This window comes from Cryptomeria japonica, chromosome 9 (genome assembly GCF_030272615.1).
Source record: "Cryptomeria japonica chromosome 9, Sugi_1.0, whole genome shotgun sequence".
Classification (NCBI taxonomy): Eukaryota; Viridiplantae; Streptophyta; class Pinopsida; order Cupressales; family Cupressaceae; genus Cryptomeria; species Cryptomeria japonica.
Window position 1 is genome coordinate 191,034,789 of NC_081413.1, and position 144,179 is coordinate 191,178,967.

Here is a 144,179-nt window from a genome sequence, read left to right on the forward strand (position 1 = left end):
AGGGAGGTTGTGGTAGCAATGTTGATAGAAATGCTTGTGTGGAATTGAATGTTGGAATCAATCTCCTCTTCAATGGTTGAATCCTTGACTTGAATGCAACACCTAGCCTTGAAGGGAAACTTGAGAATGCTCAATGCTCTTGAATGCTTGATCGCTTATGCAACATGACCTTATCGAAATTCCACCTTATGCAAATGAGAGGACAAATGACCCTTAAATACATGTTACTGGATTTGATTTCCATCATAGGCCGACATGGGGGGAGTTTCCCTCCTAATACACAACCCACAATGCATGCTCAAGAAAGGTCCTACCCCAAAATAGGGCAAGGACAGGGGCACCACGCCCTTGTCCAAGGAGGACAAGGGCCCCACGCCCCTGTCCTAGGGGGGATAGTGGTGCCACGCCCCTGTCCTACCCCTTTCTCCAGGGCAAAGTGCAGACAGGGTGATGCGGAGACCAAGGAAGAAGCAGATTCTAAGGGTTGAGCAGTCTCCAGTCTCCAATCAGGCTAGAGGATTCGATCTCGCGTGTGTGAGGACCCTAATGCAATCGAAAATTGCTAGGGTCGCAATTTTATGACACTGCAAGTAGTGAGCCTTGTAATCTCATATAACTGGCTATATTATCTTGAGAGTTAACTCTCTTTGTGGTTTTTCCCATTCAGGTTTTCTACGTATAAAAATCTTGTCTCTCTTATGGTTGTGCATCTCTTGCATTTCAATTATGTTGCATGCATTACTTTTGTGCTGAGTTTAATTGATAATAAGCTAAGTTGCAAAATTTCAGTTTTAATTTTAAAAGGGAATACTGATTCACCCCCTCTCTCAATATTCCAGACTGTTCAACAAGCCCCACACTTTTCAACTATCTCCTCTCGATGCTTCAATCTGCATGCTCCTAATATTGGTGCACCAAGATATTTAGCAAGGAAAGAAGGAACAAAAAAGACAAGAATATTTGCAATCCTTCTCTACAAACTCCTTTTGGTATTGAAGAAGAAAACCATAGACTTCTCCTTATTCATGGCTTGTCCACATTGCACTTCATATCTGAACAAAGTCTCATTGATATTTTCAACCTCCTTAATACTATCTCCACCAAATAAAGACATGCCATTTGCAAACTGAGCATGCATAATAGGTTCACATCCTTCAACCATCCTGATGCCTTTCCACAATCCATTATTCTTGTGAAGTTTAAACGCTTTTCCCAATGCCTATGCCATTATGACAAATAAGGATGGAGATAGGGGATCCCCCTGTCGAATCCCATTTGATGCCTCAAAGAATCCAAACAAAGCATCATTGATTGAAACTGAGAATCTAGCCATGGAAACACAATAGCGAACGAGCTCTATCTAGTGGCTGCAAAAACCAAACTTTCCCATAACTCGAAGGAGAAAACTCCAAGCAATTCTGTCATACGCCTTCTTGGCATCTAATTTAATCATCATTCTCTTAACATTCTTCAACTTCATGTTATGAATAACCTCATTTGTCAAGATAATACACTCTGAAATATCCTTCCTAGCTGTAAAACCATATTGTTGTTTCGAGATAATGTCCCTAGGAACCTTCTTAAGTCTATTTGCCGATACTTTGGAAATCACCTTATAAATTGTATTGCATAATGAAATCGGTCTATAATCATTGAAAGAGGTGCATGACCACTTTTTGGGGATCAATGCTATCATAGTATTATTAATGTCTAACATACCTCATGTGGATGCGAAAGTCTTCTGCCACTCTCCAGATTTTATTTCCCATGAAGTGCCAACATTTTTGGTAGAATTTGGAAAGAAACTCGTTAGGGCCCGGTGCTTTCTCCGGATGCAATTGAAATAAAGCATTTTTAACTTCCTCCGTCGAGACTAGTTTACATAAAATACGATTGTTTTCCTCAGAGACAATACCAAGGACACAATCTATATCCATATTTGGATCACACCTAACATTATTACTACCAAGAATTCCTTTGAAAAATTCAGTAGCCTCAATACCTACTTCATTAATTCCTGAAGCCTTGCTTTCATCCTCCCTAGCGATTGCTTCAACTTTGTTTATGGTTCTACGTGCATTGACCAAGGAGTGGAGGAACTTGGTATTGGAATCTCAAGCCTTCAACCAAGCTTCCCGAGATTTCTCTTTCGAGTAAATCTCCTCCCTCACCAACACTTCTTTTAGTTCCTCGGTCAAAACCTTTTCTTTATCAAAATCATCCTTGAACATGCCAAATTGAATAACCTTCTCGTTCAAGGGCTCGAGTTCTTGTTCAATCCGAACCTTTTCTGAGAAGATATTTTTGAAAACTAGTTTGTTCCATTTCTTAAGTTTGCCTTTTATTGAAGTTTCTTAAGAAATCTGAAGCTGCATGAGCTGCCCACCCTACATTCCTTCCACCAAGCCTCAATAAGAATGATTAAGTTGCTATCATGCCAAATGTTTTCAAACTTGAAGCTAATTTTTAGGTTATTTTGTCTTCCACTTATATCTAATTTTACTAGTAGATGATCCAAAGTCATATCAGGAAGAATCTTTGCACCCACAAATATCGTATTATCCATCCACTTAGGAGAAATAAAAAAAGGTTTAACCTTTCTGCGATATTAAAAAAATCCCTTCTACGGTTAGTCCATGTGAAGATTCCATTCAGCATGGCAAACCATCAATCCAAAATGAATCGCAAAATTCCTGAAATCAGTCATATTTTGATTAATTTTAGGGTTGCCACCTTGCTTTTCTAACACATCCATGATTGCATTAAAATCCCCACCAATTATAAATTTTATATCTTTTTTTCTTTCCATGAAACTCAAGATGGCTTGCCAAGTGGCAACTTTTTCTTTTGTCTTGGTAGGTCCATATACACATATCGCAATGAAGACTTCATTCAAGGACATACTATACACATTTGTAGTGATCCAATTTGAATGAGCCTCTAGAATATCAACCAATAAAATCTTATCCTTCCACATAAGCCCTAAACCCCCCACCGCACCATTGGATTGTTGAAAGAAACCATTCCACCATTTGCAATAAGACAAAAACTTTTTTTCATCATCAACAAATAATTTTGTTTCCTGAAGAAAGAACATGTCACTAGATATTAATTAAATCTGACGCTTGAATAAGCGTCGCTTATCAGGGGTCCCAATACCCCTAACATTCCATGTGATGATCCTCATTACTTCCTAGGGGAGGAATCTCCTCCCTTGGTACTTGACAAAAATTTCCTAATACTGGTGAAATTCTTTTCTGCAGCCTCCTACTCCCTTAATTGTTTGAGAGATTTCCTACATTTGCCCTTCTTTTTTTGTCCTACCTCTGAAATGCCCAACGCATTTGTTGTTGATTGTGATATACATCTTTCATCTATAATGTCTAACTCATCCTCAATTTGCTCCGCATCTGAATCTTCTTCTGAAACACATAATTCTTCAAGATTGGTTACATTTTTCGTACTTCGACCATCGATGACAGGCGAACTCATCACACTAGGCTTTACAACTGCCAATATATTATTTTCCCCACCTGAATCCTTCAAGGGTTCTTCCTTGTTAACAACATCCAATTTGCCTGCCAAATTAGCACTTTTAGGGTTTTTTATTTTCTATACAAACTTTGTCTTTGGATTTCGATTACATTTGGACTCCACGTGGTACCTTGATCTACACCTTAAGCAAAATTTCTTCTCCTCCTCGATTTCTACTTTTTGAAACCACTTCCTTCCATCCACAAGGAGGACAATTTGATTTGGTATTTGCCTAACTGCCACAATTTGTAGGTGCACATATTTGCCTAAATCTCCCTCTAACACCTCCAAATCTAGATCCAACATAGTTCTCAAAGATCATCCAATCTTTTCTAGGCATTCCTCAGCCCAATATTCCATTGGCAAACTGTATAACCTAAGCCACATTGGTTTCTCATATGGTTGTAAACTTGTCAGATTGAAATTAGGTTGCCAGAGTTGCATGTATAATGAAAATTCTCCCATTTTTCAAATTCCACCTTGCAAGATTTTATTCTTTTAATCTATATTCACAAAGATCACCATAAAAATAATTCAAAAGGAATTTAACTATGACCTCTATTTTCCACTCGAATTTGATCCAATTCCAAACCTTTTTTCTATCCGGTCTTGTCCCAATGAATCTGCAGATGATCGCCAAGTCTTTCATAATCACAGTTTCCACCTTCACTTCTTTTGATACATCAATATACTGGTCATCATTTCCATCTTCTGATTCCTCATAATCCTATTGCATAGGCTTGCCATTTGTCGAATCCTCGCCATTAGGGTTTTTGTAATTCGCCTAATTTCTATGTTTTTCGAGTTGCTCGCCATTTTTCTATAATAGTTAATCGATTTTATTACCTTAAAATTTAAAATTATATTACATTTTAAATTTTAATTAATAAATAAAGTCAATCAAATGTGTATGCAACATTATGAATAGACAGTAAGGTTTTTTTTATTGTTTAGAATGTTTTTTTTTCTTTTTTTTATAGTGAGCACTAGTGCCAACCAAGATAAGTAAATGAATTTTAAAATCAATATATTGTGAAGTAACCAAGTTATAAAAACATAATAAAGCCATGAAGTTATGAACTTTGGTTGCTTAAAATCTATTTTTGGTGGGAGGTTGTAGTGTGCCAACATGTGAATGTCTAGGGTTACTCGTACATGTAGACTAGCATCATTGAGGACAAAACACCAAAAATATTAAGGTTGGTTGATAACAACTATCAAATCGTAGTTTGGCTTGAATGGCACATCATTGCTCGCTTTTAATCCTAGAAATAAACAAAGTAAGATCTAAAGCATGGCTAGGGAAATGGACACTAAATTAAGTTTGCAACATAGAGTGATATGTGTTTTACTCTATAGGTAACAATTATCCAAAAACTAGCCAACCTCCAGTTCTTAGGGATTTCTTACTACTAATCTAAGACTACTCTACATTCCTCACAACAAGAAGGTTTATAAGACAACCAACATGAATATTTACCACCTTTTCATAACAAAAGTGGTTGACAAGAGACGAGGAAAAAAGCTCAAATCATCCTTTGATATCCATTTGAATTTTGGGTAGCCAAAAAAAAAATGCTAGCAATTTGTCCTAGCAACAAGGTAAAGAAGAATTGATAGGCACCAATTCTTAAACTTGTAAAGCAAAATTTTTAGGTGCATATATGTTGAGGAAAGAGAATCTCTATCGGAATTCATGTTTTTTTAAAATTTTGAACCTAATTTTTATTGATTTTGTATTCTAGCCCAACATCCTTTCTCACCATTCTATATAAAAGCCTTTGAATCTACCATGAGTTCTAACTTGGTCACTAAAAGAGCAATCCCTAATACATGTTCATGGAAGTTATGTATAGACACATTGGAAAATTTAATATAAGTATGTTCATGGGACTTATGACCCACATTGGGAAAGTTAATATACAAATTCTCTTCATGATTCTATTATCACCTATCTAGAAAATCAAACCTTGCTTGAGATATTTGAACAATTCAAACCTCCACACAACTTCCATTTTGTAACCTTACAAATATCTCGCTCATTACAAATTGAACACAACAAGGGGTAGCATTAAAACAAGAAATTTAGTCTAGACTAACAATCGAGGCTAGTAGATTCTCATGTGCATTTTGCAACCTTACAAAGCCCTTGCTCGTCACAAATAACCTAGCTTAAGGACTTAATACTTCAAAAACGACAAAAGATAACAATAAATTGAAGGTAAATCTAGACCACCTTGAGACTAGTGGCCTTGATGACTAATATCCAACAAGGGGGAAAACACTGAAAAGATATTTTACCAAAACTAGAGACCATGGCTCATAATGGCCATATGGTAGATAGAATCTTGGAAACAAAACTAAAATAATCTCTCCATGATATTTTGGGCCCAAACAAGCTTAATCCCATGGGGCTCCAAACTTTATATCAAGAATGGATTCAATAGGTAGTCTACTTGGAAGATAACCAATCATCTGTATGGCACTAACCATATACATGCTTTATCATATTCGTGAATTGCAATTAAACATAAGAATACTAATGTTGAAGAACTCCTCCTTCGGCCCCATTAACAATCAAGCATCAATAATGTTCAAGCATTTGGTGACTTTTTTGTCAATCATTTGGTGACTTTTTTGCCATATTTATAGAAAGCCACCAAAACATTGTAGAGACCCAAAGCTTTATTTTCTTCCCCGAGTATGATAACATGCTTATATTTTGCTTTCCACTCACCTTTTTTCCCTATTATATTAGGTGTAATCACTTAAACATCTAGGGGTAAGTCACTACAAAGCTATTGAGAAAGGGTGCCTCAAACTTACTGGTTGACATCTCGTAATATGATTAAGTCACATAATCGGGCATTTGGTTACGTTGAAGTTTTTTCTAGTGATCAGTTCAGTGTAGAAAACTTTCATGTTATCAACAAGCTCCAAAGTCGGTTGATTACCCTTCATGTTTTACACACAGCTGGAGATGTAGCGAGTTCGAGCAGACTTGAAGAAGTCTTGACGATGTCGAGCATAAAAGGGATTTTGATGTAACATTAGAGTTCGATAAAATGCTTCAAGCAGTTAGCCGAAATCACATTTCTCATTGACGAACTATGACATCGAGGAAACTTTGGAGTAATCTTGGTGAAGAACTAGTTTTCGGTATAACTTGAAGCAGACCTGGTGATAAAGCTGATTTAAATGAGACTTCGGTGTTTGATAAGACTTATCAAGGAGAATGTCGAAGTCATCTCTCTCTGATATGCTAAGAGTGAAAGGTGGGGACGACGTGTGACTCGTTTTGACCTACTGAGTTGGATGTCAATGGTTGGTCTAAGTTGGAGTCTGAGGAACTCGTTTGGAAGCCGATGTAGAATAGTCAACGTATTTTCGACACTCTGAAGTGTCTTACAGTTGGGAGTTATGGGATCTAAAATGAACCGTTTTATGGACAAAGGAATAAACGTCTGCAGAAACGGTTGCGGATGTAAGTTAGTCAGTTGGAAGTTGATTGATTGGATGGGACTATTGGTTGCCGAATGCTAAGTTCCTAAATTATTGTGACTGTAATCTGTGTGGATCAAAATTGGTTTCCTGCCTGAACAAAGACTAGAACAGAGCATTGAATTTGTATCTTGTATGTAAATACTCTTTACTGTAATACAAGTGATTAGTGCTTTGGTGTGTGGGTTTTTCACCCGTAAGGGTTTTCCCACGTGAAATTCTGGTGTTTTTTAGTGATTGCAAATCTTTCTATTTACTCTGTTTTTTTGTTATGTGCATCTTAATGACTGTAATTTGGAATTTAAAAGTCAGTCCTGCTTTTCTCCTCTAAGAATTTAACATTCTCGAAGGCATTTCTGCACTTTGCTTTCCCAACAAGTGGTATCAGACCTTGGCCAGTTGTGTTATCCTTGTGGGTAGGATGAGTTTTTTGTGTTAATTCTGCAGTGGGAGTTTTGCAAAGTACTGGTAATCAAGATTGCAGATTGAAAATGGTGAGCACATCAGGTAGAGTAGTTCAATGGTGGCAACTATGAGTTATGGAAACTCAAGATGGAAGACCTGTTGGTGGACAGAAACCTTTGGGTTGCAGTGTTTAGAGTTAAATCATCAGGCATGAAACAAGAAGATTGGGATCTCAAAGATAGGAAAGCCAAAGGGCTGATTAGACTATGTCTTGCAGATTCTATACTTTTGAATGTTCCTGAGGAGAAGAAAACAACTACTTTGTGGAAGAAGCTTGGTGACATTTATCAGAGAAAGTCTTTGGTAAATAAGTTATTCCTGAGGAAAAAGTTGTACTCCTTGAATATGAGTGAAGGTACATATGTAGCAGACCATCTGAATACTTTCAACATGATTGTTGCATAGTTGACTTATGTGGGTGTAACAATTAGTGACAAGGATCATTGTATGCTTTTGTTATGTTCCTTGCCTGACACATGGGATCATCTAGTGATGACTATTGGAAGTACAACATCCACCTTCAAAATGGAAGATGTGGTTGCTTCGTTGTTGTCAGAAGAGGCACAAAGGAAATCTTTTGAGATGGCCAAGGAGGCTCTTGTTGTTTGAGGTAGATCAAAGGAAAGAGGCAAGCAGAAGGACAAGAAGTCCAAATCCAAGTCTAAGGAGAGATCAAAGTCTCCGAGAAAGAAGGCCAAGGTGAAGTGCAGGAATTGTGGGCAGTCTGGTCATATCTGAAAGGATTGCAAGGAGAAAAAGAAGAAGAAGAAGAAGAAGAATGCTTTTGACACTGAGTCTTCTCAGAGTGATGCAGATGCCTTCATTGTTGCCTTGACAACTCAGACAACAGATAATGTCTGGCTAATTGATTTAGGCGCATCATTCCACATGACATCTCATAGAGAATGGTTCTCTATGTATGAAAATTATGATGGTGGAAAGTTGTATTTGGCAAGTGATTCAACTCTCAAAATTGTTGGTCGAGGAAGAGTCAGAATTGAATTTCTAAATGGAAGAATTAAGGGAATTGATGGCATAATGCACATACCAAGTCTATCTCAGAATTTGCTTTATGTCAGTAAGTTGAATGATGGTGATGTACAAGTTACATTCTCAGGTGGTGGCTGTAAAATGACTAGAGGCTCGATAGTGTTGGCTAAGGGTGCGTAGGTTGGTACTCTGTTCAAGCTAGATGCACAATCTGTTCAATGTAACAGTGCCTCTGGAAGGTCAAATTAAGCTACTTGGAAGGAGAATGGTGCACTCTATTGAGGTAAAACTTTATGCAGAGAAAACAATGTTGTGGCATCATGGGCTAGGTCACATAGGAGAGAAGGGCTTAAAAGCTCTGAAGAATAAAAACCTAGTTGAGGGGCTTGACGATTGTAATTTTGAATTCGATTTCTGCAAACATTGCATATATGGAAAGCAACATCGTGTTTCATTTTATTCTAGTCCTCATAGATCTTCTAGTTTGCTGGATTATGTTCACTCTAATGTATTTGGTCCAATTAATGTTCCTTCATTATCGAAATCTAGATATTATATTTCTTTCATAGATGATTACTCGAGAAGGGCATTTGTGTATTTTCTAAAAAATAAATCAGAAGTGTTCAGTCGGTTTAAAGAGTTTTAAAACTTGGTTGAAAATCAGACTGGCAGAAAAATTAATGCTTAAAGGATGGATAATGGCGGTGAGTTCCGTTCTGCAGATTTTGAACAATACTACAAAGATCATGGAATTAAGAGGCATAAAACTACACCTTACACTCCACAACAGAATGGAGTTGCTAAAAGGTTGAATAGAACGTTGATGGAAAAGGCAAGAAGCATGTTGAGTGGTGTTGGCCTGAAGTAGAAGTTTTGGGCTGAGGCTGCATCCACGACGTGTTATCTACTAAACAGATCTCCCACTTCAACACTCGTAGATAAAACGCCTATGGAAGCATGGTCTGGCAAGAAGCCCTCTTTGAGACATTTTTGTGTGTTTGGCTGTGAGGCATATGCGTATGTGCCTAATGTAAATAGATCTAAGTTGGAAAACAAAGTTGTTAAGTGTATCTTCATTGGCTATGGCATTAGTGTGAAAGGATACAAGCTTTGGAATCCTGTCACTGAGAAGGTGTTGTACAACAGAAGTGTAATCTTTCATGAGCTGAAATCTTCCTCAATAGATCTGCAACCAGAACAAAATGAGAAGGAGGAAGCAGCAGTTGAAATTCCTCTAACTCCAAAAAAGAAGGAATTGTGAACTCCATGTGTACCTGAAAGTGAGGAGAGCTCAAGCAGCTTTGAGAGTTTGGAACAAGAAGAAGAACAAGAATCTCCACCTCAGACATTGAGGAAGTTTACACGTGAAAGGCAGTGACCTGATAGATATGGTTATTCATCGGAAAGATTTGGATATTCGATGCTAGATTTGAATTGTGCCTATGCTTTGATTACTAATGCTGATGAGCCTAGGACTGTGAAAGAGACAATCAAAATGTCTGATTCAGATTCCTAGTTGGAGGCCATGAATGAAAAAATGACATCATTAAAGAAGAATGAAACCTGGGATCTAGTGCCCTTGCCAGAAGGTCAAAAACCAGTTGGTTGTAAATGGGTATTTAAGAAGAAAATTGGTATGGATGGCATCGTGGAGAAGTATAAAGCTAGGTTGGTCACGAAAGGTTATTCCCAGGTAGAGAAAATTGATTATGGAGAAATATTTTCTCCTGTAGCTAAGCTAACATCTATCAAATTTATTTTGTCACTTGCAGCTGCATATGACTTCGAGATCAAGTAGATGGATGTGAAGACCTTGTTCCTTCATGGAGATTTGGAGGAAGAGATTTATATGTCCCAGCCTGAGCACTTTGTTGAAAAAGGTAAAGAATCTCTAGTTTGCAAGTTAAAGAAATCTCTTTATGGTTTAGAACAATCACATAGAATGTGGTACCAAAAGTTTGACACATTTGTGTTGTCATTGGGATTTGTGAGGTCAAAATCAGATCATTGTGTATTTCAAAACTGAAAATGGTCGCTTACTTATCATTACTCTGTATGAGGATGACATGTTATTCATTGGGAATGATAATGGTATGATTTCTGATTTAAAATCTCAATTGTCAGCCCGTTTTGAAATGAAAGATTTAGGTGCAACTAGGTATATTCTGGGGATGGAAATCAAAAGGGATAGGAAGAGTAGAAAAATTTGGCTCAGTCAGAGTAAGTATATTAAAGCTGTCCTTGAGAGATTCAATATGACAAATTGCAAGCAGTTAGTTGTTCCAGTGTTGCAGAGAACAAAACTTTCTATTGAGGATTGTCCAAAATCTTCTACTGAGATGGAGGACATGACCAAAGTACCTTATGCAAGTGTAGTTGGCAATTTAATATACGCAATGGTTTGTACTAGGCCAAACATTGCCCAAGCAGTGGGAGTACTAAGTTGATTTATGGCAAATCGAGGAAGACTGCATTGGGATGTTGTGAAGAGAGTGCTTAGATATCTGAGAGGTACTTCTCAGTATGCTCTGTGTTACCATGGAAACTTGGTTGGATCATAAAGAACTGTCAGCATTCAGGGATAGGGATATGTGGATTCTAATTGGGCAGGGGACATTGACAACAGAAATTCCACCGGTAGATATGTATTCACAATGAATGGGTGGTGCAATAAGTTGGATGAGCAAGCGGCATGTTGTAGTCGCTTTATCTACTATAGAGGCAAAGTATATGGCAAAAAATTGTGCCTGTCAAGAGGTTGTTTGGCTTAAGCATTTGTGTTCTGATGTTGGGTTTAATGCAGGGCAGATTTCTATCTGTTGTGACAGTCAATTTGTCATTTGTTTGGCGAAAAATCCTACTTTCCATACTAGGATGAAACATGATGTTCAGTATCACTTTGTACGTGACATGATGGAAGATAGAAAGGTTAATCTAGAAAAGGTGGATGCTTTGAAGAATGTCACAGATGCATTGACAAAGCCTGTGAACACATCTAAGTTCAAATGGTGTGTTAATTCAATGGGCCTTGGTGTCGCTGATTCTAAATAGTCTTGAATGCTCTAGAGATACCAGTAAGTTCTTCGTCAAGTGGGAGAATGTTGAGAAAGGGTGTCTCAAACTTACTGGTTGAAATCGTGTAATATGATTGTCATGTAATCAGGCATTTGGCTATGTTGAAGTTTTCTGTAGTGATCAGTTCGGTGTGGAAAACTGTCGTGTTATCAACAAGCTCCAAAGTCAATTGATTACCCTTTGTATTTTACACATAGTTGGAGATGCAGCAAGTTCGAGTAAACTTGAATAAGTCTTGGCAACGTCGAGCATAAAAGGGATTTCAATGTAACATTAGAGTTCGATAAAATGCTTCAAATAGTTAGCCAAAGTCACATTTCTCACCGACGAACTATGACATCGAGGAGACTTTGGAGTGATCTTGGCGGAGAGCTAGTTTTCGATATAACCTCAATCAGTCTTGGTGATAAAGCTGATTTAGATGAGACTTTCGTGTTCGATAAGACTTCTCAAGGAGAATGTCAAAGTCATCTCTCTCTAGGATTTGCTAAGAGTGAAAGGTGGGGACCACGTGTGACTCCTTTTGACCTGCTGAGTTAGATGTCGATGGTTGGTCCAAGTTGGAGTCTGAGGAACTCGTTTGGAAGCTGATGTAGAATACACAACGTGTTTTCGACAATCTAAAGTGTTTGACGGTTGGGAGTTAAGGGATCTGAAACGAACCATTTTTTGGACAAAGGTATAAATGTCTGAAGAAATGGTTGCGGATGTAAGTCAGTCAATTGGAAGTTGATCGATTGGATGGGACTGTTGGTTGCCGAATGCTAAGTTGTTGAATTATTGTGACTGTTATCTGTGTGGATCAAAATTGGTCTGATATCTGTATGTTGCCTGAACAAAGACTAAAACAGAGCATTGAATTTGTATCTTGTATGGAAATACTCTTTACTGTAATACAAGTGATTAGTGCTTTGGTGTGTGGGTTTTTCACCCGTAAGGATTTTCCCACGTGAAATTCTGGTGTTTTTCTATGATTGAAAATCTTTATGTTTACTCTATTTTTGTGTTGTGTGCACCTTAATGACTGTAATTTGAAATTTAAAAGTCACTCCTGCTTTTCTACTCTAAAACTTTAACATTCTAGAAGGTATTTCTGCACTCTGCTTTCCCAACAAAAGCAAATACACAAATTTGCCAAGATGGTTACCACCTAGAGTGAAGGAATGGAGGCATTTTAATGACATCCACGAGACTCAATAGTCTAAGGTACCAAGACGCACCAAATTAACCCATTTTCAAGTTCTTTAAGAAGGATTCATGGATATAACTATTCACAACGTGTGGCAATGCCTAAGCAAGCGGTTAAGAAGGGACACATCTCGAGATCATTCCTTAGCATATTATAGCATATATGTGAAATAAAATAGTGCAGCATAAAATATAGATATAGAGTGAATATATGTACGAGAGATGCAAACAGATAATGTAATACCTTGACACATAATATATGATATCGACATCATTCTTATGTGTGTATGTGTCCAGTCATTTAAATCAATCTGCATTTCATCTCTCCATTAACACTAAGACTTTTAGCATTACAAGGTCTCATCAGCCACTTGGCCTAATAATTCACGATAACATCTCATATTGCACCCTTCTCTCTTTAATTGCAACTCCCTAAGTGGCATTCTTATGAGTAGGCATGTAATACGTACCTTCCGTGCATTTCTATTCTCTGTCATAGTATTCACTTTTATGGTGACGATGAGTGATTTGAGGCCAATCCCCTCAACATGTTTGGTCAATGAAATTCCAAATCTGCCTAAGTCGCAGTGATCTAAAGAAATGGAATCCACTCTTTGCACGGACCCATGTTCAATTACATCATTCTTATTTTCGTTTTTGTTTGTTGCGGTAGATGTATCATTGTAGGTTAAATCAAAATCAAATAATTTAAGGTACTAATCATTTTGCCCTCAAATTCAAATAACTATAATATGGTTTCTTCCCCTTGCAAATAACAGAATAAATTGGAGACAGTGTTTGAATCAATTTATCTATAACATATGTATTTTCCAGTCACGGGTATTGGATTTAGAATTTCATGAAACAAATAAATTTTTGCAGGTTTTACACTCTTTTCAATTTGGAACTTCAAATATTTCTGCAAGTTTTGTGCTCTCGTCTATCCATTAATGTAATATTTACTTTAATAATCTATAATTGATGTATTTTGCAGTCACGGGTGTTGGAGTTGAAACTTTGTAAGATAAGTTTATTTTTAATAGTTTTAAGCTCTCTTCGATTTAGAATGCTAATATTCTGCTAGTTTTGTGATCTCGTCTATCCATCAATACAATATTTACATTTTGCTTTCCCCAAAATAAAGTTAGTTTCAAGTATCTGTTTTACATTTATAATAGATGAGAAAGAAATCTTACCCACAGATGGTCCATGGTCTAGTGGTAAGGTCAAAGTAAGTGCGCCAATCAATCATGTTTATTTTATTAAGAGGGCCCCACGAGATCGAGGCTAAATACAAATCCCAAGAGAATCCCTTCAGACTGATTACCATGATGATAACCTGAGTTTATCTTGCACCAGGCAAAGTTATAAAGAAGCCTCCACTAAAGCATGTGTACCAATTCCTAAGTTGATTCCCTCAAACATTGACTTCTTACAAGGCTATTCAAATTTAAAACTAAACAAAGACCAGGATACTAATATAAATCAATAGTATGCAGGTCATAGATTGGTTTATTTAATTGTAAGCACATATTCAAACTAGCAACTCACTGCCAATTCTGCACCAAAATTTGCTAATATTAGGCTAAATCAACTGCAATGGCTCGATTATTTGTCATTCTGTGATGTTAAAACTTTGCAATGGACACTCAGTAACAGCTGCCCATATGCAAGTGGATTGGAACGTGTAAATCATATCTCCTACATATAGGCGAATAATGCCAGGGTTGGATTGATTGAACAGAATATACTGTACACTTCCAAATCATATGCCTATGCTTTAATGCATCATGACAAACCAATGGATAGTTATGAAGCTTAAAATGTTCATTGCACACAGGCTCGGGGAAATTACTTCAGTTTGTGAAGCAAACAAGTAACATCAAAATGTTTTACTGCCATTAATGAGTAAGTGTTAAAAACTGCTCTCCTGAGTTGCAGGTATCCTTATGTAATATCTCAAGCTATTAGCCAAAACCTGAACAATATGCCACAGCATAACCCATGTTAGTCCTTCAAAGTAAATTACTATCAGACAAGACAACTAGCATTGCAGTGATAACACAAATTCAAACAACTATTATACATTTAGGAACCCAAGAATCTGAATTCAGACAATGTAGAAAATCAAGAATGTGTAGATTATAAAATCAGCCATTAAATTCAACGTTTTCAACCATCCACAGTGATCTTTACCTCCTGCATAGGCTTAATGAGGGCAGCACCCCGGTAGCTAACATGAAACTTTGCTTTGGCCAGCAATCCCTGAAGAGAAATATCATATTATACTCAAATACAATTTTCTTTTTCTTCAATGCATTGAATACTAGACTATTATGTGGGAAGACCTGATTTAAAAGTAGTGATACAAATTTATTACCTCTGTATCAAATTCACCAGACTCAACAGATATACTTATATCTAATAGTTGTTTTACAATCTCCACCAGCAAACCAGGTCGATCAGCTGTTTCAATGTATAGCAAGCTGAAACAAATGGGCAGATTAGCATTCTGGAATGTATCAGGTTATCTGTTAACCTAAATCTATTCACAATTCTTGTATTGATTTTCAATAATAATAAAAAATGCTAAATAGTCAATGTCCCTAGTAATGGTTTCTTTATACCTATCCAAAATTGCCGAGAAAAATGGTTAATTGGAAAGAGAGAAATTTGAATCCCTAGGGGATCCATTAAATATGTTTTTGAGTGTTAAAATATAAATCTGAGATAAAGAAACCTTAATTCTGAACATTTTTTAAATGCTTTAGACACTATAACTAATTTTAAATCATATGCGAAGACTAAGAGTATCAAGTTTAATGCACATTCATACAGACTCTCAGATGCAAATTTATATGACCCAATGAATGGACAATTGTTTTAAGTTCAACATATAGCAAGCTGAATTAAACACACACATTAACATTGTGGAGGGTATCAGGGTATCTGTCAGCGCAAAGCTATTTGCAATTCTTGTATTGATTTCCAATGACAAAATATTTGGTAAATAGTCAATGTTACTGGTAATGATTATGTATGCCTATCAGATATTACAGAGGAAAAGAATTCCCAACACTGAAATGGCTAAACTGAGAGGAATATTTAAATCTTTAGGGATCTGATAAATGTATTTTGAATGTTAATGTCTAAGTCAGATGTTAAGATACCCTAATGCTGAAGATTTTAAAATTGCTTTAGACATTACAAATAGCATTTAATCATACACTAAGAGATGTTGGATATGTGTTGTATAATTTGTATGTTCTACACCCCTTAATACACTTTACCATGCATAGTGGGGGCTCAAGGATGTGCCCTAGCTGGGAGTATGAGTGGTTATGCATGGATTTGCAGGCATGTGCCCCCAAGAAATATTTTTTGATTGTTCGAAGGGAGGAATTTTTGGCCCATGTGCCACCCTTAAGTGGGAAAACAACAAGAAAACATCTGGAATGCCTGCAAAGCAAACAAACACTAAAAGAAAATATTTTTGGTGACCCAGGATTGCTTTTAGGTTAGGGACACTCTCGTATCAAACACCTCGGGTGACTAAAATGTGAGCTCCACTTTGGGACGACTTGAGGGAAACCAAGCTAGTTCACCTAAACTGTAGTGAAACATGTTGAATCTTCAATCAGTCTCCCTTTCCAGTTGACCAAATATTCTTCATGCTTCTTTCTTCTCGTGCTCTTTCTGACTCTACTGTCCAGGATTTCTTCAATTTCTTTTATTTTCAGTGGTGACACTAGCTTCCTCTTTATTTCTATTCTATTTTCTTCTAATCCTACTTCATAATACTTGCATAAGCTTGCAATGTTAAACACTAGTGATATCCAAGATCTTCCAGCAACTCCACTTCATACATATTTCCTAAATCAAACTTCTTAATAATCTGATAAGGTCCGCATTTCTACATTTTCAACTAATTGTATGTCCTAGCAAGAAATCTCTCCTTTCTCAAATATACCATCACCTCATCTCCTACCTCATATTCCTTTTGTCTCTTCTTCTAATCTGCATGCTCCTTATATTTCAAATTCATCTAGTTCAACTTAACTCTTTGTCTCTTCATGTAGACTCTTCATATGATGTGTATAATCCTTCACCATAGCACTTTTCTCATGATTTTCAGTGAAATCCCTTTACTCAGAAACATTTTTAGGGGATCAGCCATATACAATTTCAAATGGTGTTTTTCCTATGCTTTAATAAATTATTGTACGAGAACTCTGCTTGCAGTAATGCCAAATCCTACTATCTTTTCACTTGTCAAACATCTCAATATGTTACCTAAAATTTTATTTACAGCTTATGTCTAACCATCAATTTGTGAGTGATATGCTAAACAGAATTCTAACTCCATATTCGTCTAAAAACGACCAACAAATTTCACATCTGATACAATACTTGGTAATCCATGTAATGATAATCTCAACTATTTTTCTACACACTAAATCAGTTATATGCACAACATCATTAGTTTTTTTACATGCAATAGAATGAGCCTCTTAAAAAATCCATAAACAACCACTAGAATGGAATCTCTTTTGAGTTCTATGTAATCCCAACGAAAAATCCATGGTTTCTTTGGAATTGATAATGGCTTATACAATCCAACATTTTGACTACCTCCTTTGGCAACTTGACAATTTTTGCAATTTTGAACATACCTCCTGACATTTTTGTAGGTTTGTAGCCAAAAATAGTTTTCATTGACTGACATATATGTCTTATTGTAACATCCCTCATTTCTAGTCTCTTTATGATTCTATAATATTCCAATTCTATAATTAGTTGTGCTCTATTTGATTTATGTTGGGTATAAAGTGTTGATTCAATGCATTTGTGTATATGTGATTCCATTGCTATGGTTGATTGAATTATAGACGATTATATGATTATATTATTCTTAACAATGATAGTAAGGCATGTGCAGTAAGATTATGTTGTGTGAGAGGAACAGGTATCAAGAAGGAAAACCTAGGCCCTAATGCTGAAGTGTCCAATAACAATTCAATTGTGTGAGAAATTAAATAATAAATTAAATTAAGATAAATAATTAATTAATTAATATAAATTAATTGGTGGCTTCATAAATTTATTCAGTGCATAAAGATAATCCTATTTATTTATTTAATAATTAATTATTCAAGTTAGCTGAAAAATAAAATAAAATGCTAAAGCATTAATATTGTTATAATTATTTATTTGATGCCTAGATTTCATTTTGAGTTGATAATCTAGTTAGAAAATTATGATTTTAATATCTTATAGAAATAGAGCTAATGTGATTTTACATTTCAGTTATTTACTGAAATAGTTTTTTATATGCAAATCCTTATTTTAGGATTTAAAATAAATAATTATATTTTATTTCAATTTGGAAAAAAGGAAGAAAATATTTCTTATATCTAGTTTTTATCTAAGTTACCAGTTCTTCCCCTTTTGGCCTGGGTTCCGGTTCTGGTTCTTGCCCAGTCCTGGTTCTCCCCGGGTTCTCCTTGGGTTCCACCCGGGTCCTTCCCAGGTGGCCGGATTCCCTGTGGGTCTTGCATCTAAGTTACCAGTTCTTCCCCTTTTGGCCTGGGTTCCGGTTCTGGTTCTTGCCCAGTCCTGGTTCTCCCCGAGTTCTCCTTGGGTTCCTCCCGGGTCCTTCCCAGGTGGCCGGGTTCCCTGTGGGTCCTGCGTCGCAGGACCCACAGGGAACCCGGCCACCTGGGAAGGACCCGGGTGGAACCCAGGAGGACCCGCGTGAACCCAGGCCCGTGGTTTCCCAAAAACGAGGCCCACGGGTCAAAAAACAATAAAAAATAATAAAAAAAGACTTTTTAAAATAGTTTTTTTATAATAAAACTCTAATTTGCCCCTTTATGACTTTTTAAAAAAGACTTGAAACTTGAATATTATCTTTTTTGCAAATTATGAATATGATATTAGACTTTGGTTATCAGTTTACTGATTACATTTGCAATATATGAATATTTATTGGCATTGGCAATTAATAATTATGGATTTATGATTTATCATTTATCATTTTTCTATGGAAAGTCACATTGTATATTTTATTTTTGTATGGATTGTATATATTGACCATATATATAGTATATGGGTATATATATATATATATATATATATATCTGTGTGTGTGTGTGTACGGACTAACCCATACCCGTACCCAAGATTTTTTATTTTTTTGCCGAATCCGCGAATCCGTACCCGAATCCGAACCCGAACCGGTAACTTAGGTTTTTATTTAGAGAACTAATATTTAAAATTCTGATATTCTATTATCAAAAATGTGCACAACGGAAAGAAGAACTATTTAATTTATTTATGAATTTGAAAAAATAAATTATTAATATCAGTTTCCACTTGCATGTTGTTTCATAAATACAAAACAACATGAGCAGCAGCAGTGAGCTAGTAAGCATGATGAGATGGGAAAAAGAGATGCAAAATCAAAATGTGAGAGTTTCACGCTCACTTGGCGGTTCATCAGGGTGTGGAAGTGCTATGGGTGAAAGTGGACAGCCACACAATCCATTTGAGTGTCCTTCCAAAGTTTTAAAACCTAATGCAAATGGCCCTTTTAATCCCAAAAAACCTCTTCTCCAATTAGTGACATCCCTAGACAAAGGTAAAAAAGGAAAAATTGGGCAGTACTAGAGTGTGGTTGTGTCACATTTACAACACAGATTTTAGAGGGAACCACACAAAAGCATATTGTCACCTACTGGGCTTTACAGAACAAGGGGTGAAGGTGTGTCAAGAGATAAAAGAGGATGAGAAGGTAGAGGTTCATAGATTGCATATGGAGGCACAATCAAAGTCCATGGATCTGTCAATGCCAACACAATCTGCACAATTAGCTATGCATATACCTTCTATGGTTGGTAGTGGTGACGTTTCTACAAGAAAAAAGAGAAAGACTATTACTAGTGACAAGCTAGAGACAATTGTAGGATGTTCATTATGCAGGCACAAGATGTTGTACTATCTTCCATTGCTAAATCTTTTTGTGCCCATGTCATACCATTCTATGTAGCATGTTCTCCTTACTTCAAACAAATGTTCAAAGATGTAGCTCCTTACTTCTATTGGTCACTCATTTACCCCCTCTAGAGAACATAAACTATGCACTACCTTGCTTGACAAAGAATATTCCAAGGTGAGTTTAGTGGAGGACATGAGACAAAGTTGGATTAAGATGGGTGCTCTATTGTCATGGATGGGTGGATCGATATAAACATCAACCACTCATCAACATCATTGTCACATGTTCAGTTGGGTCTTATTTTCTTAGAGCTATCGATTGTTCTAAGAAGCGCAAGGATGCAAACTTCCAATTTCATATTTTGGGAGATGTTGTAGAGGAGTTTGGGGCCTCAAATGTTGTATAGGTAGTCAATGCTTTAGAACATGTCTGCAAATTAGCTGACATGATAATGGAGGGTGCTTACAACCACATCTTTTGGACCCCATGTTGTGTTCATGCATTCAAAGACAAGGAAGATAGATTGGGTGCACCAAGTGGTGGCAGAAGCTAAAGATATTCAAATGTTCATTCGCAACCACCACACCTCACTTGCTCTCTTCAAGATTTTTTGAAGGAAATCCTCAAACTTATGGAGATGAGGTATGCCAATTATTTCATATTGTTAGAGAAAATGTTTGAGGTGTAGGGGACTCTATAATTGATGAAACAAGCAATTTGTAACAAGGATCGTTATCTGAGCAACATATTAAGACGACTGTGATGCAAAGGTGAAACACTATGAACGCCCCACTTCATATTGCAATCTTTTCTCTAAATCCCAAATGCGCACCAAAATCTAGTAGGTTGCCTCCTTGTGATGACATAAAGGTTAAAGAAGGGTTAATGAAGACCCTTTGAAAGATATATTCAATTGAATCGAGTATACTTCATACAAAATGGCTTGCCTTTACTAATCTTTGCGGTCCAACAGTCAACTAGCCAAAGGTCAAGATAGATCGAGCTACATTAGCTCAAATTGATTCTATTGGATGGTGGACATGGCACAACAAGGATACACTAAAGTTGAGGATGCTTGCTATTTGCTTTCTTTCACATGTTGCCAATTTCTCTGATGTAAATTGGAATTGATCCACATACAACTCCATTCACTCTATCAAGAGGAATAGGTTGACCTCTAGACAAGCAAAGAAGTTGGTGGCTATGCATAGTGCTTTGTGACTATAGGATTATCAAATCTCGGAGTATTAATAGACTCCAATTTTATGATGACATGTTAATCTAGAAGGCACCACCCGGATTGATGAGGAGACACAAGAGGGATTGGTTGGAGTTCCATTAGATGAGGCAATCCCTCATACTGGTAGTGACTCAAAGACTTTGACTTTAATATAGTGTTGGGAGAGGTTGATTAGGAGCAACTTTTCTCTCACTATGTTTTGTGACTTTGTCATTTTGACATTTGTAGTTAAAACTTGCAGCCTTTGGGCATTTTGATGTATTACTATTTTTTAATTTTATATCATAGGCACATTGACAAAGAATCATAGAAGCAATCAAGTTTTAAGTTGACATTTATTAGTATTAATTTGTTCAATTGCCATGTGAGCTCTAATGTTGTGTATTATGGATTACATAATGTATATGTCAATATGATGAATGCCTTATCAATGTTATCATATGAATATTTGAGATTTTCCTTCATTTTTAAAAAAATCCCAATTTTTTATATAGTAGTCCCCTATGCCATCCCTTTTTGTCTCCAAAAATAGCCTCTAAAAATTCTATCTCGTAAAATGTGTCCCCATGCAAGAAACTTGGCATAACATAGGAATATTCTAAGGTGAGTATGTTGATGGAAGTAATGAGGCAAACTTGGTTAAGAGATGATTACTCTATCAGCATGGATGGGTGGTGTTGTGACGTTTTCACACATCGCCCCATTGCAAATGGGGTCCCCCCACTTTTTTCGTTTTCTAGGATAGTTGTAGAGTCCTTAGCTATTAGCCTTTCATTTGTAGGAAGTGCAATGTCTTAAATGGCTAAGAGGTAATCAAGTCAAGGCTCTCTCTTTAGGATGAAGTAAGGCACAACACTTCCTTTGCCCTCCTAAGCCTCTGACCTCCCTCTCCCAGCACTGCCAGTGGATACTCAAGCCCGATCACCCTATTCCATCTCAGTCCAGAGCCCTTTCCATCTTATTCCCCTAACCTTCCACTTTATCTTCTCCCTTCCTACCTAACCACTCTAACATTCACTCCCACCTCCTTTCACTATCTCTCCAACTTTCATTCTTCCCCATCCCTACACTCTTTCTTTCCTTTATCTCTCACCTTCCTACCTCCCATCACCCCACTTCCTACCTTTCTTACTACCTCCCAACTACCATGTTTTACACCCTCTAACCCTCATCTCATTCCCCTTACCCCTTGCTTCTCTTAACATATCCCCAATCTCATCCTAGCCTACCCATCCACTACCCACACTCCTTTACCACCCTACCTCCTACCCCTATCCTATCCTAACTCACCATTAACCTCTTGCTATCCCCTCATAACCCGATCTTATCCTAGCCTACACCCTACACCCCTCTCACACCTACATCCTTTATCCCTTATAACTCCCCATCTCCCAGCACCTCCCTTATCACCTTCCCTTAGCACTCCCCTTTCCTAACCCCTTATGACCCCACCGCGTCACTTCTCCTACCAAACATCTCTACCCTCTTACCACCTACCTTACCTCCATGGCATCTCTTTACCACATCCCCTCATCATTTCTTGCCACGGTATCCCTCCACTATTGTACCTTTACTCCTTCCACTACCATAGCATGTTTGGGCCCCACCAATTAAACAATGGACAGCAAAAATGTTTCTAAGGCATTTACAATGTGTTGGCGGTAATTTGCCAACATAGGAATAATATTTTGGTTATGTTAGTTAATAATTGGCCATGTAAGGTTCCTAGAAGGATTAGTTGGTAGTTGATGGTTGGTACCTCCGCCAACCACCAAGTAGCATATATGCTATGTTGTAACGGGAACAGGGACATTTTGATGGTTGTATCCATTCTTACATGAAGAAATAAAGCTATATCATTCTGCCAAGTATTGTGAATTCTATTTATGCTTACATGTTCTGTGAATTGTTCTCTGCATTCTGTTTACTTCTATAATCTAAACTGACATCGTAGGGAGTAAACATTTTGGCACCGTTGTCCATACGAATTCGAAGATCAATATGGCGGCAGGCACATATAATGGGCCGACCATTCGACCAACAATTGATAGTAATTGAAAGTGATACACAAGAGGAAATGACGCAGGTGGAAGTACGGGAGGATCAATTGACGGTAGACTTGGTAGACATGTGGGAGGTTTCGGTCACCCAGTACACGCAGAGGGAAGCTCGGGAGAGATTTGACCCTGAAGGCATGGCACGTGACGAACTCATGGTCAACACTGTTGTCTTCGATCTTCTCGGAAGTCTTTAGAGGCTGTTGGCACCGAATCTCATTGAACTACAAGACCGAAGGGAGGAAAGCAACCATGAACGTCCTCGGCAACAGATACTGCAACCGTACGAAGAACAAAACCGTAGGGAAGAGAAGGAGAGGGATACGAGCAGACGTCATACCCCTAGCAATTAATGCCCCTACGACCGAACAAAGACCGTCGGCGTACTAGAACCACCCGAGAGGTAGAGGAGGGATCAGTACAAAGATCTCTCCATATAAGAGAACAGACTGAACGGAGACGGCGGTTATGGGAACTTGCTGAAGGCTCGGAGAGTCCGAAGGAAAGAAGTGAGTCAGAGTGTGAGTCGAAGCCGTATTAGAGAGTGGCAGAAATCATGTATGGGGAACCAGTTAGTAGAGGTTGCCAGAAACCTACCACTTCCAAACGTAGCAAAGGAAGATCTCGCCTGCCAGGCCGCACACTCGACGTCGAGTGAAGAGTTAAGAACTAAGTTTGAGAACGGCCTGTCCGAACACTTCGAACGTGACGAAGAGGAAGTACGGGACCTTGAAGCTGAGGTTGCCGAGATTTTTGAAACCAATTTGTACCGAATTGGAAATTTGTCCCTACTGGAGGAATCAAAAATAGGAGGGCCTGAGTCAAAGACTCCAGGAAGGAGAGACTACAAAACCAAAGGGGACCAAGGTACGAAAGACGCAAAAAGTGGACGCGTAGAGAGCTCACGCATGGCTAAGGCTGTAAGAGAGGCCTCGAAATGCGAAGAGAAGGACGGTTCAATCTGGTCGAATGTACATGGTACCTTCCAGGCACCACACAATACCTTCCAAGCAAGGACAATGTTGCAGAATCAGAATAATCCAGAGAGGCAAAAAATTCCAAGGTTCACAGGCGATGGATTGGAGGGCCTTGTATGGCATTGTAAAACATGTATAACGATATGGGGGGCGAATGGCCAAGATGACCAAGGTTTCTAGCTAAAGGTGTTTCCTGCTACCCTTCACAGATTGCCATTGACTGGTACACAGACCTCAACACCCAGCACAAGGTAGGATGGAATAATCTAAAGAAGGCGTTCGAGGAGGAATTCAAAACGTTGAGAGATGACAACGAGATTGTGGCTGAAATCTACAATACCAAGCAAGGCAAAAGTGAAAGTGTTCGATCTTACAATCGTAGGATGAAAAAATTGTTGAACAAAATGGAACACTAGCCGGCCGATGGCTTGAAGAAGAGGTGGTTCGCGGAGGGACTTGTCCCATCCCTCAAAAGGAAAATGAAAGTGGTCCCTCTGCCATCGTACGATTAAGCCCAAAGAAGCAATAATTGGCATTGAGTCGCAAATAATTGTGGATCGCCATGTTTGCCAATTTTTTCCCCATATAAATCGCGAGAAGTCGTTGACTGATAGTCAACGACTTTGGCTGATTAATCGCAACTAAAACCCTGTAAAATCGCATTTCAATCTTGTCTAAAAATCGCAAAAATCTACCAGCAAAAAAACTGACATAAATCCTAACGCAACTTGCGTAAATAGGTTGATTTCGGGTAGGGTTAGGGTTCTAATAAATCTAGAAAAAACCCGCAAACATATTAGACATCCCTAAACAGCCCGCAAAAACCCTAAAATGCTCACAAAAATGTTGTTAATCTGCTATTTGTCGTGAAAACGAAAGTTGGCTCCTAGGGCACTCGCATGTTTTGCTTGGCTCCACCTCAGAAGCTGAGAAAAGGGTGATCATGACTTCTTTGTGGATGAAAGTGCGACATACTCTCTATGAACCGAGCTCCCTCTCGATCTAGTCAGTGAACAAGCAAGAATAGTATAGTACCCACCTGCTACAAGTCATCCCCTATCCAAAATTTCCGTGCGGTGGTAAGACTGAACTAAAAACAAGTGCGATAAGAGATAATGCAAAATCAAAGTGAAGGAAAAATCCAGGTTTTTTTTCCAGCAGTAATAGTTTTTTTTTTAACTTATTTATAATATCTTCCAGCAATAGTATTTTTTATTTATTTAACTGATTTTAACATACGATTTAATTGTTCCAAATAGATTTATTTTTAATAGTTTTAGGTTTTAAAAAATTTATTTGTTAATTAGAATAAATAATTTTAATTTATTAATATAATTATTATAATATACATAATTTAATTTATAATGTTTAGTAAATGTTTAAAATATTAAATATACATTGTAATAGATTAATAGTTTAATATTATATATTTCATAATTTAATTTATAATAAATAAAAATGTTCAATAATATATGATTATTATATATGTTCAAAATAGATTATATTTATAGTATAATAACTAATTATTAATATTATATTGTTAATTCAAATTAACATATTAATATTATATATTATATAATATATAATCTTGTAATTTATATTTATTATTTCTTATTATACTATTAATTTATTAAATTGTATATAAGATAGCTATATTATATTTATTTATAATATAATTACTAATTATTAATATTATATATTTAATTCAAATTAACATATTAATATTATATAATATATAATCTTGTAATTTATATTTAATATTTCTTATTATATTATTAACTTGTTAAATTGCATATAAAATAACTATATTATAATTACACTTTTTTAATTCTTGTTCTTAGGTTATAAAAATGTATATATTTATTATTTTTATTTGCTTATAATATCTCTATACTATGGAAATGCCCTTAAATACAAAAAATAAATAGCTTTTGATTGTTCTACTTCAAAAAAATTACATTTTTTTGTATATCCGATTTTTTGCCGATTTTTTCAAAAAATCTTATACTTTTGGTTTGTCGATTAATTCCCCAAACGATTAATGCTTCTTTGATTAAGCCTATAACCGAGCAATGGACATTGAGAGCAAGAGCACAACTCTAAAGGAAAGAAAAGGGCAAGTGATGATGACAGTATAGATGGAATTAGCGACGAAGAGTCAAAGACCATATAATCCCTACAGAGGGATATGTTGCGAAAGATGAAGGAGTTGACAACAGGGAAGGAGAGTGCCAAGGAAAGCAAGGAAGTATGGTGTACCGACTGCAAGGTAGAAGGTCATACCAAGGGCACTTACCCAAAGAAATCATTTTGTGACATCTTTCAAGTACTGGGCTATTCCACCAAGGAATGCTCGTACAACTTGAAAACAAGGAGCACACAAGTGCTCTACTCCCAAGGGGAATAGGCTACCCCGCCAACCACAACACCTAAACCACCAACATACACTGATGCCTTGCTAGGAGGGTACTGTAACAGTCGGCGAGGGAACAATCGTTCTAACAACAACACGCCGAGGAGCAAAATCCAGTATGATGCGAAGGGGAGACCCATGATCCAGTGCCAAAAGTGCAACGAGTGGGGTAACTTCGCTCGTGAATGCCAGAGCGGTAACAATAATGGGAGTTTGTTGTGTAAGTGGTGTGGACCGGGAAACCACGAGGATGTGGACTACCCGAAGTAGAAAGGAGTCAACATGCTGGACATCAAAGAGCTAGGCGAGGACGTACTGGCGATCACCAGACTCCAAACAAAGAAAACATTGTACCCTGATCCGTGTACGGAGAAAGAGAGGCTCTGAGAGGCAAAGGCGGATGTTGAATGGGCGATGGCGGAAGAAAGAAGAGTCTCACATGAAGTTGCCAGTGCTCCACTATGGGCGGAGTTCGAAAAAACCTTAGTGCGGTAGATATTGCAAGCCACCAAACCTATATGAGTGGTAGACCTTCTACAAACAATGCCACAATTGAAAGTAGCCCTCAACAATGTAGTTGAGGAACCAGTCAGCCAGGAACAAAGTAAACCAACGACAAAATCAATTGGCAACCTGGCTATTGATCCCATGCTACTCAAAATAGGGATTGGAAGGAAACCGGCGGTAGTGGAAATGGATATCATGGGACGAAGATTGACAGACACCATTGTCGATGGAGGCTCTGGAGTGAATGTGTTGCCAGAAGAAACCTGGAAGGGCCTCGTCAAGACAAAACTCTGGCTGCCAACCTTCCAACTGGTAGGTGCCGACCAGCACGGCATCAAACCTTTTGGGACACTCATGGCACAGAAAGTCACTATTGGCACTCGGTCCTTCCTCCTAGACTTCGTGGTCATCCCACTAGAAAAGAAGGCATACGATGCCCTCCTTGGAAGGGGTTGGCCGATTGCCACCAAGGCAAATCATAATTGGAAAAAGAACACTCTCCATCGAGAGCAAAGGGCGGAAGTACATCATTGATCTGAAGAATCAAGACGTAAGTGAGGAGTTGGCATCCTCCGACTTGGACTCGGATGACTCTCATGACTATGCATGGGGTTTGGAGGATGGAAAGGGAAAAATGGAACCAAACGACAAAGGGGTGTTGGAGCTAAAAGGTTGCTCGGAGCATGAAACCAGCTCTCTTAGCGGGCTCTTTCACTGGCAGATTGAGGACTATGAGGTCTTCCACCCAGAATGTTACATGTTACAAATATGTGAGATTGAGGAGACCGGAGAAGGTACGGAGAGTGCAACCTTCCCTCCAAAGTATGGTGAATACTGAGAGGGCGTGGCACGGGTGGATGATACACCCGCTCATCGGTTCAAGCGGGACAAGGCTATCAAGTACGAGGAACTGAATATAAAGAAAGCGAACCTAGGAGATGACGACAACCCGAAGGTGATCCTCGTGGGGGATGATTAGAATCCCGTACTAAAAGTCGCAGCATTCAAAATAGAAATGAATGATCTGCACAAGGGAGCAAGGAGTAGGAGTGTAGGAAGTGAAGGGATGAATAAAGTTAGAAAAACAATAAAAGATGAGAAGCCAGTGGGTCATATCAACTGGCAGAAGGAAGGAAATAAGGCAGGAAAATAGAGGAATGGAATGTGAAAAGTATTGATAGGACTATGAATTGATTGCAGAGTATGTGCGACAAGAGGAGAAGCTGCAACCAATAAGAAACTTGGTCAAGAGTGTATGTAAAAGTGTGGGGCTGCGCAGTGGTGTGGAAGGCGGCATTGAGAGCGGGCTGTGATCTCAGAGGACACAAGGTCAGCATGTGGAAAGCTGTGTAGCAAAAGGAGATAAGGCTGTGAAAAACAGAGACAAAAGAAGCACCATAGAAGACAAGAGAAGGGTGTATGCCTGTCTGGACAGAGAAGTGACATTAGAGGTGGAGTTGCAGAGTGTGTAAGTAGAGCAATGTGAGATTATAGAGAGGAAGATAAAAATGAATGAGAGAGGCCAATGAAGACTCTGTTTTGTTAATATGTTTGAAAATTTGAATTTATTTTTTCCCAAATTGAGTGAAACTATTTTATTGCATCTTTGTCTCTGCAAAATGTTTGTGTTTTGTTTTGAGTTTTGAGCTTGCAGGGCAGAGGGAAGTTGCCTATCTTGCATTATAAAAGCCCATAACAGTCCCAAACGAGCAGAAATCAATCACTGACAAAGCATCTCAACCAAACTGTAGAACAAAAAAAGAAGAATACAAGGCAGTCCACAGCTTGCTAGCCCACTCAATTTTCTTATGAAATCTCAGAACCATTTGAGAGGGGACCTTCTTTCAAGAGGAAGAATGCTGATAAGAGATAATACTCCAAACACCCTCATTAGAGGCATTGTTACAGTGTCTGAAATCCCCAACTAAACCATCCAAGAAGCCAAATCAAGAGTGCACAAGGGGGAACCCAAATCCAAAGAAACCAAGGGCCCAATAACAACCTAAACGGCAGGCAGAGGAGATACCCACATAACATTTGCAAAGGGTCTACAAGCAGGGCTGCAACCATAACAAGCAAAGAAGGCTCACAATCAAAAAGAGGGGAGGCAAATCCACTCATCATAGAGGAGGGCCCATGATCAAAAACTCCAAATGGCACACAAGCAAGATAAAGGCTCAAGGGCCAACTCACATACCATGAGGCATAAGGGGACGTACACCAAAGAAATTGCAGTTCATACACCAGATAGGCAGAAATTTGCTTGAAACCTCTCAAAATGACTTATATTTTACTTCTAAAAATATTTTTTTATTTTTGGAGCAAACCCTAACTGTTGTAGAAAATTTAGAATAAACCCTAGGTGCAAAAAATAGTTAGAAATCCTTTTAAAAAATAAAATTATTCCAGAAAAATAAGAACTGCTCTTTACAATGCTAAAATGCAATTTTCTGAATTTTGCAAAATTATCACTCACTGTAGCATCCATATGGCCGCACAGCTAGTATTTTTTAGTATTATATGAATGGCTATAAATGCTCCTTCTCCTGCACAGCCATTGGAAAATTATATTTTTATGTCATTGTTTTAACCTTAAAAAATGCAATGTCAGATTTAATCCTTCCATGTAACAAACAGTGCTGATTCTGTAGGTTGTCAGCACCCTAGAAAAGTGTATGGAAGGCTGGAAATCGCTTAGATCTGATTTGACCTAAGTGTGCTCTCCCAGTTTGGCACCTCCTTGTTGGGTGTACATGGCTAGAATGAATTTCGCACAAAAACTTTGGAATAATCACAAAAATTACTGACTTTTCCTTAACCAATGTGGCGACAAGCTTAATTGGTATTTTCCACTCAGATATGCTCTTGTTGTGAAATCACTCCAAACCTTGAAAAAACATCCTAAAAATTCTCCTATCATGTCTTGGTAATATAAGGATTTCTGCTTGCAAAATAAATTAAGTTGATTGCTGGAATCAACTTAAATAATGAAAATCTGCAACAACTCAAATTGGAAACAAGGATTTTTGTCCTTGCTTCCCAAATGTGGAATCAAGAGGGTTTTCATCCTCTCAAAACCCAAACAAACCAAGGCTTTTTCGTCCTTGGATACTCTAGATTGAACAAACTATTCAAATCTGAAAATTAGATGCAAAAAGATGTAATATCCCCATAATTTTTTTTTGATTAATTTCCAGTTACAACACAACAAGAACCCGTTAAAGGTTAGGAAATCGAAAATACAATAATGCTGAAATTGTAACCCTTCCACTTTCTGATCACCAAGTGCCCAATATGGGAAGGTGAGAGCATACGGTGTTGAGGGGATCGTTAGCTTCAAATAACTGGAAATATTACAATGCTTGGACGACAAGCTAGCCCCTTCCGCTTATACAACGGGTGACAGAAATACTGAAGAAATCAACTGGCGGTAAACCAGCCAAGGACAAGCCAAGAAGCTGAAATAACAATCACTCAATTGCTTATCCAACTGGAGGACTGGGAATGAAATTAACAATCAACTCTACCACTTATGAAGCGGGAGGACATTAATACAAAATAAGATATAGGTGGCAAGCCAACCTCTTCCACTTGTTTAGTGGGAAATGAAGAGTAATTCCAAATACAACTTGCTGATAGTACTACTATTCAGCATTACAATAATTTTCATGTCTACAACAAAGGTAAATCATTGAACACAGCTGCACATATTGCTCAATCAGCTCCACAAGGTACAAGGGACTCTCCACACAAGAAAATCACTCCAAACTCAGAAAACTCTAAATTTGATAAACTTCCAGCATGCTGGCACGCTGAAAACACACAGACCAACAACACCAAATCCCACTAAAAAATTCACAACTCCCTCAAATTTTAACCGAATGACATGAGAATGAAAGCATATGATTCCTAGGAGGTAGGCGATCAAGCCTAGAACAACAAACTACAACAAACTGACCCAAATACATTACGCACACATCCCAAAGCACTCAGCCACATGGTATGGCCAGCTAAGGGGCCGATTTGCAAAGATAAAATCCAAGACACCAAATTAAGCTCTATAAACTCACAAAATCTATCGCCTAAACCAAACAGAGAGATAGAGGAAATACCCAGAACGAGAAGAATAACACACTGAGAGTTACGAACAAAAACCTTCTTCAGCACACCACACGAACAACAACTTGGACACTCTAAAACACTTCCAAAAATCAGAAAACATTACAGAAATCTGCAACATTATCTTCAATCCACTCCTCTGAGATGAAGAGCAGGCTCTGGCTCGACTAGTTGCTATATTGCAAGCAATAAATCAAGCAATGACTAGGAGGTAAGCGTTCCCCGAAGCTTCACTCTGCATTTTGATAGCACTTCGTTATAATATTAGCAAAAGATCCCAAATAAGAGGCCAGCACTCATATTTATAGATTCTGAAGGCTCAAATTCAAATCCAAATGGCGCCCAAAATCCCCTCATTTCACTTTCATTTCATTTCATGACACCTTCTAGACTTGGCGTTGCATTTCATATTTTCCCCTTAGAATATGGCGTCCAAACATGACCCCCTCCTTAAGTCTGTTAGAGTAAAAGGTTTTATTTACTTAATTTAATCATATTGATTAATTAATTAAGTCACCTTTTTCTTTTTTCACTTAAGCTAAATTTAGAAAGCTTTTTTAGGCATTTAATAATCATTTAATATGCAGGCATCCCTTAGGTATATTAATAATTAATTATTAATTGCTTTTTAGGGTTTCTATCTTTAGAATTAAATATTTTTATAAGGATGATGTATCCTTCATTGTAAATCAAGTATTCAGTTCTTGTTATTGTCTTCAATATTCTCGTTTGTTGTGCAATTTCTCCTTTGTATGTAACAGATATTCTTGAAGATGATTATCTGGGCTTGTGATCTGAAGACCCTGTTTGCCTTTTTTGGAGATATTTGTGATTTCCAGCAATCAGAGCACCTTGGGCTCAAACAAACATCTCCATTGGACTCAAAATGTCCTAAAACCCCAAGATCACCTATTCATTCACTTAGATCGGACACCATTTGCTTCGAAGAGAAAAAATTCCCCTCCTTGGCTAACTGTACAGACACAAGTACAGTACAGGTATTTTTTTTTTTTTATTTTTGGGTTTTTTCAAAAATCAAAATAAAAGGATTTTTTTTATTAAAAAAAAAATTAATTTGGGGGGCGTGAGTTTTTTAATTTTATTAGATAGTTTTAAAAAAAAAAAAACTTTTTTATTAGTTTTTTTATTAAAAAACTTTTTTTTTATTAATTTAAAAAAAAAAATCTTTTCTTTAATATCAGTTTTTATAAAAAAACTTTCCATGCCTTTTATTTTTTTAAATAAAATGTTTGCATGTTGTTTTATTAGTTTTTTTTATTAAAAAACTTATATTTTTATTAGTTTTTTTTTTTTTAAATCTTTTCTTTTTTATTAGTTTTTTTATAAAAACTTTTCATGCCTTATATTTTTTTAAATAAAATGTTTGCATGTTTTATTATTAGTTTTTTTTATTAAAAAGCTTTTATTTTTTATTATTTTTTTTTTTTTTTAACTTTTTTTTTATTAGTTTTTTAACAAAAACTTTTCATGTCTTTTTTTAAAATAAAATGTTTGCATGTTTTTTATTAGTTTTTTTACCTAAAAAAACCTTCTTTGATTGCATGTGTTTTTTGATTTTTTAAATCATTGTTTTCATGCATACGTTTTTTTCAATAAAAAACAATTTTTTTTTTCTTTTTTCAAAAAAATTTTTTGCATGTGCTTTTTTGGTCTTTTAATCAATTGTTTTTTGCATGTTTTTTAAAATAGAAAACATTTTTTTTTTTTTTTTTTTTCAAAAAGTTTTTTTGCGGAGGCGTTTTTTTAATAAAAAAACTAATTTTGCCCTAATAAGCAAAATTGGGAACACGTTTTATTTTCACCTAACCTGTATGCAGTGTTCTCCAACCAACAACCTTGGGGGGGGGGGGGGGGGCAGTTTTGGCTGGCTTCCTTAATTTCACCCTTGGCTATATTCCAACCAGAGGGCATATCATCTGCACAAATTTCTCCAAGGCATCATTTGGTGGCAGCCTCATCTACATGTTTTCCAATTTTGCACACTTGCATTTCATGTTGGATCTTCTTCTTTGAGCTATGTTGTACACGCACTATCATAAAGTGCCACACTTCTTTGTCCTTCGTCTTTTGATGACACATATGATGCAATCCTTTTGTATTGTAGATTAGGAATTCGATATCAGACCTTTGACCTGTCTCGTCTATTGAGCATGTCAGTATGTTTGTGTAACCGATGGTTCCCATACCTGGTTTGCATGCCCGATCTTTATCATCTACAGTGACTGATTCATCGTCATCGACATTGGTACCTGGTTTTGTCACACTGACGTTTTTGGTGCAACATTAGTTCTCATTCTTCCAAAGGAGGAACATTTACAGGAGATTCTACATTTTTGGAGGGCTTCATGGTCTTCCTTCCTCTCTTTTTGGAGAGGAGTTTTGTTCCCACTGGGTTTTCTCCTTTTCTCCACTTTACAGAGATTTCGATGTTGTGATTGTGTACCTCATCAGGCCTTATTGTCGGGACCCAAATTTGCATGTAGTTGCATTCATGCACTTAGCTTTTTAGCTTCTCCCTAAATTCATCTTAAGGGGGGTGTTAGAGTAAAAAGTTTTATTTACTTAATTAATTTAATCAATTGATTAATTAATTAAGTCACCTTTTTCTTTTTTCACTTAAGCTAAATTTAAGAAACTTTTTTAGGCATTTAATAATCATTTAATATGCATGCATCCCTTAGGAATATTAATAATTAATTCATTATTAATTATTAATTATTTTTTAGGGTTTCTATCTTTAGAATTAGATTTCTTTATAAAGATGACATATCCTTCATTGTAAATCAAGCATTCAGTTCTTGTTATTGTCTTCAATATTCTTGTTTGTTGTGCAATTTCTTCTTTGTATGTAACAGGTATTCTTACAGATGATTATCTGGGCTTGTGGGATTCATCAATCATGAATTCTAACAAAGTCGAACTTTTGGAGATAACTTAAGGTGTATAATAATAATGCATTTGTACTTTGGTGTCCAACAAGAGGGTGAAATAATTCGCCCAAGTAGACTTAGGATAAAATTATTATTTCCTCCTTTCCTAAGTTGTCCAAAAATAATCAAATATTAAAACCTTATGCCTAAGGTATTAATATATTAAAAATACCTTCTCAAATACTGATTATTGCCAAATTGAGTCGAAGACTGAAGTACTGAAATCACCAAACTAAACTGAGTTGGAGCTCTGAACTACACTGCTAAAAATGGTACTGCCAAATATAGTACTTACTAAAAATAGTAAGTCCTAAAAACATCACCAAAAATATTGCTCTTCGAACACCGTGAGTGAACTCAGAAAACCTAGAAAAACCCTAAAATCTTGACAGCTACCTCCAACTTACTAAAAATAGTAAGTTCAAAAAACTTCTCTGAACTGAATGCATGTCACACCCTGCGAAGCTCTCGGAAAACCCAAAAGGAACCCCCAATCTAAATTGTAGAATCCCAACTCGTCAATCATCAAACAACTCCTGCAAACCTCCACAAAAGTTGGAAACCAGTTAGACTGCGGGTCTCCGGAATAGGCTAATGGCCAATTGAACTTCTCATAATTGAGAAGGGGACATTACAGTCTACCCTCCCCAAGATTGCTTGCCCACAAGCAATCGCAAGCCTAGATGCTGCAAAATCTCCTCATTCTCCCAAGTGGCATCCTCCAACGGCGGGTTCTTCCACTTTACTAAACATTCCTTGATTGTCCTCCTCAAGGAACATTCTTTGGAATCAATAATCTCCTCTGAAATCAATACCAACTGCCCTTCCTCATCTAATGGAGGCAAAACGGAAGAGATCACATCACGGTGCCCAAGGGCCTTCTTGAGGTGAGACACGTGGAATACATTGTGCACCTTGCTACTTGCCGGTAGCTCCAACTCTCCTGATGATCTTGAATGGTCCATAGAAACGTGGCTTAAATTTTTTTGCACTTGTCTTCTTAAGAGAAGACTGTCTGAAGGGTTGGAGTCTGAGGTAGACCATGTCCCCAACCTCAAAAGTACGCTCAACACGCTGTTGATGAACGTACAACTTTTGTTGATTCTAAGTGATCTGGAGATTATCCTTCAATGCTTTCAACACATCCTGACACTACCGCACCATATCCTGTGCTTGAGGGGCTCTGCTATTCCCAAACACCAAATCAACAAAGTTGGGAGCCTCATAACCATACAATGCCATGAATGGAGACATTCTGATAGACATGTGGTAGAACGTGTTGTAGCAATACTCTCCTAAAAGGAGCCATCTCACCCACGCCTTCTGCTACTCAAAAACATAATTACGGAGATAACCTTCCAACCACTTGTTAACAACCTCTATTTGTCCATCTGTCTGTGGGTGATAACTAGTGCTTGGAGTGAGCATAGTACCACACATTCTAAAAACTTTTTGCCAAAAAGTGCTCAAGAAATTGTTGTCCCTGTCACTTACAATGTTTTAGGCACCCCATGCAACCTAAACACTTCTCGAAAAAACACCTCAGCAACTTGAGCTCCTGTAAATGAGTTAGTGATGGCAAAAAAGTGAGCAAACTTACCCATGCAGCCTAAACACTTCTCGAAAAAACACCTCAGCAACTTGAGCTCCTGTAAATGAGTTAGTGATGGCAAAAAAGTGACCAAACTTAGTTAATCCATCCACCACAACATATATGCAATCTTTGCCCTGAGCTCGTGGCAACCCCATGATGAAATCCATTGATATACTTTCCCATTTTTTACTAGGAATTGGCAAAGGTTGCAACAAACCAGCTGGTGCAGTATGCTCATCTTTGTTCTTCTGGCAGGTATGACACTCCCTGATATAACTCAAGACATCATTCTTCAACCCCTTCCAAGAAATCTTTCTTGGATCTGCCTGTATGTCTTGAAATAGCTTTGGTGACCAGCAAGGGGAATGTCATGAAAAGTCTGTAAAATCTTCTCCTTCAACTTCGATTTGGGCACTAGAAAAATCCTTCCCTTTTACAAAATCAGCCCATCCACCAATTTGTACTTTTCATCATGAAAAATACCTTCAATGATTCTGGTTGCAAACTGATTTTTAGCATAATCAACAAGCAACAAGTTCCTCCAATCAGCAGTAAGCTCACACAAAGAGCTCAAGTGAGGTCTTCTGGATAGAGCATCAGCCACAATGTTATTTTTGCCTTTGACATACTCAATGTCAAAGTCGTAAGCCTGTAGCTTACTCACCCACTTCTGTTGTCTCTCATTTAAATCCTTTTGATGAATGAAGTGCTTGAGACTATTATGATCTGTTTTAACAACAAATTTACTCCCCACCAAGTATTGTCAAAATTTGGCTAATGCATGCATGATTGCAAGAATCTCCTTGTCATAAATTGAATAAGTCTTCTCAGCTCCATGCAACTTCCTGCTCTCAAACACTATAGGATGTTTTTCTTGCATCAAGACAACACCAACACCTTCTCCGGATGCATCAAACTGCAACTCAAAGGGATTGGAAAAATCAGGTATAGCCAACACAGAGCATGAGCTTATAATCTCCTTGAACTTATCAAACACTCCTTGTGCCTTTTCTAACCAGCTAAAGGCTCCCTTCTTAGTGAGATTAGTAAGAAGGGCAGCAAGCTGCCAGTATCCCTTCACAAATCTCCTGTAGAAACCGCATAGGCCCAAGAACCCCTTCAGATGCGTCAAGTTCTTGGGCGGAGGCCAATCAACAATTGCCTTGATCTTCTCAAGATCCACCTTAACTCCCTCTGCACTGATGATGTGACCAAGGTAAAGCAACTCTCCCATTCCAAATTCACATTTGGACTCCTTAGCAAACAAAGATTATGACTCTAGTATACTGAGCACTTCATCCAAGTGCTGCAAGTGCTCTTCCCATGACTTGCTGAAGATGAGAATGTCATCAAAAAAGATAAGTACGAACTTTCTCAGCTGCTTCCGGAAGATCTTGTTCATGCATGACTGGAATGTCACAGGGGCATTAGTCAAGCCAAAGGGCATGACTAGAAACTCAAAATGCCCGAAGTGGCACTTGAATGCAGTCTTTTCAATATCTGACTCCCTCATGCGAATTTGATGGTACCCTGATTGGAGATCAATTTTTGAAAAGAAGACAACTCCATGTAGCTCATCAATCCTGGGAATGGGGTACCGATTCTCGATAGTCTTCTGATTTAGTGCTTGGTAGTCCACACACATACGCATGGTCCCATCTTTCTTTTTAACTAGAACCGCCGCTGAAGCAAAGGGACTCTTGCTCGAACGGATGAAGCCCATGTCCAAGAGTTCCTTGATGGCCTTCTCTATCTCATCCTTCTGCTTCTTAGGATACCGATATGGAGTGGTCATGACAGGTTTTGCTCCTTCTTTTAACCCAATGATGTGTTCCAATCCTCTATCTGGAGGTCTCCCAGTTGGTAAGTCCTCAAAAACTCTGCTTCTTTTTGTGATTAACTCCTAAATATCTGAAGGATATTGTCTCTTCACTTCAACAGGATCAGATGGCATAATCATACATTCCGCTACCCACTCAACTTGTCCATGCCGAATGAGCCTTTCTATCCTTTTTAACGACACAATACGAGGGCCTCTGTTTGACATCCCACTCAACACTACCTTCTTCCCTTTAGACATGAACTTTAACTCCATGGTTTGCAAGTTAAGAGTGATCTCTCCAAGAGATCTCAGCCACTGTATGCCAAGGACCACGTCATCTGTTCCTCCAATGTTAACAACATAGAAGTCATCCTTGACTTCGTAGTTACCCAACCTCGTATACATATTGGAAACCATCCGTTTGCAACAAATGGTTGACCCATCAGCCACCATGACTTTGAAGTCTTCAACTTCATCCGTGACAAGGCCTCTTTTTGCAACTATTCTAGCATCAACGAAGTTGTGAGTTGCTCCAGAATCAATTAGAGGAATGAGTCGATGCTCTCCCAATGTTCCTCAAACTCTGAATGACTCGTTCTTGTGGAAACTTGAAAGTTGGGCCACTGCCTTGCCTTCCCCTTTGTCTTCATTAGCCTCTTCCAAGACATCTTCATACTCACTTTCTTCCAACTCAGTCTGCTGTTCTGAAAATTCAGATTTTGAACCATCAGCAGAATAGGCCTCCATGTGATGTGCCTTACCCTTGCCATAACATTTGTGACTTGGGGCCCATGGCTCTTTACAAGTGTAGCACAAATTCTTTCTTCTAAGCTCCTCTCGAAGGTCATTGTCCATCCTAGGAGAGAATTTCTTGGCTGAATTTGAAAATCTTTTCTTATCTCTCCTCTGAGAGAAGTACTTGGGCTGAAACTTAGGAATCGGTGCAGCCAACTCCATACTTCTAGCCTTCTTGACTGCTTCACCAAGAGTTAATGGATCAAATGCCTTCACCCAACCCTTCAATGGTTGTTGTCGGCATAAATTGCCTATTGTTATGTTTGATAATATTTGTTATCCGACAAGGTATTAATTAATTGTATTGAGTGGGTTGTCAGTCTTGGGTAGTTATCTGTTGGTTGGTTGACGATTGTGTACCTCTCAGCAACCGTCGGGTCCTTTAAATATGTCGTGTACTATCAAGGAAGTGGCATGGTATTGTCGGATCTATTGTAATCCTTGGCCGACCATCTTTGGTCTCTTCTCTGTAATAATTGAATGTGCGAATAAAGATATATTTTACTGCCATGTCTGGTATGCATTGTCATGTACATTATTATTTCCTATATTTAATTTACCAGTTGTAGCGGTAAACATTTTGGCACCGTTGCCTTAAAAGAAATCGGGTTAGCCTTGAGTGATTCATGTCTGTAGATCCCCTTCAAAGGTGAGAAGAGGCCACAGGGTGGTCAAGGCCAAGCAATTAGGTGATCTGCCGACCCTCAGTCGGAGGGAGCACAGAGACGAGTCGAAGCGTGGAAGTACTTGGAGTGTTGGGACGTTGGAGGTGGACGTGTAGAGGGCGTGCGCGTCTTAGAGTGCAAGGAAAGAACCGGAACGTAGCGGTCGGAACAATTCACTCAGGTCCGACACACCTAGAAGTACTCGAAGTGTTGGGGACGTTGAAGGTGGACGTGTAGAGGATGCCTACGTGGCCAAGAGTGCAGGGAAAGCACCGGAACGTAGCGGTCGAAACAGTCCACCCAGGTCCGGCACACAAGGCGAATACAAACGTACCTTTCGAGTGAAAACAATGTTGAACACCCAAGAGAAGCAGAAACTGCCGAAGTTCACGAGAGACGGTCGAAGGACCCGGTACGGCATTGCAAAACATGCATAACCATTTGAGAGGCAAATGGCCAAGATGACAGGGACTACTGGCTGAAGGCATTTCCCGCCACCATTCGGGGGATCGCCATTGACTGGTACACAGACCTCGACGCCTAGCACAAGACGAGATGGAGTGATCTAAAGAGGGCATTCCAAGAGGAATTCAAACTCTTGAGGGATGATAATGAGATCATGGCCGAAATCTATAATACTAAGCAGGGGAAAAATGAGAGTTTACGCGCTTACAACCGTAGGCTCAAAGAACTGTTGAACAAGATGCAAAATCAGCCAGTCGACGGGTTGAAGAAGAGGTGGTTCACGGAGGGATTGATACCCTCACTGCGCAAGAAGATGAAAGTAGTGCCTCCGTCCTCATACGCCGATGCGTACAATCGAACGATGGACATCGAGAGTGAAAATAAAACCTCCTCTCGAGAGAAGAGGAAGACCGATGATGATGAGAGCACTGAAGGTAGCAGTGAAGAAGAATCCAAAACCATACGAGCCCTTCGACGGGATATGTTGAGAATGATGAAAGAATTGAAGGCTAAGAAAGGAACCAGCAATGAAGGTAATGAACTATGGTGTATTGAGTGCAAAAGGGAGGGGCACACGAAAGGTAATTTTCCTAGAAATATGTTTTGTGAAATTTGCCAAGTGCTAGGGCATTCAATCAAGGAGCGCCCGTACAATTTGAAGATGAGAAGTACACAAGTACTCTTCACACAAGGAGAGTCAAGCCCAACGAAATCACAGAATGTATCGCCAAGTGGTTATGGAAATCAACGAGGGCGAAACCAAATACAGTACGACTCTAGAGGACATCCTATCATACAGTGCCAACAATGTAGTGAATGGGGACACTTTGCGAGAGACTACCATAACAAGAAAGGCAACATACAATTAGTGTGCAAATGGTGTGGACCAGGTGACCATGAAGACACCAACTGCCCGAATCAAAAGGGTATTGCAATGCTGGATGTGGAGGAACAAGAGGACGTAGTTTTGGCAATCGCAAGAGCACAAACAAAGAAGGCAATGTATTCAAACTCTGGTACAGAAAAGTAACAAGCTGAAGTAGAACAAGTGTTGGCGAAGGAACAAGTAACTTCCAATGGAACTGCAAGTATGTCATTGCGAGAGTCAAAGAAGAACATAGTCTGGCAAGTGCTACAAACAACCGTACCCATCAAGGTGGCAGACCTTCTTCAAACTATGTCGCAACTCAGAATGGCAATTGCCAACACAGTCATCCAGAAACAATGTAAGCCACACAAGGAGGAACTGATGGGAAAACCATTAGCCGAAGGGAATGAGTCCAGTGATCCAATGTTGTTGACGGTGAGCATCAGGAGGAAGTCGGCGGTCGTCGAGATGGAAATAATGGGGAAAAAGTTGACAAACACCATTGTCGATGGAGGCTCGGGAGTAAATGTACTGCCAAAAGACACATGGAAATTTCTGGGGAAGCCGAAGCTTTGGCCGCCAACCTTCCACTTCGTAGGTGCCGACCAGCACGACATCCAACCGTTGGGAACATTGATGGCACAAAAAGTAATGATTGGGACACAACATTTTTTCTTGGACTTTGTAGTCATCCGGTTACAGAAGAAGGCATACAATGCACTCCTCGGGAGGGGACGGTTGATTACTGCCAAGGCGAATCATAACTGGAAGCGAAACACACTCTCGATCGAGAGTGACGGGAGGAAGCACATCATTGACTTGAGGAACCAGGCGGTGAGTGAAGAACTGCCAACCTCGGACTTTGAGTCTGAGGGTTGAGAGTTAGGTATGGACGGAGGGAGGAAAGGCACGAAACCCAACAATGAAGCGGTGCTCGAACTGGAAGATTGCTTTGAGGATGAGACGAGTTCTCTTAATGGATTATTTCACTGGCAGATGGAGGATTATGAAGTCTTCCAACCCGACTGTAACATGCTACAGATTGGTTAAATTGAGGAAGTGCAAAGTCCAACAGGCTCGAAGGAATTGTATGGGGTTAGGCCGTATGAGAAGGAGAAAAAAAGTTGCAGGAATAATGAAGCACGTATATGTATGCTATATGGGGGTTGTATGAGAGAAGGTTGTACAAGTTGAAAGCACATCATCCATACAACAAATCCGTACGGAATTTGGAAGCACACCATTTACCTCAAAAGGATCCGTGCACCCTGCGGAATACTACCCAAGAAGAGTCCCGTACCACAAATCCGTATAGAGGTGAAATTCAAAAAAGCCACACAAACAAACCGTACATTGGCAGGGTCCGAGGTTGGACGAAGGGAATAAGGCTCAACCTGTACGAAGGAGTCCGTACAGAAGGAGACATGAAGGCAAGTAAAGACCAAGACGACATCACATCAAACTGCCAGGAGGAAATTACCACCGTACGGACATCAAACTGCCAAGAGGGAATCACTGTACGGACATCAAACCGCCATGAGGGAATCACCACCGTATGGCCACCTTCTCCTTGCCACGTACATCACCTCAGAACCGTACGTCCAACTATATGACATAATTGTGGAATAATCATACGGCTTTCAGCTCATTCCGTACAGCATGGCAAGTTCATTCATCTCGTATGATATCACAGGTGCATTCCTTCCGTACGACACCTAGTGCATCGTTCCCTACTGGCAATGCACATTTTGAAGTTCCAAGGAGTTATTGTCGTACGTCAATTCCGTCAGGTACAGACAGATCATATTGCCCACACCATACAGAGGATACTTCATCTCGTACGGACAAAGCCTATTGTCGACACCATACGGCTGGAGCATTTCTTTCGCATCGTACGACAGTGGTTGCATCCTGTACGGGAACACCAATCAGCCGTACATCATCAACCTCAGCCTGCGTGTGGAGTTCTCATCGTGTCATATATGGTACAATCCTCTCAATGCCATCGTTCCATACAACAAAGTGGTTTCTTCACGACATGTTGCAGATGTTGGTTAAAGCTCTTTTTTGGCTTCATCAACATTGTTTTTGGCATCTTAAAAAATCACGAAAATCATGTGCGCCATGGAGTTCCGTGTGGGACCTTGCGAGGGGTGTTGCCCCTCACCCCACAAGGGGTGCTACCCCTTGACCCCGCTGGAGGCGTTGCCCCCAAACCCCCATTTGATTTGGCAAGTACACTACAAGTTGGGGTTGTCTAGTCGAAGTCGTTGTCTGTCGTTAGCCTTCCCGAATATTACTTGATGTTTGCTTGTCGTCTGGAAGACGACTTTTTCTTTTGGGGGGGATGATGTTGTCGACATAAATTGCCTATTGTTATGTTTGATAATATTTGTTATCCGACAAGGTATTAATTAATTGTATTGAGTGGGTTGTCAATCTCAAGTAGTTATGTGTCAGTTGGTTGACGGTTGTGTACCTCTCGGCAACCGTCGGGTCCTTTATATATGTCGTGTACTGTCAAGGAAGTGGCATGGTATTGACGGATCTATTGTAATCCTTGGACGACCATCTTTGGTCTCTTCTCTGTAATAATTGAATATGCAAATAAAGATATATTTTACTGCCGTGTCTGGTATGCATTGTCATATACATTATTATTTCTTGTATTTAATTTACCAATTGTAGCGGTAAACAATGGTTCCTCCAGTCCTTTAGTGAAAAGGACTACAAGCCTCGTCTTGGTGATGTTGGGCACCATCACTACGAGTCTTTGAAAATCTTCAATGAACACATCAAGTGAACCTTGCTGTTTTAGCTGAGCAAGCTCACGGAACTTCACCTCTAGATCCTTTGTGTCCAACCTCTCAATGAGCTTGTTAGTGAACTCATCGTAAGTCACAATAAGGCTATGGCCGAGTGTAACCAAGCCACGGTACCACCAATCACGAGCAGCCCCATCGAAGTGCAAGGTGGCAAACTTGATTGCATCTTCTTCCGACATCGGTCTCAAGGACAAATAATTGTCCAACTTCTGAACCCATGCTCTAGCTGAACACTTATCACTCCCATCAAAATGAGCTAGAGTTACCTTCCCAAGAGCTTGTTGATAGTCTCTCGGAACGGAAGAACGGTTGTCATATTTCCCACCTCTCTTCTGTTTCTAGTTCATGAACTGGTCTAAGGTGAGAATGCTCCGAATCTCTGCTGGAAGAGAAGCATACTCCATGTAACTAGCTCTTATCTCATCGGCCATTGAGACCTCCACTTCAGGTGGCGATGCTTCTCTTGGAAGGAAGACGGGTTACAAAGGTCTAATAATAGACCCAACAAGTGTACCTCCAATGTTACTCCCCCGATTGCTTCCATTTCCATTTACTCCAGGGTTATTATAGGTGTTGGCATCATTTCCATTAGTGGGTTGATTAGGAGTTCCCACAACATTCTAATTAAGCTTAGCCAATAATTGTGACATCATATCCATCATAGCATTAAACTATCTTTCCGCTCTGAAATCAGGAGCCTCATTCTGATTTCCTGTCCTCTCTGCCATAGTATCTGCTAAATCAACTGCTTTCTCTCTATTTCTCAAAACCACTGAAAAGGTCTCTTCAACTGGGACAAACGGAATCTGATATTGTTGTCTTCTTTGCTCTTTGTTTTAGTAATGGATGTCTCTGTCACTCATGGAGAACTTTGTTCAACTGACTCACAGGCTGGCAGGAAAACCAGCTCTAATACCACTGCAATATCCCCACAATTTTTTTTTTGATTAATTTCCAATTACAACACAACAAGAACCCATTAAGGTTAGGAAATCGAAAATACAATAATGCTGAAATTGTAACCCTTCCACTTTCTGATCACCAAGTGCCCAATATGGGAAGGTGAGAGCATACGATGTTGAGGGGATCGTTAGTTTCAAATAACTGGAAATATTACAATGCTTGGGCAGCAAGCCAGCCCCTTCCGCTTATACAGCGGGTGACAGAAATACTGAAGAAATCACCTGGCGGTAAACCAACCAAGGATAAGCCAAGAAGATGAAATAACAATCACTCAACCGCTTATCAAGCAGGAGGACTAGGAATGAAATTAACAATCAACTCTATCGCTTATGCAGCGGGAGGACAGTAATACAAAATAAGATATAGGCGGCAACCCAGCCTCTTCCACTTGTTCAGTGGGAAATGAAGAGAAATTCCAAATATAACTTGTTGATAGTACTACTATTCAGCATTACAATAATTTTCATATCTGCAACAAAGGTAAATCTCTGAACACAACTGCACATATTGCTCAATCAGCTCCACAAGGTACAAGGGACTCTCCACACAAGAAAATCACTCCAAACTCAGAAAACTCTAAATCTGATAAACTTCCAGCATGCTGAAAACACACAAACTAGCAACACCAAATCCCACTAAAACACTCACAACTCCCTCAAATCTTAACCGAATGACATGAGACTGAAAGCATATTACTCCTAGGAGGTAGGCGATTAAGTCTAGAACAACAAACTACAACAAAATGACCCAAATACATTATGCACGCATCCCAAAGCACTCAGCCACATGGAGCTAAGGGGGCGATTTGCAAAGATAAAATCAAAGACACCAAATTAAGCTCTATAAACTCACAAAATGTATCGCCTAAACCAAACAGAGAGATAGAGGAAATACCCAGAACGAGAAGAATAGCACACTGAGACTTACGAACAAAAACCTTCTTCAGCATACCGTACGAACAGCAACCTGGACACTCTAAAACACTTCGAAAAGTCAGAAAACAATACAGATATCTGTGACATTATCTTCAATCCACTCCTCTGAGATGAAGAGCAGGCTCTGGCTCGACTAGTTGCTATATTGCAAGCAAGAAATCAAGCAATGGCTAGAAGGTAAGCGTTCCCCGAAGCTTCACTTTGCATTTTGACAACACTTCGTTATAATATTTGCAAAAGATCCTAAATAAGAGGCTAGCATTCATATTTATTGATTCTGAAGGCTTAAATTCAAATCCAAATGGCGCCCAAATTCCCATCATTTCATTTCATTACACCTTCTAGACTTGGCGTTGCATTTCAGCATATGGCATCCAAACATGACCCCCTCCTTAAGTCGAACTTTTGGAGATAACTTAAGGTGTATAATAATAATGCATTTGTACTTTGGCGTCCAACAAGAGGGTGAAGTAATTCGCCCAAGTAGACTTAGGATAAAATTATTATTTCCTCCTTTCCTAAGTCGTCCAAAAATAATCAAATATTAAAACCTTATGCCTAAGGTATTAATATATTAAAAATACCTTCTCCTCAAATACTGATTATCACCAAATTGAGTCAAAGACTGAAGTGCTGGAAATCACCAAACTAAACTGAGTTGGAGCTCTGAACTATACTGCTAAAAATTGTACTGCCAAATATAGTACTTACTAAAAATAGTAAGTCCTGAAAAAATCACCAAAAAGATTGCTCTTCAAACCCCGTGAGTGAACTCAAAAAACCCAGAAAAACCCTGAAATCTTAACAGCTGCCTCCAACTTACTAAAAATAGTAAGTTAAAAAAACTTCTCTGAACTAAAGGCATGTCACACCCTACGAAGCTCTCGGAAAACCCAGAAGGAATCCCCAATCTAAATTGTAGAATTTCACCTCGTCGATCATCAAACAACTCCTGCAAACCTCCACACAAGTTGGAAACCCTAATTTTTGCATCCAGTTAGCCTATGGGTCTCCGGAATAGGCTAATGGCTAACTGAACTTCTCATCATTGAGAAGTTACTTGCCCAATAACTCACCAACAAGATTCTGTAAAACAAGCAACAATTTTTTGTTGTAAAACTCGAGTCAATGCAAAAAATTGTGATTTTGGTGTCAACTCATCCAAATCCATATAAAAGCTTTTTTCTTGCTTGCAATTAATAAAAATGCAATTTTCACTCCATTTTCACAATTGATTGGCAACTTAGGTCATGTGGCGACACCACAAATGGCAATGACAGTATGGCCCTTGGCCTTGCCCTACATCGCAACAAGGAAGGTGCCAAAGGCACTGCCCCTAGACCCTAGCCCCTTCACCCCATTGGAGGAAATGCCCCCAAAATTCCACAAGGGGCATTACCCCTTAACCTCTCTAGGGGTGTTACCTCCAAACCCCCATGAGGGCCACTGCTGCTCAATTGGTTATTGGGATCTCTTGTTAGATAAGAAACTTGATTACAATGAGCAGGTGACAAGGAATTGGGATACAACCCTTAAGTGTGCTAACTTGGACGTTACATCGCACAAATCTCTTTAGATGAGACAACTTCTATATATAACATGGCTACTAGAAGTGGCATTGTAACTCATTTAGAGGTTGAACTCGTTTTTTGATCTATGATATGTATTAAACTCTAATTTTGATTTATATATGATGAAAATCAATAATATGCTCTACAGATTTAGTAAAATGTGTTTTTTGAATAATAGTTTTTCAAATTTATGTATTTTAAAATATTCAATAAAATTGCCAAGTTATTGCTAAAGCTTTTCCCTCAATTTTTGCCCAATCCCAAACTTTTACAAATTTCGGGCTACCTGAATTATTGTCGACTTCAAGTTTTTCAGCTATGACTTGAATGAATCTCCACATGAAAATAAGCACCTTCTTGATATACCTTTTCAAATTGGGCTCTTGGGTCACAAATTTCCCTCCAAGTATTTAAAATACTTTTAATTCTTATTTTATTTTAAGTATTTAAAAATAATTTTATTTTAATACTAGTTTATAAAAACACCTTGAATTTTAATTATAATAATTTTTTTTTTTTATTGGTAATTATAATAATATTATTGAGTTGCCCTTACAATAAGAGATTATCGGGCCCAACTTAAATAATATTAATAATCATCTTAATTTGGAAAAAGGGGACATGACACAGGAGGTTCCACAAAGGGAGCCAACAAGAGTTGTTGAGAACCCTCTTCCAAGCCACCCTAAACCAATAAATGACAAGGTTCTACATCCATCCACCAAGAGCCCAAACTAGAATAAGTTTTGTACTTAAAATTTGTACAGGCATCCAATAAATGTCCAAGATCATAATAATTTCAGCATCTTAAAGCCATTTTCTCATAATCCAACTTTTATTTCTATATACAATCTTCCACTTTGACCCATATTTCAACTAGAAGACTCTTTGAAATATTCATTTCAACTTGGATACACAAAAAGCGAGATGAGAAGTATCAGCAAACCTGTAATGTCCCCTTCTTCCACTTAGGTGTTCAAAGAAATCCATTAGCCTATTTTATTCCCATAGGCTAATTAGGAAAATTAAAAAGGGAATAATTTAATTAATTAAATTAAGTTGCCTTAAATTAATGTTGTAGACAGCTTTATTTAATTTGTTTTTACAAAGTAACTTAAGTTAAAAAGCAAAAAATAATATAAAGTCAGTCTATTAGGGCTTAAAGGTTTATTCTTTAAATAAAGGTTAATTTAAAAATTAAAATATAACCCCTCGAAAGTTCCCTCAGAAGTTATAAAGGAGGATTGACAAAGCTCATTTTCACATCTTGATCATTTTATTTCTCTCATTTGCAAAGTTTGGACTGCAAGTTCAACTTCAAACCCTATGAGTATTTGGCTTCAAAAATTGAAAGATTTCTTCCTAGTCAGATTAATGGTGGATTCACTCAAGATTCACATTTCAATTTAAACAGAGAAACAAGAATTTGTTTACAATTGCCGATTTTAGAATCCTGGGTACAAATTTATTGAGACTTCCAGCAAATAATAAATTTGTTTTGTTGTGTGTGCAAATGGTGAAAGGAGCAGAGAGTATATGTGAAATGTATACAAAGAATAGTGGAATTAAAAAAAACATTTTATTTTAGCTGAGTCTGCCTAGCTGTATTGTTTGGTAAGTCCCAAGGGAGAAACATAAAGCCCAAAAAGGAGGGTCAATAGCTATCTTGAGGCTTAAGACCCTTTCTAATGTCCCGAACAGCCTTTATGAGTTTGTTTTAAATAGTCACTGCCTGTCAAAAAGGAATCACAACACTTTCACATATTGGCGTACACTTTATATGGGTTTCATACCATGTTAAGGGTAGTTGTATAGTCATAAGGAGGAGCATAGGAGATTTCTAATTGGAGTGTTGACTTTTCCAACGTCCACTTTAGCAAATAAATATTGAGTTTTAATTGAAGATATTTTGTTGCATGCAATTTCAGAGAATATCGTTCTGTAACAGCAATATTCAGGGTTATAAAAATATTTCTGTTGATTACATTTTGGCAATGATTTTGTATAAATGGAGTTGCTAGCAATATGTGAAGTTGGAAAGTTGATGTTATGATGATAATATGTAATATCTCTCAAAACAAGTTAAAACAAAACCTAGAGCAGCTGGAATGCAAATTGTTTGATGAAATGTCTATGCACCAGTGTTCCACAGGGATGCGCTCACCCCTCCCCACCCCAAAAAAAAAATAAATAAATAAATAAATAAAACAACCCATGTCCCCTGTAGGGGGACATTTCTGAGACTTGGGGGAAATGTCCCCCCACAACACCACCACTTCCGTCACCTCTCGGGGACACCGCTGGGTTGCTTGCTATATGGCACACATGCCATTACATACTAATTGCAACCTTTAACTTTGTGAAAACTAGTTGGCATTTCATGTGGCACTTACAAAGATGTTACATTGCAGATTTTGCCTTGAAGATTTCAATTGACCTCTATTTTTATATCAGCACTGCCCCCCACCACCACTCTGCCGCTGCCCCCCTGCCGTCCCTAAATTTAGGCCCTTGATCCCCCAGTCTCCGAAACCTGTACCCCTGTCCCCTTGTCAGAAAACTCCATGGAACTATGCTGTGCACTATAACTCATGAAAATTGCAATATTTTGGTTTAAAAATTTTGGGCAGTATAATACAAAACCCTAAGCACAGGAATAAATACCAATATCCTTCAAAAGAAAATGCATCCAATGTCTAGACTATAAGCATGGAGATCAAATAATCTGGGCCAAAAATACTTAAACTTGCAAATCAAACCTATCTCAGAAAAGTAAGCTTCTTCTTCCACAACATCTGACCCTAAAATCAACAATAAAATCTTTTCTGGACATTTTACCAAGTTCAAACACTTAGCTAAAGGTTTATCCACCACAACCACATTGAGGGGTCAAGCATAAACAGGCAGAATAGCTACAACCATCACTGAGACCCCCTTTACCAAACAAGCATGCTTCCAGGTTGCTGAAACGCCACTGCAAATATACCCTTCTTGCCAGGAGAAAAAACTTAACATTTGCAAGGTACAAAGCCTGCAATAGGAACTGTAGCAGGAGTAGAAGCAAGAGAAACCATGACTAACCAAGAAACCCTAAAAGTCAACAAAGAGATGGTGTGAGGGATAAAGAGAGGAGTAGAAGCAAGAAATTTTGCAGGGAACTGGAGCCATCACATCACTAATATTTACTTATATTATATTTAACATTACTATAATGATAAGTATTGCTTTTTATAAGAAAACATATTAAAATAAAGAATGTAGAAGAAACTGGAGATGGAAACTTAAAACTAAAGATTGCAATTTTGAAACAAATGTCACTTACCTGCGTTTGGGACCGTCATCGTATATATAGATGTGCGTAGCAATATCCACATCAACCTGAAAGTAAATATAAGGTGGAGAAAAGATTTAACATTGATTCAAAAATAAAAGACATCCATCTTAACTTTCAAGAAATGAAAACCTAGTCACATATTAATATTACCTCCCAGTTCCCACGATAATATATCTAACCTAAAAATCATAATATACCAAACATAAAAATTCAAGTTTTTGTATGGCAATAAAAAGGCTTATCAAGGTGATGAAATACAAAAGCAAGGGCCTGTATATGCCACTCGTAACACTAAATTAGGTGCTACTTACAAAACAGATTTGTCATATCCCAACAAAAGTTGGAAGGTAAGAGGTAATGGACAATAACTGTGCAACGATTGTGTTTTCAGAAAAACTAAACATTTGTGAATATGAAATGATTGAAAATGGAAGCACTAATAGAATGTTCTATAATTGTGTTGCAAATTTGCAATACAAATGCAAGAAATTGGTGGTTTCTGGTTTTTTTCATCCTTGGGTAAAATACATAAAGACAAGTAACATGACTTACTTCCTCAGTTTAGACTCTAGATGCAAACCTACCTGAGCAATAAGCGTTTGATGGTTTAACTCTATATTGTTTACATAGTCGGCAGGTATTGTTACCTTCAAACTTTCTCTAAAATCCATTTTCTGAAGGTCAGCATTGCATTGACCTTATTCATTACCCTGTAATAGAAGATGGATCGCATGTGACATGATTCCTTTACCATATAACTGCAGATAAAAGGTGATTATCTTTAAAGCTCCATAGACTCTTATGACATAAGGTATAAAATATACAGTGGGGTGTAGTTCCCTTCCAGCTGTTCACAAATAGTAACTTAACATTAGACTCTCTTTAATGGGGCCATGCTGTTGGACTTTTTCTGATTGCAAATATTAGAATTATTATGGGCAGGGATCTGAAGTTGCATGAGTAGCTTGTTTAGACATTTTATAAGTTGTAATTGCATTCAAACTTATGCACATGAGCACTCTAATGGATTTTTGAGGTTCACAATATTCCTCTATATATTTGTGTTCAATTTGGTTAATAACTTACATTATTTGGGTGATGATTACTCAGAGATGGTTGTGGTAGCAGCATCAAGAAAAATCGGCACTAAATGGTATACCTGTGATGTACATCGCAAGAGCTTCACAATGGTAAGAATTAGACAAACAAATTTCAGTAAATCCCAAAATTTAAACCGAGAACAGGTGAATTATTAAAGGGATTATATTCAAAAAAACTGAAACTGGCTTCGCACTAAGAAGACAACAAGGCAAAACTACTCTAAACTGAATAAAGTGATGTGATAATCACATAGATTGGTAAGTTATAGCAGATAATTTTAATAGCATCTAAAGTCAGTTGGGTGGATATATAACCCAGGCAACAAGTTTAGGCAGCTTCCTACTCGACTTAGTTAACACTTAACAGTATCAAGGGCGCTCTTTCCTGCTTGCGTGGTGTTTTTCCTTCCAAAGTAGATTTAAATATGGTAACCAAATATCATTTATCCCCACTACAGGAGCTGCTTGAGTTAGAGTGACACCTATCTTCTGTATTCCTCATTTATATACAACTGTCTAACAAGGGTTTCCTAGACTTATTACTCACAATATTATGGGCAAATTATAGATAACCCTCACATCTAAACAACATCTACTTGTACATGGATAGAAATACATGCTCTATGACCAATGTCTTTCCATATGGGAAAATATTTCAATATATATTCGTGTAATACCGGATGTAAAAATTATTCAGATAAGTAAATTCTACAAGTGTTAACATGGTGACACTACTATAATTCGGTGGAAAGCAATAGTCAAGAATCATCCTCCCTACTTATACATCGAGTACTGGATGTCCAGATTAACTCTTAAATTCTATTGCAATCACTGGTCAATCAAGAAAGATGTGTATATGACAAACTTACCTTTTCCGTTGGAGGTATGATGCCAAATGCCTCTCCCATGGCCAATTTTATGGAAGATTCCTATCTCCAAATTAAATAGAAAGAATGAAGCATCATGATATTGCAATAAAATCATATTAGGGAAGGTGCATAACAGAGAAACTATATCCAAATATGTGCTTTTAAATATAGAATAGAGGATCTTTGGTAAGAAGGAAAATTTCACAATAAATCCTCAAAACCCATACCGGATGATACTTCAATAAATTGTTTATTATTGTCAGCCGTATTGCTTCCAATAGCTCTGGGTCATCAACCTTTCGGCCTGTATCCCTGCAAGATTTTGAAAAGCATTAAGAAGTAAAGTAAAATTCTAGTCATACAGCCCTAATTGTCCACAAAAATATAACCATAAATGTATGTGTCACTTAAGTTGTTCTCAATATTGAGGGCATGGTTAGAAACAAAAATGGACTTAATAACTAAGGAGTGCCCTTAATGAAATATAGAAGAGGTTTCCAAACCAACAGGGGATGGTTCCCTTACAAGGATAGCTACCCTGTGTGCCTTTACTGGAGTTCGAAGTTCAGATTATTTTTCACATTGATCTAGTTTTCCAAGAAGCACTAAAAACGACATAAGCACTTCCATGTTTGATTTACTCTAAATCACTCATTATTTGGATTTGAAGGAAACAACTTTCTTTCCATGGCAGGAAAGATAGAAGACAACCTGCATAGTGTAGTAAGAGGATTTTTCAAACAATAGCTTCCCAAAAAGGAAGCAAAAATGGTTCTGCCATCAAGGGGGAATGGATCATGGGTGCAATGGTAGGTGTCGCTTTAGGAGGCAAATCATATGCTCTTTTGTTTATTAGATGATAAATGAGTGGTTTGGAATTTTTCACTTTTCTTATGTGGATATTTGGCAGATATTAAAAATCTGTAGTTCAGAAATTAGTATCAAATAATAAAATTTCACACAAATATGTAAAAGACTTCAAAAGATTTCTTTCAATGGGATTTGAAGACTTCTATAGTAGCTGAATGGACAACATACTAAAGTAGAAGAAAATTGGTATTAACTATAGTTAATAATGTTTTGTGAAGTCATTTTCGTTGGTAATTCATGTTTGTGGCTTGCAGCTGCTCCTTGGAGCATTAACATTGAGACTTGCTAGACCAAAGTGTTTGTACCTTTGAGCTGAATGAGTGCTTGTCTAGGTGAAAGTTAGGTTTTTAAATTAGAGATTATGATTAAAATACATAGTGTCAGCTGAATTGAATGAAATGTCTATGATTGGCAGTGGAATTATCTAATTTAGCAGATTCCCAGTGGGCATCATTCAATATGATTTCTTACAGGCTGATCTAAAGAGTCAGTGGTTTTCTTGTTATCTTTTGATCTGTTCCAGAATTAGAAAATGTGTCAAGCATGTGTTCTGATTCACATAATCAACTTATTACTTGGGAATATTGAATGCTTTGTAAACTATTTTAAGAATTATTTTTTGACTCCAGACTCCAGATACTGTTGTTAATCTGAATCAATTGTGGAATTCATTGAGTATTGAGTATCTGTTCAATTATGAAATATTTTAGTCAAAAGGGAAAATGATGTATATTATGGAGGATGATCAGTATCTATCCTTCTTATATTAATGAAGTTGTAACTGAAAAACTTTGTTGGAAAAAACCCATGACTTATTATATGTTCCAAAGACATTGCAGATCATTGGAATATAGTACATACTAATGTTGCCATGTTAGTGCAATCTCAAATTTGAAATATCCAAATGCACATATATTGTCCCTTGACCATTTACAGCACCCGAAAGTTTTTAAAATCTTAACATTTTGTGTGAAATCTTCCAAAACCTTAACTTTTGCACTTTTGGAACTCCAAACTCTAAATTTTGCGTTTTGAGAAGTCTAAACCTTAAATTTTGCACGTTTCCACCTCTAAATCTTAACTTTTGCATTTTTGGTACTCTAAACACTAACTTCGCGTTTTTCCATTTCCAAACCTTAAATTTCACACTTTTAAAACTCTAAACTCCAACTTTTGCGCGAAATTTTTCCAAACCTTAACTTTCTACACGAAATCCCCTTGAACCTTAACTTTGGCGTTTTGATTTTCAAAAACCTTAACCAATAACTTTTTGTAACTGTTTCAAGCCTCCATGCAAAGACTCTAAACAAGCTTGCAGCTGCAAGGCGTCAGAACAGATTCTCTTTCTCAAAGAATATGATAACTCCATAGCCTGCGCAAAATAAGAACTTTCAAACAGCATGTGGACTTCCTTCAAAACATAACAAGGGAGGTTTCTGTCACTAACGACAATTAAGGTGTTAATGCATGGTAGCTTATGCAAGATAAGATCTTCCTAACCTTCCTTGTTCTGTTATTTATCTACATGCTTCATGTCTGATTTATATTGCATATGATTATCGGATTGTACAAACATTGCTTATCATTATGCTATCGGGCTAACAACCCGATAGCATATTAATGTCAATTGTTAATTGGCATTAATATGCTATCGGGGTATTAACCCGATAGCATATTAAATGCTATAAGTTATCAGGCTTAATTATATCGGGCATATTTGTTATCGGGTTTAATGAATACACCGCTTCATTTGGCATTAACATTGGTTAACAAATGCACCGGTTGGATTATATACATCGTGCACTTTGAATCATCGGTGTTTATATGAACCGATTCATTAAATTGATCAGTCATTATATTATGATATTACAATATGCTATCGGGGGTTTTTGAACCGATAATCAGCATTGTGTTAATGGTATAATTGTAAAGGCACCGATCAATGGGTGCATTGATCGGTCATGCCTAAAAGGCATGACCGGTCAATACACCAATTGACCGGTTGCCTAAATGATATATATGCCAATTGAATTCATTTGGAGAAGATATAGAAAATATTAAAATTGCAATAACTTTACATAAGGATGCTCTAGTGGACATAAATGTGAGTTGGGCAGACACAGAAAAAGCACAAAAAGTGTTGACAGAGAGTCTCGAGGAGGATGTGTACAATATGGATTTTGCAAAGATGCTCTCGAAATCTTTGAATTGATTAACCACCTTTGAACACATCCCAAAATTTTAAGTTTCATTTGCTTTCTATTAAAAGCTGATGAGAACTGTACATGCTTCAACCATTTGATTTGCAATGCATATATGGTTGAGTGGTGGGCATCCATTCTTGAACTTCATGCCTGTGGTAGCTGTCTTGCAGGCGCTAGAATGCCTATAAGGTTATGGTGGTTGTGTAGACAGGTTTTCTTTGTGCTTGTAGATCGTATATGAATACAAGATGATGAAGAATTGACAGGGCAAGTAAGCTGTTCGTAGAAGAGTCTCTCAGAGATGTCGTCCCATGGAATGTAATGAGTGTGATTTGTATGTATAATCGATTCCTTTTGAATCGATATTAAAAACTTCAAATCAGTTGCAATCAGCCCTTGTTCAAAACAAAACCATCGAAGATGCCTTGGAGACCATCAGACCATGCAATTGACAGACCAAAGCAGCAAACGTAAAGATATCGGTTTCGGTTCATTCTACTCTGGTAGACATGAATGTAATATACAGAGGCATTAACAAGGCACTGGAAGTGTTCGACAAAATGCCCCAAAGCAATGTCATCTCAACAAATTAAATGAAATGATTGTGGGGTATTTGCAAAATGGATTTGTTGGAAAGACTTTAGAAACTTTCAAGCGAAAGACAAAATGGCAGTTGTTTGACAGCACGCCTTAAAGAGACATCTCCTGATGGAATGTGATGAGTGCAAAATGTTTGTCGAAATACCCAAAGCAATGTCATCTCATATTATGCGATGATTGCAAGATGCACAGAATAGATTTCTTGAAAGGCTTTAAAATATTATAAAACAGATAATAGACATGTCAATGTGGAGAGGCAGATACAAGGCACATGAGCCGTCTGACAAAATGTCTCAAAGAAATGTCTCATGGAACGCATTAGGATGCAGATTTTTGTTGAATATTATAGTTGGAAATGCTTTGAAAGGCATTTGAACTGTTTGCTTGAATGCACTAAAGAGAGGTCAGCCTGAGAAGTAAGATGAAGCGATTACAGAGGGTGCACAAAATATATTTGTTGAAAAGCTTTCAGAAACGTTCAAACAAATCCACTTCACAGGTATAAAGCCAAAATGACACTTCTAATACTCTGGCGACATGCATGTAAAATGTGAATGCAGGGATAAGGCACTAGAAAGGTTTGACAAAGTACTCTAGTGAGATTTCATCTCAGCTTGTGAGGTAAAATGATTGCAGAGTCTGCACAAGGCAAGTTTATTGAATAGAGCTTTAGAAACCATCAAGTGACCACAATTTGCCAAGGCTAAATGCTAAATGTGGGAGCATAGACATTGCACTAGAACTGTTTGACGAAATGCATTGAATAAAGGTCATCTCAGGGCTTACAGATAAAACGAAATGTTAAAGGATGTCTACGAATAGATTGCGCAAAGCTCTCAGAAGCTTTGGATTAATGAGGAACTCTGGAACCTGTCTTAGCTTTGTAATGCTTTGCCTGCATTTTAAATAATATGTGAAGACTGTACAGACTGCAACCATGGTGAATTCATTGCATGTATAGTCAACTATTGTGTGCGTGGGGTTGATCTTCTAGCTTGTAGATTGTGTATCAATGCAAACTATTGAAAATTTTACAGAGCACATAAACTTTTGACAAAATTCCATCAAAACATTGAAGTCACAGCTTGAGGAGGTAAAAACAGTGCGTTTGGAGTGTTCAATAAAATGCCTTAATGGAATATGCTTGCAATAATACAGAACATGGAAGCGTCAACAATAAACATACTTGGGTATCAAGTGATTTGAAAAGGGAATTGTGTTCTGTAATTTAGGCTCCAATAATAATATCTATGTAGATGGAGGACCCAGTCTGCTTGAATTGAAAGATTAAGTTCATAGTAAGGCACATTAAAACACATATTCTAAACAACTGATGCTCCATATTTACTAAATGTTCAATTTCTGAAGCAAGATGAAGTACAAGTGCCAGGGGCAAGAACCGGTTTCAATACTCAAAAGCACGCTTCCAGAGGTTGCTGATACAAAGTTGGGTCATGTGAGCATTAGTGACTTCTAGGAAGTGTTAAGGAATTTAGATTAGTGATAGAGAAAAACAATAGTCTAATGCTATATAGTAAGAACAGACTTTCAATGTGATCGCTGATATGTATATATTGACCACTGATATATATATTTCATTCTGTCAAATAATAACTGATGAATATGATAATTATCGATTGTTTGTTGTATCATGTAATTGCCACAGTTATTGATTATCATCCACAGCAAGCATCGATATCATTGTGTATGCATATCGATGAAGGGTTATGTAATGTCCCCTTCTCGTTGATGACCTTCCAGTGGTCCATTAGCCTATTCCTAAGATCCGTAGGCTAGGTGGAATGAAGAATGAGGGTCCAGCATTGATGAGGCGAGGACTTACTATTTTAAGTAAGTCAGGGGTTGGCCATTTTGGTGATACTGTCCTACTGAGCTCTCCATGCTCTGTCACTGGGCGCGAAGATCATGCTTTTCGAAGCAGTGGTTCATGACTTACTATTTTTAGTAAGTGGCAGTATGGCATATTTCTATTTCTGGCAGTGGACAGAGTCCTGATCTTGCAGCAGTTCAGTGGTCTTCCTGGCTCAGCTTCATCCTGGTTTTGACAATAATCAGTATTGGAGTCATAAGTGACATAATTAAATATTATTTCCTTATCCTAAGGTTTAATATTTAATTAATTTGACTTGTCACTACTGATTTATTGACTTTGGGAATAATGCCTAATATCTCCTAAGTGCTAGGCGAAATTTATGTCTAAGAAGGGGACGTCAAATTATTAATGGAGATATTGTTTTATTTCATCTCAAGTGTCTGCTAAGTGAAAATCGTGGTCCTTGCTTTTTGGCGTGAGGTTTGAATTGTGGAATGGCGCCACCCTTGGGGTCCACATGAGATGTAATGAAATGCAAATGGGGAAAGATGAATTTGAAGCATTTGCATTTGAATTTGGTGGTGTGAGGTTATAAATAAGAGCCTTGGGCTCCCATTCTTGGTATCTTGAAAATTTGCAATGTTATGCTGCCGGATTGGCATCAGAACTTTTGAGGCTTCGGAGTGCGTCTCCCTAGTGCGTCCCGGTTTCGTACTTGAAACATAGTACCTAGCTATGTGTTGTAATCTACTATATTCTTAGTGCGTATCTTAGTCCTTTTTGGTGTTTGGAGCGATTTTGGAGCTTGCTGGTTTGCCTATGGCTGAAGTGCATTTTAGATCGTACCTCTCTGCTAGAGTGACTAACCGTTATGGGTATTGGCTCTTTCATCCTTCCTAGTACTGGCGATATACACTGTAAGTTTGTGGTATCTTTGGTTGAGCTTTGAATTTATTAGACAAAATCGAAATTCCTAAGCTAGGCGTGGGTTTTTTAAGTGCATTGGGATGCGTGCAACATTAATAAGGGAGTTGTGGTAGCTTGTCTTTGGTTGGTTGTCATCGTAGCTAGTCTAGTGTGGGTTTGGGACTGATTTTGGGTGATTTGGATATGTATTGAGAGAGTTGTGAGCTTTTTAGTGATTCCTTAGGCTGCTGGTTTTGCAATTCCAGCCTACACATTTGATGTTAGCAGAATTTCATGTTCTTATTTGGATATTCAGCATTACTCTCTTCTCATATCATCTTATTTTTTGTAAGGTTAAGTAGTAGTACTACTAGCCAATTCTGATTTGTAATTCTCATCCCGCTAAAAAGTGGAAGAGGCTGGCTTGCCGCCTATTATCAAGCAAATTGTAATTTCGGTCCTCCCACTGCATAAGTGGTCGAGTGATGTCTGAGTGTAATGGTCCTCCCGCTGCATAAGCGGTTGAGTTGAGATTGTTATGTAATTTCAGTCCTCCTGCTGAAATATTGCGGTTGAGTGATTCGTATCTTTGTGTGTCTCACTTGGCTGGTTCACTGCCAAGTTTTCTTGCTTTCCCGTTGGATAAGTGGAAGGGGCTGGCTTGCCGCCCAAGCATTGTATTGTTTTCAGTTAATTGAGCTAACGATCCCCTCAACACCGTATGCTCTCACCTTCCCACATTGGGCACTTGGTGATCAGAAAGTGGAAGGGTTGCTTTTCCAGCATGTTTCAGTTTATGATTTCTAACCTTAACAGGTTATCTCCTTGTTGATGACTATTGTTGGCCTAAAAATCAAAAAAAAAATAACTGGGATATTACAGATTATGTCTACGTAGGGGCATGACTCCTAGTGGCTTTATGCCACGTAGGGTCATGACCCTACATAACCATAACTCTTCAACATATATTAGTCATCGTCATTAGTCATTAGTTATGTACCAAATCATTCACCGTGCTCGATGCTATTGGGCTTAACAATAATACTTCAACTTCAATAGTCATCGAATAATACAATGATGACAATCATTGATCTGTCGTAAGCAGTCAGCAATATGTTAATGTTACTTTCATTCAATATAAATATGTATGTGATTTATGATAAATATATATATGTATAATATATTGCTTGCTTCAATCCGAATGAGGCTACATCCTTAACACTCCCTCTTAGCAAAAGAGGATTGAATTTCATAATTATGTTTAAGGAACAACATTCTAAATATATATTCATTTCGTATGAGCATATACATTCACTTAGTAATGCTTACTAGTGAAATACTTCATATCTCAGGGAGATATGGATTAACTGATCTCCAGCACTCTGGGACAAAAACTACATGAAGTCTATCAGATAACAACCTTGATTCTAGTAACAACTGTAAGATTGTCATTATCACAAGTATTATGTTCTTCAACATATTAATTGTTGTCCATTTTGTACCTTCGTTATCATGACTTCCAACACATCTCGAGACAACAATTTGTGTAGTCCGTCATGATAATGAATCAAAACTTAGGAGCAATAATTTTAGTATCATGACATCCGGCACATTCCGGGACAGCAAATTAATGTAGTCAATCATGATATGATTGTTATCATAATCTCCGACACATTTCGGGATAACACTTAATGATAACAAATCAATAACTCAAACACAACAAATTCGGTATCAAGATTTCCGGCACATTCCAGGACAGCAACTTAATGTAGTCAATCTTGATAACAGATCAGGCTATTGTTGAGGTTGTCACCTTACAATAGCGATCTTACACATACATCACATGAAAGATCGTCACCTTTCATGACATAACACACAAATGCAATATTGCATTCAAAATATTCATGAATATATCAAATTACATATGACTGAGATTCAATATCAGAAATTTCAATTATAATTTAGTCATACCAAGTTTACCTCTAAAGTACTCCACTTTCAACTTTGCAAGAGGTTTGGTGAATATGTCGACACTTTGCTCTTCAGTGTTGATGTAGGCCAATTTGATAACATCTCTGTCTACCATATCTCTTATGTAATGGTAAGGGATTTCTATATGCTTGGATCGATTATGAAAAACTAGATTTATAGAAAGTTTGATGCAGCTTTGATTATCACAGTGAATCACTGTGGGGTTCTGGGGCTTCCCAAATAGTCCAACTAGCAATTTCCTTAACCACATTGCTTCACGAGCTCCCATGGAGGCAGCCATATATTCGGCTTCAGTGGAACTCTGAACAACTGCTAACTGTTTCCTGCTAAACCAGGATATTATAGCTGATCCAAGACTGAAACAACACCCCGTTGTACTTTTACGATCAATGGAACTGCCTGCCCAGTCGAAATCAGAATATCATTGGAGTTGTATCTCAACATTTTCATACTTCAGGCCAAGTCCAATGGTAGCATGCAAGTATCTCAGAATATGCTTAGCAGCCATTAGGTGAATCTTCTTAGGTTCGCACATGAAATGACTTGACACATTAGTAGCATAACAAATATCAGGGCGAGTGTTTACCAAGTACATAAGAGATCCAATAATTTGTCTATAGTATGTAGGATATGTAGGTTTTGAATCTACTGCTTCACTTTTGAGCTTATGAAGATTTGTTTCCATTGGAGTGGATAGAGGTTTACAATCCATCATACCAAATTTGGTCAAGATATCATTGGTGTATTTTCCTTGATTTAGGAAAATATAATTCTCTTTTTGCCATACTTCTAGACCCAGAAAATAGTGCAAAAGACCTAGATCCTTCATATCAAATTCAGCCACAAGATCTTGTTTGCATTTTGCAATAAGATGATCTTCTCCTGTTATCAACAAGTCATCAACATAGAGAACAAGTATTAACATGTCACCATCCGATATTTTGAAGTATATGTTAGGATCTGCTTCATTTTTGGAATATCCTAGCTTGGAGAGATAACTATCTATCCTTTCATACCATGCCCTGGGAGCTTGCTTAAGGCTGTAGAGAGATTTTTTCAGTTTACACACATAGAGGTTTCTATCATGTGTAGCAAAGCCTTCAGGTTGTTCTATATATACTTCTTCCTCAATAACATCATTCAAAAATGCGGTCTTTACGTCCATTTGATGTATCTTCCACCCTTAAGACGCTGCAATGGCAAGAATGGTTCTTATAGAACTATATCGGGCAACTGGGGCAAATGTTTCTTCGTAATCAATTCTAGCCTTTTGAGAAAACCCCCTGGCAACGAATCTGGCTTTGTGTTTTTCAATACTACCATCTGGTGCATATTTGATTTTGAATAACCACTTTGAAGAGACAACTGATTTGTCTTTTGGTCTAGGTACAATGTCCCAGACATCATTTTTTAAGATAGATTGGTATTCCTCAATCATTGCATCTTTCCAAGCTTGACATGTTAAAGCCTCTTCAACATTTGATGGTTCAGATTTTGTAAGCTCGGTCATGAGTGCAACATAGCATGATTGACTTCTTGTTTTCTTATTCTCTCTAAAGATTTCATCAGGTTCCACATTATTTTCTTCAATCATCTTCCTTGCCCATAGTGGTCTTTTCTTGTTGTTAGGATTTTCAGCATTCTCAAAATTAAATGATTGAGGTTCATGATCTTCTATGCTATTCTCCCTCTGATTCTCAATTGTAAGATTTTCATCTGATTCTGTGATTTGATCATCTTCTGCACTTAGAGAGAGTTTATAAGCAGCATCTTCTTCAAATTTGACATCTCTACTGATTTCAATAGATCTTCGTCCTAGAATATAGACTCTGTATCCTTTAGTGGTTTCACTGTAGCCAACAAATATGCCTTTCTTCCCGGAGGGTTCTAGTTTGGTCCACTTTTCTTTAGGAACATGAATATACACATGACAACCAAAGATTCTTAGATGGCTTAAATCTGGTTTATTCCCTATAAAGGCTTCTTGAGGTGTTATATTCTCTAAAGATTGAATGAGGGCGTCTGTTTTGAATGTACACAGCTGTATTTGAGGCTTCAGCCCAAAATGAGATATGTAGATTTTGATCATGCATCATGGCTTTAGCGGCTTCGATGATGGTTATGTTTTTCCTTTCTGCAACTCCATTCTGTTGAAGATTATAAGGTACTGTACACTCCCTCTTAATCCCAACAGAAATGCATAATTCTTTAAAATTTTCAGAGATATATTCACCCCCATTATCTGATCTTAGAGTCTTTATTTTCTTCCAAGTTTGATTTTCCACTAAGGCTTTAAATTCTTTGAATTTCAATGACACTTCATTTGATTCTTTAAGTTTTATGAAATAAATCCAAGTTTTCCTAGAGTAGTCATCAACAAATATCACGTAATACAAAACTCCCCCTAGTGATGGTAATGACATTGGACCACACAAATCAGTGTGGACAAGTTCTAGTACAACTTTTGATTTGTGTTCACTTGAAGGAAAGGACCCTTTTGAGTTCTTCCCTAGAGCACATCCTTTACAAGTTCCAACATGATCAGATTTTAGATTAGGTAATCTTGTGGTTATCTTTCCTATAGAAGGTAGGGCACTAAACCGAAGATGTCCTCATCTTCTATGCCAAATTTCATTAGAATTTGATACTTCATGATTTAGTGCATGTTTTTGAGCATTACATAGTTTATATAAACTACCATCTCTAGATCCTATAGGAATAGCATTCTTTATGTTAGAATTTTTAGGCCAGAGTAGAACTTTATCTTCATGGAAGGTGATGAAATATCCTTGATCAGCTAGTTCTGAAACAAAGACCAAATTTCTTTTGATACCCGGTACAAAAAGAACATCTTTCAATTGTAATGTAACTCCTGTTCTTAATTGAATTGAGCAGGTCCCAATTCCTTTCACTGGATAGGTAGAATTGTCTCCAATTGTAACTTCTTCAGTTGAGTGCCCTTCAAAGGTTTCGAATTGATCTCTAAATCCGGTTATGTGTCGTGATGCTCTGCTATCGATTATCCACATATTTTTGTTTGAATTTAGCTCGCTTGATAAGGCTAAGAAGAATAGAGGATCCTCTACTTCCTTGACTTCATTTATGGTTGCTTGGGCTTTCTTTCTTTCCGGGCAGAACCTATGAGTGTGTCCAAATTTATCACACCTGTAGCATTGAATCTTGGAGAAGTCTCTGTTTTTGTGATTTTGATTGTTATTTCCTCTCTTCCGTTTGAACTTCTTTTTCTTCCCTTTGTTGCTTGTGTTAGCATGTAGTGCTTGAATTTCTCCCTCTTTGTTTGGACCCATCCCTCTTGTACTTAGTCGAGATTCTTCTTGAGTGCAATCGTTCTTGAGTTGATCGAATTTCGGTAGTGTAGGTCGAGCACTAATGCCTTGAATAAAGGATTCCCAACTGGATGGTAATCCCTTAAGTGCTATTAGAGATAGCTCTATATCATCTACATTATTTCCAATAGTTGACAATTGGTCTTTCAACTCTGAAATCCTCATGAAATGGGATGTGATTGTTTCTCCTTTGTTCATGTTGATATGCATTAATTGTTGTTTTAAAGTAAGCAATCTGCTTGCATTATTTATTTCATATGTATTTTGGATGGTCTTCAACATATCATAAGTTGTAGTTAGTTTTGATATGGTTGGAAGAATGTGATCTTTAACAACATCGATTATTATTTTCTTAGCCTTGTTGTTGTGTCTTTTCCAGGTTGTTTTCTCTGGTTCGTCTTCGGGCATCTTTGTGTCTTCTTCTATATATGCATCCAATTCAAGTTCTTGAAGAATTGCTATTATTCGAATTTTCCATGAGACAAAGTTGGATGCGCCTTCAAGTCTATCCTCCACTCTAACACTATTCACCATGATTGTTCTTCCTTTGATTCTGAATGCAGGTCTGAATTTTAATTAAAAAATGTCACTATTTTTTATTTATTTCTCTACCAACTTGGCTCTGATACCATGTTAAGGAATTTAGATTAGCGATAGAGAAAAACAATAGTCTAATGCTATATAGTAAGAACAAACTTTCAACGTGATCGCTGATATGTATATATTGACCACTGATATATATATTTGATTTTGTCAAATAATAACTGATGAATATGATAATTATCGACTGCTTGTTGTATCATGTAATTGCCACTGTTATTGATTATCATCCACAACAAGCGTCGATATCATTGTATATGTATATCGGTGAAGGGTTATGTCTACGTGTTGTGCGTTGCACATGCTCCCTGTCGCCGACGGGGTCCCCTTTCCTTTTTTGGGCCTTTCCGTCTTCGCCCTGTTGAGGTCCGCACAAAGTGTCTTGCGTCCTTTTGAGCGAGCCCATAATCAGTCCATGAGATGGTGATGTCATGAGCAGGAGCTTGTGAATCCGTGAGGTCAGTTGGACCTTCGGGCATGAGATTCCAAGGGACAGTTAAATTTAAATCACCTAAGTTTTCAAAATGGCTCAAATCACCTAAGTTTTCAAAATGGCTCAAATCGCCTAAGTTTCCAAAACGCCTCAAAGCAAGAAATTCGCATTTTGGAGAGCAAGTGCAAAAGTGTGAAATTTTCAAAATCCCATTAAACCCCGAAAATCACACTTTTGGGTAAAAATGCAAAAGGTGCGAAGTTTTCAAAAACCTCAAAATCGCCGAAGTTTGAAAATGGTTTAAAAGGTGCAAAGTTTTCAAAAGTCTCCAAATCGCCGAAGTTTGCAAAGTAAAAGCAAAAGGTGCGAAGTTTTCAAAAACCTCAAAATCGTCGAAGTTTGAAAATGGTTTAAAAGGTGCGAAGTTTTCAAAAGTCTCCAAATCGCCGAAGTTTGCAAAGTAAATGCAAAAGGTGTGAAGTTTTCAAAAACCTCAAAATCGCCAAAGTTTGAAAATGGTTTTAAAAGTGCGAAGTTTTCAAAAGTCTCCAAATCGCCGAAGTTTGCAAAGTAAATGCAAAAGGTGCGAAGTTTGCGAAAACGCCTAAAGTGCCAAAGTTTGAAAATGGTTTAAAAGGTGCGAAATTTTCAAAAGTCTCCAAAGCACCGAACTTCGCACAATGGAGGTAAATCGCAAGGATTTTAAAAGATGAAAAGTGCATCAAAAATGTCGAAGTTGGCAAAATGCCCCAAACCCCGAAAATGACATCATCAGAGAAGAGTTAAAAGCTTGCAAATCCCCTCCCATATTGCCGAAGTTCGCATTTAGGGGATAAGTCGCGTAGAAATAAAAAAATTCAAAAAACCTCTTCATAATCCCGAAAATCGCAAATGGAGGGAGAAGGGGATGGTGCGAAAACTGTAAGTTTGCAAACCATATCATAATCCCAGAGTCGCGCCATACAGAAAGTCGGGTTTGAGAGACCCTCCAAAGATCACGTGAAGTTTATGCAGTCTGCAAGAGGCGTTGAATTGCCAAAGTTTCACGCCATAGGGCGGAATAGCAAAGTCTAAAGTTTTCCAAACGCCATTTCCCCCCCCCCCATTCCCCTAAATCACCAAGGTTAAAATTGCCCAGGGAAATCGCGCAGTAAGGTATTTTGGAAACCCTCCCCATTCTCCGAAAATCGCCAGAAAGGGCATGAAAGATAAAAGTTAAAAGTTTGCAAAGCACTTCAAAGTGCCGAAGTTTTGCAAACGCCCATCTTTAACACAGTTTGAAGAGAGCGCAGAAGTCAGAATCCTTAAGGTAAAAAATAAAATAAATTGTTAAATTTGAGTGTTTCTAAAACTGCATCCTCCGAGTCTTAGGCGCGAAAAATCACGAATGGGAGTTAACTGTTGAAATTTAAATTGCAGACTCTCCCATTCAAAATTTGGGATTCATTCTTGCGAGGCAGATTGTGCGAATTCGCGCCATTCATTTTTCACCAGGTAAGTTGGCTTCGCCTCTCTCTTTAAATCGTTTGAAATATTTGCAAATTGGATAGATGTGTGTGCAAAATTGATTAAAATGATTAAGTCTTAAAAACCGCATATTTTCCCGTTTGTAAGACGTCATGCAAAGCAATCGAAAACAGAGTCTAGGAATTAACCAGAAAACGCATTTTCAGACTTACGAAAATTTTAAAGCATCATCCATTTTGAAATTTGATCCTGAAATGCCTGAGTATAAATCCGCAATCGAAAAGCTTCATAAATATTCATGTTTAAATCAATCAAGCTTTTAGCTAAGGTGTCATGTTGTTCTTTCAATTCGGTTTTTGAATTGATCCTTGTATGCTGGCATATCCTTTATCTAACCCGCTTTACTTCCTTTATATCGCCTCGTAATCCGCGTCCGGCTGTGCAGGATAAATGCCTAAGTCGGCGGTAGAATCATCAAAGACGCCTACTGCAGCTGAGACATCACAAGCATCCAAGTCAGATATCCCTCGCAGAGTCGAAAGGATGAGGTATCAGTATCAGAGAGGGGGACTAAGGGAGTCAAAAGTTCAGAGTGTCTGGGAGAATGTCGGTGATACTGACTTGGGCCATATTGATATCCAAGATTTCAGAAACCGAGTCTTCTCCCCTAATGCCTATGGCAGGCCTAGGCGGATGATGGAAAGTGGCATTGCCCAGGTAGCAGGATTTCCCCCGGCAGTGCAAAACTATGAGTTAGTAGTAGAGGTTGTCCGGCATTACCAACCAAGTTCCAGATTGGTGCTCCTCAAGGACATGGTCCTCGCTAACTTCACTCTTGAAGCCATTGGCGACGCATTTGACATTCCCTTCCCGAACAACCCCACAGCCACGACTATGGATGAAGCGCAGGGGGCGTATGATATGAATCCCGCCAGATGCAGAACACTGATAAATGAAGAGTGGTACAAGGAGAGAAGACCTCCAAGCATCAGGATTGGGAAAAAGACCCCTAGAAGCAACTTCCACAACGAGCATGGGGACATGGTCACATTGCTCAGCAGGATTATGGGACTTCCCCAATCCAATTACTTCGAAGAATGGATGTTTTACTTCACAGAATAGGTCTTCGCTGGGAAATCCAAGTTTGACTGGGCCCAGATCATAAGCGACAACATTCACACTCAGCTGATCGAACTTGAGACGAAGTACTTCACTATGACCTCCTATTTGGTCTACATGTTCGCCAGGAACAAGTCGCTGCCAGGTTTGATCATGAAAGGTGAAATTGGGAATGGGCCTGATCAGGTGAAGGTGTATGATTGTTACCCATAGCTACACTATCAGGACATAGCACAAAGAGAAAAGAACAACCCGGCCTATGCAGTTGGTCAATATGAGCGCGTCAACGACGCCTTCACAATGCGCCTAGTCAGGCTAATGCAGGGAGGACTACACATAAGGCTCTCAGAGCAAGCTACTATTCTAGTACAGAGATATGGTACCTAGTTCATCCAGTTCCCAAGGTTCTCCTACATCCAGATAGTTGGCTTTGAGGGTACTCCTTTCCGACTTCCGCGGTACCCAACCGACAAGATAGTTCTCTTGGAGGTCGCAAGGCAGTCACGTCCGGCGGGCAGCTTGCTCAAGGACAGGAAGCAGTCTGGATTCGCATTCCCTATGATTATAGGTAACCAGGATGTCCATCTAAAAAACCCATCCCAAACGGAGGAATCCTTTGCAGAGCTGGCCTCCTACGGCCTACAAGAGCATTTTCCAAGGAAATGCTTCGATCACAACAATCTAGCAAAGAGGGCCTATGGCAGGCGATACAGAGCAAAAGAGTCAGTTGAAGATTATTGGAAGAACTGCTCTGATGACTACGAGGTCCAAAGGCGCGAGTATTCGAGGCTTAGTGTGCAGCAAATGCGACTCTATGAATATCGTCGGGTCCCAGATCAACTCACAGATTCAGGAAATTGCTTGCAAGTCCGAGAATTTGAGGCAGTAAGGCATCTTTTGCTAGGCATTGATTGGTCGCAGGACCCGATCACTGATTTCGAGGCAGTTATGGCAGCCCCAAAAAGATATATTGACCAATGGTTGCACCAGCAGATTGAGCGACTAATACATGAGGGAGTCCAGTTCACCTACCACTTGATGGGTAACCTTGATTCTCAGTCCTCCAAAGAAGAGGGAACTTCCAGTGCACCTAAGGAAGAGATTGAAAAGCCTGAGAAAAGGAAGAAGGCTAAGGCCAGCAGAGGAACTCGGACATCCAAAAGAACAAGAAGGGAAAAGATCCCTATTAGGAGACCAGAGGTCACTTCATCGTCAAAGGACCCTAGTTCGTCCGATGATGTAGTATAACTAGATTATATACCTGCTCTGCCTTCCCAGAGTGATATTGACGCATTCGGAGCTGATGATCCACCTGCACCCAACATGCTGGAGCCCGAGCTAAGAGCCATTGAATCAGCCGAACCTGATAACCAAATTGAGGAAGGAGAGATTCCATCCACTCAGGGGATTGAATTGCATGAACCCACCCAACAGAGCCGCCATGAATTGCTGCTCCATAATACTACCAAGGATGACTCCACTGTTGAAGGAGAGCAAAGGACAGATGAGACCTGTGAGCTTGAGAAGACTAAAGAACAACCATCACACGAAGGTACCAGACAATTGTTCAGTGAAGTGGGAGAAAATTCGGCTGCGAGCAAGGAACTTGACACTTCCTCTACTCCTCCTGTAACGGAACAGCTGCAAATTTGTGATGAGACGGTTGAAAACATCAAAGAACAGAGTGCAAATTTAACCATAGCATCAGCCCAGATTGTACCTCAAGAATGGTTAATTGCCTGAGCTCAGCGCAAGGCCGCCACCAAGCCACCCATCGATTTGGAGGACATCTTCTCACGCATAGACCAAGCTAAGGCCAAGGGGAAGAAAAAGCCCAGGGCATATTCCGGAATAACCAAAGATGAGCAAAGGAACCATACTCTTCACATCGCCACCCCCGCCTAAACAAGCCAGCAAATCAAATTACACTGACAGATTATAGCATCACGACTGTCCCCATCGGATGAGCCACTAAGGAACAAGAAAAGGAGGAATTCAAGGATTCAGTACAGTACATACTCAGGCAACTTGAAGAGATAACAGCTGAAAAGAACATGTATCAAGCTCGTGCTGAGCAAGCCGAGGGGTACATTGATCAACTCTTGAGACCATTGCACAATGCTTCCGAATCCCACATTCCCCCAACGGCGTTGGCACAGAGAACCACGACAAAATTTGAAGGAGTATGGGATAGTGCAAAGGCTGTCAGGGAATGGATACAAGGCATCAAAAGAAGGGGAGAACAAATCCTTGAAGAAGTAAAAGAAATGGCCCACCATCGAGAGACCACTCTGGTCAGGCTATTAGAGGTAAAAAGGGAATCCCTCAGAATTCATGAAGTGGCTGCCACAACTCTTCCCCTCGTAAGAGCTCTCTTTTGGACCCAAGCACAAATCCCTACACTCTTCGACATCCTGCACCCCCATGATATCGACGTTTTCAAAGAGTGGTACTGGACTATCACCATGAAGAATGACACAAGAGAAATCATTGATAAAGAACACGATGCATGCGAGGCAATTCTGAAAGGCATGCAAGAACTTGGCAAGATGATCCTCCGATCAATGGTTCCGAGATGGTGAAATGACCTGTCCGGCGATGTGATACATCCGAACTAGGAGGAAAGACTGAGGACGGATAGGATCACCTATTCCACTAAGGACCTGAGTTTTGCTGGTCAATTCCATTCAGACATGTTGTGCTTCGAGCGTAATCGTTCCAGCTGGAAAGATGGTTTGAAGCACATCAACCAATACCTCGAAGGTATGCAGTATAAAATTCGTCATCCTCCTATGCCTCCATTCAGTTTGCTTTTCCAACTGTGCATCAGGTTCCAGGAATATGTTCGTGAGGAACGTGCAGCAGGTCGGGACCTTTGGCAAGAATATTTGCATGGCGAGGATGAATTCCTGGAAAAGGGATATGAAACTAGAAAAGAGAAAGTGCTTTCCTAAAGTGCTTTTTTCTTTTGAATTTTGAAAAGTGCACTTTTTGGCCAAAGGGTCATATTTGACTTCTAAGTCAACTGTAAATGTAATCTTTGTGTATGTGCACTTTTTGGATTATTTTGGATAAGCTTTAATTACCTTTTGGGTAGTTATTGCTCCCTTTGGGGTAGTTGCTGATATTTACCCTCCATTTATGGGTATGGGTACCTTTTGTAAGGATGAATCTGGGCCACTTGCTTAGATTAGATCTTGGCCATTCATCCATTTTTGAAGCCTATTTAAGGGGACTGGTTTTCCCTCATTTTGTAAGAAATTCATAGATTGTTGCTAAAGCTCTGGCGAAATTTACAGGATTTGATGCAAAGTTAAGACTGTTTCAAGTTTCCTTGTGAGTGCATGGTCTCCTTCTTCATTGATTTGAAATTTTCAGTTATGTTTCTTTCATTTATATAGCATTTTCTAGATAAACATCTGATAGAATCCTCGCTGTTCATACCATTAGGGAATGACTGATTGTTTTTCCTTCTGAATGGTTAATCTGAACCTTTCATATGCTTAGTTCGGCTATTGAATACTCACTGAATGAACGTTAAAGTTCTGATGTTGTATTTAATAGCATGAAAACTCATTTTTCCCTTGAAGATCACAATAGATTCATACAAATATTGTGCTTAAATGGCTGGTAATGTTTAATCTAGTTATTTGGAGGTGTCTGTCTGTTTTCTGAATATGCTATCTTAGTTAAATAATTTAGACTTTCTGTACCTCTCTTTCCCTATCCTTCTTTTTTTCCTTTTTACCAAGAAGAATCCGCAGTCCTGCTGAAATTAGTATCAATCCAACTGAAACCAATCGATAAAGAGACTGTTAGAATTTTAGGGAACTCATCCAGCAATTGCCTATATTACCGTAAGTCCCCTTGTGTTCCTAGCAAATCACATCGACCACTAAGTAATCCCGCAGTCAAGACCTGACAATCAAAACCTTGAGGTCGTCCCCTTTGATCAACAAAACAGCATTAGGGATTTCCTTATCTCAAGAGAGGATAGGATACTCAGCAAGTACATTCTATTCTGCGTTGGCCGGATGGAGTCGTAGCAATGCGATTTCAGACACATCAACACTACGTAGGGGCATGACTCCTATGTGGCTTTATGCCACGTAGGGTCATGACCCTACATAACCATAACTCTTCAACATATACTAGTCATCGTCATTAGTCATTAGTTATGTACCGAATCATTCACCGTGCTCGATACTATCGGGCTTAACAATAATACTTCAACTTCGATAGTCATCGAATAATACAATGATGACAGTCATTGATCTGCCGTAAGCAGTCAGCAATATGTTAATGTTACTTTCATTCAATATATACATGTATGTGATTTATGATAAATATATATATGTATAATATATTGCTTGCTTCAATCCGAATGAGGCTACATCCTTAACAGGAAGAGATGGAAAAAGAAGGAAAAACACCATTGGCTCAGAAAATATTAGACAGTGGGTTAGCACATGCTACGGGTCATCCGTTGGCAGTTCAGTGTCCAGAGTTGGTTCTTGAATGTATGAAGGCTTACGATCCAATCACTAGATAAGTTAGGACAGCAGAAGGTAATGTCATAGTGAGGCTCGACCCTATATCCATTGGAATCTTTTTCAGGCTGCCGATTAGAGAAGAATTTGCAGACATTACTAAAGAAAGCGCTGAAACGTATTTTGCCAGGAACAAAAAGCAATGTTTGACTACCATGGCTAAAAGTTGGTTGGTGTCGCCAAGGGCAGGTCAATCACAGTTACCTAAGACACTCCGCAGAGCACTCTTTGTTGAAGACATATCAAACATGGTAATTTTGCTTAATAGGTTGATTGGAAATGAGATTTATGAAATTTTTCATGAATGGATGTTCTTGTATATCAATACAATATGTATTGGCAAGCAGTTTATTGATTGGGGGGAAATAATTAGTAATAACCTTCATAACCAGTTGACACAATTCGAGTTCAATCAGCGTTTTCATGTCTTCATATCTCATGTATGCGATTGCAAACATGAAACCTTGGCCTGGACTTGATAGTCGCGAGGTATATGGAGACACAACTCAAATCTACAATTATTACCCACAGTTGTAGTTGAATCAGAGCTATATACACTTCCGTAAGGTAAATGATGCATTCAATATGCTCACTGTTAGAGAGCTTCAAGGAAACATTGGACTTCGGATATCACCCGAAGCAGCTGCCCTTGTCCAACAATATGGGAGTTACTTCATACAATTCCCCCGCTTTACCTATATCCATATTGGAGGCTTTGATGGTTGCCCATTCATGCTGCCCCGGTTTGATGGTTTGTGATGACTGAAGTTTGCAGGTAGATTGGCCAAGTTAATAAGAAGTGTTGAAACAAGCGAGCGAAACTTATCCCTTTCCCAATTAGCATGGGCCATTACAGCTGTAACTCTTCATCAGATGCACAAAACATAGAAAGGTCGATTGTCAAACTCACTCTATACTTTTATGATGAAAGGTTTCCATTTGATAGTAAAGAATACGTCAGAGACAATTTAGAGTTGGGGCCAGGATACCATCACTTCCCAACAATGGAAGACTTCTGGGAAGACTGTGAAGATGACTTTGAAGTGAGAAGAAGGGATTGGATGAGATTCAAAGTTAGACAAATTATTGATTTCAAATTGGGATGGGATGTGACTGATATACAAGAAGACAAATCAGATTTGATTGATACTTTCTATGTTATAAAAAGGACAGAAACATAGGTTAAAAAGAAAATTACAGAAGCCACAACCACTAGACCAGAAAGAATAAGTAATTCCTCTAAAAGAAATGATGCACATGAAGGCTCATCTATGCCATCTGCCCCTCATGTTTCATCTTCAACTACTAATTTGCAGCAAAGTGCTCAAGGCGGAGGTGATGATGAAGATCCTCATAAAGGAATGGACCTCGCTGCAATATGTGAAAATAATTCTATAATGAGAAAGAGAAGGTCAAAATCAAAGGAGAAAAATCTGAATCCAATATAGGAGATGATAGAAGAAGCCCACGAAATAAATTCATTGCCATCATCATTTACTGAAGAGATAATTCATTCCATCTCTTCCCCTACAGGCTCTCCTCCTCGTGACATCAATGTGTCTCAAGAGGTTCCAGACTCTAGTTACAAATATTGTGAATAATCAAACTATACCACCAGTGGTTTCAAATGTTCCTACATCAGTCGAACTTTCTACATCAGCATTCTCTATTGGCTCCAACAAAGCCTAGAGAGGAAGAAAAAGAGAGTTATCCAGTTAGAGACACCAAATATGGACGCAGTTGCTAATTTGGTTCAGAAAAATGTGAAAGTGAAGAAGACCAAAGTAGATTCCAGATTAGCAGTGAATCCTTCATCAGGCAATTCGATTGTTGAAATTGCACAGCCTACTATTGAAAAAGATATAAATGAGGCTAATGAAGCTGATTTTAATGCATTGCAGGTAGATTTGGGTCCTGTCACACATGAAGGAGCTGTTCATAACTTTCAAGTCTCCGCAACCATATTGGTAGAGAAAGCAAATAAGGATAAACAAACCAAGGATCAGCTCAAGCAACAAGTCCAAGCTTTATCTTCATGCCTTCAATCAATAATAGGAACTCCAGCCTTAACTCTCGAATCCACTTCAGCAGAAACAATTTCTAATCCCGAAGGAGTAGCTAACAGAGAAGCAATAGAAAATATACAAAAGTATCAATCATATGGCAAAATGGTTGATAATTGGATAATTCAGATGAAGGCAAAAGCTTTAGATTTGTTCAGCGGAATAAAAGCAATGTATGTCAAGGCAAATCAGATGGAACGAGAGATTTTACAAGAGATAAGAAAAATCAAAGAGCAACAGATATCCTGGCAAAGGATCATGAATAATCTCAGAGAGATAAAAGAAATGGATATTAATACATTGGTGTCACTCAAAATATTTTCAAATGAAGAAGAAAATCAGTCCGACATGTGGCTTGAGAACATAGAGTGGAAATGTATGAGCTTGAATCAGATAACTATTGAACAAGAAAAGTTGTTAAACAAATGTGAGCAGCTCAAGACCAAAGTGTTGAGTAATTTACCAAAAGTCAATGAGGATATACCAGTTAATGAGCAGACTTATGATCCAGATACACAGGAAATGCATAATAGTTTTGAAGCTCAGATCAATGCAGAGCTTAGTGACAAAAAACATTCGAGTGCAGATGTGATGGAAAGATTAAGCGCCATTTCAGTGGCATTGGGCACATGTATTTATCATCTATCGGGCTGCAACAAGGAATTAGATGAAGTTCAACAAAATCATGAGAGATGGAAATTAAGAATGGAAAGTGTGGTCATTCTCAAGAATAAATCCTTAGTTCAAACCATCAAATTATTCAAAGCATATAAAGCAAATCCTCCTCAAGAACAACCGCCACCTGCAAATCAAGGAGCATCAACAGGAGATGTCAACACAAGTGCTTGAATGTTAACTCCAAAGTTGTCTGTTATCTCATTTCATGGTTATTTCTTTGTGCAAGTTGGATAAAGTTGCAATTTTGGTATCTATGTAAATATTTTGTAAATATTGCAACTTTGGTCAATTTCGAGTTTAGTTAAGGTTTTGACTTTCTTTATGTTAAAAGTTACGATTTTGACTTTTATTTTGTAAAAGTTAGAGTTGTTTATGAAAGCATGAATAACTTCCATTCTCTAACTTACTTGGTTGCTAACCCGAAAGGTAGTTATGACAGAGATCTATAAACACAAAAGATACAGCAATGTAAAGGGACTTTTTTTTGGCATTTTAGCAATTGTGACTCAAAGATATTGTGGAATTGTGTAACTCCTCAAGATGAATACAAACCACTTTTGGAAGTGTTTCTTAAATTGATTTGTGTTCAAATGTTATTGGTTCATCGTATGTTGTTGCTAATAGCAGTCTTTGAGTTTCTTGAGTTAATTTGCAAGTATTAAAGATTAAATTTAAGAGAGGTTATGGTGTGTTTCTTTCTTGATACCTTGAAGCAAATATACCAAAAACTTTATATATTTCCATTGTTGAAAGTCTTAAGTGTACACTTTGGCCTTCACAGTAAATAAAAGTGATATAATTTTCATGAAGCTTATATGGCACTTGTATATTTTCTATTAAGAGTCTCTTCTATAAGTTTTAGTTAAACACACACACACACACACACACACACACACACACACACACACACATATATATATATATATATTTGAAAAAGAACTAAAATACATCATACGAGGCAGCTGCCCCTCTCAAACGCAGAGGAAGGTCAGACTCAAGAAACGATCTCTCCAACTGTTTCGAGCGATTTGTCACTTCACCGTTGGGCACTTTGTCAAGAAATTCAAAGTGACAAATCTGTTTACCAACAACTAAGAATCTCCTTTAATCTAAAATCAAACCGACATTTGCCAGCTTTGAACAGCACGCAAATGATGAGTTGCCAAACCCTAAAGTAGGCACCTTACTTCCAATGTGGATGGCAAAGTCTCACCAAAGTCTTCAATGCTTTCAATCTATCCATGCATGATGCTAGCAGGGCCTCAAATAGGGTGTATCAAATATAACTTAGATGGGGTCACCAAGCATAAGCCAGATCGATCAGGTGTTAGAGGGATGATAACAAAGTCTAAATGACAGCTTTTCCCAATGTATACTGCAACTAAAGGCTATATGGCAAGCTAAAGGGCCAAATTACTTGCTGTCATTTGTAGTATCAAATGCATATTGTGCAGTCATGTCAATCTCATGATAATTGAGGACATTCCAAATTTGCCATGCAAGTTCTGCAAGGGCAAGTGAAAGAAGAAAACACAGCACAGAACCTGAAGACTCTACTAAGAATAGCACAAACATGAATAAGAAAAAACATTACAAGATACCCCTGTTTAAAGTAAATGTTCAGGAAAGATATTATTGACTTAAGCTAATACATACAATTATGTTGGTTTGAAATTATCCCACATTGCTAATAATTGTGAGGGCAGGCTTATAAGGTGGATGTACTCAGCAAAAGCTTTGGATGTACATTACAAGTTTGAATCTTCTCCTCCTGGACAGCAATGATGAGGAAATAGTCTTTTAGTATATACTGACAATCTTTGGTGTTATATAGAATAATTGATGGACACAGGAGTGGTTTTTAGGAACTGATATTATCTCTAATGCATAAATTGGGATTTTGCTAACTATACCTTGCTTTTGTAAATTGAAAAATCTTTCCCTAAAACTTCTGTAAATTTTTGATACTATAATATAAAGGAGTGGTCCTCATGACCACAATTTACTAATCAAAAAAATAATAATATTATGAATTAGTTAATTAAAGATCAATTAATAATTGATATTTAAAAAAATCTTACATTTATTTTTTTATATTAAAAATAATAATAAAAGGAAGCTACATTTACAAAGTAGTCACCTTTTTTTCAAAAGAAGCAGCCAGAGTTTCAAATCAGCGAAGACAAAAAAAGGGAGCAGCAGTAGCCAATAAAAAAAGGGGAGCGCAGCTTTTTAGAAATATGTTATCTTCAAAAAGTGCAGGCAAGGTAGGAATTCCGAACTTTGTTTTTGTTTAAATGCAGATTAAGTCAAAAAGGCGTGCGTTATGTAGGCACACCTTTTAATATAATTTGACAAATTTAAAAAAAAAAACTGCAGTCAAGTTAGAAAAATGCCTAAGAAAAGTATGTAGCAAGTATAATGGCAAATGATTTCCTTCCGTGACTTGGGCCTATGTGGAGAGTCTTTGAAAGGTACAATGGTTGACCAAGGCATGAAGCATACGCTCATGCCATTTATGATAAAAAACTTATCATTTGCTTTGATAGATCATGCTTCAATGAACAGCATTTTCAATGAAAAAGCATATGAACTCATTTATAAAGGCTCAAATAACATAAGAGTCACCATTACAATGCCCCATGGTTTGGTTGTCCCTAACATAAGAATGTTCAATCACTTTCCATATTAGAGCATGTACTGCAACAAGTATCGCATATTTCTTCAGAATTTCACTGTCTACAGCAGCAGGTAATAGCAGATGCATGTCTCTTCATTCCTACAAGACTAAAAGCTTCCTACAGTTCTAGGATACCATTTTTTTTAATGGAAATATCAGAATTTCAACAGAAAGCAACAGTCTTTATCTATAAAATACTCTTTTCTTCAATTGTTTGTGAAATCCAATCAAGATCAGTCAAAAGCATAGTTGCCGGGAGATGGGTATTGCTACTTGTTGGAACTAGTATAGCGAACAAGTACCAATACTAGTACATCATAAAAAAAAATTTAAATAGGAGACTGGTACTTGGATTATAATTTTTTAAATTTTAAAAAGTGAAATATATATTAAAAAAACAGTGAATACACAAAATAAACTTTCAAGACTCTCAACTACGTAACAAAAATAAATCAACTACATATCCAAAAATAAAGTTTAAAGTGTAGTAAATGTATCAAGATGACTAAATAGGAAATCCTCCATCTCTACAAAAAGTTATAATGATAACAGATCCTCCTCCCACTTGGTTCAACCTATTATTCTGACATCTTCAACATGTTTTCCAAGATATGAATATCCTATTTCTGCATCTCCCATTCCTGAATTTGGAAGAATTCTCTCCATTGAACAATACTTATAAAATATACTTTTGAATTCTTTCCTAATACTCCTCCTTTGTTAAGTCTTCATCAAACTCAAATAAAATACATATTCAAGAATTGAGTATTTTTCCTCATCCTCCAAAAATAACTAATAGGTTTCTTGTATTTTATAGATTGAGTACCTATAAACCTTCAAGACATCAGTGGGCTACCTCTTTTCCTTATTGCCTTTGTCTCAGTTCATTCACCAAGCCTTCACAAAGTGATCAATCTAAAATCTGTCAACCTTATATCATCATCACTATCATGCATTTTTCTAACTAGAAAGGGATTTTCCATTACACCCTTGATTTCTCTGGCACACACTTAACTTAATCTTGTAGTTCAAAATCCACGCTCTCTAGCTTCAGAGAAAGGTATTTTTTCCTTGTTGATGAATTTACCAACATCCTAGTTTGAACCAGTCAAATAAACATGTTGAACACTCCATAATATGCATGCTAGGGGCTAATGAATGATTCCTATCCTAAATATCTACCTCATCTATTCTTCTATACTGTCAATGCAAGCACCAGTGCAATCATTCAGTGACTACTTTTTATGGAAAACCTCAAGCAAGTTCTTTTAATTTAGTAGAAAGCCTCATATTATTGGTCTCCTATCAGCTAAAAGATACCTCTTAAATATGCTAAGTTAAGGAAAATCAAGATTTTCAAAATTTTACTAAAAATTCTAAGTCTTATGAGTAATAATATGCACTTGCAATTCAGAAAAAGAAAGTAGAAGATTGATAAGAGGCTAGATATAAGCAAAATCAGAATGAGTTAGAATACTTACGCTCGGGTTATGCAGAATGTATTGTGTTTACCAGTAGAGTCTAAGTTTACTTTTGCCTTGACAACATTCAGACCCAGATCTCTGAGAGCCTCCATCTGCAGTGAGAGCAAATTTATTCACTTACAATTTTCCAAGTGGCATTCTTAGTGCTCTTCTAATTATCATCCATATATACGTCAATGAAAAGATTAAATATGAAAAAATGCTGCATTGGAAGGCTATATCTAGTTTTATCAGCTAAATTCTTGTTGCTACTGAATATAAAACTACATTTAAGAAAGTTGCTTTGACAGGGAAGGGTTCTAAAACCATGAAACCATCAACTAGAAAAGACAATCATTTCCTTATATTATCTTTTCCAAAACAAAAAAACCAGAAAACATTATATTCTATTCATACTCTTTGTTTGCTTCATTCATAAAAGAACATCCAATATAAACTACTAGAGCAAGAATATAATAAAAAATGGTGCTTTAGCTTATTCAAATTTTAATTTCCAAAATAAATGCAAGAGTCCATACTGTATCAATAAGAGTACCCAAACGATCTCCAAAAGTAATCTCCACCACTGTTGCATTTGGATCTGAGTCCTGGTCTATTGCAACTTTTGGTACTGGAACATCACTCTCAATGCCCTCCTGTTCACCAATGAAGCAAAAACAAAAAGACATAGAACTACAGTGATAATCCAACAAATTAGAGCCACTGAAATGTCTAAACCAAAAAGAAGTAACAAAAACATGATCTAGAGTGATAATTAAAAACACACCTCTACAATTGGTGCTGTCATGCTATTAGACTCTTTTCCAGAAAAACAAGATAGTCTGGCTTCAAATTAAAGTAGTGACAATTAGAACGTCAAATAAAGGTGAACTCCAAAACAACATATGACCAATCTCTAAAAGAAGATGCTCCCCTAGAATGTATCACTCTACAAATAGAATCCTTTTGGCTTAAAAATAATATACTGTAAATATTATTCAGCTTTGTCAAAACAAAGAAACAAATAACTCTATTAGCTCAGGTGTTTGAAATAATAAAGCATAATTCAAAATATTCAAGTCACAAAAGCTAAAACACAAAACAGAAATGAGCATATGCACTCACAGTGAGAGTTTGATGACTGGCATAACAATGTCAATTAGCATTTTCTTTTTTCAATAATATAGCTTTCAGGTGTAGTAATGAAACGCAAGTGCTCAGGCAATATAAACACTGAAAAATTAAAACACATACTTGAAGGATTCTTTCATATTATAGCAAACATCGAACAAAACTCAGACTAACCTCATGATCCAAAATGGCATCAAAAATTGTCCAAGCAAGAGGTGTCAAAATATTGTTGAAACTGTCGGTGGAATTACAAAGAATGTGAAGTTCTATGGTATCACAGAAATATTACTAATAGCTGCCAAAGGAATTTTAGGATCCAGCGGGCATGGAAGAGAATTTGTAGGAATCATTATTCACTTTAAACTGATTACAGGCATTCAAATGTCAACTTAAAAGTAAATCTGAAGCTTCCACTTGCCAGCCTCCCTTCTTCATTAGCCACAGACAGGGCAATGCTCCTGTTTTTAAGAATACATCCTTCTTAAAACTGGGGCTTAGGAACTTCCTTCTGACAAGACAACACCTCACACTTCATGATTCCATTGTTTCCTCTTTGATCAAACTGGGGCAACGCTGGTCCATGGAACATATCTCTAATCGGTTCTCACTGATGGACCAAGGGTGTCATAAAATGACAACAGGTCCTTTGCCTAATAAGGCGCAATACACGGGGCAGAAGGAGTTGGCTCGTCCTGGAATTGCTAGATTTGCCACCAATTTCAACACATTGCGGTCCTTGATTCGGTGTAAGGCAGCTTTGAAGCATATTTTTGTTGGTGAGGAGTGGACTTCCTCATCCTATGCTACAATAGCTACAAGGATTGATGTGGCAAATTGCATTTTGATGAGCCAAGCTTTTGGGCCCCTTGTGTTGAGATTGTGAAGGTAAAAATTTTATAAATTCTGCATTATGTTTTAATTTTTATTCATATTTTTCTTTTATTTGCTTATTTTCATTCACATTTAAATTAACTGATATTAGATAATGTTTCACAATATTTGCACTTCATTGAGCCCTTGGTAGTTCTCCTACAAGTTGTTGATGGGGAGAAGCCTGCATTGGGCTACATATATGAGGGCACAGATAGGGCCAAGGAGGCCATCAGATCTGTCTATGGGCGAGATGAGAGTAAGTATCGTCCCATTTGGGATATCATTGATAGGAGATGGCAAGTCTAGCTTCACAAGCCCCTCCATGCAACTGCTTATTATCTCAATCCAGCATTCCATTTCCACCCTGATTTCAAGGCGGATGAAGAGGTTCTTAGTGGGCTCTACTCAGTGAGAGCGAATGTTGCCTGGTCATAGTACCACTATAATCCACGAGCTAGAGGCCTTTTCTTATGTAGAAGGGGAGGTCTTATCTCGTCAGCTTTGCAAAGAGAATTGAACAAAATGCAACCAAGTAAAAATACATTTAAGAGCATAATTTTAATTATATATTATTCAATTTATTATTAAACAAGACTAATTTTTTTTCTTTTTCTCATCTTAGACAGATGGTGGCAGATATTTGGTCCGAAAACACCAAATCTTCAACGGATAGCCATTCGTATTTTGAGCCAACCATGCAGTGCTTCCGGTTGTGAGTGCAATTGGAGTATGTTTGAGCACATACACTCCAAGAGGCGCAATAGAATGTCTATGGAGAAGTTGAATGATCTAGTCTTTGTTCATTACAACCTTCGTCTTAGACAGAAGCAGGTTATGGACCATGACACCACCCCGATCATGCTAGAGGAGGTCGATCCAGAATCTGAGTGGATCACTGAGGCTACGGATCCTGTCTTTAGTGACGAGGACCTTGATTGGATCGACCCGATAGATAGAGAAGTTGAGGCTGTAGCCATGGCAAAGGAGGAGGTTAGAGCATGAGCAGAGTCAGACACAGACACAAGTAATGTTGGTAAGGGTGGAATGGAGTCACAAGTAGAGACTATGGCTGCTAAATCATCCAAGACCTACCTTAGACGCCTTCATAGGAACGATGCAGGCTCCTCTAAGCCATAGACCTGTAGAGGTTTAAATACTTGTGTGGAACATTTGATGTCATGGATTTCATATTCCACGAGTTTTGTAATATGTTTACATTTGACAATATTTATATATTCTATGTTTGCTATTTCCTTCAGCTACAATTTGCATTTATACTAATGTGATCGATGTATACTTGTGTATGTGATCAAATTAGCTTCTACTTGATGATGTTATTGTGTATTTAAGGTTTATTTAGAAAAGGGTGCATGAAACAAGTTTTAAATCCTTAAAAATCTGTAAATTTCTTGGGTTTTTCACTTTGCCAAGTCCTGTCGAGCCCCGGCCAAGTTTTTTTGTCAAGTCCCGAGTCTCAAATCGAGTCACCCTTGCCGAGTCCGAGTCCTATTTCTATGATCTCAGCCCTTTTCCTAATTGAATTGTGGCTAGATCTATTAGATTCGATCCCCCTTTTTAATGTATGGTTGATCTTGTGAAATTGGTGGTCTTACTATCGTAATTGGTGAAACCCTAATTTCCCCCACCATACACATACACATACACATACAAAAACCCTGTATGAGGAAAAAACTATACATTTATAGAGGATGAAAGCCACTGCACCATATATAAAGTATGCTACATAGAAGAAACTCGGAACTATAGATAGCTCCTAAGTAGTATTTTCCATTTGATAAAATAGAAAAAATGGCATATGTCAAGAGTTCCCGCATTGTGTTCTTTGGATCACTAGACAACAAACAGATTTTGATGTACATAGAAAGGCAGCTTCAGATGTAACGAGTTGTGATGCCCACACATGATGAAGCCCAATTTTTTATGTCTCAAACCTTCTTTTGGGTCACAGATGTGATTCCACAAACTCAGAATCAACAGAGGTATTAGTTCTATGAGAACTCCAAGGCCAAATAGCTGAAATGCATAGGCTCAATGAAATAGCTGCCATTCCTCAGAAACTAAGATCTTCCCTTCAAACTAACGCCTCATTGTGTATGGTAAACACTCTTGCCAGGCATTTAAAGTTAGAATGTTGGTTACCACTGACAGAGCTGGAGTGATTCTTCCTGTGATCAGGAATAGTCCCCAAGTCATAGGGATCACCTATGCCTCAAACCACCAGTGCCTGTCCCTTACTAGAGAATTTATTCACAGCTCAACTCAGATTTTGTAATCTTAATGTGTGTGGGCTAGCAATCAATCTCTGAGCCTCAACACCTCAGAATCATATGCCTTGGCAGCTAAAGATATTTTTGAAGTTCGTGTAACTGAAAACTTAATCGAAGAAAGCAAACTATTGCTCTTTGCTGAAGTTGTTTCTCTCCATACCAATTTTAGTAAAAATGCTTCATAATATCTACTCTTAACATAATTAGCCCTGAACTCTAAAAATCAAAAACAAATAAAAAGAATAAATAGTGCATACAAATCCTCCCCTAAAAACAAACTATACCTTTTCCTTAAATCTCCCAAAGATGAAAACCAAAGCAAAGTCAAAGAAATCTCTAACACAAACAACCATTCTATGCCATTTTGACAAACAGTATACTCAATAGTTACAACATTTAAAATAACTGATAAAAATAAAATAATAAAGATAAAAGGTAAAGATTGTTTTTAGATCCGAGTCGCCCAACCAACTTGATATGTGTTACCCTTTTTGGCAAATAACGTAATGGTCCTGCAGATTGGAGCTTCCAGAATTCTTAGGTATGGTTGTGGAGAAAATCTTTAAGTACTAAGGCAATAAATGTCTCATAGATAGACCTTATACTGGATCAAAACCCTCACCAATAGATAATATCACTTTTGGGATGCCTGAAATGGGCTCATTTAGTAAGCTTCCAGGTCATATACAGCATTTATATGTACCACAAGAAAAATATCCTGCAAACATCTAACCCCCACTCTCCAGAAGCTGCTGAAAGCATCGATCCCAGAACACAAATCTTGGCTATAAAATTTGGAGTGGCCATTACTTTTAAAGGAAATTTTAAACCACCCTCGTCTAGCAATCCCGCCAAAGGGGTAACAAATGATTTACCACGTGGATCCTGCTCTTGGAGCAAAATATGATGAAAATGTCCAATGGCAGATGATGCATTGCCCTTGCTATAGTCGTTTACGCCTCTTGCATCAAAAATTTGTTATTTCGTTTTCATAAAAGTTTTCAGAAAATATTTAAACCAAACAGATGCGGCCAGTTGACACAAAAGTACCCCAGTACGATTGAGTGAACCTCAGTGGCAAGCAGCAGTTCAAACCCTCCTCCCAAAATTTCCCCATTTTGTACTTTCACGGTAAGATTCCAAGATTAACTGTACCAGAAGTTTTATGGGACTACCCATGTTACAGAAATGGGAGTGGTAGTCCCCTCCATGGTACACGCCCGTTACATGATGGTCCCATGGAGACGTACTTCTGAGTATCACCCAACAAGTGCTGCTAATGGAGGATTTCCGCGTAAAGAGGCAACTGCTTCAATTTTCTCACTCAAGGTGATCATGGAGCCCATTAAATCGGAATATTGCAAAAATCAGAAACTTTTTCTAAAATTGTGCGGCATCAACTGCTTACGAAGTAAATTCTCGGCAAAGTCTGCGATTAAGAGACGAATATTTTATAGCATCAAAAAATTGAAATTTTACAGCAAGCTGAAAATTCTAGAAGTAGCGTAGCAAAGCACAATTTTTTATTGTTCCGCCAGATCATTTTAGTATATAACTCTCCCTACTACTACCTGCTAATAAAATTGCAGTATTCCCTCGCCCCCACTCCTCCATGGGACCACTAGCTACGAGAAAATTTTAATCTGTATCAGGTAAATTTGGAATTGGGTATGATAGTCCCTTGGTAATTTAACTATGCTGCTTTAATACGTGAGATTTGGGTACTTGCATGAAAAAAACACTCTAAATAATTGATTAAAATTTTCGTTACAAGTTTCCACCATTTGGCAATTAAATTTCCTGAAATCTCGCAACTAATTCTGTAAATAATAATCAGCCCCCCTTTTCACTATCCTTCAATCTCTCCTTAAGAAAAATGGCCAATCAGCTGAAGAATTCCTTTTTCCTTGCCGCGCTTACTGGTCAGCTTTACGGGGTCACCAGCACAGTGAAAGTCCGGGCAGCAGCCCCCCTCCAATAGCGCTAGGGACTTGATTTTTCCGGTAGTCGCTAAATTTTTCTATTGCCAGGCGGTATACTCTATTGATAGCAAATTAATTTCAAAAAACATTTTTTTATCTAATTTTGCTGCAAAAGTTACAAACTTTTTCCATGATAGAGAAAAAAGTGAAAATAATATGCTAAAAATTTAGCGGCAATTGCGCGGAAAAAATCAGGTAGCTGCCAGGCAAGCATTCAAACAACAGCCTACCAATTAAAAATAGAAGCAGTAGCCCCCTCTTCACCTTCTCACATACAAATAATGACAGTTTCCAAATGTACACACGTTAATCTAATTATATAGATCAAGCTTCAAGCTTGACATTAAAACTGAGCCTTGCAAATAATACGATCACAAAAAGAACAATAATATAACCTAGAAACGTAACAATTGAGAAATCCACGCACCTGCAATGCCGCAGGACTCGATCCTCTGACATGGGAAGACCACTAAAACGAAGCTTGTGAAAACGAAGTGCACAAATGGATGTCTCTTTACATCTGTACAATTTCGACGCAGACGGAGCCAAGCCAACTGCACACACGCTCATGGTTGCCATTGCGTCAATAGGCACCAAGCGAGCGGCTTCACAGAGAGCCTTTTATCCTTTTATTCGAAAATATTTACTGTGTATACGTCAACAACCTTCTCCATTGCAATAAGCCCACAGGAAATCGAGTGGCTGGCGATCTATACGATACCCAGAGATTGATATAAAGGTATAATGCTACCATTATCCGGTTAATTTGGCCTGTTTAGAAATGAATTGCACGAAGCCATTGTTATCACGACAATGATTGATTCCTCCAAACTCCAGGGGTTCGAACCTGTCACCTACAGCGAATCATGACAGCTGCAATCTGGCGTTTAGTTTTTATGATTGAAACAAAGCAACAATTTTATTTGCAAATAGGCTGCTAATTAGAGAAGAAGATCAAGCAGCCTCAAATTTACTGATCTTTTGTAGCGTCGTTATTGAATTCTTTTACGTGAGCAGAGGAAATCGTGTGTATTTTTCGTTTTTTTTTTTTATCAGTTTTCCTTCGATATTATAAAGAAGTGGATATTGTCTTTGTTTGTGTGTATGGTTGGGGATTTACCGCCTAGCACAAGGTCCCACATAAATGGGTGGTTAGTGGCATGTGAGGGTGGTCACATCTATCAATTCTTTTAGTTTTAGGGAAAGAAACCCTTACAATGAATTTAATGATATTTAAATTCATAATAATATTTTAAGGTTTAATAAGAATGGTGATAGATCTATTTTGCAAGGAGATGGTTGGGAGAATTGGGGAGAGCAAAGATCTAGATCAAATATTTCAATGTTATTTTTAACTTTATGATCATTCACAACAATGAAAGGGCTCTTCACGTTTAATAAGGACATGTTTAGCTAGGCATGGTTCTAGTATAAGTATTGCTCATACGCTTATATCAATATAGAGGTATGATGTTTTTAAATATAGAGGAGATAGTTGGAAGTATTTTTAAGAATTTTGTGTTTGTTTTCAAATTAAGTGATCAATAAAGGAAAACATATTAGATATCTTAAACTGAGAATATGATCATCCACTAAATTCTCTTATGACAAAGAAAATAAAGTGCAAGAATTTGAACCCTGATTGAGACCCATAAACCAATTTATTTGCATGTCAAATAAATTCTATGAATCAATAAGACACACAAAAGCAACTAAATTGCTTCCACAATAAAACTCATTCTAGAGCATGGAAAACATAGGCAATAAAAATAGCTACAAAATGAGAAAAGACATTCAAAAACTTGTCATAACATACATAGCTTAACGTACTTGTGCTAATTCTATATCGAGATTTTTTTGTCCAAACATGCACATAAGATCAAATGATCATGAATTCACCTATCAAGATTATGAAATTACATTATACATACATATTGTGTGGGTTGCTCCCACATGTTATTCCTTTTATAACCTTCTCATCATAGGGTTGTAATAATGCATCTTCTCGTATTTCTTCTCATTGCCCTCATTACCCAATCTTTATATTTCATGAGAGATATCTAATTCTTCTCCCACTTTTGAATAGCATTCCACCCTCTCATCATACCTTTTAACATTACACCTTTCATTAACCACCATGTATCATTTTCATATAACCTATTTTCGCATTTTCTTTTACCCACTTCAATTTATTTACTTATTTAAATCTCTATCACATCCAATCTAGCCTAGACATTTTTTCATTCTTCAATAATGAATTTTGTAAACCTCTTATCTTTCTAATCTTCTCAAAATATAATCCTCATATGTCTTCTCATAACCCATCTTGATCTTTTCCGTGAAGTCATTTTGAAGGACTCACAAGTCCCTTTGTAGTTATAAGTTCTCCTTGCAACAACCTCTCTCACTTCAAGGTATCAACTCTCTACAATTGCAAGGATATCTCTCACACCTACAACAAAATATTAGAGCCTTTCAACACAACCAACAACATACCATCTCATACAACTCACCTCAATGCATATCTAGGCAAACTACCCACTTTGTACCATTTGATATAGTTCAAGACCAAGATACCAAATTGGAGTGTTGATCTTTGCAACCATTACACAACTATTTAATCTATTTAGCTAGAAAACTAATTCATAGACAAATATGTGAACCTAGAAAGTAATGAAATTCGATTCATTTAAACTTATGTGAATGTGCATAGAAATCTCTTGATAGACTATATTTCAAAAATTATTTCAAATATGAAATCATCTTCTATTTGTTTTAAAAAATATTACAACAGAAGCTTCCACCTTCATCTATAGAAATACATATGGGTCAAAATTTCCTATCAGCAATACCATGCTAATTTTCAAGTCAAAATATTAAAAAACCCATTTTTGGGCATTAGAACTATGTTGCAAACTTCACCAACAACTCAAAACTTTTTCTCTTCAACAATATTTCTTCATTTTCATATCTATGCATTGGATTCATTCCTCATTGCTACTACAAAATCAATTTCCAAACTCTGTACCCAAGTGTGGGAATCATCTAGAGGTACTTTCTCGCCATTTTGGAATGTAACTCCCAAGTGCATTAAATGCACCACTCCTCTAGAGATTCCAACAATTCAAATTACCTCCATTCCTCAACCTAGTGCCCAAAATGAATGTGTGGCAAGACAAGGGTATTGAAAACTCTCAAGGGACCCATAATGCATATATTTGTAACAACCCAATATTTGGGCATTGCATTTTGCCCTTCCAAGCATTCACACTTTTTTTATAAATTCACCCAAACTACAATTTACAAAAATAAATTTAAATTTAAATCATCATCCCCTTAAATCTTAAACCCTTTCATGAGATTGACCTCAATAGAAATAAAATGCCAACAAAATAAATTAGTAATAATCTCAACTATGCCAACTTCTGTGCTAAAAGGTGTACCTACAACTTATTGAAAACCAAACATTTGAAATCAAAGATTAAAACTGAAAAAAATTTTGATAATGAAAGATTGTTCAACCCCCTCGCATGCTCCTACATCATAGGCTTTCATTTTTCATATGTTCCCACCTAAAAATTTTAGTTAGGAATAAGAATCATACAAATTCATAGTTAGGTTTTCATTATTTATGTTCCCACCTAAAATTTAAGATTAAGAATAAGAAGCATACAAATTCATAAAAAGCTTTAGTCCTTCTTTATTAGATTTTATTGAAAATATATTCTATTGTATAGCATATTTCTTTGACAATGTGTCAATTTATTTAAAATTATATATTCAAATAAATGAATATATTAACCAAATACCATTTAACATTAAATTTAGATTACACAAAGATGTCCATATTTAAATGAGCTTAATGATATTTTTTCATTTGTATATGATTAACATATTTGTAGGTAAATCATAAAATATTTGTGCTAAACATTTTAGGGTCCATGGTATTTTATGCATTTTATAGATCAAGTGTCCTAGTGATATTTGGTTTCACATTGAGCTTTCCAAGTTTAAGTTATAGGAATATATTATGAGTAGATAAATATTAAAAGAAATAAACTTGACAAATATACAAGCACCTTTATGTAATTATGTTTATGCTAATGATTGTATTGTAGAAATGCATGGTTCTAGTCATTATACCACACTAAATGTGTATATCTTAGGATCCACACAAAGGGTAATAGTTGGTCCAACCCTTTTATGTAATTATGTTTATGCTAATGATTGTATTGTAGAAATACATGTTTCTAGTCATTATACCACACTAAATGTCTATATCTTAGGATACAACATAAAGGGTGATGATTGGTCTGAGTTCAAGTAGAATAAATATAAGAATGATAGTTTGCCATTTTAAGCTAAGATGCAACATACACATGGTACCATGCTTTGGCTCTAATGACACACAACCACTTTATTGCACTTAATTTCTTTGGTATCTTCTTTTTTATCTAAGAAAACAATTTAAGAGAGAACCATGATTCAAATGATGAAGAAAATCACATCCACTATGAAGAAATTGTTATCCAAATAAAATAAACTATGAAGAATAAGTGCAAGTTTGTAAATTCTTCATTGGCATTGATGGGCGTCTCTCTCATAGTTTTTAGCAATTATATTCAATCATGTAATGAGATAAGTCCATAATTAGTTGATCTCTCATTCATGATTGTTCATGTGATCTTACGAGTGTTATTTTATATAATTTATTCCAAGATTAGACCACAACAATGACAAAGGTTAGAAAACAATGAGCTTCTAGTATTTGTAGGTAATTGATACCAACACTTCCACTATCAACATGTCCTGCAAACATAAATTTTATCTTTATAATTATAAAGCAAGAGTTAGATCTTAGTATACCTAATTTGGTGAATTGCATTTAGTCTTTGCATTTAAGCTTAGATATTTTTCGAATGAATTCAAGTTTACATATTAAATAGTCTAAGTGTCTCTTATTCTTAGGTTTGACAAAAATCAAAATATGGACAAAAAAACAACCATCAACTATATATCACAGAATTTATTCCATATATGTTTTTCCTTGTATCTTAAGGGAAAACCTTAGTTGATAGTGACAATATAACAACTAACTTAAACAATAACATTACAACATATAGAAAAAAAACTTACTTTTCTACTAGGTAATATTACAATTATTTTTTAGTATATATATCTTTGAGGATAAAGGAATCTCATATTATAAAAAATAAATTAAATATGCTTGTGTGTGTGTGTGCATATTTCAAGGTAAGTACTACCAAAAGGGGGCAGCTCTCATTATATTAACTTCAGAAAAAAGATTGCATAGAATATGAGGGGATTAGTGATACAAATAACCAATCCCCTCCCCAATTTCCTTTATCATATCAACTATCTCCTCTGGTAATAGTTCCTTATTTTCATCCATGAAGGTGGAAGATTCATCCAAGCTATACTTTTCTCCACCCCCTTTTTATACAAGTTCCAAGCCTTGGTGATCTTGGTCTTCTTCCCTTCAACATTTAGATCAAAGAAACCCAACATTACATTAGAGGCAAGAGTAGCCTCCAATTGGTCTTAGACCAGTTCTAATGGTCATGGCATTCTCCTCCTTGATAGTGTAGTTAACTATCCCATAGGCTCTAGAACCTACAAAAGTGGAACAAACAAATTTTCATATATGACACCATCATGCATGTGCCCTCTAACCTAGAAATTCAATCCCAAAATTTTAATCACGGTCAACTTCTCCTCTTCATTCCCTTTTTGAAATAGGCAGGAAATCTATTCCTTAGGGGATTCATTAACGCACCTACATTTTATGTCAAATATTTATGTCATCATCTATATTCCAATGTCAACCTTTATCTTTCTTTGGCCAGTTTAAATAGACCCTTCAACCTTCCCAGTTTATGTCATGTCTCCTCGACATTTCCCATCTATTATGATTTATTTTGATCTACGTGAGGTTTCTCTGAGATTTGTTCCTTGAGGTTTTGTCTTCCATTTTTATCCCAGACAACCAATATCCATACTTATGCAGTCGAGGAATGACCTATTCAATACCATCCAGATCTTCTAAGCTATTTCAATCCCTAGGAAATGCAAACGTGATCATATTTTGGTCCAAAGTTTCCAAAATAGTATTGTTTATTCTTTCCATTTTGAACATCACCTTCGCCTAGACTTCCTATTCAAATTGCAAGCTTTGATTTGATTTGAACATAAGTTGTCATCTTGCACCATGTAAGTCCTCACATTCTAGAGCCAATAGATATTAAGCAATAAGATCTTTATTCACTACCATTTGGACTTCTGAGGCAAGACCAATTTGGCTTTCTACTTTAGAAATGTCTTTTCACTTCCCATCCTCACATCGTCATTCTGCCCAATAGATTTTGTATTATCTCCAAAATGGTCATGTCAAGGGAGTCAAAGGTGGCCATCATTAGTCATCCAGTATGTGTGTGTGTATTTTACCTCGATTTTAAGAAGACGGTTAAATAACTTAACTTTACTAAAATTGATAATTATTTTACTATATATGATGCTACACATAAACCACAACTTCAAGCAAGCTTCTTGAAGATATAAAGTACTAACCATCGAAAAAAAATTACCATTCAAACCAAAAATATTGAGTTAGCTAATTTAAACACTTATATAATAATCTATCTTTATTCTTTCTATACTATTTATTATTACATATAGGAAGGTTGGATGTATAAGAGGTTCAAAATTTTGATATGTATAAAAGTAAAAATAATAATTAATCTCATCTTAATATTAGGTCTAATCTAAAGTATTAGATTATGTTTAGGCATAAGCTATAATGAAATATGTAAAAAAAATTAATAGAGAATTTTTCTTAAAAATAATAAATAATCATATATATTAATTATCCTCAATATGAAAACGCATGCTTAGCTCAAGCCCTATGAAACTATGTATATTTTATGAATTAATAAATATTTTGGATAAATAACTTATCTACAAGACTTTGAAGTTAACATTTAATAAAAAAATCCCAATGACATAAAGAGGCATGTATTTGGTGACGAGATACTAGTTGATTTTCTTATTGTTGTGGATAGAGATATATATTTAACCTTGGCCTTAGGCTCTAGATGGTGAGATTGTGGGTTCTCACCAAGGATTTGGATGGGTCCTCAGAGGTTATCATTTGTGAGGTGATGGCCTATGGGAGGTTGAATACTTTTGAAGCTCAACAATCTCTTGCTTGTGCCTACATGTCGTGGATGATGACTAGCTCCTTCCTACTAAATTGCGACATTGATAATGTTATTCACCAATCTAATATTCATTTTGGTTTGTTTTGGAACATTTACATTCCATTAAGTAGTGTGGACTCTATCTCCAATGTGTTGTCGATATTATTTCCTTAAGTTTGAATATTTCTCTACTTGAATAAGTAATCCATGTAGAGTCAAATTGTTGTAATGATGATAATGTGATGGAAGTGGAAGTTGCAATGAAGGTTCTTGGCTTAGTGGACATGATGGTGGATGAGAAGGTTTCTAGTTTGAATGTAAGCTATGAAAAACATTAAAAAAAATCATGTGTTGTGAGACCTACATAATTTTCCTTGCCCCCCAACATTTGTCCTTCAAACTGCTTATGAACTTATAGACAATAATATTTTATAAGCTTAGAGAAACTAGTAGTAAAGTGACACTAATAGATTAGCAATTAGAAGTATTTTTTCTTTTTACAAAAATAATGCCTCATTTCAGTAGTCTTTTTTGGCTTTTGGATCCTCAAACAACTAATATATCAACAACAACAAAAATAAGAAAGATATATAAATTGAAGAAGGAAGGGAAATTATCTTAAAACAAATATTATTATATTTATTTCATAAAAAATTGTAAAAAAATAAATTTTATTAATCTACAAAAGAATCATAATAGAATTAAAACTTTCACATTTAATTTGAATGAAAGGTTTTACACCACGAAAAATGTAGAAGATGAAGAATATTATAAAGAAAAGAGTAGAATTTTGAAATATTTTTCCACCAAAATAAAGAAATTCACAAAAAGCATTATAAAGCCTCTAACTAGTATATTTAATATGTTTATTTCTACATAAGATATCATTAATGTGAGTCAAGTTCTTTATTTTTTAAATTTTGATGAGGGTTAAATATTGATGTTTACTAAATTTAGGTTTACGAGGCACGAAGAAGTTGGTAGAATTAAGAAGATTAGTCAAGCTATTATAACATAATTATCAAGTCTTCAACTAAGCTAACTTTTCTAACAAAAGTTTGGCTATGGCTTTTCACTTCTCAATAAAAATTGAAGTCTATAATGGAATGAGATTACATGTGACCAAATTATCAAATTATGAGGCCTTAGGTCTTTGCCAGAATTGTCCTTTATGCATAAATTGAAGTACTCAAACCCTTCAATAGCACACAAATAAATAACATAAAATGTAATATTAATTTTACATGATAATAGGATTATGATAATGTAAGAATTTGAAATATACATTATAATATAATTTAAAAAATATATTTTGAAATAATCTAAAATAATTATAAAATGTAATTAAGAATTGTATTAAGATAATAAAAAAAGAAATTCAATTCAATTAGTAATATAATTATTTATGATTGTTATAATTTTTATTATGATGATAATTAAAATTGTAAAAATATATATATATTTAATTATCAATATCAATCTTTTTTCAGTGACATTATTAAATAATGATATTAGCAAAGGGACAATTTTGGTTTTACTTGCCATGCTTTGGTACCATGTAATAAATTCTTTCTATATGTGATATTTTAATACATATAAATATTTCAAATAATAGGATCGGGTCTTTTGTAGACTAGTATGATTTGATGGGACAAATATTTTATGGTGTATGTACCTAAATGAAAGATGTTAAGATAACCTTATCCTTTGTTTCTTCTACACAATTATAAGATTTTTTATTAGAGAAGCAATTTTAAGACATGTGTCTTTAAGTACATGTATTTTGAGTGGCAAACGTTGGATTAGAGATGAACAAAAAGTGACAACAAGAAAAAAAATTTCTTTATCAACAAGAAACTATCACCTTTTTTTTATGTGGTCAAAAAAAACTTGACATCTTGGAGTAGATGTGACAAGAAACTTCATAGTTAGATACACTTCAAGCCAAGAAGAAGCATGAGGAGGTAGAGGCAATATTGGCAGAGTATTTTCCTCACTGCAGACAAAAGAAGAGAGATTGTAGATGCAAAACAATAACCCATATTGAGAGCAAGAAAATTCCACTAGAGTTCAAGCCAATTGATGGAGATGATGATCAAATTTTCCACATTGCACAAAGAAGGCCATGGGCTTTAAGACAAGGTATGCTACCAGACCCATTATCTTTTAATGGTCCTTATCTAAATTCTTATACACCTAATAATTAGTGGCAACCTTTTTTTCCACAAAGCTATGAAACTTTTTCCTCACAACCTTGGAATAATCCTCAAAATACATGACCCAATTATCAAAATTCTCCATCTCAATGGCAACAACCCCAAGGAAATTGGCAGTAACAACTAGCAGCAGACATCCTAATGGAGGGGAGGACAACAATGACAGTCTAGTAGTTACCTGCAACCATCTCCATAGCCTCAACAACAAGCATAATTCCTTCTCCTAACCCAAATACTAGTGCACCTAGACCTACTCAACTACTGGCACAACCTGTTCCTATTCCTAACAATAAACCACAACAACAACCTGTTTATTATGTTGACCCAAACCAATATCCTGCATATGTTGTCAGTATAAGTGATATACATCTCAAATCAGGTAGAACCTTGCCAACACCTTCTTTCCCAGTCATAACTGAATTACCTGCAGAATAAGTAGAGCAAGATGGTTTGCCTAGCCCATCTGCTCAACCAAGTTAGCAAAATGAGTTAGATCATCTCCAAAAAATTTATCTAATACCTTCATTCCCTCAAAGGTTGGAAATGGAAGCGACAAAGTAAAAAGAGGAACCAACCTTTGACCTTATATATCAGTTGAAACATGTTTGTGTTAGTATCCCTTTATTCTAAGCCATTAAGGATGTTCCAATCTACAACAAAGCCATCAAAGAAGCCTATCATAAGAAACCAGCAAAAAAAAAAAGGATCCATAGACAATGCATGTGGTAGGTCATCTTGCAGATATAATGCTTGGAAAGGTGATTGTCCCTAAGTATTCTGACCTTAGTAGTCCTGCAGTTGGGGTTATCATCAATGGAATTCAAGTCCAAAATGCCCTAATAGATCTAGGCGCAACTATCAATGTGATGACAAAAGATATCATGCAACATATAAACATCACTAATTTAATACCTACTCCTACTATCATGTAGCTTGCAGATAGTTCTACTGTTAGACCTAATGGCCTAATAGAGGACCTTGTAGTAACCCTAGATTCTTGGGAATACCCATGTGATTTTATGATTCCTTCTCCTAAAACAACTCTGGGAGGATATCCAATTATTTTGGGCATACCTTGGTTGGCTATAGTAGATACTTTTATAGGTTGTAGGTTAGAGGATATGACAATTTTGGATGACATGACTACTAAAGAACTTTCTCTTTATCCTCCAACAAAGCCCCAACCTGATTTGGAACAACTAGTGTGGCCTAAAATAGGAGAAGAAACAGATGAAGTTAATTTAGTCACATAGATAATGATGATAGATAGGTATCCTTTCCTACAACTCCAAGAAGAGGATGAAATACTTTCCAATATCATTCAAAATTATTATGGAGCAGTTAAGCAACTAATTGGTTGTCCATCAAATGCTACATACCTATTATAGATAATATTATTTGCTTCCAGTTCAGCCCACTTTCCTGCAGCTGAAGACATGCTTCATACATTTATGTCGCATTAGGTACAAATGTCATATTTTACTTAAGCATATATGATTGAATTGACCAAACAAGTAGAGGTTTTACCAAACAAATGTTTGAATATTAACAATAAACTCAATCGACAACAAAATGTGTCTTTTATAGAATTGCTCAAATCTCACAAACAATCATTTGCATGGGATTACCATGACATGAAAGTCTAGATCCTAAGTTGTGTACCTGTAGAATTTATATCAGAGAGGATTGTAGACCAATAAGGTAGCCCCATTGGAGGATTAACTCTGCATTAAGAGAGATAGTAAAAGGAGAATTGCAAAAATTACTAGATGCAGGATTCATTTACCCAATTTCTGATAGCCAATGGGTATCACCTCTTGTATTTCCTAAAAAGAATGAGAAATGGAGAGTTTGTGTAGATTATAGTGAGCTTACTGTTACAATTAAGAAAGATCACTTTCCACTTCCTTTTATAGACCAAGTGCTAGATTCTCTAGCAGATGAGTAATACTTTTCATTATTAGATGGTTTTAGTGTATACAATCAGATAAGGATTACACGTAAAGACCAAGAGAAGACAACATTTACCTATCCTTGGGGAATATATGCCTACTCTATACTCCCATTTGGATTGTGTAATGCTCCAATAAATTTTCAGAGAGTAATCATAAGCATATTATCAGATATCTCACATGATTGCATGAAAATCTATATGGATGACTTTACTGCTTATGGTGACACTTTTGAGGAAGCATTAAGTAACCTCGACAAAGTCTTCTAGAGGTGTGAGGATCACAATCTATCTTTTAACAATGAAAATTAGTTTATGATGATGCGTGAAGGAATAGTTCTTGGATATTAGATTTCACAAGTTGGTATCCAAGTTGATCTTGCTAAGATTGAGGTAATTTTCAACCTATCTACCCCTGTTCAACAAAAGGATGTCAGAAGTTTTTTAGGTCATGCAGGTTATTACAGGAGGTTTATAAAAGATTTTAGCAGCATGGCGAGTCCGTTATATGATTTATTGATAAATGATCCTGAATTCCAATGGACACCATAGTGTGAGAAAACCTTCTCTGACTTGAAGAGAGCCTTGACTCAAGCTCTTGTCCTTAAGGGACCTAATTGGGCACTTCCCTTAAAATCCATACTGATGCATTAGATTATGCTATTGGAGTTGTCTTAGGACAGAAAGAAGCAAACATTGAGATTTCTATCTACTTCATCGACAAAAATTTGCAAGGACCAGAATTCAACTATATCGTCACAGAGAAAGAGATGTTAGAAGTCATATATGGACTTAATAAATTCAGGCATTATTTCACTGGTTATCAAATCTTTGTTCATACAGATCATGCATCTATTAAATATCTCATGAACAAAACTTCAATCACAGACGGATTAATAAGATGGATATTATTAATGCACAAATTTGATATTACCATTATTGATAAACCAAAAAAGGCAAATGTGGTAGCATAATTTCTATCTAGTTTGACAACCAAAGAAGATCCACAAGTCATTGATAACTCATTTCCATATGAACATTTGTTCTTTATTGCTATTCATACACCTTTGTATGCTGACATAGCCAACTACCTAGTTGCCAACGGGATCCCTTCTCATTTCTCACCAAAGGAAAAGAGATTACTTGTTGAGAAGAGCTTTATTTTCTCATGGGTAGCAGAGTGCTTATTTTATATTGGGCCAGACCAGGTGATGAGAATATGTGTACGAGAAGATGAGACCTATGACATCCTGCATGCATGCCATGATGAGCCTTGTGGGGGATATTTTGCTGCCAAAAGGACAACCATTAAGATACTAAATATAGGGTACTATTGGCCTACCCTACACAAGGATGTAGCCAAATACACCTAAAAATATGATAGATGCCAAAGAATGGGCAGACCAACCAAATTAGATGAAATGTCATTATATCCACAAGTGGTAGTTACCCCATTTGATAAATGGGGACTTAATTTTGTAGGACCCATTGATCCTCAATCAAATGGCAAATCTTACACCTTGGTTTGCACTGACTATGTGACAAAATGGGTAGAGGTCAAAGCCATGAAACATGCAAGGGACAACAAAGTTACATAATTTTTTTTATATAGAATTTTTCACATGCTATGGAGTTCTAAGGGGGATAGTAACAGATCGAGGGGCTTAGTTTACTTCCACTCTTGTCACATCATTAGTAAACGAGTACAATATCAGGGATAGAAAATCTACACCTTACCATCCCCAAGCTAATGGTCAGGCCAAAATCACAAATAGGGAGATTGAAACTATTCTCACCAAAATAGTGGTTATGCATAGAAAGGATTTGGTAACGAGACTACTTGAAGTAGTATGGAAATACAGAACATCATGAAAAACCACTACAGGTTTTACCCCTTTTAAAATTCTACATGGGAAACAACCATGATGCCAATTGAGTTTGAGCATAAAAAATTAAGAACAACACTTGAGCTTGGCATGGATATATTTGCAGCATAGATGGAGGGAATCATGCAGTTGAATGCCTTGGATGAAATAAGAAAAACAGCTTTGCATTAGACATAAATGGTACAAAATCAAAGAATAAAATGGCATGATAAATATATTAGGGACAAATAGTTTCAACCAGTAGATTGGGCACTCCTCTATGATTTCAAATATAAAGATAACATGGGAAAAATATAGATAAGGTGGTTAGGCCCATATGAAGTTGCAAAGGTTTTTCCTAATGGCATTGTGGAGCTTACAACTATTGACCCTGCACAATTAAAATTGTTGGTCAATGGTCATCACTTGAAACTTTATCGTAAACCATCTTCTAAATAGGAGTTCCTACAACATTTTAATGCTACTCTCAGTTCTGAAACTCCTACAGCCAAAGAAGGCGGACTTAATGTCTCGCCTTCTGCCTAGTCAACTTTTTGCATGTATTCATAATAAATACTTCCAACTTTATGGGAGTACATTTCTCCATCAATAAATGAACCACCTCTCCATCTCAAGTTTCTTGTCTTCCACATCACCTCATACTCATTCCACCTCACTTTTTTTAGCCAGTTTACTTGTTCAACATGGTCTCTACTTCCATGATGTATGGATCTCATGCATTAATGACAACTCCAGGTATGTACTTCATAATTTTTTAATATTCATTATCTTGGATGCATTTATTTTACTATAGTTTTCTTAATATGCATAATTCACATAGCTTATTACTTCTAGTCTTCCTACATTTTTGCCAAAAGATATGTGTGGTCACCTGTCACAATTTAGGTTGAGGGGAAGGAACACATATGTCATCCATGTCATTGGTTTTTTATTTATGCAAAATGTCACTTTTTTATTTTTAATCTTCCGAGCCTAAGCTGAGGTGACAATCTATATGAATGATGTGACCTTTCTTTAAATTTGCACGTTCAAAGCTTGGTTGTGTTGATGTCGCCGCCATTTCAAGTCATAATAACCTTCTTTAAATAATTTAATTGTCATTATAATGTTCTAAGCCAAAAAATAGAAATTTGAAGGGTTATTGTCTTGGCAGAAGGTCAGAAGTTGCAGAAAGCATTTAGGAATTCTCAGGATGGTATTTTCATAAATTCAAAGGATACAGTTGAAGGTAAGCAATAGGAAGACCTCTTATCAAGAATGAGCCTACGACTCATTCTACACTTCTTCAAGATCACCTCTGTTAGTAGGAATTCAGGCAATGTGGATGCATGGATTATTTCCTGAAGCTTAATGGTTTTGATAACAACATTGCTTTGGAGTTTGTGCAAACTTTCTCAAATGGAGAAGCAATGGTGAAGGGATTAAAGGTAGTTGTTACAGAGGAACGAATTGCCAAGGTTTCAGGGTTGCCCATGGATGGTTAAAAATACCCTAAATCCAAGGATGCAAGGTCTGCCAGGGTTGATTTCACTAAGCATTGTGACCCTCCACTCATTGTGGACAAGCAAGGGACTAGAAGGCTTTCTTTACCCAACAAATGGAGGTAGGTAGTGGTCTATGTGGTCAAATATCTCACCTGTGAAGGTAGATAATATTGTCTACATTCATGCCATTTCAAACTATTGAGCCAAATAAGACACGATCGAAGGACTAATGTGCCAAACATCCTATACAATCTGCTCTTAACCATGATAGTTGAAACTTAATAAAGTAGGCCAAATTCTATCTCACACCATTATTTAATTAAGTTACTTGTGGAAAGGTCTTTGCGAGATATATCCTAAATGTCTTGGGATGAATTTGTTTCAATAAAGAAGTTCAGAGCAGTTAATGATAGACGTAGGGGTCACCCTTCAGCCTCGAAGGTTAGAATTACAATGAAAACTGTTGATTTAACCTGAGGTGCCTCAACATCTAAGGCAACTTCTACTTCAGATTCTCTTGCAGCTAAACCAAGACCTACTGAATCTTCATCTAGTGATACCAATAGATCTTCAGTAGACCCTAATCTCAATGTTCAACCTAAAACCCCAATTAGGAATAGGGTTGTTGTTCAAAAACATAAAGATAAATCAAAGGAATAAGAAGCAGGAGAGGAAAGGGTAAAGAAACCAAGATTGGAAAAGGAAACCCTAAGCCCTAGAAAAAGGAAAAAGGAAGAACAAGAATCACCTGTAGACACTACCCAGGTTGGGAGACCTGCTAAAAAACCTAAACATACCAAAGCCTCCAAAATGGTTGAAAGGGAACCGCAAAGAAGTCATTGGCTCAGAGGGAAGCCTATGAAAGTTAAACATAGTGATTCTAGAGTGAATATTCAAATTGATTCATTAGAGTATGTCCATACCACCCCTAGTGCAGAAGAGAGGAATAAAGAAGTGTCACAAGAAGGGGAATTGGGGGAGTAACCTCAAGGGGATATAGGTCTAGATGGTCTTGTTGGACTAGCTGCTACGATAGAGCAGATGTTAGAACAAGTGTCACCAAGAGTAGAAGAAGATGAATCAGTACAAAAATAGCAACTAGTAGAAAGACATAGGCCTACCTCTTCTTCATGGATGTCTATAGCTCTTGATCTATAGAAAGACATGATGGAAAAGGAAGAAGAATGGAATAAAGAAAAACTTAAGTTGCAGGAGATAATCAATAAGAAGGATGAGGAGATTGAGAAGAAAAATGAAGAAATTGTTGCATTAAAAAGCAAGATGGATAGTATAGTAACTATGATACCACATATTTTAGAATGTGGGTCACCACCAAGGGTATATGCAATGTATTTAAAATAACTCAATCTCTCTTTTAAACTGTCAAAGATTGTTTTAGATTTGAACCCTTTTATAGAGACTCCGCAAGAATTTTACCAGATTTATTAGTCTTCTCCTACAACAACTAAAAATTTGCTTTGTGAATTATACTTTCATAACTATGTAGTTTCTTATGATAGTGACTAGAATCCCCTATTGTATATTGCTGATATCCATCTTAGGGCTCTCATGTCATGGATCCTAAATGAGAATAAATCGGGGAAACAGTTCAAAGCACACAGAGAAAATGAACTCCAAATTCCTCTGCCTTTAAGGGTTGAAGCTACAAATCCTAAGGTCCTCTACTTTGATTGGAAAAAGATTCTATTCAAATCAGAATGTAAAACTCAAATCCTAGCCTTAAGAGAAGAGATATTCTTAGAATTTAAGCGTATGAGTCTTGTTGAAGGACAAATAGTAATGGGATATCTAGCACAAAGATGGAACAATTTGATAGAGAATTAAAGATGACGAAGCCACATTCCCTTCAGAATTATTATGAAGCTATTAGAAGAGCACCATGGTATATACACCTAGGCAGAAAAGCAAAATAATTGGCTTCCTCTTATTTTTCAACTGCCCATGCTTTTATGGCCAATACTAGATTCCAGGCAGTATGGAAATGTTTTTGATGAAGAAGAAAAAAAGGATAGATTGGACATGCTAGAAAATAACAAGGGGTTCTATTAGAGTCTGGCTTCCAGAAGCACAAACTAGGTTATCCTTGGTGATTATAGGGTGCAAGCTTGGATGAGGAATATTGTACCTATTGGAGAACCAGCAGGGAGTTAGGTTGGGGGGAAATGCTGAGCTCAAATAATGGCTCAATGTTGTCCATGTCTTCTATGTTCTTGCTAGTTTTGTCAAGGGTTTTAGATACAATTTTAGGTCTAAGACTATTAATAGTGGTTTTATGTTGTTCTTATGAACTTGACAAAAGTGGGCATGAACTTACCCCTTTATACTTCCTTTTTGGTTAAATGTGGTAAATGACAAGGTGACCTTGCTATGTGGTTTATTCATATTAATCTTGCATGTGATTGGATAAATATTATTCTAATAAGAAATGGATATATCTATTGTTTTGTGCATGCTAATTTCATGATGCAAGAATAAATGGAGGAGAAGAAATGGTGAAGGCCTCACAATGTGGAAGTTCGTGACAATTAACTAGATTGAAGACAAAGTCATGCCAAGATAAACATTGAAGGAGTCAACAACTGATTATTTATAGATCATGTAAAGTAATAATGAAACTTTAATGTTCATTTTTGTAATAGAGTAGATCCAGGGGGAGCAATTATGCTAGATTTCCTTTGCATCCAAAACAACTTGATTGTTTCCTATTTAGAGTGTAACTCCCTCTCTTTTTTCTTATGTTGTAATAAATAGCGTCCTCCTAATGTCTTGGGAGTGGACCTGTTATTAGTTAGATTTGGTTAGGAGTCCTTTGGTTATAAATAAAATTCAGACATTCCTTCTCAATAGGGAGTGAACATCATCTATTGTAATTTCAATCTTTAGTTTTATTAAAATAATAGTTTTTAGTAGTACTATGATGTAACAATGTTTTTGGATAAATAAAATAATATTCCAATTTGTAGTACTTAGTTGAGTTTTGGGAAGACTTGCTAAGGGGGGCCACTTAGTGAGAATTCCAATCTTTGTGTTCAACAACTATTTTTCATTCAGTATCTAGTTGTTGTCTTGGCAGATGATTGTTCCTACAGCCACTCAAAAAACATCTCATGACTACTCCTGTAGCCAAAGCAGACATAGTAGTTTCCTGCTTGCTTGCCATGGATTAGATTGTTGTCGATCATTTCATTTCAGTTTAGAAGGTAGTTTTTGTTAAGAATTCAAGTTGTTTCCTTTTCATGCATCTTACTTTTGATATCATTTCCTTTTCAGTTATAGATAATGTGGCTGCAATAAGGTTTCTAGTGCATATACTTTGCTGACCCATTTGAAGTACATGCCCCAGGTTGACAGAAAATGAGCCTTCATAAGGATTAATTAACTACTTAGTATGGATGCCCAATCCCTAAGTTATGGCTCTAGGGCCTAGTTATTAACACCATTAAAGGATACAAACACACACTGTCGTTGAAAAGCACATTTTGTAATCTTTGTCTAATTATAAAATTTTCAACCAACATAATGATAGGATGTTTAGCCAATACTAGACTTACATACAAGATAAGCATCACAAGAATGTTGGTTTTGTTAAATTTCATAATCATATTATTATAAGGATTAATGGCCTATAAGGATTATATATAAATAGAATCCCTCTAGAGATTGTGATGTTATTGAGGCTACATGAGAGGAACCCAAACTTGGGTATCAATCACAACTAAGGTGATTGGTATCTACACACCAATCATATTGCCTTTAGATTATATGAATGCCCGGTTCCCCCACATATCCTACCAAAAAATTGTACCTAGAAGGATAATATTCTTAGAATACATGTGGAAAATGAATAAGGTTGAGAAATTACACTTCAGGGGACAAAAAAAGGTATATATTTACCATCTACCATGGTTTTTATTGAGTTTTCTATCAGAAGGGAAGGTTTGGAGAAAATATATTCTTTTAGCAATACTCAAAATTTATGATCCTAACTGATTCATTTAGAGGCTTAGGGTGCCAATAAGAAGAGTTTCCTTCAAACATTAAGTATAGAATGCAAAGGATTTGATTAGAAACTGTCAATTCCTAGAGGAAGTGTACACTATATGAAGAAAATGGGAGATTATATAAAAGGGGTTTAGAGTAGAGTAAAAAGAGTAACCCTAAATATGAAAGGGTTTATGCAAAGATAATTGATCCCATGGAGAGGATCAACAAAATTTTGACCAATTGTATTGAAAGGTTCCCAAGGTATAAGGTATGCCTACTTACTGGCCCCCTCTAGCTAAACAAGTGCCAAGGAAAATAGGTGTGGTTATTGTAGAACCTAATACATAATCAATTGAAAGGATCTCCTTTGATCCCACCACAACATATAGCAAAGAAGCAAAGCACAAAGCAACCATCATTGGGTGACTATTCAATGGCTATAGGAGAAGAATAAATTTAAGTGTTGAGAGAAATGTACCAAGAGAAGAGGAGGAAGTTAGTTAGCTTATGTATTCATCATAAAGATGTGAAGACACTCAAATGCCAAAGGATAGAGTAGATATCCATAGAGAGGCATCACCTAATGAATTCTCTAATGTGAGAGCATTGACATGCACTCAATTTATCGTTGATGATGAGTTTGTTGAGAGCCCATATTACAAAGCATCATGGCTTAGGTTAAATAAAAATTAATGGAGAAATTAGAGATAACAAATATGAATGTTCATTATTGACCATTCTCAATATGAAGAGGCAACCCATAAAACCTTGAAAGAGGTTAATTATTTTGATGCAAAGGATGTTGCTCCTAACAAAAGTTCAGGAGAAAAATTATAAAGAAATACTCCTCTAAATTGGGATATTATCTTAGCATTGGCCTTAGATTCTATTGCAATTTAACATGATGAGGTTTTTTCCAATGAGGAGTAAGTAGGAAAGGGAATAGCAAGGTCAGGCTTTCACCCTAAGATACTTTGGCAATGTGGGATATAGCCCCAACTACTCAAAAGCCCAAGATAGCACATATTACACAAGAAATGAAGGGGAGCCTAATTGTAAAGAGGCTAGCATATACTTCAACTCCTGAGGAAACAACACTAGTAGTTCAGACTATTATGTTTAGTCAAGAAGCAACCAAGAACCTACAAGAGAAAATTCATAGACTAGAAAAAAATCTAGTAAAGTTGTAAGAGGCTTGTAAAAAGTAGGTTAAAGAAAATATAAATTTGAAACAAACTCTAGGTCCCTCAATACTTGTGGTGTATACATCATCTTACCCTACTCCTACTGACATAATTGAGTATAAGGAATAGGTTGTAGGAAGGATTGAAGGTCTAGAGGAAGAGGTTTGGAAGGAAAGGAAAGAAAGTGGAGTACACGCTTTGGCTACCATGGAAGATGTGCTTAAGTATAGGGTCAAGAGAAGAATGAATAAACTAGAAGATACGACAATAACTATAAGACCCTATGGTTAACCCTCCAAAAGTGTAAATAAAAGTTTTCTTTGCTTAAGCCCATTTTTTATAGATGGTCACCAAAATGGGCCACATTGACATTAATATGTCAAGTTACTCAATATCAAGCAAATTTCATAGAGAATTTGAGGCCAACAAAGAAGATGAATTCTCTTGTAGTAGAAGAATTTGGCAATCTATAGAAGATTGAGCAATAGGCCAATGAAAACTTATATTTCTTTGAGAGTTTTCAACATTGGAGCAACCTTAATATTTTTTATGCTAATAAATAGATAAGGTATTCTGAGGAATGGAGGTCTGATTTTGACCAACTACTGCCAATTATTCTTTAATTTGTTGATTCCAAGGATCACATTAATCTTGATATTTTTAACAACACAATGGACATAATTATTACCCTATAGTATTGGTATAAAAAATTATTATGGAAAGGGCAACACTAAATACAAAGTACGAACAATATTTGGCCAACCCACAATAGATTTTGTATATCAATGGCCACATGAAATCATATACATCCAATGGAAAGATAAATACTATAGGCCAGTTGCCTAATTTATTGCCATACTCAGTCTTTTTGCATTTTTGGTTAGATTGTTAGCTCCCATGAGCATGTTTTAAGGATTGAAATAAAAAGAAGTAAATGAAAAAATAATTTCATATTTCGATTCGTCATCTCCAAAGCTACCCCAATTTGGTTTTTTTGAATAAATTTAATGTTGGGATTTGATCTACTTTTCAATGTGTGATCAAAAGAGACTTCAAACATCACATCACTAGTCCAAAGGATTAATAAGTTGCATCTTTATAAAAGAGGATCAAATCCATTTTGGAATTGTGTGTAATCATAATAGGAGGATCATCAACAACAATAAGGACCCAACTATAATCTACAATGAAGGAGAATATCTTTTTTGTATTTTGTGCATTTAAAAAAAAATTATGCCATATTGTGTCTTTTAGGCACTTACCTACTAATATGGCACTTGTACATGGCCTTAAGCTTGTTGCTCCCTTATTTTTATAAAAAAAAAATTTACGATGAAAAATGTGTGTGTGAATACAAAGGACTAAAAAGCAAGCTAATTTATCAAGCAAACACAAGACATAATACACCTCAAGATAAGAAATGATAAAATGAAAACCAAATTTAAATGAAATAGCAAATACAAACTGAAATCCCACTTAGATTTGATAGTTCCTCGATATTATATGTGCTCAATGACATCTTTGAATGCTCGATATTGCTCCATGATATTTGATGCAATGATGATGGAAGAAAGTGATGTATGATTATGCAAATGGATTTGATGGTGAGTGATAATTTCGGCAGAGTGACGATGCGATTGTGTAAAAGTGGATGATATGATTGAGAAAAGGAGGGTTTAAATTGGAATTGGGAGGAAGGTGAAGGGTTCTCAAAATGCAACACTTGTCCTCAAGGAGAACAAGTGTCACTCCAAAGGAAGCCATGTGGAAGAAGATTCCATAAGACAAGTGTCCCAAAGGAGGGACACATGTCTCGGGAAGAAATGACATGTGTCCTTGAGGACACATGTCTATTTGGGGAATAACCACCCCAAAAAGGAATATATTTTTATTAAATAAAAAGATATTTAGGAATGTGCACACATGTGGGAGGAGGTTAGAAGGGATAGGATAAAGTTGGTTAGGGAGGATAGGATAGTTAGAACCCAAGGGTAAGTATAGGGGTTAGGTTAGGTGGTTAGAAGTTAGGAGGAAAGGGACATATTTAAATAATTAATTAATTATTTAAATGAGGAGGGAAATTATTTAATTAAAGGGATTGAAAAGTGGCATTAATTAATTAGAAATTAATTAAAGGGGATATGACAGAAGGATGGTGAATTCAAAAAAATAAAGTAAATTTATTTTATATAATAGAAGACGGACTAAAAAGAGGGGATTTAATTAATTAAATGGTTTTACGTTGTCCATTAATTAATCAAATAAGATTATAGTGTAATTAATAAAATGAATTAGCTAGAAGGGGAAGAATGCCAATTTTTTAAATAATTTTTAATTATTTAATTTGAAAGCATTTACGATAGCAAAATTTAATTAATTAGCTAGAAGGGGAAGAATGCCAATTAATTAAATAATTTTTAATTATTTAATTTGAAAGCATTTACGATAGCAAAATTTAATTAATTAGTTAATCAAATTTTAGGTGTCTACATTTTGGCCCTCTTCACGGTGGTGCTGAAATAGCGTCAATGCGATGACAAATAAAACACCTGCGACTGGAAGAGGAAGGAGTGAAGCAAAAATTCCCCAAACTTGACTGACGAAAGGATGAAGGACGAGGAAAGGGGTGCCCCCTTGAGAGGGTGCACGGGAAACAAGGCCCTGAGCGACATCTCAAAAGATACATTGCCCCAATTGATAGGAACTAAGGGGACAAGAAATGGAAGCGAGAGGTGAAAACAACATCCTAAAAGGAGATCCTAGGAAGAATTTATGCTAAAAAGGTTTGGGAGGGCCTGAGACAATCAAAATGAGCATATGGGGCACTTTATATACACAAAAATGGCCAGAATAGGGTTCATTTGTGCACGTTAATTGTGAGCTCGGAGAGAGATTTTCATTTCTTTTAGTGCATTTTTTAGCTCATTATGTGTGTGGACAAGATGGCGGAGCAGGTGAGGCCGAGGCACTGGGTGGACATGGTGCGGAGCGTTAGGCAACATTGAGTGCCAGACCGCAAGGTAGGCCCCAAAAACCTAACTTATGCTTGCATTTTGTTTTTGTTTTTAGAATTTATTGTTCTAGGAAACACGTTCCCACTAGATCATATTCAACAGGTTTGCGTTCAGGAACCACAGGAATGTGATCCTGCAATAGTGGTTTCGCACTAGTGGGGGAGGAATGGGAAGAGACGGTAGGATCGTGATCCCACTTGAGTGGGTTTGCATTCCTGTCGGATTGTATTTGATGGGTTCGTGTTAGGGAACAGTGGGAATGTGATCCCATGATAATGGGTTCATAGTAGGGGGCGGGAATGAGAAGAGACCATGGGATCATGATCCCGCTTGAGTGGGTTCACATTCATGCTAGGGGAAGATGAATGTGAGAGAATGGGTGCTTGAGAGAATGATCCTGTTGTATTGCATTCCCACCAAGGAAGAATTGGTGGGATTGTGAACTTGTTGGTCAAAGGGGGAAAAGGAAAAAACAAGGGAGAAAAGGATGGGGTGAATCACTGAATAGGAAAACAGGGAAGGCAAGAAGAAAAGGGGACCAAGAAATTGACTAGCTACTTTGCGATGTACAGTAGAGCGTGGATATACTCATTTTTTAGGAGAGACGATCCGTTGTCCTGAGACTTGGTGCAGAGCTGAGTGCCACAAATTGGGTATGAATCGATGCGATCAGATTGGGCTATGTGGTGCGGTTTCCCCACATGAGGTCACACATGACTATGCTCACAACATTGATCGAGTGATGCAGGAGCGAGACTGCTATATTCCACCTACCGACAGGAGAGATCATTGCAACTCCCGAGAACGTGTATCAGATATACAAGTTACTGATATGAGGAGTATGGGGCATTGCTCGGAGGATAGATTTAGCAGTGTTTGTGAGTTACCAAGGTAAGAAGAACCTGGGTGGAAGTTCACAGACAATACATGGAGTAACACATATAAACAGAGACGCAGGATGAGCTAGCATCACACAGAGTTACAGAGACCCTGTAGGAAATGATGCTAGAACAACCACGAGGAGAAGACTTGCCCCAGTGTAACATGAGATAGTCAAGACCTCATGAGGGTACAACAAGGGATACATCCAAAAGACACACCAGGAAGAAACAAAAAGTAACAAGATCACATCTTGAACCTTGTTATTCCTAGCACACCATGATATTAAAGATCATGGCAACTAAGAGGAAACAAGACCCAAGGAGCTTTGAAAGAAAACAAGAAAAAATAATCCAAGACCAACACACGTATCATATATGTCTTTTGTCAAAAGGATAATGGACTAATGAGGATTGGTGATGTTGTTTGACTAGAGGAAGAATACATCCCGCACAAACTATTGGGAGACTGTTGTTGATGGGAGAATGAGATACCTCGAAGTACCAACTAGATGATGGGTGGATGAGCCAAGGATTGACAAAAGGACCTGTGAACCATGCGAGGACCAAGATACTAAAAGATTTGTTGAAGAACCAACTAGGAGGATATGATCTCGATGAGCAGGACATGAACAAGCCTATGTACAACATGAACTACATGCATTCGACACTATGCACAGAGCACCAAGCGTGGGAGGGGATAAAGTATGAGGAGTATATACAAGAAAAGCGGATGGCGGGAGAGATGTCGGTACCATGGGGTACCGTGTTTAGTGAAGGGGTGGATGCAATGAAGATGAAAAATGGAAAGGCAACTATCATAGGACGCATGGAAAGAAGGTGGATTGTGGAAAGACGATGAGCAATGGTGGGTAGAGATAGATACTGCATCAAGGAGAAAGGATACAACGACAAAAAGATAATGGGACTTTTCTCTCTACATATGACACATGTTTCTAGGTTTTCACCATATGTACATGTCCAAGGTGCCTGTTTGCCAAGTTTTCACTTCGTGGATGATTTTTTTCTTTCTAATTTTTTGATTTTTTATTATATTTTTTTATTTTTTATTTTATGATATTTGAGGTACATTGCCATAGATTATGCATAAAATTTCTTTAGGTGCAAGATGTTGAGGGGATCATTGAGAGGTTCCCTTCTAGATTGGATAGATGATATGCCCCTGAACCATATTTTGTTGTGACCACATGTGGACCAAGCTAGTTAGCTTCAAATTTTCCTTTCTTTTCTCAGTCTTGTTGATTTCTATGGTTTTCTTGGAGGATGAGATCACCTACTTCAAACTCACAAGGATGGACCTTCTTCTGATATTGCCTCTTAAGGTGGATCTGATATATTTGCAGATGGTCATATGCTTTCTGATGTTGTTTGTCAAGAAGATGTAGTTGAGCTAGCCTTGCCACTCTATAGTCTTCATCAGAAATAAACTCTTTCAAGGATATGCATATTGATGTCAATTCAAACTCAATTGGTAAGACCGCTTCCCAACCATAGACAATGGAATACAAAGTAGCTCTAGTAGGCGTTTGGGTGCTAGTTCATTAGGCCCATAAGGCAGGATTAGGATGGAGGGGCCAGTCATGACCAGTTTCATTGACAACTTTCTTTAGAATACGAAGCAGAGTTTTATTAGTTACCTTCGCAAGCCATTGCCTTGGGGATAATATGGGGTAGACCAACGATGTTGAATATGAAACGTGGAACAAAGATCATGCATATGTTGGTTTTTAAATGGATTTCCATTGTCTATGATGATGGTGGATGGGATTCCATAAGGACAAATAATATGGTAAAAAATGAACTTGGAGACCAGTAGTAAGGGTGAGGGTAATGAATTCGACCCACTTGGTGAAGTACTCAGTTGCAGTAATGATAAACTTGTGTCCATCTAAGGAAGGAGGATGGATCTTACCAATGAGGTCAAGGCCTCATGTAGAGAATGGTCATGGTTTTGTTATGGGCCACACATCTTGAGTTGGAACATGTATCAAATCTTTGTGCCATTGGCAATGCACACATTTCTTGACAAATTCACAACAATCATGTTCCATGGTGGGCCAGTAATATCCTACTCTTAAGATCTATTTGGTAAGAACATATTCACTCATGTGACCACCACAAATTCACAACACCCATGTGGTATGGTAGCCCCGATGATATAGATTGAGATCTTATAAGGGTGAATAGAGCAGAATGGAGAATAAGGTTTTGGTGGTCATTGCGGGATATATTTTGGGGAAGGCTACCATCTTTGAGATAGGCATGGATGTCATGGTATTATGGTGATTGGGGGCCAATGATGTTGAACACCATTTCTATGTGTGATGTCTCAAAGAGTGGTTGCAGGATTTGTTTAACTAAAAATTCATACCTAGGACTATCTGAACCAATATCTTGGAAGGATTCGATGGTGGCCATTACATTTGCTTCTTTATTCTAAGCCCAAGGAATTTGGCCAAATATGATAGTTGGAAAATCTTTCTTGAGGTCATCAACCATCTTTTTGTAGGCCATGAGCTCATCATCTTTAGTTTGGTATTTGTCATTGGTTTGACAGATGACAAGTTGCAAATCTCCATAAACCAGGTGATCTTCTATGTTCCACTAAATAGCTATCTTCAAACCAGTGATTAATCCTTCATACTCAGCTATATTGTTGGTACATGGGAAGTACAACTTGAATGATTTGGGGATAAGATCACCTTGAGGATTGACAAATAGTAAACCTTCCCCCGCTCCTCTCTACGTATGAGAACCATAAAAATAAAGTTTCCATGGGGGTTGTTAAGAAACTGAACACACATACTCATCAGGAAACTCTGCAACTAATGGATTGGCATCAAGCAATGGTGTCTCTACTAATTGATCAACAATAACATGTCCCTGGATGAATTTCTAATTGACACATTGGATGTCAAACTCACTCAACAACATAACCCACTTGGGAATGCATCTTGTTAGAGTAGTTTTAGAAAGCAGGTACTTGAGAGGGTGAATCTTACAAATGAGATTCATGGTATGACTTAGCATGTAGTGTCATGATTTTTTAGAACAAAAGATGACAACTAGAAACACTTTTTCCATTCGAGAATAGTTAAGCTCGTAACTGACTAGAGTTCGACTGGTGTAATATATTTCTCTTTCTTTACCTTGATCATCATGTTGGGAAAGAAGTACCCCCACAATCATTGAATTTATTGAAATATATAAGATCAATGCACCGCCAGGAATGGGTGGCATAAGCACTGGCGGATGAGCCAAATATTCTTTGATCTTGACAAATACGTGTTGGCATTGGAAATCCCATTTGAATTCAATACCCTTTCTGAGAAAGTGTGTGAAAGTTAGACACTTGTCTGCCAGTTGTGCAATGAATCTCCTGACAGACTACAACTTTCCTTGTAGACTGCACCAATTCCTTAACATTCTAGGAGGAGGCATCTCCATGATTTATTTGACCTTTTCGGGGTCAACCTCAATACCACATCTAGAAACTATGAACCCTAGGAGTTTACCCGATGTAACTCCAAAGACACACTTTTTTTGGATTAACCCTCAATTTATATTTAGCCAAGCACTCAAAGACTAACTCTAGAATAGTTGGATGTTCTTCTCTCATCTTTGTTTTGACCAGGATATCATCTACGTAATCTTCCATTCATGTATGTACGAGGTCATGAAATATCATTGTCATGGCGCGTTGATATATGGTGCCTGCATTTTTGAGAGCAAAGGTCATGACCTGATAATAGAACGTTCCCCATGGTGTGGTAAAAGCCATTTTATGTTGATCTTCTTCTGCTATTTTTATATGATTATAACCCAAGAATTCATCCATGAGAGATAGTTGATGAATAATGATGAACAACAAATACCCTAATTGGTACTGAGAGGGGGGGTGAATCAGTACACACAAAAACTTCTCCACAACTTTTCAAGTTAAAACAATGCTAACCAGTTGTCTTCATTACTGAACTTAACCATGGCAATACTGGTTAAACACAGTAAGACTTCAGACAACTTAAACCAGTAAAATTGAATACTTCAAATATCATTCAATACTTGATAACTACTTCACCCATAAACATATGCATGTGGTGTATCAGTAATATCATAACCATTAGCTCTACATGCATAATCACTTAAACAAAGAATACTTAATCATCACAAGAAAAATGCACAACTCATGACACACAGATTTTTCACATGGAAACCCAAATGGGAAAAACCACGGTGGGGATGAATACCCACAAGCTTATTTTGAACTCTTTTGAAGCTCGCTTTGTTAGGAGTCTAGTCCAGTTAAAGACTTTACAATAAGGTTCTTCTAGGAACTGATCTTGTTAAAGATCACCCAGTTAAGGGATGGCTATACACTCTGTTAAAGTTTGAAACCCTGTTAAAGATTACCTCGCTAGAGGATTTAAAGAACTCAATGAACTTGAGTCACCTGGTTAGAGGATTTACAGTAAGATTGTTAAAGCTACTCGACAAAGGGATTTTCCTTCTGTTGAAATGGTTAGAAGACAACAGGCAAAACTCTTATCTGATAACAACACTATATGCTAAGGCAAATCCTTTTTTAGTTCCTCTACTCTACAATCATACTCTGTAGTTTTCACTCACTGGTTTGGAAAGTATCTCATCACTCGGATACACACACAACTTTTGCCAACAAAATCAATTTCAAAACTCATCGACCTTATAGACAAGAATTAGGTCGGTAACATAAACCCTAAACCCTAAGTATTTTAGTTTCACAATTACAAGCGGTCCAATCCTGACCATCCAATCACTTTACATAGAATGAAACAATCTCAAATAGATCACAAGTCATTTTGTATCGTTCATTCTTCACTGCACATAGAAATTAGTAACCCATCACGCTTTCTTCTCATACCGCTAAGAAGAATGTTCATTCCCAAGGTAGACATTTAATGCAGTCGATCTTCACATTCAAGATCCTCAAGGAAATCCTTCACGTGCACAAAACTAATGTGGCATCTCGATCTCATCCTTATTTCTTAGCTAACTCATCATAGAATATCATCGGTTGCATCGCACTAGCTAGATTACCAAACCGGAAACCCTAGAGCTGAGACTACCAACTGGTAGTCATACTTAGTGAAACCCTGACACGGGTTCACTACATCTCTTCATACCGGTTGACCTATACTACTTCCAATCTTCATACCGGTGTACCTGCTTGAGCACATATTGACATCAATGACAACATACTTTGTCACCACTTCATCATATGCCAACAATCTCCCCCTTTGGAATTGATGGCAATACTCAATGTAGCATTGCAACTAAAAACATCATAGACCAGTGCATCTCAAATATCTTCTCCCCTATCATATATCTTCTCCCCCTTTGACAAAAATGCCAAAGTGGAGGCACAAGCTTCCATACTCCACTATGTTGCTCCCCCTATGGAGTAGCATCCTTCAACACATCAATCCAGAAAGATTTGTCACTGTAATACCTGACTGATGTGGAGCACACATCTTTAGTTTACTTCATGAAGGGGAAAAATCCCTAATTCACCTCTCAAATAGGTAAATATAGTCTTCGGTAAGGGCTTAGTGAATATGTCTGCTAGTTGCTCCTTACTAGAAACATGTCGTAATACGACCTCTCTATTTTGAACCTTCTCTCTCAAGAAATGATACTTGAGCTCAATGTGCTTAATTCTAGCATGCAATACCGGATTCTTGGAAATATTGATTGCACTAGTATTATCACAAAAAACACTCACTGGTTTAGATATAGGTACTTTGAAGCCATTCAGTACATGCTTCATCTAGATTGCCTAAGTGTAGTTCATAAATGTTGCCACATATTCTGCTTCAGCTGTAGATTAAGAAATACAGCTCTGCTTCTTGCTTGTCCAGGAGACTAGTCTTCCACCAAGGAAGAATGCTCCACCGGTTGTCCTCTTTCGGTCATCCACATTACCTTCCCATTTTGCATCGGTAAACACTTTGAGATTAAATCACCATTGTATGGATACCACAATCCATAGTCAACAGTCCCTTTCAGGTATCTAAGAATCCTCTTGACTGCTACCAAGTGGGATTCTCTTGGACTCTTTTGAAAATGAGCTACTATGCCCACTGCATGAGCAATATCTGGTCTGTTGTGCACCACATAGTGCAGCTTACCGATCATTAACTGGTACTCCTTCTCATTCACCAACACTGAATCATCTTCCTTGGTCAATTTACAACCGGTCACCATCGGTGTACAAACCAGTTTGCTCTCCTCCATGCCAAAGGTCTTCAATACCTCTTTGACATACTTGGACTGGGTAATAAAGATACCCTCTTTTATTTGCTGAATCTGTAAACCAATGAAGAACTTTATCTCTCCAATCAGAGACATCTCAAACTCTTTCTTCATTTCATCTGCAAATGCATGGCTCATTTCGTCATCTCCTCCAAAGATTATGTCATCTACCAATACTTCACAAATCAAAATTTGATCCCCTTCAGATTTCAAGTATATGTTACTGTCCTCACTCATTCTCTGAAATCCCATTTTTACAAGATGAGAGTGTAACTATTCATACCAAGCCCTTGGTGTTTGTTTCAATCCATACAGGGCCTTGTGTAATCTACACACCATGTTACTATCTTCTGATAAGGCAAACCCATCTAATTGCTCAATCTACACTTCCTCTTCTAGTATTCCATTCAATAACGCAGACTTCACATCCATTTGGTATACCTTAAATCCATTGAATGCTGCAAATGCAAGTAGCATTCATACACCTTCCAGTCTAGCCACATGAGCAAAGGTTTCTCCATAGTCTTCTCCCTCTTCCTGAGCATATCCCTTGCATACAAGTCTTGCCTTATTCCTTACAACTATTCCTTCTTCATTCAACTTATCCCTGAAGACCCATTTGGTACCTATGACATTCTTGTGTTTTGGTCTAGGTACCAAGGACCATATTGCATTCTTTTCTATCTAATCTAACTCCTCTTCCATTGCCTTAATCCAGTCTTCATCTATAAGTGCCTCTGTAGTGGTCTAAGGCTCAAATTCAAAAATCATGCAAGAGTTCTCTCTCACCTTTCTTCTTGTGAGTATCCCTGCATCTTTATCTCCTATGATCTGCTTCAGATCATGATATAGTTTCACATATCTAGGAATGACTCTAGCTGGTTCTGCTTGCTTTTCCTCTTCTTCTTCACCCACTGCAGCTTCTACCGGTACAGGAGCACTGAGGTCTTTTCTTGTTTCTTTCTTAACTGATAACTAGAAGGCTACACCCGATTCATCTTCCACTTTATCGCTATAGGTTTCCTCAAGTTCCTCAAGGGATTCATCAACCCTAACATTGATACTCTCAACAATTTTATGTGTTCTATTTTTGTAGCACTTGAGAGCTTTTCTCTTAGTGGAATATCCCAGAAATATTCCTTCATCACATTTAGCACCAAACTTGCACAGATGCTCACCTCTCTTGATGTAACACTTATTGCTAAATACTTAAAAATAACTCATAGTGGGAGTCTTCTCGGTCCAATACTCATAAGGGGTTTTATCTTTACCTTTCTTGATGCGTACCCGGTTCATAGTATAGTATGCAGTGCTTACTGCTTCTCTCCAAAAAGTGTGAGCAACCTTTCCTTGGATCAACATAGTTCAGGCTGCTTCAACTATAGTCCTATTATTCCTTTCTGCTATGCCATTTTGTTGTGGTGTCCTTGGGGTAGACAATTGCCTCTTGATACCATTCTCTTCACAATACTTTTTGAATTCATCAAAAGTGAATTCGCCTCCTTGATCAGTTCTAAGACACTTTATCTTTTGACCACTTTCCTTCTCTACTAATGCTCTAAAGGCTTTGAACTTTCCAAAGGCCTCAAACTTGTCTTTCAAGAATGTGACCCACATCATTCTTGAGCAATCATAAGTAAGAATCATGAAATACCGATCTCCCTGAATACTTCTAGTTTTCATTAGACCACACAAATCGGTATGCACAAGATCAAGTAAGTTCTCTACTGAAAAAGACTTACCTTTGAATGTTGAGGAAGACATCTTCCCAAGTTGACATTCTCTCATAAATCATTCTCCGATTTGTTCAACAAAGGCAATCCTCTTACTACCTTGATCTTACTAGCCTTTACAACATTATCAAAGTTCATATGACAAAGTCTCCTATTCCATATCAAACTGTCATCAAACTTCTCCATCAGACACCAACTAATCTTGGAATTCAACTCAAACAAGTTACCTCTGATCTGCTTACCGGTGGCAATAAGTTCACCACTCTTTCCAGTTATACTCCAGACTCCACCTTTGAACTCCAAAATGAGTCCTTTATCATTTAGTTGAGCAACACTCAACAGGTTATGCTTAAGACCTTATACACAGTAGACATCATCCGCACTTCTCTTTCCATTCAGTGAGATGGATCCTTTTCCTTTTACCAAGCATGGTGCATCGTTGCCAAATCTGACAACACCTCCATCATATTCTTCTAGAGACAGAAACTTTCCCCGGTCACCAGTTATGTGGTGAGAACAGCCCTATCAATAATCTAGTCATTAGAGTTGTCAATGCAAGAGACAAGTTCTTTCTCATCAGACACTTCTTCCTTTACAAATACAAACACTATGTCCTCATTCTCTTCATCCTCAAAATGTTCATCAGTAACACCTTCATCCACTACAACAAGACAAATTCTTCTATTTCCTCCTTTATACTTTCTAAACCTCTCTGGTTTATCCTTATTGTCATTGTTAGGAGAGTTAATAGCTATGTCCTATCTTATTACAGGAAAAACATTTTAAAGGAAGCTTACCTCTGTATTTTCCAATGCCTTTTGGAAGTCTCTTGGCAAGAAGAGCTTCAAACTCCATCAAAATCTCTTCATCATCCATATCTCTGCATTGCCTGGATTCATAACTGGTACTTACTTCTTTTCCTTTTCTGGTTGGTACAACCGATGCTCTAAAGGCTAACTCAGTCTTCTGAACACTGCCATCATAGCTATTCAACTCATATGCAGTCAACTTTGCAATGATAGAGTCTAAGGATACCTTGGTTTTGTCAATAGACCTTAGCTCCCGAATAGCAATAACTCTAATTGCATAGATCGGTAACAATGATCTCAAAACTTTACTGACAATGGTGGCATCTTCAATTGTTCCACCGGTGCTCTTGATATCTCCAACCACAATCTTGATCCTTATGCCATATTTCTTAATGGTTTCACCTTCAACCATCCTCATGTCTTCAAATTTTCCTCTAAGGCTCTCTTCCTTAGCTTGCTTGGCATGCTCATCACTGCCATAAATAGTTTTCAATGTGTCCCATACATCCTTAGGAGTGTCCTTATCTTGTACATCAATGAACTCAATATCAGACAAAATACTAATAAGGGCTTCCATGACTTGCCCATTTTCTTGAATCTCTCTTTTCTGATCATCAGTTAGAGTGCCAGTGAGGATTACATAGACATTCTCAACATAGCTCCAGTATTGAGCACCCAAGCTCTTGATATAGATCTTCATTCTGTCCTTCCATATTTTCAAGTTATCTCTATTGAACTTAGGCCCTTCCCTCTTCATCATTAAAGCTTATATCACCGAGAACTTGGAGATGCTCTGATATCAATTGATGAATAATGATGAACAACAAATACCCTAACTGGTACTGAGAGGGGGGGGTGAATCAGTACACACAAAAACTTCTCCACAACTTTTCAAGTTAAAACAATGCTAACCTTTTGTCTTCATTACTGAACTTAACCATGGCAATACCGGTTAAACATAGTAAGACTTTAGACAACTTAAACTGGTAAAATTGAATACTTCAAATATCATTCAATACTTGATAACTACTTCACCCATAAACATATGCATGTGGTGTATCAGTAATATCATAACCATTAGCTCTGCATGCATAATCACTTAAACAAAGAATACTTAATCATCACATAAAAAATGCACAACTCATGACACAAAAAATTTTCACGTAGAAACCCAAATGGGAAAAACCACGGTGGGGATGAATACCCACAAGCTTGTTTTGAACTCTTTTGAAGCTCGCTCTATTAGGATCCTAGTCTGGTTAAAGACTTTACAATAAGGTTTTGCTAGGAACCGATCCTATTAAAGATCATTCGGTTAAGGGATGGCTATATACCCTGTTAAAGGTTGAAACCATGTTAAAGGTTACCTCGCTAGAGGATTTAAAGAACTCAATGAACTTGAGTCACCTGGTTAGAGGATTTACAGTAAGCCTGTTCAAGCTACCTGACAAAGGGATTTTCCTTCTGTTGAAATGGTTAGAAGAGAATAGGTAAAAATCTGATATGATAACAACACTATATGCTAAAGCAGATCATTTCAGTTCCTCTACTCTACAATCACACTCTGTAGTTTTCACTCACTGGTCTGGCAAGTATCTCATCACTCGAATACACACACAACTTTTGCTAACAAAATTAATATCAAAATTCATTGACCTTATAGACAAGAATTAGGTCGGTAACATAAACCCTAAACCCTAAGTATTTTAGGTTTACAATTACAAGCGGTCCAATCCTAACCATCCAATCACTTTACATAGAATGAAACAATCTCAAACAGATCACAAGTCATTCTGCATCATCCATTCTTCACCGCACGTAGAAATCAATAACCCATCACGCTTTCTTCTCATACTGCTAAGAAGAATGTTCATTCCTGAGGTAGACATTTAATGTAGTCGATCTCCACATGCAAGATCCTCAAGGAAATCCTTCACGTGCACAAAACTGATGTGGCATCTCTATCTCATCCTTATTTCTTAGCTAGCTCATCATAGAATATCATCGGTTGCATCGTACAAGCTAGATTGCCAAACTGAAAACCCTAGAGTTGAGACTACCAACTGGTAGTCATACTTAGTGAAACCCTAACACCAGTTCACTACATCTCTTCATACAGGTTGATCTATACCACTTCCAATCTTTATACTGGTGCATACTGGTGTACCTACTCGAGCACATATTAAAATCAATGACAACATACTTTGTCACCGCTTCATCATATGCCAACAATAGCATGTCATGTCATGTTGTCAGATCGACGAGGATGTCGATGTTGGGAAGTGGAAAATCATCCTTTGGACATGCTTTATTGAGATCTCAAAATTTTGTACATACTCTGATTTCCCCACATGGTTTTGAAATTGGTACCATATTTGATATCCATTCAGAATGGTCGATTGGGTGGATGAATTTGACTTCTAGGAGATTTCTCAACTCTGCCTTGACTAAGAGTGCGATTATGGGATGCATCTTGTGTAGCTTCTGCTTGATGGGTTAAGCGATGGGATCCATGGCAAGATGGTGACCTACTAACTCAGGATCAAAGCTAGACATGTCTGCATAAGACCATGCAAAATTGATGGTCCACCTGTGAAGGATATCAGAGAACACCTTGAGTTCATCTCCAGACAAAGAGGCAACCACATGAGTGATGTGTGGATTTTTGGTTGTGCCCAAATTTATCTCATTGGTCTGGTCAATGAGAATAGGTGACCATTCAAGAATATAATCATTAGCAAGGGGAAGAAGAGAATCCTCATCTTTCGATGCCTCAGGGTGGTTTTCATCAGAAGATACACCTTTTATTTTTACTATTTTTGAGTCAAGAAGCGCCTGTGAGAGGTTTTCATTGCAAGACTTGATTTTTAATTTCTTTTTCACTTTTGCGGTTAAGGATTCCTTCTTCCTCAAAGTAACCTTGAGGATCTATCTTGTAGACTGCATTCTTCTCAGGATGATAATATGGTGCAACTTCAGTTACCCCAAGAAATTGTAGGAGTATTGTATCATCTTAGAATGTGTCTAGATGTGCAATAGTTTGGCTTTAATCAATGAGTTGAATGTGTCATTTTTTATGTAGATTCTAAAAATATTATTTTGATCATTTTTGGAATCAATTGCTTCCATTTTTCTATGTCCCTCAAAAACTAGTTTTTTTTCACAAATCAACATTTTTAAAGAGTGATACTCACTCTATATAGCATAAATTTTTTTCTATAATAAATATGAATGTGATTCTTTTGAATTGGTTTGGTAACATTATCTTCAATATTTCATATTTTATTAAGATTTGAAGTTGAGTTAACTATAATTTTGACATATGTCCATTTTATATTACATAACTTGTTGTATATGTAACAAAAATCAATTTTTTGTTGTTGTTGGAAACATGACTTCAATACCTAGTGCGTAAATATTTTTCAGAATTTTTTGGGCGACGTTTACTATTTTTCCACAAGCATTGAACTCAGAGGTTGATGTTCATTGTGAAATCTATGTTTAGTTAATCTAAAAAAAAAAAATCTTAATAAACTCAATACATATTAAAATAATAATCATCAGAAAGCTCGCTTCGAGTACTACTTGCATGCATTTGGGTTTGTCAAAATTCATCCATTTGAGCACCCAAATTGAACTTCGAAGGCCAATTTTTTGTAGAAACCATAGGGGTTTTTGGGAGAGGCATCTAGGAAGAACTTTTGATAGAATTTTCTATCAAAGGGGGTTTGATCAAACCCCCTTTCTATCAAACCTCCCAATGCAAATTTTGTATTTTACATTTTTTTGGTTTCGATCGAATGTGTCTTTTGCATTCAATCAAAAGGGGGTTTCAATAGAACATGGCTAAAATTGAGTTTTGGACAAAAGAGTCAATTTATTTCATCCGAAAAAGTGTAACCCACTATTGTGGGTTCACCCATGAGTCAGTGGTGGAGGATTGACATATGACTATGGTGGCAGATTATTGTACATTTGTGGGGGTGGTGGCTTTGCGGCCATGACCATTTGCACTATCTTGGAATCGGTGACCCCATCGCTAACGACATTTTTGTTCTTGTTCCAGTTGCATTGTCTATCATTGCCAAGCTTATTAGGATACTCTTTGTAGAGCTTGATGATCCCTTCATTAATTAAAGCTTGCTCAATAGATGGTCCTTTGGACATGATATCCTTAAAAGTAGTTGCACAATTTAGTCAAATATGATATGCAAGGCTTGGGTGGAGATTGTTGATAAAGATCAGAACCAATTGAGTATCTGACACCGTACAGGGGAGACAACCATTTAGATCTCTTCACCTTTGGACATAATCGAGGAGGCTTTCACCACCTTTCTGCTTAGCCTGACACAAGTCAAGCATAGAGATGCCATTATGTATGTTATAATGATATTGAGCCACAAAATGCTCAGATAAGTCGCCAAAATTGGTGATTGCACCGAATGGCAATTTGGAGAACCATTCTAATGAAGAACCATTGAGACTCTTGGGGAATAACCACAAAAGATAATTATCACACCACAATACCTCCTAACAAGCCATGAAAAACTCTTTAACATGATGACGCGGATCTCCTTCCCTTTGTATTTTTTGAATCTTGGCATTTCAAAGTGTTTGGGAAAAGGCATAGTTGTAATGGACTTGTCGAACGGGTAGGGGCAGAGTTCTTCAAACTTGAAGACCCGTTCAGAGCTATTCATTTGTAATGTTTTAAGAGTGGCTTTCATTTCCTCCCATTCAATATTGACTAGGAAGCAGTCAGGAGATGGTGTAGCTTATTCATATCGTGGTACCTAATGTGGCATTTGTTGGGAGTAAGGATAACCCTATTGGTGTGGTGGGTTTTGATACCTCACCATATCATAATAGCCAAAAAATTTATGTTGACCAAAAGGTGGTTGTTGATATTGGGAGATCTACAAATAGGTCACCACATTCTATTGTGGGGCACTAAATTAAGGGATTGTTGATAGTATAGATTCAAAAATTGCAGAATTTGTGAGACTCTACTTTGAGGATAACCACCCCCTATGTAATTGGGATATACATTAGATTGAGTATTTCCTGTTGGGGGATTTATACTTGCGTCTCTTTTCACATGATGAACATTCGTGACTACGTAGGACGAAAGTGGTTCTTGCAAGTAATTGAATCGTGGTTGTGAAACGACAAGTTGGAAAGTTACTTGGGGTTTATATTGGGTAGCGCCAACAACTTGCGACATTGATTGAACAGACGGGGTTATGGATGATGATGGCACTGTGTAATTCATTCCCTTAGTCAAGACTTGTGTGGCAGATGTGAGGGGATATCCCAGCATCCTTATGGTCCATATCGGTGTTTGCATAGAAGACACATTGATGGGTCAAGAAACTAGATTGGTAAGAGATATGAATTGCATCACACTAGATGTCATTGACATCTGTGCTGACAATGGTAGCGATGTGGTGAGTTGTGTGGACAACACATTACCAGTGCATTGTAGATACCACCTCCAACAAGCATAGGTTGTGCAAGCAAGGATGAGTTAGCATAAAGATTTTGGTAATGTCATCCTAAAGTACCCAAGGGTGGCAAGCCGAGTGAGGCTAGCATGGTACTTTGTGATCCTTATGTCATGGGTGGTTACATCTATTGACGAGTCAGAATTGTTGGTTGAGATTGTCGCACAGGTAGCTATTGTTGAGGAGGTGCTTGAGGACTCGCAATGACGGGTGTGTCAGATGACAAAATAGTCATGCCACTAGAAACCATATTAGCAAAGATGAGCTCTTTATGAGCTTCGATGATTTCATCAACCATTTGGGTATTATGCGCATTAGCTAGAAATTGATTGACTGGATTGGTTTGAGCATCTGCATCATTAGGTTGATTGACCATGGTGTCATTAGGAATAATAGGATGAAGAGTATCATATGTGATGGGAATATTTCCTGTCATGATGGGATTGACACCAAATTCAACATTTTGTTGTGGGTTTGAAAATCCTAGTCCTAATTGAGATGATTGTTCCATAACCTGCCTAGATTTGGATCGAGTAGTGATAGGCATGAACCGCACAAGACAAAAAGATTGCAAATAACAAGATCGAAAGACTGTATTGACTGATTGATCTGATCAAATGGACTAGAAAAGATGACCTATAAAGTGGTTGGATATTATCTGATTGGGAATAATGTGACACTGGGATAGTTTAGGAGGATACACCAAATCGAAACCCAATAAGGTAAAGCATTGTGGATCGAACCTCTGACTTGAGGTGATAAGATCACAACGAATTATGAGATGAAATCTTGGGACATGATATAGTCCAAGGAAAGATGATGACTATCACGAAAAGAGATACAAGTTATCTGATCAAGATCAAGATCGATCAAAACTTGAAGGAGATAAAAAGACCTAGATTGATGAACAAAAGATGAACGAGATAGAAGAGCGATATGATGAAAGATCAGCTCAAATAGGACAACTGACAAATTGTTGACGCAAGTCAACCAACAAGATGGATCAAACATGCAAAGAGAAGCACTATCCTGACAATCGAACAATCCTACCGTAAGCCAAACAGAATTTTGACATCATGATGAAACTCAAGGACCAAAAGATAACTAGGACAAATAATCAATGCTAAAGATCTAAAGATTCTAATGCAATGTGGATAGAATTTCGATAGTGTGGCAACACTCGAGGACCAAAAGATCACTAGGACAAATAATCAACACTAAAGATCTAAAGATTCTAATGCGATGCAGACAAAATTTCGATAGCGTGCAAACACTCAAGGACTAAAAGATCGCAAGTCAAAGGAACGCAACAAAAAATATGAACAAAAAAACTATGGTGTTGTGCAATTTTGACAGCATAACCGGACTAAAACAACAAACCTGCCATAGGACAGAGCAAACCCGCCATAGTAGAGAGTGATCCCGTGATAACAAACCTCAAACCCGCTATAACAGACCAATAGGCAAACTCGACTAAAAAAACTGGGAGCATAATGATAAAAAAGGAGCAAACCCATCGAAAAAGATGATAAACCCACTATACCAGACCATGAACGCGCTATAATGGATGACAAACCGATTAGAACTGGACTGCAAAGATAGGACCAAAAATGATAGATCAAACCCACCATAATAGAGAGCGATCCCACGAGTTTGAGATGCAAACCCACAAAAATATAGAGTGACAGTGACTACACTAAGTATGTCAATCCTAGATCAAATTTGGCAGCATTCCCGCTATAACAAACTACAAACCCGATATACTAGACTGCAAACTCACTAGACTGATATTTTGATAAAAGACTTTGACTCCAAACATAGCAAGCATGTAAGAATGACTCAATAAAAATAAATAGTCAAGTACTCCCTAGGATAGCCAAAGACAATACATGTTGAATCACTTAGCCCAAAATACCACATTCAACCGGATAGATAGAAGCTTAGCAGCACTGGCTCCACCCTTAGCACACACTTCTCAGGCATGCCAAGCTTCGAATTTCTAAAGACCCTAATATCTCAAGAAATTTTCTCTCTCAAATTGAGGGGTACATGATGGGTGTCTTTAGTATGCATGTATCACAACACCCGAGTCAACGTGTAGAAGGATTGGGGTGGGTAAAATAATTTGGCTCGTAGTGGGGGAACTTTCAGGGGAAATCTGGTGGTTATAGATATGGTGGCTAGCTCATTTAAGAGATATCCCAACATGTACAACATAGGTTTTTATGCATCATTCACACAAATACTAGGGGGTTTTCACTTTTGTCAAGACCACAAAGGTATTTGCATGGTGATACTTAGGGAAAGCATGGGTATAAAACAATGAAATTAGTTGATTTATAGCTTTCTCTAAAATCACATATATTTATATAGCAGACTGAAAGAAAGTACCACTTGGATCATTATCCCCTCACTTGGCCTTATGGGATACTCGAGGGGAGGAGCCCTCTTACTTATAAAAGAAAAAAATGAGCGTCACTAACACCTTTCTCTTGCACCTAGGACAATGAGAGCCAAGAGAGAGGATAGTGTGTGTTAGCAGTAGGTCTGCTCTACACATGCACAAGTGTGCCAATAACAAAAGACATGGGGTTCATTTCCTTTATGAAATTGAAGTGTTCCTAATTAACATAAGACACAAATGCAACAATGAAAGCGATAAAGGAAAGAAAATTTGTTTAAATGAAACCCCTCTTTGGTGATCCTGCAATAAAAGTGTTAATGTTTGCGATTTTTGGGGCCTTCTACATGTTCAATTGTCTACACAAACATTAATGAAATCCCATAATGACACAAACATTATAAAATTATTCTAAATTAAACAAAATATCATTATTGAAATTGACAACAAATTCTACATACTTCAAACCTGCCAATGCACAGTACAAACCCTCCACTTTATGACAAATACATGCGAACCCACTACTTTAGGATGCAAACCCATCATTTCAAAGTGTAAACCTTCTATTTCAAATGAAAAACCTGCTATTTATGTAGAAATGAAAATGTAGCATAACAACATCAATATTTTATGACCACGAACCTGCCATTTCACAGTTCAAACCTGTCGTTCCATAAATAAGCAGATTTTAAAATGCAAGAAAAAGAATAGATGAAATGTTGTGCAAATCTACCTGAGAAAACCCGCCATTTCATCTATTGAACCCGCTATTTCATATTTCAAACCTACTAACTGGTTATGTGATATCAAAAAGCATTTACAAAAATATCGAGAGAGAAATAGTTAGATTTTACCGTCTGTACGGTTGCGGGAATGTGTTCTCGCTGCTTCTGGTAGCAAACCCGCAATTTATAAAAGTGAACCCGTTGTTTATTGAAATGGAAAAATTGATTAAATAGACCTCCACCAAGGTGGAAATCTGAGTGTATTCCCATGTTTTTGCCTGCAAGTGCTCAAAATTTTTGAAAAATACACTCAAACAACAAAAAACGTGAGAAATGACCCATGAAGTGGGTCCCATCGGGTGTGCCAAAAAATGTGTGATAAGAAATGTGTCTGCGAATACAAAGGACTAAAAAGAAAGATAATTAATCAAGCAAACACAAGACATCGTGCACCTTAAGATAAGAATGATAAAATAAAAATGAAATTTAAATGAAACAGCAAATACAAACTGAAATCCCGCTTAGATTTGATAGTTCCTTGATATTACGTGTCCTCGATGATGTCTTCGAATGCTCGATATTAATCCATGATATTCGATGCAATGATGATGGATGAAAGTGATGTATGATTATGCAAATGGATTTGACGGTGAGTGATAATTTTGACAGAGTGACGATGCGATTATGTAAAAGTGGATGATATGACTAAGAAAAGGAGTGTTTAAATAGAAATTGGGAGGAAGGTGAAGGGTTCTCATAATGAAACACTTGTCCACTCCAAAGGAAGCAATGTGGAAGAAGATTCCACACTTGTCCTCAAGTGGTTCAAAGGGAAGAGACAAGTTTCCCAAAGGAGGGACACATTCCTTGGGAAGAAATGACACGTGTCCTCAAGGACACATATCTGTTTGGGGAATAACCACCCCAAAAAGGAATATATTTTTATTAAATAACAAGATATTTAAGAATATTCACACATGTGGGAGGAGGTTAAAAGGGATAGGATAAGGTCGGTTAGGGAGGATAGGGTAGTTAGAACCCAAGGGTAAGGATAGGGGTTAGGTTAGGTGGTTAGAAGTTAGGAGGAAAGGGACATATTTAAATAATTAATTAATCATTTAAATGAGAGGAGGGAAATTAATTAATTAAAAGGATTGGAAAGAGGCATTAATTAATTAGGAATTAATTAAAGGGGATAGGAGAGAAGGATGGTAAATAAAATAAAATAAAGTGATTTTATTTTATTTAATAGAGGACAGGCTAAAAAGGGAGATTTAATTAATTAAATGGTTTTATGTTGTCCATTAATTAAGCAAATAATACTATAGAATAATTAATAAAATTAATTAGCTAGAAGGGGAAGAATGCCAATTAATTAAATAATTTATAATTATTTAATTTAAAAGCACTAAGTATAGCAAAATTTGATTAATTAGATTAATCAAATTTTAGGTGTCTATAGAAATTATGGGCCATTTTGAAAGGGTTCGAGTTATGAGTTTAGGAGGTCAAGTATAGTTTTGTATAGATATTTCTCTCAAGTGTTATAATAGAAAATGTTTTGACTACATATTATATGACAAATATTTTATTAGAATGTATCAAATTTTGGAGTGTTTATATCAATTATCTCCATTCTCGTTGTACTCAAATCTTTTGAAATTAATGAACAAGTTTTATTAATTTCATATCTTTGTATTTTCATGGTCTATGTTTTACTTTCTGCATCTTTTCAAGAAAAAGATTAAAATTTCTATAATAAAATCTAAGGGTTTGGATGAAATGTCATGGATATTAAAGTAGAACAATAGGTATATCACATATTGAGGATATTATCACAAGGTGATAATACTATGAATTGTATGATAAAAAATCATTTATCATATGTATGTTGTATGCTCTCAAATATTGACTATATAGCCCTAGATAGGCATCGGTCAGATGTCTTGGCTTTAAATAATAACAAAATTACAATTTAAAATGGAAAAAGCTACTTCAATTTCTATATTTTCTTGTGTTGTAGATAGGTTTTTATGCTCTTAGGACCTGTAATGAGTAAATCTAAGGATTGAGCCACAACTTTTTAGTAAATTGTAAAATCTAGATCTAAAGAAGTGAGAACTTTTTGTTATAGAAATGTCTTATTTTTTATAGTGAAGTATGTTTTAGGAATTGTATGGGATCACCCTCCTTGGTCTTGTAGAACCTAAAGTGTAGAGGAATTTGATAATTTTCATTGGTCACTGTCCTAAAACCCTTAAAAATGACAATTTGACAAATATTTAGAGGAACTTAGATACATATTTGGAGGAATCAACTGATTGTCAACTCTGCTAGGGAAATATTGAATTTTGTAAAAAAAAATTAGCCCATTATAGTAGTCTATCTTAGGTTGGTTCAAATAGTTTTTATTTATAAGAGTTGTATGTTATTATAAAAAATATGTGAGAGTTTATGCTTGTTATGTGGAAAACAAGCACCATTCAAGATTTTAAAAATTATGTCCCATTATGGGTGGTGACTCTATTATCTCCAAACCAGTGAATAAAACAAGGCATTCAAGAAGTTAAGGAATTTTGCATGTTTGAAAGGTCTCTTCATATAGGGTATCCAAATAAACCTATAAATCCATAATTATCTGCCCAAAGATTAAGGGCCAAATAGTTTGGTAAGTCAACCCCACCTTCAATTATTGATCCTTTCAATTTATGTAAAGAAGTAACAATGACCACATCATTGCTTAGTCTTAATAGAAATAGATCTTAGTGTATGGAAGAACAAAATATGTTTACTCAATTTTCTAGTGTGTCTTATAATCACAGAAGACATCAAGTTGACTCTTAGGTAGATAAAATACATTATTTTGACCTTGGCCGCAGTTCCCAAAATGCACCTAATATAGATAATAATAGAGTTTTTAGCCCTATCCATTCTAGCCAAACCCAATAAAAAAAAAAATGTTTCAGGATGATATAGATAATTTCCTGTCGATAGGATAAGTTAGAGTATTAGGCTAGACTTGACTAGAAAAATGCGTCTCCATTTGAATCAAATCCTATTTCTCAAAATGTATCAAAAGTCCTTAAACACTCAAGCACATCAAAGAGCCCAATTCATAGATGTTATATTTACTCTACATCTTATATTGCTTCCACTTCTAATGTTGCTCATCAAACTATTGAGGAGATACAGAGGGATGTTCAACTTTTGAAAGCTTATTTGGCTATAATGGAGGCTATGATGGAAAGAGAAGAGTTACTTTCAAGATTGAAGGCTTTAGATATTCCACTTGCTACTAATTGTGTCTTTTTCTTTGCTAAAAAACTTGCAACTACAAGGTTACCTCAATTTTCATTCCCTACATCAACTACTCAGCAACCCCCTTTGATAAATATTTCCACATCTACCCCTCAGTAGAGAACAATTCCAAGAAACTTAGTAGCTATGTATATGCATGTAAGTGCTCCTACAATATCAATGCCTATTTCTCAACCACGAATACAACAATATCCAATATATGTTCTACATTAAAATATTAATATGGAAGGATTTAGATCAATACACCATAGATACATTCCTTATGATGTTCATGGGGGAATGCAAGTCCAAAATTCACAAATAGGGTATAACCTGGTGTAGCATCGTAAATTGTACACCCCTAATTTGAGTTGTCTAATTCCATGCTTAGGTTAGAACCCACCTTATTGTGCCTGTAGGAGAGGATATTTTCCCCCTCCAAGAGGATAAATTTTAGAAGGCAAATCTATTTGTTGCTACCTCTTCGAACAGGCACTAAGATGAGCCAGGGGATAACAAACAACTAAACTAACTACATTAAACAAGAGATAACTAACCAAATTATAGTGCAGAAATAATGAATATGCATAACTGAATTTATGGGATAGTGCAAAGTTAAAAGTAGATTATACCTACCAACTGGGGAGCTCTCGGGTCTTGGACGCCAACACAGGGCGCAAACACCAACATGGCACGTTGAAGTCCGTACGACCTGCGGATAGGGAAAAGTCCAGAAAATAACCTGCAAATGGTCTCCTACATGTGGAACCTATTTGTCACCTGCACACACTGAGACAGGAAAAATTGTTGGGGCTATATAGGGTCCTACCTCAGTCAGACGCCCATTTAGGTGTTTCCACCGCCACAGACAACCGGATAGATAGATTGGAAAAATAAATTGGAACTTGGTAAATTGGAAAGTAAATGAAAATGGAAACTAAACTTCATTTAAAAGAAGATAACTCCTATTGCATGCAATAAATATTGGAATGTTGGAAATAAATATTTAGCAATGCAAAGAACTCATTGCATGTAAAAGAAATTGGTAAAAGAGAGATAGAATGAGCATGGAGCCAAACCCCTTGTATTTGGAATTCTGAGCATGACAAAGCCTACTTGATTGCTTTGTTGGTAAGAAGCCATCACAAGATGGCTGTAACTTGATGTGTAGGGGAAAAAGTGAGACTAAGTATGGAAACCCTAATCCCACTCTCATACACTCATGGAATATGAAAGAGCCTAGGGAAGTAAATCACTTAGGCTACTTCTTGTGAGGAAGAGAGAGTCAAGGATTACCTCTTAGGGTTCCTATTCCCTTGTTGCAAATGAGAGAGGAATGATTCAAAATGCAATCTAACCTAAAGTGCAAGTAAGCAAGAAAGCCCTAATCTGGAAATGCAGAATAAAAAAATAACTAATAAATCGTTGAAGAGTATAGATCAGGAGGCAAAATTAGAGATGCACCTATGTCTGAAATCTGAGCTGAAATTTCCGAGACCAGGGTGCCACACCACTATCCTAATTCTGCAAGTCTGAAGCTGCAACTGATAGGATGAGATCTATACACTGCAAACTATTGCACTACCAAATCCAACTAAGAAACAGGTAGGACCAGGCGCCACACCCCTTTCCTAGGGGTTTTTGTTGATATCTGAGCCCTAGGACAACCTCTATGTACTCTGTCAGTCTTGAAACTTCCAACAACGCTTAGATCCAAACATGTACCTGTAGCTAAAAAAGATGGTTTTAGGTGGCTATATAGGGTTTTTCCTTAGTCAAACCCTTGTTTTGGTGATTTCCACCTCAACAAATAGCCTATAATGTACTGAAAATGTGTGTGCTAGAACCTTGTGTATGTGCAAGATCCTAAAATGAAAGAAAACAATCTAGAGAAACCCTAAAGAGTAAGCCCTAATTGCTTATAATTGACAAATTAAATGATCTAAATTCATTATGCAAAGTGATCTAAAGAATATGAATCAAAATGAAGCTCATACAAAGACATGGAAATGACATGAAACCATACCCAACCCCAAGGGAGAGGTACAAGCCAATCTTCAGTCAATGATCTCCTATTGTTCTCCTACATCTTCAAAAAGCCCCCAATTGATGAAATGATGTTTGATGAATGTTTGATGGATGAATGTTGAATGTTGTTGAATAGTTCAAAGATCTACTCTTTCGCTGCAAAGAAGGCTCTTTATGCTCCAAAAACCTGCTCTTAGATTCATAGAAGAAGACCCCTTCAAATGAAGAAAGAGAGATCTTAAGTATGAAACCCCATATCTTAATTTCATGTTTAGGTTGACCTAGGTTTTGAATTTCCCACCAATATTTTGGAGTTAAGCATTATTATATCAAAGGATTATGCTCCCAAAATTTTGGGAAAAAAGTCGAGGACCATGTGCACTTTCAACATGGTCTGACCAAATTTTCACCAAATTTTTAGGGTCTTTAGATATAATGATATTAGAGAAAATCCTAAAGTTACAGCTGATTTCCAGGTGTTTTGATATGCTAAATCGGGCCTCAAAGGTCAAAATAGGACATAATTAGGGTATAGGATTAAATGATTTATTGAAGGAATAAAATGACAAGGGGCACACTTAAGATAAAGGGCCCATCTTTATAACATGTGAAGTGATGAATTATGATTTTAGATTTAATTAAATTGATTAATTAAATACTTAAAAGAGATTAGAAATGCAAGATGCAAAACACAATAAGGCGAGTGCTAATCAAGTGTGATATTGTACCACCCTAACAATGGTGTACAATTTATGATACTAGAATTGATATTGGTAGAATGTATGTCCAAGAGCATAAAGAGAGCAGCAAAATATTGAGAGCACAATGAGAGCCAAGAGCCAAGAACCCAAGTTGGAAACCCTTCAAAATGAGCAAGGAAGGGTTCTTAAACCCAAAAGGGGTGCGGATAGCCGTTATGTCGAAACGCGAGCCAAAGAACACATGTCATCCAGCATCTGACTCTATTAGATTCGAGATTCAGCTAGCTTTTTAGGATGTTAGCGCGGTGCATGGACGTCCCTGTGTCATGCTTCCGACCATCAAAAGGTAGGCCCAAAGGTGTTTTCAAGGCATTTCAAGGCACTTCGTCCTTCAAGCCCATGATGCTAAAATAACATACTTTTGATCATGGATTCATCATAAATGTACCAGGCATCATGTGTAAGTGTCATAAATGCATTGGGCACAATTTAGAACACTACATTTTGCCCCCACTTTAGTGGACTAATCGGCTATAGGGATCAATCACACTAAAGTAGTTTGAAAAGATATGTTCATTAGACTCATGCAGTGCAATAAGTGTAGTAGATGCAATAAATACTTAGCCAAAAATGATACTATAGAAGCCGCAGAGGTTGAGTCAACGATCACGAGCAATGCCCCCAAGTATCCACGAGGAAATCTGGTTTTTGATATGATGAAATCCATATTGCAAGATTAGAAATGTTGTCAACACAGAAAATGAAGGAAGCTACTTCGATGAGAAGAATGCTTAAGGAGCATTAATATGGATAGAAGAGAAAAATCAGATGAAGGTGAGTATATACCCCCTCGAGTTTTTCCCCCAGCGAGGTGGGGAAAAACAGGAAGGAGAACAAGCCAAAATTGTCCAAAAATAAGGAAAAGTCATGTTGGGAAAAAAATAGGCTATATACTCAAAAGTGGGCCCCAAGAAGGGGCATTGTTACTATTCATTATGGGTGTTTGAGCTAAGGTTTGCATAGAGTCTGAGCAAAAATACCACGCAGATGAGATATTAGGGCTAGTAGGGTCAAGGAGTTATGAATTGCGATTGAGCAAGGCAGCGAGCTTGACCAAGTACGATTCAAAACATTCCTTGCTTTGTAATTTTAGCACTTTTCCTTGTCTGTGGGTCGTACAGGCAGGGAAAAGCGCTAAAATTATGGCATTGTTGGTAAGAAGCCACCACAAGATGGTTGTAACTTGATATTGGTAGAATGTATGTCCAAGAGCATAAAGAGAGAAATGAAATATTAAGAGCACAATGAGAGCCAAGAGCCAAGAACCAAAGTTGGGAACCCTTCAAAATGAGCAAGGAAGGGTTCTTAAACCCAAAAGGGGTATGGAGAGCTGTTACGGAAAAACATGAGCCAAAGGACATGCATCGGTCAGCATTTGACTCTCTGCCAGATTTGAGATTCGACCAACTTTTTGGGATGTTAGCACGACATGTGGATGTCCCTGCATCGTGCTTCCATCCATCAAAAGGTAGGCCCAAAGGGGCTTTCGAGGCATTTCAAGGCACTTCGTCCTTCAAGCCCATGATGCTAAAATAGCATACTTTTGATCATGGATTCATCATAAATGCACTAGGCATCATGTGTAAGTGTCAAAAATGCATCGAGCACAATTTAGGACACTATATTTTTCCCCCACTTTAGTGGATTGATTGTTTGTAGGGATCAATCACACTAAAGTAATTTGAAAAGATATGTTCATTAGACTCATGCAGTGCAATAAGTGCATTAGATGCAATAAATACTTAGCCAAAAAGGATACTATAGAAGTCACAGAAGTTGAGTCAATGATCACGAGCAATTCCTCCAAGTATCCACGAGGAAATCCAGTTTTTGATATGACGAATTCCATACTGCATTATTAGAAAAGTTGTCAGCACGGAAAACGAAGGAAGCTACTTCGGTGAGAAGAATGCTTAAGGAGCGTTAGTATAGATAGAAGAGAAAAATCAGATGAAGGCGAGTATATGCTCCCTTGTGTTTTGCCCCTAGTGAGGTAGGGAAAAACAAGAAGGAGAACGAGCCAAAATTGTCAAAAAATAAGGAAAAGCCATGTTGGGAAAAAATTAGGCTATATACTTGAAAGTGGGCCCCAAGAATGTTAATATTCGCTACAGGTGTTTGAGCTGAGATTTGCATAGAGTTTGAGTGAAAATGCCATGCAGACGAGAGCTTAGGGCTAGCAGAGTTGAGGAGTTGTGGACCGTGATTGATCAGGGCAGCGAGCCCGACTAGGTATGATTTGACACATCCCTTTCTTTGTAATTTTAGCACTTTTTAGAGCACATTAGTCTGAGCGACGTGCTAACGTCCCAAAAGGGCACTGGCATCTAGAAGACACAATTTTGTCTTCTGGGCGTGCAATCGTCTGTTTGAAAAGTGGAATCAGAAGTAATGGAGAATTGTGTACGTGCAGACACTACCTGAGATGTAGGAACACATGTCGGGGCATCTATTACAGACACTGCATGGTCGGTAGATGAGCTATCGGCTACCGATAGATAACTCCTTCACAAGGTCAAATTATGGTGGACTTATATATTATCGAAGTTCCAATTCCATGCCCCCATGCTATGGGCATTGATGGATAGGTGGGATGCAAACATGATGTCCTTTCAATTACCCACAAGATAGATGATGTGACACTGATCGATGTCCACCGCATCCTATGACTTCCTATCTGAGGGGAACAAGTGTCACCTGTGATTCTTTCTACTGCAAAGTTGGGCAGACAACAGGAGTGGGCCCTAAGGTGGAGGGTAGATGCCATAGAACACGTGTGCCTTCAAGAACTGGGCCAAGGATGAGTTTTGATTCCTTTGGTATGGCACATCATGATCGTGACTATTGCATGATCAGTGTTGACAGAGGGTTGTGGCTCAGAGCTGACAACAGGCTTTGTCTTGTTGATCTGAGAGATGGAGGAGAGGCAGATGGTTTATGCATGGGGTTGTAGCATGCTAGCCCATTTATATTATGAGCTATCCCAATACGTGCATCATGAGTACCATAGCCTCACAACATGCACACTCTTATAGGTATGGACCTTTGATCACATCACTTGCACGTGACTACTAGGATTTCTAGTATCGATGCCCTTGGACATGTCACGGGCACATGCATATCCACTACGACATGGAGGATGGTGGATGGGAGACCTTACATAATAGAGGGTCACATTTGACAAGTTGGGGATCAACGATGTGATCTAGCATCCCTATCAGGACATTGGGGTCTGGACCACAGACTGCACACAGCTACCCCGGATGCAGAGAGACTGCTTTCTACTCGGCCGCTAGGACCATATTGTGATGTCATACTACTGGTGGCGATGCATGCAATAGTTTGGGTAGGTATAGATTATTCTACTTGCAACTCCTACGTACGCACAATTGGCCAGGAGTGCATTACGACCATAGGACCTACCCCACCCCACCCTCGTAAATATACAATACAGTATGCAGGGAAACAATGATGATGACATCGCACCACAGCTAGATATCAACGATGTCAAAGTTAGACCAAGGTTCGTAGGCCGATGGGGTAGAGTAGGTCTGGCATTGGTCTTCCCACCAGATGCCCAAGGAGGAGATATCAAAGCTCCAGGGGGAGATAGTGATGACTAGTGTTCCTTGAGCAATGAGGTCAAGAGGCCACATTAGAGACAATGGGCGAGGAGCCCAACTCCAGATCGATTTGCACTGGCTGTGAGGGCTCTTCCACCATCACTAGCTGCACCACCAGTTAGGCCATAGGCATGACCAACAACAACAACGACTGTGGAGGGATCCTCTAGCAGGGTGCCTTCATGGGATCCAGACTAGCAGAGGGGCGATCCTGGTACGCACTTGTAACTTAAGTTGATACCTTTTAGTCTTTTCTTTACATATGTATAGATGTAGATATTTTTGGATATGATGGATACTTATGTGAAATTTTTTGTGCTTGTAGAGGGCGTATCGGAGTGGTTGAGCTTTATCCACCAGGCGCTTGCAGAGATCGTCCTTGATGTGCAGATTCGTGGTCCTGTACTAGACACTTACAGGCCCCTCCAGGCAACAGGGAGACACGTGCAGTTGTTTGAGCCTGTAGCATCACTATGGACAACATACAAGGACGATCGAGTGGAGCTGGTGTAGGATGCATCACATCTAGCCACTATGACGAGGCAATAGGATTAGGCTCCACAAAAAGTCTGTACTGTGCTCGTAGAGAGAGACCAGGTGAGGACACGAGCTTAGAGTGTTGAGAGGGCACGTGACGCTTTGCAGAGCTGGGTTGATGACCTTCGACGATAGGTGGATGCTGCACAATAGGGCGTCACATCTCACTTAGACCACTCCCGAGTGCACCAGCTGATGGTAGACCTTGAGGCATCGCACCAACGAGAGATGGTGTCCTGGGAGAAGATGATGACACAGTGCAAGATTGTGGCAGAGCTACGAGGAGAGATGAGGGGCCTGCGATTGCGGAGCACTACTACCGCAAGATCACAGCCAACCTTAGTTAGACAGCCTCCACGCCATGATCAGGATCCTCCAACACCAGTAGCCTTAGGGACACGACCACGAGATCAGTCATGATATATTTTTGATGTAGTTCATGTAGAGAATTTTTTGGTATGTATACACAGATGTATTCATGTATATCAGAGACACATATGACAACATCACATGTTTTTGTAGTGATGTGATACTTGTACATTGATATGATACATTGACACACACACACACACACACACACACACACACACACACACATATGAGATTCAATATTGTGGTTCTATCTTGTGTTTTCATTGATAGATGATTTTATTATGTTACATTCTTATGTGATAGATGATGTAGATTTAGATGCTTATCATGATTTAATTTACATATGTTTATATGCATGATTAAATCTTATGATGATCTATATAGATGACACACATACATGCACACACGCACACGTGGATGTAACAATTCATAGTCCATAACACAAAAAATGGATGTCATTTTGATGAAGGATATGTGTTAGGACATGGTCCCTCACCCCATAGGCATCAAGGCATTAGGCACAAGACACATATTATGCATCTTCTATGCATAGTATCTACATAGGTGTGTAGGATTGATTGGCTCTTTAAGAGGAGTACCATCCATGAAGGATAGACCATAGGCACCATAACCATAAACAAAATTGATGATGTATGGACCTAACCAATTCGGGCTACATTTTCCTTTTTGGTCAGGGGGCACATTAACATTTCTTTGGTTCTCATAAAGAACTAGATCACCTTTCTTAAAGGTCCGAGGCAACACACTTTGGTTATATTATTTGGATAGAGACTTTTGATAAGCTTGAAGAAGTTGAAGGGACATTAAGTGATACTCATCCAATAATTCAAGCTGATTTAGACAAAGAGTGCGATAGGAATCATCATCGATGACCCACTTTAAGGAGACCCACAAAGAGGGAATCTCCAATTCAAGAGGCATAATAGCATCAAAACCATACACGAGGTTGTAGGGTGTCGTTCTAGTAGTCATACCAATACTCGTGCGATAAGCCCATAATGCATAGATTAATTGCAAATGTCAATCTTTACCATGTTTAGTGGGAGTCTTGCGTAAGATTATTTCAATGGTTTTGTTAGATGCTTCCGCTTGACCTTTAGATTGTGGGTAGTAAGGTATAGAAAAATGGTGTTGAATGTGAAATTTTTCAAGAAACTGCTTAACCTCTTTGTTCTTAAAAGGCATACCATTTTCAGAAACAAGGGTAGCATGCAAGTCAAATCGAGAAATGATGTTATTCATGATGAAGCCACAAATCACATTAGCAGTGGTTGATCTTAGCGGCACTACCTCGACCCACTTCGTGAAGTAATCTGTAGTGGTGATAATGAAGATATGACCTTTAGATGAAGGGGAAGATATCTTTCCAATGATGTCTAATGCCCAAGTCTAGAAAGGCCATGGAGAGACCTGACTACGGATCTCTTGCGCAGGGGCTCGGATTAGGTTGCTATGTTGCTGACATTGAGGACACTTTTTGACAAAAGCAAAAGAATCTTGTTCCATCATTTTCCAATAGTACCCCATGTGGATCAGTTTAAGTACCAAAGACTTTCCTCCAAAATGCCCACCTCCAGAGCCTGAATGGGCATCCTGAAGGGAAAGGGGGATCTTAGCTTTTGTTAAACATCACAAAAGAAGATCGTTATATGATCTCCTATAAATCACGTTAGATAGGAGAATATAAAGGTTGGCCAGCTTCCAAATCCACACATGTGAACTTTTGTTGGCGTCATCAGGAAAACTTTTGGTTTTTAAATAATTAAAAATGTGTGCAAACCATTCTCTCGAGTCGACATGAGCACACATGAGGTTATTGAATTGAGTTTGATCAGATACGGCTGGACAGAGGAGGACTTGTACCATAAAGTGGGATTTGTCCTGACCAAAATTGGGGCCTACAAGGGAAGCAATGCTTGCCATTTCATATGCATGATGATTTTCTCTCTGTGAGATGCTATCAATTGTGTAAGTAACAAATTGCTTCAATATGGCCAATACTAAATCCTTATACTGAGACAACTTCAACTACTTAACACGATAGGCACTTGTCACTTGGTTTACAATAAGTTCAGAATCTCCATGGATGTGGATGTTATTTACTCCCATGGCAATTGCGACATGGAGTCCCGCAATCAGGGCCTCGTACTCGGTGATGTTATTGGTACAATGGAATTCTAAACGGAAAGAAAGAGGAATTGGTTGTCCTTCGAGTTGTTCAATAGTTACATACAATGAATAGAGGCCTGCTTATATAGGCAAGGCTAGGGATATGTATGAGCACACAAACATGACATGTGGCTCAATAAGAAACAAGGGTAGGTAGGAAATAGGTGTGGGTGGGTAGGAGAAATAATATAATATTCCACATGAGGTGGATCACCCACCGAAGGTGGAATTATCACTCCACAATAAGTGGATATGATAGTGTAATAACAAGATCAACACCATAAGAGGTGGAATTTCTCCTACACACACTATCCCAATGTGGCACAAACACCCAAGTGTCTCATATCCAAACTACTATGAAATGCATTATCCTAAGTAAACTTAAGTAAGTGTAATAATATCCAAGATGAATAATTATTTACACCAACAAGGGAGCATCAACCAACTGATCGGCAATGACATGCCCTTTGATTGACTTATGAGTTATGAAGTGCAGGTCAAACTTAGTGAGAAGCATCACCCACTTGGCCAACCTTCTTGAAATATCAGACTTTGCAAAAAGGTGCTTAAGTATATCATCTTTAGCAATGACACACGTTTCTGCATGGAGGATATAGTGTCTCAGCTTTTGAGTTGCAAAGACAAGAGATAAGGATTATTTTTCCACAGTATAATATCGGGTTTCATAATCTATCAAACTGCAGTTGATGTAATAGACTTCTCTTTCCCAACCTTCATCATCACAGTTGGCTAATAATGTCTCTAAAATGTGAGATGAGGCCAAAATATACAGGAAGAAAGGTCTATCAAACATAATTGGCATTAGGATAGGAGGATTAGCTAGGTAATCCTCGATGGAATCAAATGCCTTTTGACATTCCACATTCCATTTGAAGTGGGTATGTTTCTTCAGAAATCACGTAAAAGGAAGGGTACAATCAACCAATTGCGCCACGAACTGATGGATGGCTTGGATTTTCCCCTACAGACTATGAAGCTGAGAGATGTTCTTAGCTGGAGGCCTGTTCATAATAGCATCGATCTTATCCATGTCTATTTCGATTCCTCGATGGGAGACAATGAATCCTAGTAGCTATCCACAGTCAACACCAAAGACAAACTTAAGAGGATTCAGTCTTATTTTATACAACCGAAGTCTTTCAAAGACCAGATGGATATTTTCAATGTGCATTTCATGTGCTAAATATTTGATCAAGATGTCATCAACATAGTCGACCTTATGGATGAAATCATGGAATATCAAGGTTATGGCCCATTGATAGGTTGCTCCTACGTTTTTCAACCCAAATGACATGACAACATAGAAAAATATTCCCAAGGGGATGTAAAGGTAGTTTTGTATTGATCTTCTAGGTTGATATGGATCTGGTTATAACCTGAGAAGTCATCCATGAATGAGAGCAAAGCATACCCTATGGTTGAATCCACAATCATATCGATATTTGGGAGAGAAAAGTCATCCTTGAGGGAGGCTTTATTCACATCCCAAAAATCAATGCAAATAGGGATACGACCATAGGGTTTGCTTACCGGAACAATGTTCAAGATCCAAGGTGAATAGTTGATGGGGTGGATAAAGACAACTTTTAGGAGCTTCTCTATCTCGACCTTGACTAATAAATCCACCTTAGGATTCATCTTTCCAATCTTTTGATTCATCGGCTTAGTATCAAAACTAAGCACAATGTTGTGTACCACAATGGACTCATCGATGCCAGGCATCTACCCATAAGACCAAGCAAAGATGTCAGGGAATTAATGTAGAAAATTGGAATATTATTTGAATTCTTTGGAAGATAAGAATTTTCCCACCTTTATGGCATTGTTGGGAGCCTTATTGCTCATGACGACGATAGTAGTTTCTCCACTAAGGAGCGCACTAGGGTCTTCTGAATGAGGGATAGACATTTGTTATCCATTGTGAGGTAAAGATGCCCCCCGCAAAATGGATTCTCCAAAATACACCTGAGCATTCAAGCAGTATGGAAATTGACATTTATGGTGATAAGAGGGCAGCCCATCATATGCACCTAGAAATTCCTTCAAGGATTCTTCTGAAGGGAAAAGATCCAAGGGAATTTCATTAGATGATACACCATTGTCAATGAGTTTTGGATGAACAAGCTTTAAAGGAAGGGGATCAGCTAAAATCATGTTAACAGTTAAACATGGTTTCACCTTTTGACCTGTGTGACGGTATCCTAGTCCAATGTTGTGGTGGCAAGGTTCGAGCTCTAGAGGAATCTGAATAGCTTGTTCATTAGGTCCACAACCCTTCCCATCATACCCAAGCTGAGACACCAACTTGTATCTAGGACTATAGATTTTTTTCAATTCTTTGAATGATGGTTGTTTTGTATAGAAAAGGTGATTGACATGATAAGCATCACTTGGCTTTATAGACGCATAATCGTCTTTTGTAGCCAAGGTGAATGCAATGTTAGGAAAGCTCAAGTGGATGGATTCTACTTTGTACTCACCAACATGAGAGTCGATGAAGTCCAAAGAACCCCAACGTCACCCAAGCGTGCATTTACTTTTGAAGGTGATTTAGCCAGGGAAGGTTTTACAAGTGTAGACTCTAGCATTTTCACCTTAGGAGTATTTACCTTTGGGGATTTTTATTTTGAATAATACTGATTCTTAGGTGATCTCTCCTTTTTAATGACTTCCTTAGCGACTTCTTCCTTCTCACGCTCTTCCTTTTTAGGGGATGAGACAGGAGCAGAGGTTGCAATTGAAGAAGATGGAGTGGGTACATAGTTTTGAAAGGAAGGTGTAACAAAAGCCTAACCGACCACAACTATTTAACATAATGACATAGCCTCAGGATCAACCTTAACTGTGACAACCTGATTATTAGCCACGAACTTAACAGATCCATGAAGTGTAGATGAAAGGGTTCCCAATGCATGTAGCCATGGTTTGCCTAAAAGAAGATTGTATGATAAAGGGCTTGGCATAACGTGCACAAGGGTTGGAATAGTGACCGGTCCAACCTTCAAGGACAATATGACAATCCCTACATTGGTCTTACCAATGTTATCAAAACCTGAGATGAACAAAGAGGATGCTGCCAAAGAATTTTTGTCCACCTCGAGCTTTGGTAACAAGTCTATTTAGTGTTGAACCTGTGTCAACAAGCGTTCATCTAATACCAATGCCGTTCACATGAGCAATGATCATTAATGGATCTGCTAAATTCCTCACTTTGGGAAGCAGGAGTTCATGTGGATAAAAGGTAACATTTGGTGCATCCACACAGATATGTTCCATCAATGCATTCACATCAGTCAATCTCGCAGAGGAAGGTAGAAAAACCTTTTGCAAAGCTTCTTGCAGTATACCTTGATACATTGGGGTGGTTTGAAGCAAATCCCTAAGTGAGATCTTAGCCAGAGTAACCTTAAGTTGCTTGATAAGATCATAATCACTTGGTCACTTTTCCACCGACAAAGGTGCCTTAGGAAGGACAGATTGAGAAGGAGGTAGAGAAGTTTGAGGTGGTTTAGGAACTTGTTTGTAATTCTGAGTGTTATATGTGTGAGCAATAGTATTATAGGATGGTTCCTTGGATTGCATAAATCTAGTGTATAAATCAAATCCTTCTCCTTTGAAAGGTTTTCCATTAATGGACTTAAATCTCTTAGGAGAAGGACTTGCCATTTTCACATGGATGTAAGGTCTCACAGCCCTTTGTGGGGCTGCGGAGACAACAATGACATTCAGAGACCCTTCATTTTCGCATGAGGATGTCATGGAGGATGACTTACCCTTTACATCTCTTTAAGGAGAAGGTGTTTCAAGGAAGTCATCCAAGACTTCATCCAACATATCAAAATCATCCTTCAAGAATGCCTCAACAAATGTATCAAACTCCAAAAGGAAAAGATCTGACATTAGGCATTCACGTCGGGTTCACCAAAATGTAGGGGAGGAGATTTCCCCCCTCCAATATGATAAATATTAGAAGACAAATCTATCTACCACCACCTCTTCGAAAATGTGCTAAGATAAGCCAAGGGATAACAAACAACTAAAATAACTACACTACACAAGAGATAAATAATAAAATTATAGTGCAGAAATAATGAATATGTAGAACTGAATTTATGGGATAGTGCAATGTTAAAAGCAGATTATACCTACCAACTAGGGAGCTCTTGTGTTCTAGATGCCAGTACGGGGTGGGAACACCAGCGCGGCATGCTATAGTTTGTACGGCCTGCAGACAAGGAAAACTCCAAAAAAGAACCTACAAATGGTCTCCTATGTGTGGAACCTGTTTGTCACCTACACACACCAAGACGGGGAAAATTGTTGGGGTTGTATAGGGGCTTGCCTCATTAAGATCCTCGTTTAGGTGTTTCCACCGCCATGGGCAACCAAATAGATAGATTGGAAAAATAAATTGGAACTTGGTAAATTCAAAAGTAAATGCAAATGGAAACTAAACTTTGTTTAAAAGAAGCTAACTCCTATTGCATGCAATATATATTGGAAAATATTAAAATATTGGAATATTGGAATGTTGGAAATAAATATTTAGCAATGAAAAGGACTCATTGCATGTAAAAGAAATTGGTAAAAGAGAGAGAGAGAGAGAGAGAGAGAGAGAGAGAGAGAGAGAGAGAGAGAGAGAGAGAGAGAGAGAGAGAGAGAGAGTAAGCATGGAGACAAACCCCTTGTATTTGGAATCGTGAGTGTGAAAAAGCCCACTTGATCGCTTTATTGGTAAGAAGCCACCACAAGATGGTTGTAACTTGATATTGGTAGAATGTAAGTCCAAGAGCATAAAGAGAGAAGCGAAATATTGAGAGAACAATGAGAGCCAAGAGCCAAGAACCCAAGTTTGGAACCCTTTCAAATGAGAAAGGAAGGGTTCTTAAACCCAAAAGGGGTGTAGAGAGTCATTACAACACAACACGAGCCAAAGGATACATATCAGCCAGTGTCTGACTCTTTGCTAGATTCAAGATTCGAACAGCTTTTCGGGATGTTAGCGCAGCGTGTGGATGTCCCCACGTCATGCTTCTGCCCATCAAAAGGTGGGCCCAAAGGAGATTTCAAGGCATTTCAAAGCACTTTTTCCTTCAAGCCCATGATGCTAAAATAACATACTTTTGATCAT

General features: G+C 37.5%; 1 protein-coding gene across 1 annotated transcript; it reads right to left on the reverse strand.

Moving 5' to 3' along the window:
• Window positions 1-14,229: 14,229 nt before the first annotated feature.
• Window positions 14,230-85,883, reverse strand: LOC131040941 (ACT domain-containing protein ACR11). Its single transcript, XM_057973904.2, has 10 exons — window positions 85,328-85,883; window positions 79,414-79,468; window positions 79,166-79,282; window positions 78,645-78,739; window positions 52,048-52,132; window positions 51,821-51,880; window positions 49,840-49,895; window positions 15,134-15,239; window positions 14,950-15,018; window positions 14,230-14,731 (listed from the first exon to the last, which is right to left on the reverse strand). Exons 1-10 carry the CDS (start codon window positions 85,477-85,479, stop codon window positions 14,669-14,671), a joined length of 858 nt encoding a protein of 285 aa, XP_057829887.2. The 5' UTR covers window positions 85,480-85,883; the 3' UTR covers window positions 14,230-14,668.
• Between the last annotated feature and the right edge of the window lie 58,296 nt (window positions 85,884-144,179).

Coding starts and splice junctions, on each gene's coding strand:
- LOC131040941 (XM_057973904.2), bottom strand. CDS start 85,479: ATGGCAACCATGAGCGTGTGTGCAGTTGGCTTGGCTCCGTCTGCGTCG. Junction 79,469..85,327: donor CGAGTCCTGCGGCATTGCAG/GTGCGTGGATTT, acceptor ATTTGAAGCCAG/ACTATCTTGTTTTTCTGGAA. Junction 14,732..14,949: donor TCATTAAGCCTATGCAGGAG/GTAAAGATCACT, acceptor CATATTGTTCAG/GTTTTGGCTAATAGCTTGAG.